Raw genomic sequence first — 122,002 nt, forward strand, 5'->3', positions numbered from 1 at the left:
CCCAGCCGTGCACGCCCTGCACCCCCCGCCGGTGGAGCTACTGGAGCATCAGCACTGGGAGAGGCAGCTGGGGTGCAGGGGCTGTGGGAGCAGGAGCTGGACCCTAAGGCCAGCCCGGTTCTGGGTCAAGTGGCCATGTGATTTCTACCTCTGGCTTCCAGCCGTCTGTGCAGGTGCCAGGCCAGGCTGGGGAGCGGGGCCCCACACTCGCCCGGTGCCCTCTCCTGGTCTCACAGGCCGTGGGCTTCACCCGGCTTTCGAGGGTGACACAGGGAAGCCACGCTGCTGCGCTGTCCTCAAAGCCGGGGGAGGGCAAGGTCTGGAGGAGAGGTACACGCGTCCCACCCACGGGGCCTCGCCATGACCTCCAGACACGGTCCCCTCCCTGCCCCCTCAGGGCCATCAGGCACCTCCTGTGAACGCCATGACAGTCCTGCCCTCCCCAAGGACCACTGTGGCTCCAGGCCTGTCATCCCCACAGACATCTTGCTACCCTTGCATGTGACAATGTCTCTTCCCGCCATCCTCAGGGCTCCCTGACTCCTGAGACCGCTCTGGGGAGGCCAGAACCATGTCTGCCTGACCCCGCTGCGGGGCCCTGTGTGGGTGATAGTGACAGTCACAGGTCCTCCCCACGCTGTGGGCCACAGTTGTCATGGAGGTCATGCCACATTTCAGCTGGATGTTAATAGCAGTTAGGAGGCTGAGGCAGGACGACCTCGGTGCGTTTGAGTCCAGCCTGGGCTACTTAGTGAGACCCTGTTTCAAAAAATCAAAAAAGAAGAAAACACCCCAAATTTCCCTAATTCCATCAGGCACTTCTTTCTAAATCCCTGAATTCTTTCTTCTTGCCAAGGTGTCAGCATCTAATAATAATTCGAAGGCTGTCTCCCGGGTCGTGTTAGCAGGGATCTAACAGTCCTGGCAACAGCTGAGGAGGAGGAGCTGTTTTTCAGATTTGTGTCTTTTGGGGGTGGTGGTGAAGAAGAGACTGAGGGAAGGGGGGCAGCTGAACCTGAAAAGCTCCCCAGCTTTGGAGCAGGGGAGGAAAGCCCCACGCAAAAGGCTGGCCCCGGGGCAGGGCGGTGTGACCCTTCCAGGTGAGGGTGTGGGAACAGGGATCCCAGCACTGGAGGAGGCGGCTCACAGGGGGCAGCAGCTGACCCCACCCAGTGACAGCCCTGCTGCCCCCTCCACTCAGGGCCCAGGGTGGTGTCAGTGCTGACTCCTCTGGGAATCAAAGGCCAGGACACCGGTGACTGCAGCCAATCACAGATATGTGGAGCGGTAGGGCCAGGGGCGACCTCCGAGCTCACCCGGCCCTGCACCCCGTAATACAGGCAGGAAGCGGAGGCTCGGAGGGGACAGGCCCAGGGTGGGTGCCGTGGTGTAGACCCATCGCCATCGGCGGTCACTGTCTCTAGGCTGAACTCAGGATCCTCCTGCCTCGGCCTCCCCGATTCTCGGGTCACAGGTGTGTGCCACACACAGTGGGTCGTTCCTTCTCAACGCTGATTTGCAGTTTGAGTAGAATTAGAGCCAAACATTGAGAGGTGAGAAGCTGAACCATCAACCCCACACCCATAGTAGCAGGGGACACGGACACCCGAGGGTGAAGCAGCTGAGCCACTAAAGCATCCTCACGGCAGCTGACCCTTCCTTCCACTAAACGCTGCCTTTTCTAGTGCTGTGGGCAAGCAGGGGCGGCGTGGGTGGGAGTGGACGGCTGGCCAGGCCCCCTGCCCTGGGCTCCGTACTCTTGGCATTGTGTCTGCAGCCAGGGAACACAGGGTGGGACCTCGGAAGGCTTCGGTGGTCTCCTGGCGCCATGGGCCGAGCTGCAAGCAGGCCGACTTCCCGGCCCCACCTGCTCTCTGCGGAGCTCAGCTCGGCCTGAGGCTGCTAGCGGTCACCACAGGAGATGAGACGGGAAAGTGTGCACGGCTGGGACATCTGGGGACACCCTAAGTTCACAACGGACACCGCAAGGACTCTGCCCCTGACACCACGCAGGGCTGCCAGAAATCTTTAACCACAGACGATCACTGGGACCTTCCCGCCACCTGTCCCTGCCTTCTCTCCACCCCTATACGAGACTGAGAATTAAACCCAAGGGCTTCACACTGAGTTACATCCCTGCACTGTTTATCTATGTATTTCACACAGGATCGGATCACATAGTGCAGGATGACCTCAGACTCACCAAGATCCTCCTGCCTCAGCTTCCCGAGGGCTGTGATTATAACTTTGCGCCGCCATGCCTGGCTATTTTAAAATTTTGAGTAAAGGTCTTGCTAGATTTTCTGGGGTGGGCTCTGACTGTGATCTTCCTGCCTCGTGCTCTCAAGCAGCTGGGATCATAGGTGTGTGCCCCTGAGCCGTGCACAACTGTTAGTTTATAACTTTAGGTAAGACGATATAATGAATTTGTATTTTACTGAAGAGTTATTTAAAAATCACTACATTGCAAGGAATGTCGCTCATTCATGGTGTAGCACTTGCCTGGCAAGTGCCAGGCCCAGGGTTTAATTCCCAGTATAAAAAAACCCCCAAAACCAAAAAACAACAAACAGAGCCAGTAGTCCTGGTGCACGCCTGAAGCCCCAGCGCCCAGGAGGCCGAGACAGGAGTGTCTCCGAGTCTGAGGCCCGCCAGGGCTACCCGGTGAATTCAGGGCCAGCCTGACCTGCAGAGCGAGACGCTGTCTCAAAAGACAAACCAGACAGACAGACAGACTGACTGACTGACTGACTCCCAGCCCTGTAATGCTTGTTACTTAGATTCACCTGTTGATTAGGGGCCCAGGACTGGATCCAGGGCCTTGTGTACCCACTGCGCCCTGCTTCACCCCAACCCCTCTAACGCTTCTTTAGCACCCTAAAAATGGTGCGTTTCACACCTCTTTCCGAGGAGAACATGTTCACCGTGTAGGAAGCACGACGATACCAGGACTTTCTCAGGGATGTCAGATATTTATTTTAACACTGAGGGTGGAAGCCAGGGCCGTCTCACTGATCTTCGCCCCCAGCACTTTCCTGTAATCCTGGTACTCAGGAGGCCGAGGCAGGGGGCTGCCCTAAGTGTGAGGCCACCCTGGCCACACAGAGGCCTGAGTAAAGCGCTGTCTCAAATAATTCTTTTTTCAATTTTGAGACAGGGTCTCACTAAATCGTTAAATTGCCCAAGGTGAGCTCACACTTTCCATCCCCTGCCTTAGCCTCCTAGAGCGAGTGCTGGGTTGCAGGTGTGTGCTCCACACCCGGCTCACAGATCCTGAATATTTGTATGCAGAAAAGGGCACACATCTCAGAGTTTCAGTGTGATGAACCTTCATGGATTATTCACAACCAGACCCAGGACCAGTGCCCTGGAGCCCAGAAGTCTCATTCCCCCCCCCACAGTCCAAATCATAACTTCATGTTTGTTGATGTTAGAAAATCCCCTGCATGAACCATACCCCGAGTATTAGGGGTGTAGATGACACAAAAAAAGGAGAGACCGAGTGATGTTCATTTATTCATTCAACAAACATCCTTGGTCCCTGTCCTTGGCAGAGTGCCAGGGAAAGTGGGCCACGTTGATTTGATGCCAGAAGCCATGGCATGTGGGACAAGTCTGGCTTGTGCAGCAGCTCAGTGCACAGAGTTGGTTGAGTCTAGCGGTGGCAGCATCCTGGGCCTCAGTGGTGGCCTGAGCGGAAAACTTGCTCTGGGATTTCTTCCTCTTTTTTTTTTCAGACAGGGTCTTGCTGTGTAGTTGAGGCTGGGCTTGAATTTATGGCCATCCTCCTGCCTCAGCCTCCCAAGTGCTGGGATTAGGCATGCACCACTCGCCTGGCTCCTACCTGTTCTGCATCACTGCCTGCGTGTGCTAGTTGAATCCTTTGATCAACGTGCAAAGCTGAGGCCCAAGGTCTGAGAGGCCCGCTCCTCCTCGCTGGATCAGCCTCACTGGATTAGGACCCGGCTTCCAAGTGACACTATGCATGACGTGGGGGGCCGGGGGAGACTTGGGGAGCCCCTGGTTACCCTCTACACATGCGGGGGTTCCCTCAGGACTCTGGCCTTCACCTGCTCACCGCCAGCTGAGCTCATACCCCCTCCTTTCAGGAAGGGTCCCCCACAGTGCAAGGGGAGGAAACCGAGGCTCTACACCCTCCGGTGCGGGTGGGAGAGGAGGTGAGGTCGACCTGCAAGTCCCGCAAGACATTCTGGGGGACGGTGACCTGGACCTGGCTGGGCTCTGCGCAGGCAGATCCCAGCAGCAGCGTGCAGGCGAGGTTCCCGGAAGGAAGACAGTGGCCGAGGTGGCCGTGGAGAAGGGCTGGCCACTGTGGTGAGCCTGGCGTGACAGTGCCGGCTCCGCAGGGGAGGGCCGGGAGGAGCCGGCCGCTGGCGCCTGCCCAGCCGGGAGATGATGGGAGCCAGGGGAGGGGACCTGGAGGGCGGAGCCGGGGTGGGGCTGGGGCGCGCGGAGGTGGGCGGGGCCTTCGTGGGTGGGCTGGTGGGGAGGGGCGGGGCTTGGAGGCCGGGAACGAATCGAGAGAGCCAGGCTTTGAACCCTACTCCCTGGGCGGGGCAGTAGGAGTGGCCAGGGGCGTGGTCAGGGGCGGGGCCTGGGCGTAGGCGGCGTTGGCGCCGGCGGCGTCTCCGCGGAGCTTCGCTCGCTTCAGGTCTCGGCCGGCGGCGGTGACGGTGACGGTGACGGCGGCGGCGGCGCGCACAAAGGCGGATTGTGGCTTCCCTGGTGCTCGCGGCGGGCGGCGTCCGGGCGGAGGCGGCGGGGCGCGCCGGGAGCCCCCGCGGGCGCGGCGCGGGCGATGAGCCGGGGCCCGGCATGGCCTCCGCGCGGCCGCCGGGCCGGGCTTGTGCGTCGGCGCCCGCGCCCACGGGGCTCCGGGCCGGGCCGTCCGCCCTCCCCGCCAGTGCCAGTGCCAATGCCGCGCTCCCGAAGAACGCGGAGGCCGAGGAGCGTTCGCTGCAGCACATGCTGCGCGCCATCGCGGAGGAGCGCGGCCGCCTGAGCCTGCGGCGCGAGGTCTGCGGCCTCGGTGAGTGGGGCGGGCGGGTCCCAGCCCCCGATGCCCGGCCCCTGCGTGACCACCTCCCTGCGCGGCCCGGTCCCGCTGTCTCCCCCGTGGCCCTGCCTCTGGGTCTCTCTCTCACTTCCCCGCGTCTGAAGCGGGCTTCCTTGCACCCCGCATCTCCGCCTGCTTCCCGGGCGCGCGCTGTCTCCCCCTGCACGTCCGGAGGTCTGCCCGTCCCTCTGTCCCATCGTCTCCCTCCTTCCGCTCTGGTTCCTCTCCAGGAAGCTCTGCGGTCTCCGTGCCGCTGCAGGGCGTGTGAGAGTGCGATCTGGGCACGGGCAGCCCCGGAACCTCCCCGCTGGTGCCCCGGCCACGTCCCCAGCTGACACGGAGGCAGGGCCGCGTCTCCGGGGCGCTGCAGCCTTTGTCTTTCTGCACCTGCCAGGCGCGCTCATTCATCAGCTCTGCCAGGGACCTGTTGGGCCTGGGTGCCCTGAACCCACCTGCCTGTCACAGGGCTCCCAGCTGGCCGCCTCCCCGGGGTGATGTGGTCTAAAGAGGCTCCCGTCTCCCTCTGCTGCGTGCACAGTGCTGGGGGTGCCCCATTGTTTGAAAGGGCCTGGGACTGCAGGTGTGGGTGGGGTCTTCCTGCCCGGCTGCTTATGAGGTAATTCATTACCGAAGGATCTGCCCAGACCCGAGCCCGCGGAGCCCGTCCCCCTGGAGCCTGGAGCTTGCCATTTTCTCCGTGAAAAGAGCCCTCCCTTCTCTATGCAGGGAATGACTTCATTCCACGCGGGCCCTCTGCTGTCCCCCAGCCCTGCCCCCAGTCTGGGCTGGGGACATCTGAGGGGGGCGACAGATTGCCTTCCGGCTTCTGCCATTGCCCTCTTCATACTGCGGACACTGAGTCCCAAAGAGGAACTGGCACCCCTCCCCACCCCCAGCCAAGGTCACAGAGCAGCAGGGATACGGTAGTCCCTACACTCAGGCCCCTCACCAGCCACGCCCTGGGAGCTGAGTGAGGGGAAGGAGGCAAATCCTCCTTTTTGTGGGAAGCAGGCTGAGAGCAAGTGCTTTTTGGGGAGCTGAGCGCTCCTCCAGGCTGGGGTAGGAGTGGCTCAGGTGGCTTCTTATGCAGGGAGGTACAGAAGCCAAAGTTTCATGTCGGGAAAGGTGTCTGGAGTTTTGATCAGAAATTGGAGGATACTTGTTAATTTTTGCTCAGCAAACATTTATTGAACGCCTACTGTGTGCCAGCCTGGCAGGTCCACCTGTTACCTGGCACAGAGTGTCTGAACTGAGAGGGGTTTCAGGGACCATCTGCTCCCAGCCTTTTGCCCCAGTGCTTAGCTGCACTGAACAGCCCCTCCCTCAGGCTGATGGCCTTGACCAGTGAGTATTTTCTGACCCTGGTAGACAGTCCTCGATCCTGGGGACCCTGCAAGGCCATCCTCCAGGAGCAGGAGGAAGGCACCCAGGATTTATGGGCACCTATACTATGTGCCAGATGCCTTGTGCTTGTGGGTAGGGGGGCATCCAGTGGGCAAGTGGTCTGGCTGATGGACCCCAGCTAGTCTCACCCCACAGCCTCTAGCACGCAAGCTGGTTTCTCTGCAGGAGAGCCGCCCCTCTCCTGTTCCTAGAGAGCTGCATGGAGCTGCCCTTTCAGTCTCAGCCCAGGTGCTGCCTGGGACCCTGTCTGTCCTTCCTCTGCGCTGGTTGAGAGACGGCTGTCCCATGTAGCTGCCCCCCAGTGAGTACATGGGCCCCAGCAGCGGGTGTGGCCAGGCCTGAGTCTCCTCAGTGTTTCCATGGGGCACATGCAGGGTGGGTGCCTGAGAGACACTGGGGAAAAGTGACAGAAATTCCTGAACTGGCAAACTAAGGGTGGGGTGGCCCAGAGGTGGACTCTTGCCTGCCTCGAGGGGCCCCCACTTCCATTTTACCTGTGAAGAACGGGATGTTCAGGGAGCTCTGTGCCCGCAGTAGAGTCGGGGCCCCGTGGCTGGCTCAAGCACTCAAATGCAGGAGCCTGGAATACCTGCCAGGGCACTGTACCCCCGCGCTGGAGCCCCTGTCCCCTCTCAGTGTTCCGGGGAAGGTTTTGTTTTTTATGGTTTTTAATTCTGTTTTCTGCGCACACGCGCGCGTGCCCACACACACACACACACACACACATACACACACACACACATTGGGTTACATTTTATCCCCACCTCACAGCTGGGACAGTCTGTTAGATTGAGGAGTGAACTTTTGGGGTGCCTGGGATTACCCAGGACCTGTGCATGCCAGCTACGGATGTGCCTGCTGCTGCGTGCTGCCACTCGCCATCGTGAATGGGTGCAGTGCTTCCAGAGTGGCAGTGGTGTTTAATTAAAGCTTAGGTTACTCACAACTGTGCTGTGCCCCCTGAGCTTGTTTCGGAGGTGTCAGGGGAGCCTTGGACAAGCTGTTGTCTCTGAGTCAGTGTCTGTCTACGAGCTGAAGCCTGTGTCTTTGCTAAGCTCTCATGGTAAAAGGCACTTTGTGGGCACAAACCTGACTTTTGAGGTGGCCCAAGCAGAGGATGGCAGGTTCAAGGCCCCCCTTGGCAACTTAGCAAGACTGTCTCAAAAAAAAAAAAAAAGAAATGAGAAAGGCAGGGAATGTAGCTCAGTGGGAAGGCCCCAGTTCAATTCCCAGAACTACAAAAACACAGACAAAACAGAAAACCTAAAAACTGACTTGAATTACATCTGCAGATGTGACTGTATGAATCACATCTGTACAATGCAAACATACTTCAAGCACTGTCTCTGTGCCTGTCAGGGTTGCCCCCGGTCCCTGCGTGGGGGACACACAGCATCTGGGGAGAGAAGCCAGGGGCACAGCAAACTTGGGCTGGAGCAGAGTCCCTGCTGGAAGCAGTCAGGCTCCCTGTGTCATGAGCTCAGCCCTAGGACCCCTGCGTCTCGAGCCCTGGGAACCCTCACTGGCCCTCTGCCCCTCCCCAGGCGTCACGTAACCCACCGTCATGGGGCTGGAAGAGTCTCCATGGGAGATGTGGGGCCGCAGCTTGCTGAGTCCTGTCCATTGAGTAGACAGACCCCGGGGACATACGTGGAAGTGGCAGGCAGGAAACACGCCGTGGCAGCCCTGGCAGAGCTGACGCAGGTGCAGCGGCTGCCCCTGTCACTGTCCTGGTGATGGAATGTCTGGCCTGGCATCTGCACACAGAACTGTGTTTGTCCTGGTTCAGACTGCTTTGCAGTCCTTGAGATGCCGCACCTGGACTCCTTGGGCCGCTAACGGCCCCAGCCTGAAGGTGGTCAGAGCTGTTACCAGCCAGTGGTAGGGAGGAAGTGGGGTGTTTGCGGGGTACCAGAGCTGCCTTGGGTTTCTGGACCTATTTTAAGGCCTGTGAGTCCTGGCCTGTATGGTTTGGCCTGGAGGCTCTGCCAGGGGTGACGGGGGTGCAACCCTGCGTCCTTTAGGCACCCTGAGGGCTCTGAGGCTTGCACCCTAAAGTGCAGCTCCTTGGTGCTGTTCTGTCCCCTCCGGGCAGGCTCGTGAGGGTCAGCCAAGCCTTGAGGCTGCCAGAAAGAAGCCTGAGCTGTGCACTCGCTAAGAAACATCCTCAGAGTCCCTGGGCAAAACTGTTTTCCACTGAGAAAGGTGATACACACATTGCGGAACCCGGGAAACAGAAGACAGAGGGGAAGTTACACGTTTCCAGTTTCCAGGCGCCCTGGTTAACTGTGGAAGTCTCACCCTCCAGGCTTTCCAAAGACTTAACAATGCCTGACGTGAGCCAGGTGTGGTGGTGCACACCTGTAATCCTAGCACTCAGGAGTCTGAGGCAAGAGGATCTCCTGGAATTTGAGGCCAGCCTGGGTTCCACAGGAGTTCAAGACCAGTCTGGACTACATAGTGATACCCTGTCTTGGGAAAAAAAAAGAAAAATCTATATCTATCTATATCTATATCTATATATATATATATATATATATATATCTATATATATCTATATATATATATATAATGTTCTGTATCTGTAAGATGTTTTAATCTTGCATTTTCACTTAGAATTCCTAAGCAGTCTCCACGTTGTTCAGAAGCCAAACATATTTAAGTGCCTACTCGATAGCTGAGTGGTGGTGCCATAATTTACTTAATTAGCTCCATCTTGTTGGAAACTTAGCTTGGGTCCAACTTTTTACCATTATAAATAACTCGTATCGTGCCACTTCCTGAGTTGGCTCTTTGGTTGGCAGCCCAGGAAGCTGCTGTGGGCTCCTGGGGTAGGGCTAGGACCCTGGTGGTGGGCATGTGCAGACCAGGTTGGGGGGCAATGGCAGATGTCAGGGATGGAGGAGAAGGGGAGATGAATTGGGGAAGGGAGGGTGAACTTCCCAGCACAGGGTCCCAGCACGATGTCCATTGAGACCTCAGGCCAGGCACCCGCCGGGCTGTGGTTCCCCAGGTGGTCTTCTCACCACGGAGCTCTGTGCCTGTGCTTAAAGCTCACCCCTTTTCCAGAGGCAGAGGCCCCTCAATTTCCCAACTGAGGACATGGAGCCTAGGAGCTGCCCCTCTGAGCACAGGCCAGGCTGGTTACCCACCTGCTTCTCCACCTGCACCTGCTCCTCCACCTGCACCTGCACCTGCACCTGCTCCTCCCCCTGCACCTGTTCCTCCACCTGCACCTGCTCCTCCACCTGCACCTGCTTCTCCACCTGCACCTGCTTCTCCATCTGCACCTGCTCCTCCACCTGCACCTGTTCCTCCACCTGCACCTGCTCCTCCACCTGCATCTGTTCCTCCACCTGCACCTGCTCCTCCACCTGCACCTGCTCCTCCACCTGCACCTGCTTCTCCATCTGCACCTGCTCCTCCACCTGCACCTGTTCCTCCACCTGCACCTGCTCCTCCACCTGCACCTGCTCCTCCACCTGCACCTGCTCCTCCACCTGCACCTGCTCCCTACCTGCACCTGCTCCCTACCTGTAGCTGCTCCTCCACATGTACCCACTTCTCACTTGCACCTCCACTTTCACGCTCACCCCACTTGTACCCCCCACCTGCACCTGCATCCACAGTGCAGATCAGCAGAGAGTGGCAGTGCCACCTGTGACCTTCATTCCTGCCCCTGAACACTGTGCACACTGTCACCACTCCCTCCGGACCTCCAGGCCCTTTTGCCAGTGTAGGAGACGAACAGGACCTTTTCCTCCCATTTTAGGTCATGGTCCCTAAAGGACGGATTAGAGAAAGGCATGCCACCTTCTGTAGTGTCACTTTCCTGTGAAGGGGCAGGGTGACCCTGGCCTTTGCACGGTGGTTTGGTGATGAAGCGGAGAGAGGGCGATGTGGGCTCCTCACTGATGCCCGGGGGAAGCTAGCAGGCCCGTTTAGGTGCCTCTGTGTCTCTGAGTCCTTTCCTCTGGGTTTCCGGTCACCTCTGGAGTGACCAGTGGCTGTCTTGCCCCTGCGCAGGGAGGGTCGGACTCTGGGGCGTGTGGCCTGTTTTAGGGCTAAGCGGAGGACAGAAGGAGGGTGCGAGTGACCTTCCTGCCTCTGCTGTTTTCCCGAATGTCGAGGTGCCATATTTTGGGGCGGCCTGTCCTGAGCCCCATCTGTCCCCATCTGAACATGTCACTGTTTCCCCAGCCCAGCCTGCTCGAGGTGACTCACTGCTGGGCATTCCCTGCCCTGTACACCCTAGGGGACCCCTCACCCCACGCCCAGATGATGCCGGGTCTGGCCGTGTCTGTGAGCCCCCACCCACCTCACAGGGGCCACCTCGACTCCTTGTCTCTGCTGTTCCCCCCAGTAACCTCCTGATGCCCCGGAGCCCACAGCCCAAGGCCCCTCGGGACCTGCTCCCCATCCTGTGACTCTTGGGGGTGCCCCAGGTCCCTCCACCCTGGGCTCCGTCTGCCTGCAGTTGCTGCCTGCACCCCGTCTGAGGAACCTCAGCTGTCAGCCCAAGGGCCCCTGTCCAGCCTCTCCCACCACTGTCCTGTGCCTGCGGGGCCTCTCCTCAGCTTGGCTCTCCTCCAGCCGCTCGGCACTGGCTCTGCATTCTCTGTGGCAGCTCAGCGTGGGTGTTGCTGGGGTACATAGAGCGGCATGGAGAGAACCGGGGCCGGTCCAGTAGGGGTGCGCAGGTCTGTGTGTGGGTTCTTCCTCATGGAGCAGAGCTAAAGCAGAGACAGGGCAGAAAGGGCTGGACATTAATTTGCTGAGCTGCTCCTGGGAGCTTGCTGCAGCTGTCCACGCAGAGACTGGTTACTGCTGTCTTGCTGGAGGAGGCGGGGAGGGGCAGACCCAGAACCCGGCGGGTGGCACAGTCTGCCTGTGACGGTGACAGCTGTGGGCGGCTGTGGGAAGCCCGTTTCCTCTGTTTCTGTTTCCTCTTATGCAAACCAGAGGGAAAGTCCTGGGCCACTGCACACAGCTGAGGCTCTGGACACCTGCTTGTGGGCCACGCCCTTGAGGTCTCAGCTGGGACACCTGCAAGGGCACCTGAGAAGCAGGACCCAGTGCGTGGGGTTTGGGGACAGCAGAAATGAGAGAAAAAGGCAGACCCGGAGAGGCACACATCGCCTGGCCCTGGAACAGGGAACCTACAGCCCTACCACCCAGTGAGGTCTGTGGCCTCATGTTCTGGGGTGGGGTTCCTCCCTGGTCCCCCACTCTGCAGGGCCTCAGGCATCCTCAGCCATCTTCCTGCTCCTGGGAGGAGGCAGTAGCACCCCTGGGGGTCTCCCTGCTGGAACCCCGGGCCTCAGCTCCATATTTCTGATGTTTCTGCCGCTGGGAGGCGGGTGTCGCCCTGAGGCACAGGCTACCTTGGGCCCTGGTTCCCGAGCACCCAGGCTGCAGCATCCATTCCCCTGTACGTCTGTTTGTCCCTGGAAACTCTGTGACACCCTCTGTTTCTGGTGGCCCCATCCTGGTCCAGTGCTGGGAAGAACTGGCCCCTGATTTGGGGGTGAAGGAGGTCTTGGAAGTGAGCAGGAAAGGGGATGGGTGGGGAGGACCGGTGCATGGTGAGGGTTCAAGGGGGCCCGCTTTCCCAGGGGGAGGTGCGAGAGAAGGGGCCACCGGGCAGGGGAGCCTGCAGATTTGTCCGTCCCAGGCCTGTCCCAGAGGTACTTACTGGCCCATCCCCCTGAACAGCCTTGCGGGGAGGTGGGGTTCTGATTCAGCGAGGAACCGGACCCTCATTTTCTGGGTCACTGGCTCTTCCTGTGGATGAAACACTTCAGTCAAGACAGATAGGCCAGGCCTGGGGAATTTAGCTCTGCAGCACAAGCGCAGGGTTTTGAGTTCGATTCCCAGTAAAAAAAAAAAAAGACAGGCCGTGCAGAAGGACTCGGAGGGGAGTCTGCTATGAAGTAGGTGCAGAGAGCGCCTGGCCCTCCAGTGAGGGGGCAGGCGGCGGTGAGAAGGGTCTGCCTCTGCCGCAGGAACTTGGCTGCCTCTGGGCACCCAGGAGTGCTCTTGGGGCCTGCAGAACTGGCCATTGATCGTGAGGCCAGTAGCATATTACTAAGAAGTTACTTAGACGTGCAAAATGTCTTACTGTCCTTCTTAGGTGGTCAGTGATTTCCTGAGGCTTCTGTCTGGAAAGCAGCTCACAGAAGCTAAGTTTGTAACTTGCTCGGGCCCATCCCGCCGGGGCTCTGCAGCCAGGAGCACTGCGGGCCTTGTTCTGGAGTTGACCACCGGGTGAGCAGGTATCAGGAAGAATGTGTGCCCTGCATCACCTGAGATGTCACTGTGCTTTGAAGGCAGGCTCTGGGTCTGAGACCTCACAGGCCGTTGTAAGTGTGGTACACGGTGAAGCCTCTTTGCTTTTTTTCTTTCTTTTTTTTTTTTTTTGTTTTTGTTTTTGAGACGGGGCCTCGCTGTGCAGTTCAAGCTGACCTTGAGCTCACTTTGTACCCCAGGCTGGTCTTGAACTTGCAAAGATCCTCCTGCCGCAGCTCCTGAGTGCTGAGATTGCAGGCGTGAGCCACCACACTCGGTGCCTTTCTTTAACTAGCGGTCAGCGCATGCTACTTTGGAGCTCCTCACTGCCCTTCAGGCCCACCCATGACCCTGCTGGGCCAGGTGGGCAGACCTGGGCTGAAGGTTGTGTGGTGTGCCCCGGCTCCAGGCCCGGGGCCTGGGACACTGAGCAGGGAGAAGGAAGGGTTTGCTTCCTTCCCAGCCCTGAACCAGGGCCTGGGTCCCAGCTTCCCGTGGCTCCAGGGAGCGAGGCCGAGAAGGTGGGTGGGATTCTCTGGTTCGGTTCCTCACCATGAGGCCCACAGCACATGGGTGGAGGCCAGAGGAGGGCGGCAGTGACTGATCCTGAGGCGAGGGGCCCAGACACTGGCGTTGCAGACTCACGGCCCCTGGCCAGGTGTGGGCAGAAGCCTCAGGACTGACTCAGGACAGATGGCAGGGCATCTGAGAAAAGCAGAAGCTGGGCGTGGTGGCACAGACCTCTAATCCCAGCACTCCTAGCACTGGGGAGGCTGAGGCAGGAGAATCACACATTCCGGGCCCGCCTGGGTTACACATAGAGACCTTGTCTCAAAAACAAAACCAAACCACCAAAGCGGTGGCTAGGAACTGAGGCCTCAGAGAGCTGGGGCTTTGGCGCTGGTGCTGCTGTCCTGGCTTGGAAGTGGTGCTCAGGAGCACTGAGGCCTGAGTCAGTGTGGGCGCTGGGGCGCAGGTGCCGTGGGGTGCTGTTCACAGGGTTGTGTGAGGGGTTTTGCAAGAGCTGCTGTGGAGGAGGAGGAGGAAGAGCATACAGGACTGCTTTGTGGGCGGCCCTGCACCCTGGAGCCGGACCTTAAGGTCACTGTGTCCAGGGCCTCAGGCTGAGCCTGCGCAGCTCAGGTCCCAGCCCCCGCTGGCACTCAGGGCTCGGTTTCCCCACTGCGAAGCAGGTAGTGGAGCTTGGTGAGCGCTCAGCATCTCACGGCATCCTTGGAGTCAGAGCTCCAGCTGACATGTGAGGGGAAGCTGCTGGCTGTCCTTGCTGTATGGTCACAGCCACTGGCTGCTCGCTCTGGGCACAAGGACCATGCAGACAGGTGCTCAGCAGCCAGCGTGACCCGGCCACGGCACAGCGCTGAGATCGTGGCCCTGAGACAGACGTGGCTGTGGCCCGGCCCTCCCCCAGAGCAGCAGTGTGACTGCAGCCTTTGTGACTCAGGCCTGGAGGGTCGGTTTCCTCATCAGGTAGTGAGATCAGAGGAGCCAGAGCAGCGTGGCGTGGGCGGACCAGCACACGGCTGCAGGTAGCACAGGGCAGACCTGGCAGGCAGACCTGGCAGGGCCGGCTGGGCAGGAAGGCCCAGCGTGGGGGCGGGGTGGGAAGACCCAGGACCACAGTTGACTCTGGTGGCCGGCATCAGAAGAGATCTCCTGGCAGGAGTGTGGCCAGGTGGATGGTCAGGGAGGGGCTGAAGCCGCAGCCACAGTGCATTTGGGGACCACACTGCAGACTGGGGTGGGGGGGCTTTCTCCTGGAGAGAGCACAGAAGGAGGTGGGGCCTGAGCTGGAGGCTCACATGGGGACCCACCAACCAGTTCTCCTGCATCCTGGGTCCCCTCAGGGCAGCCTGGCCCTGGCTGGGCAGCTTCTTTGTCTTTTGTGTCCCGGGGAGGGAAGCACGAGGCCCTTTGAGTGACCACAGAAGCCCATTCATCCTCAGCTGGCCTGGCCTGGAGCTCTGAGGGCCGAGGGCCGAGGACCGATTGGACTATCTCCAGAGAGGCTGGTGACCCTACCACCCGCTGCTGCTGTGCCCTGGTGGGAAGTGCCCTCCCCTGGATCCAGGTGCGCCCTCCCCCAGCTGCTGCTGCTGCACCTGCCTCCCGGGACCTCCTGTCACTCACCAGCAGCGCTGCTCCCGGGCGGGGGCTGCGGGACTGCACCAGCCCGCCCACTTTCAGCTGGGCCCAGGGTTCGCATTGCCTGGACTCGTCCCTGCTCACTGTATCACGGAACCCCCTGACCGGAGCTCGGAGCACCGGAGCGCAGCGCTCAGAAGCACCCCCCCGCCCCCAGCGATTCTGGTTACTCTTGGTGTAGGCCATGCGCTGGGGCGCATCGGGTACAGGAAGGTTCCCAGGGAGCCTCCATTCGTGTCCGGCTTCTCCCTCCAGAGGCTGGGTTGAGGGTGACAGGTGCAGGTTTTGGGGCTGGACTTATCTGCTCACTTAAACTCAGCAGCCCCAGAGGTAGCTGCTTCCGGGATCACTGGTTTTCAAGCCAAGAACCGAGCACCGAGGTGCAGGGTCTGCCCAGCTGCACAGCCAGAACTGGGGGAGCCGCGGGCCTGCACAGCCCGGCCCCGCCTTCCAGGCCCGCTGTGTGCACCGAGCATCTCTATCCCCTCCGCTCTTTCTTTCATATCACAAACCTCTGACGGTTGTCCGCCCCCGGTTTTGTTCTTGGCGCCGCTGAGGATGGAATCCGAGGCTGGCTGCATCCCCCGCCCATTTGTTCATTTTTTGATATGGGACAGGGAAAGTTGCTCAGGCTGGACCAAAACTTGAGATTGTCCTGCCTCAGCCTCTGAGTACCATGATGCTTTTTAAAAATAGCTCCCTGGGGTCCTTTCAGGGAGGATTTTCTAACTCAATCTCCTCCCTAGTGACACGAAGATGCCAGAGTTTTGCATACCGTGCTAGAACAATCGCATCACTTTACATGTGTGAGGCTAAAATGGCTGCACCACGGGGCCATATTATTAAGTAAAATAAATCAGACATGAGACATGGTGTCATGTGATACAAATAGTGGAATAAAAGGTGGGTCCTAGGAAGTAGGGGGAGCGACCTTCCTCCAGTGAGGGGGGATCCAGGGATTCGGGGAGGGTGGGGAGCCAGCCCCGCTCCAGGGGTGTGGACACCAACACCACATGTGTGCTGAAAGGTCAGAGTGTGTCAGCTGTGTGGCCTGCTCTCCGGCCTGCCCCAGGGGACTTGAGGTCCGGCTCTCCACATCCTCTGCCCAAGACCTGCAGGGTTTGGATCTTTGCAGACCTGGTCGGCAGAAAATGGAATTTTGTGATTTTGGGGGTCTTTGGTGGTGCTCCAGGTCCAGCCCCAAGAGTGCTAGGCAAGGGCTGTACCCCCGAGCTACACCCCAGCCCCAGAAGGTTGGGATTGCAATCTAAAGCGCACAGTGGGCGTCTTAAAAAGCCGCCTGTCTCCCCCAGCCCCTGCGCTGATTCATTTACTTTCCAGGGTAGCACTGGTGTGTGTAAGGGAAGCGGCCCTCGCAGCAGCCCCGATTCCAGCCCTTGCTTTTTGCTTCCTTTTGTATTAGCTTTCTGTAGCACTGTAAGGGGAAGTGAACAGGCTGTTCTGTTTTTTGTTTTCTTTTTGGTGTGTGTGCACACAAGATTATGCAGGCTTTTCCCAGTAGAAATGTTAGGTTTTTGTGCAGTTCATCTTTGATAGCTTTTGTGCTCTACTCTGAGAAGCTTTTACCTTTCTTGCATGCTTTATTCTGGTTGTCTTCATGATTTTCCTTCACCGCTGCGTTGGAAGGGTTCAATCTGGGGTGGGGGTGTCACTCGGTGGTAGAGCGCTTGCCGGGCAGCTGAGTAAAGTTGGGCTGCTGCTCAAGCCACATACAGGGGTGCTTCAGTTCACCAACTTAATTTGTTTTACGATTTTGGGGAAGATGGCTATAGTCATGTTTGTGAACCACTGCAGGTTTTGTTGAAGCAGAATTTTGCCGAACACATTTCTTTTGAACCGAGTTGTTTGCAAACTGCTTTGTTTTCAAACAGAAGTATTCATGAACCGATGCAAATTCCAAGAAGATACAATGTATGCTGGGCATAATGGTGTGTGTGTGTGTGTGTGTGTGTGTGTGTGTGTGTGTGTGTGTGACCTAGTACTCGGGAGGCTGAGGCAGGAGAATCCCCTTGAATTTGAGGATAGCCTGGACAATATAGTGAATTCAACATCAGTCTCGACTACACAGTGAGATCCAGCCCAAGAAAAGAAGTCAGGGAGATGTTCAGTGTTTTTGAATGCTGTCTGTGGAGATGATCATGAGCTGTTTCTCCTAGGAGCTATAAATAGACACGACTATATTAACATCCTTCTTATGTGAGATCTTTATCGTATTTTTTGTTAAATCTGTGTGGCCGATCACGTGTTTTAGTAGACTGCTGGATTTTGCCTAAAGCTTCCTGTAGTTAACACTGTCACTGTCAGTGAGCAGAAAACTTGCCGTGCTCCTGCGGAGCGCTGGGATTGTGACGTCAGCCACCATGCCTGTCCTCCAGTGTCCCCTCAAGAGTGGCTCTTGAGTAGTTTTTGCTCCTGTGATACCCAGTCCGCACCTTGAAGGGCTCCTCATGCAGTATGAGGTTGGTGGACTGGAGGAGGGGGGTGTACTCCAGGAAGGGGGACGTCCAGCCCGGGCACTGGGAGGCCGGGCCTCAGAGCAGTGAGCTCAGGCCGTTAACTAAGGGGCGGCAGCCTTGTCCCTCAGAGGGTGCTTCCTCAGTGCCCAGCGAGCGCCTTGTAGTGCCTCCTCGTCACCATAGCAGCCACAGAGCTGCTGCTCTCCTGATTTGGCTGGTGGGGATACAAATTTTGAGAGGTGAAGGAGCTAAGGGGAGCGGGGCAGGCCGAGGCCGTGTACCGAGTCTCCTTTTGTTCTTTTTCTTTTTCTTTTTTTTTTTGAGACAGGGTCTTGCTGTGCAGCTCAGGCTGGCCTTGAGCTCATTGTGTAGCCCAGGCTGGTCTCGAACTTGCAGTGGTCCTCCTGCCTCAGCCTCCTGAGTGCTGGGATTATAGGCGTGCCCATCCACTGGAAGAGCCCTGACCCTGTTTGAGCCATGTGAGGTCTCAGGCTGAGCTGGGGGCCACACTGGGTGCACTCCAGGCCCCCGGGCTTGGTTGTATGGCTTGACAGTGGACACTGAGGTTATCCCCACCCCGCAGCTCCAGAGGGATCCGAGAGGGCTCCATGGATTGTCACAGGGCCGTGACAGCATTGGCGGCTCCCTGGTGTCTGTCAAGCTTCAGGAGCTGTCCCCAGTGGGTCCTTCATGGGCATGCCGTGTCCCCGCCCCCACCCCCGGCCATACAGTGGGAAGACAGAGCCTCACACAGGGGTGAGGGCCAGCCTCAGTGCTCCTCCAGAGTATGTCCTCACTGGTCCCTGAGCACCAGGCTGTTGGAGTCCTGAGTCCCAGGTGCCCAGTACTCGCTTGGTCCCACCCTGGAACTGGCCAGGGCCACTGCCCCTGATGCCCACTCCGTCCTTGTCACCCACAGATTCTGCATCTGAATTCATTCGCTCACTAAAGTTTGTTTCGCCCTAAATCAGCATGCAGGGCGCTGAGGGGCTGTGGGGGACTTTGCCAGAGGGGTGACCAGTGGGTCACCTGACACCCAGGTTTCCAGCTGAGCGTGAGCAGAGCCATGTCGGTGTCCTCTCTGCATTCTGACTGGTGGGCCGTTTGCGCTTTTGTGCTCTTGTGAGTGATCTGCAATGGTCGTGCCAGAGTGGGAGGTGGTGACACCCATGAGCCCCACCCAGCCTGACCGCCAGGCCTGCTCGGGGTGTGGAGTGAATCCTTGGTGCGTCAGACACCTTTCAACAGAAACTGCAGAGACAGAAGGGAGCAAGGGTCCAGAAGTGTAGGGAGGCCTCAGAGCCCTGCTGGGCACTTCCCCCGGAGCAGTGGGCCTGCGTGCCAGCTCAGAGTGCCTGGATTCTTTACAGAACTTGGTACCAGGGAAGGGGACCAGGGTGACCCCTGCCCTCCAGGCCCCCAGCCAGCCAGGATCCCTGTGCCTGCCGGATGTGGTGCTGTCCGTGGGGTCCCTCTGTTCCCGAGCTGTCTGAACCTGGGTCCCCGGGGCTGGGGACCTGCAGCCCAGGCCAGCCTGGGGGCAGCGAGATGGAAGTGGAAGTGGGGCGTGGTCCAGAGACCGGGCGCTGTGCCACTGTGGCCTCCTCTTGGTGGCAGGCCTGGGAAAGGATGAGGGGCCTCAGCTACAGGAGGAGGAGCCAGGGGGACCCCAGGCCTTGCCAAGGGCCCCTCGTGCTCATTCGCATGGACACTGCAGCACTGGGCCAAGGTCACCTTCAGGTGGGGTCTGTGATTGCGTCCGAGCTGGCCGAGGTGACTCACAGGCCGCCTGCAGGTCCCGCCCAGCCTGGGTGCTGGGACTTTGCCCCTGCCTTGCAGCTTGCCCCTCTCCGGTCCTCGCCACTGACCCTCGGTGGGCGGACTGAGATCCCAGCGTGGGCCTCACTAGTCTGGGAGAGGTGGGCACATCAGCTGCCTGGTGGGAAGCGGGCAGCACCGGGCCCGCGTGGTCCCTGTGCCTGCCCGACTCAGGGATCCCACTCTCATCCCGCCCGGCTCCGCTCGCTCGGGGACTGGGCTTCCCCGCCTTCCTCCACGCTGCAGCCCCCACTTCTTGTCTGTGACAGAGGCCATGCCGTCACTGAAAAGACTGTTCAGTCTCACTGAAAATACAGGTGACGGAAAAGGAAGGCGTCCTAGTGTGTGGACACTTGCTGCCCTGCCCTGTGTCCCAGGGAGCGGCCCAAGTGTTTGGAAGTCTTGTTTACCTTGATAAGAATCTGGTGGTTAAAGAACAAATCTACCTCCTAAAAATGCTGATGCGGTCTTGTGACCTGCGCCTGTGGTTTCCGGAGAACCGGCTGTCACCCCGCTCTCCTGCAGGTCCTCCCCGCGGTGTCCCGCTGTGCCTGTGCCCGACTGCCTCCTGGCAGGTTGTGCCCGACTGCCCCTAAGCCTTGGGGTGTGTGGCCCCCTCCTCCCGTTCCCTGATATTTTGGTTCCGCTTTCCTTGGCCTGGAGGGTGGCCGCAGGGTCCCCCGCAGGCAGCTCTCTCCGCCTTCTCCCTTTTTGGTGGGGGAGGTGAGCTGCACCCCACCCGCCATTTCCTCTGTGATTCTTCTTGTCCAGCTCTTGGAGTGCAGACACCGTGTGTCGCTCGTGCCCTCGCTCGCTCAGGGATGCGCCAGCAGCCTGCTGCTCCATGGCCTATCCCCCCTTGTGTAGGGTCCCCTGTTAGAGTGGAAGGTGCCTGTGTTTGTGGGTGCGTGCAGGTGTTCGTGGGTGCGTTTCCCCGGGAGGCTGGGGGTCTGCCCTGGGGGTACTGTTGAAGCCCTGGTGGTATCTGCACCACACTCTGCTGTGTGCCCCCGCCAGCTCTGCCAACCTGCACGCTCGTGTTGGTGTGTGGTAGCAGCAGCAGTGTGTGTGTGTGTGTGTGTGTGTGTGTGTGTGTGTGTGTGTGTGTATGTTTGTGTGTGTGACAGCGGGGTGGTCTGTCCTTCCCACGACAGTTTTCTGCTTTGAGTCTTGGAGGGCAGACAAGCTGGGCTGGAGGGTCAGGGCACAGAAGCCCTGAGGCTGGAGTGGACCACAGCATCAGGCCAGCCCGAGGGGTCAGCCCAGGCCTAGTGGTGGCCCTGGCAGTCCTGGCTGGCCCTGCCACACAGCCTGTTTTGGTCAGCACCATGTGCCTGGCACTGATTTGGGCATTGGGATCTGATGGTAACCAGGACCAGGGCACTCCCCGGGACACCTCTGTGCAGCGGGGGGACAGCCAGGACAGCTGTGATGGCAGCCCAGCCAGCAAGGTGATAGGACACTTCCACCCCGGGCCAGGGAGCTGGGCTCCCAGGGTGCTAGGTAAGGACCTTGGGGCCTTCCAGAATTCCATGGAAGGCCCTAGTGGGCAGGAGGGCCAGGAAAGCAGCTGTGAAAGCACCGATTCGGGCTGCAGGGTGTGGCCTGGGTGAGGGGTAGAGGTGGACCCGAACTTCTGGAGATGCTGCCGGCTTGGAGGGTGGTAGCAGGAGCAGCACCTGCTGGGCTTCCTGAGGGTCACCGGGCTACTGTGACGTGTGCTGCAGGAGCGCACGAGCCTGGGGGCACAGTGCACCTGCCAACCTTCAGGGCCCCCGTGCGTGCCCTGCTGCCCACTGAGGAGTCCTCCCTGGTGGGGTCACCCACTCTTGAGCCCAGCAGTGGACAAGGTGTGATGTGATGAGTGATTCCGAGCCTGTGAGTGGGAGGGGGCCTGAGGAGCCCACACAGAGGCTGTGGGAGAGTCCCTGGCCGTCCCCAGGGCCCCTCTGGTCATCCAGGACTAGGGTCACAAAGAGTGTGGTCACCGTGTGCACCTCCCGATGCCAGCTGAACAGAGATTTTCCCAGGCCTGGGTGTGGCACCACAGATCTCAAGTGCTTCTGTCTCCAGCGCTGGGGACGCTGTGGACCTGGGCCTGTCCTGCTTCCTGTCCTCGAGCCTGGTTTCCTGTGACAGGGCGCTGTCAATGGAACAGTGTTGGGAATCCACTGAGCAGTCTGCACGGGGCTCTTCCTGTCCTGTTGTCTTCCTTGCCATTCTTGCTAATACTGCTGTCACCAGCAGGTGACTCTTTGGGGCGGGGATGCTGGTGAGTGAACCCAGGGCCTTGGGCACGCTAAGCATAGGCCTTGCCACTAAGCCCCTGCCCGCCGTGACTTACTGAAGAGGAGGCCACGTGAGGAGGGGGCAGTGCTTAGCTTGGAGCAACTCCCACATGGCCTTTCCGTCGGTGGGCAGGAGCAGGATTTGAATCAGGACCCCCACTTTTCAGGGTCAGCAGGAACCCGGAGGCGGTCAGCATGCCCCCCTTTGTGGGTCTTAGCCTGAAAGCTTTTGGCTGGGTCTACGATGGGGGCGGGCGATGTGTTGTTAAAAGAGTTGGTGTCTCACCCAGGGTAAGTGAGGCACCTCCACCTGGTTTTTGGGGTGTCTGCATGTCAATCAGGGCTGTCTCGCGAGGCCATGGTGCCCATGGTGCCCGGGAGCTGGGGAGGCTGTCAGTGTGTGGCTCCCCACTGAGGGAGACAGAGCTGCTGCCCTGCTGAGCACGCCCAGGCTCTTCCTGCTGCTCACTGTCTGGAGTCTGGGGCCAGGCGAGGGAGTGGCTGGGTGGCTGCTGGACAGAGGCAGAGCAGAGCCTGGCCAACTTGGAAGAGGTGATGGGCAGGTCCTGGTTGAGTCACTGAGCGCCTGTGAGAACAAGGGGTGGCGCTGCAGCCTGCTGCCCCCCCCCCCAATCTAGGCAAAGGGTTCAGTGCCCCCAGCAGCAGAGATCTGGCGCTGGACCCGAGGTGGGTGGTGCCCAGGGAGAGGAGGCCAGCAAAGCTTTAATGCATTGAGTTGATGCAGTCGTGTTGGCTGTGTCCTCCCTGTGACCTGGGCTCTTCCCATAAGAGCGCAGTTAACCTGTCCTGACCCAAGAAAAACCTGCAGCTCGGGAGGCCAAGCTGCCCTTTGCTGGTCACATAAAAAAGCGGCAGAGGAGAAATGGTGCCCCACATTTCCCTGCCAAAGCCTGTGGGCTTCTGTTGTGCAGGAGGAGGTCATAGGTGTTTGTCATAAATACCGCGTCTAGCTTGATGTCTGCGTCCTCCGGGGGCTCCTGTCTTCCGCCCAGCCCGCCGACAAGCAGCGCTGTCCCTTTAAGTGGGATCCTCCTCGGGCGCTTCCGGGCGGCAGGGGCGGGGTGTCTGCTGTGGGGCGGGGCCTGCCCAGCTCCCCTTCCCTTTCCCCTCCCCTCTCCCCCTCTCTCAGCCCCAGTGGTGCTGACACACAGCTCAGGTTTTCCTTTTCTCCGAGCTGCTGATTCATCCCCAGGCTGGAGCTGGCGCGCGGGCCGCGGCTGGGCGGAGGACTGGGCTCCTGGGAGGCATCCCGGCCTGCAGAGATGCCCAGGGGGCCCATAGGAATCTGGCCCAGCGTGCAGCCGAGCGCAGGGCTTGGCCGAGGGGCCACCGCGAGCCCAGGTGCCGTCCCCGCTCACCGCTCTGGTCCCTCCCGCAGGCTGCCTGAAGGATGACCGCATCGTCTTCTGGACCTGGATGTTCTCCACCTACTTCATGGAGAAGTGGGCGCCCCGGCAGGACGACATGCTGTTCTACGTGCGCCGGAAGCTGGCCTACACAGGCAGCGAGGGCAGCGCGGACGCGAGGAAGGTGGGTGACCTGTGCCCGGCACCCAGAACCGCCCGCCCTTCCCCGCAGCCCTGAGTCCTGAGGGCACGCGGCCTGCACCAGCCCTGCCCTGAGACAGCGCAGCCCAGTCTCTCCTTCGCCCAAGCGCGTTACTCAGCCCCGGGACCCCGGAGCGCAGTGATTGTGGGGACAGATGTAGTGCGGGCGCAGGATGGTGTCCCTTCCACTGACTGGGCCCTCTTCACGGCTTGGCCAGCGCTCGCCTCTGTGACCTCCTCCCTGTGGACTCCAGAATTCAGCTGGGCAGCTAGACAGGAACCCGGGGCTCGGAGATGCAGCTCCTCAGCCCGGCTGCTGGGGCAGTGAAGGGGACAGGCCGTCCACGCTCCCTTGCACCTTCAGAAGTGTAGGACTTTGCACAGGGTTCAAGCATCTCGTGGACCAGACTCGGAACTACTTTGTTCCTTTTCTACCAGAAAGCAGAGGGCTGTAGACCTCGCTGCCTGCCTGGCTCCAAGCCCAGAGACCCGGCCCTGGCCCTGGGTTTGCTGCTCAGGCCCATGCACTGTGCCAGGAGCAGCATCCTAGCCTCCTCCTGCGCTCAGATCTTGAATGCATGCAGAATAAGCCTGCTGCAAGTGGACAGGCCTGGTGCCTCTGGGGGGGTGGATGCTGGTGGCCTCTTGCTGGCTTGGGAGGGTCCAACCAGAGACATAGCCGATGGCTGATGGTCACGGTGAAGGAGCTGAGAGCTGCGGCCTGCAGGAGTGGATCTGGCCAGTGCTGCCTTGGCCCAGAAGGTGTGGAGGCCTGGCAGGGCAGTTTGTGGTGGTGGCGGGGTAAGGTGCCCTGTGGGGTGATGAGGCAGCCTTGCGGGTGGAAATGGGACTTGGGAGCTCAGGCCTTGGCTCCTCAGGTCAGCCCTCCTCACCCGCTCTGCCCCACCTGCAGTCGCCGGGCAGCCACTGTTAGACCAGCTCTGCAAGTCACCATGTGCCTGTCCAGTCGCCACTCTGGGGCTGGGGCTGATACTCCCTGAACAGGTGGGGCCTCCCCTTCATGGGCACCGGGGAGTAGAGGTTGATGTGACCCCAGAGATGCCCTCAGGATGAAGGGCGGGCATCAGGGAGCTTCCTCGTGCTGTGGACCTCGCCCTGGTCCCCAGTCACCCCAGCTGGCAGAGAATCCTTTGTGTGCAAAGTTGTTCTTTGCCCTGGGCCTTCTTGCAGAGGCTCTGGAGAGGCCAGTGCACTATGGAGTCCTCTCGAGGTCACAGCAGTGGTCGGGCGGGCAGGGGCATGGAGGGCAGATCTGTGTCCTGTGGAGGTGGCAGGGTGCAGAGATGGGCAGGGTGCCCCTCCTGGAATGGAAGGGAAGGCAATGCGAGAGCCCGCCTGGGGGCGGCAAGGTCAGGGGAGCAGAACCGATGGGGTGGGGGGCTGGGGGGCGTGGGCACCCACAGTGAGCCACTCCTCCACCCCACCTGCCTTGTCCTCACTGAGCCGTCTGTTGGGGCAGACAGCCCGATAGATGGCGTCCAGGGCCACCAGGGCTCTGATAGGAAAGAACAGGGCTGTAGAGAGAGGCGCCCTCTGCCTGAGGGCTTGTGGGCCAGGGAGGGCTGCGTGCAGGAAGGAGAGAGGGAGGACGCTCCCAAGCAGGGACCAGCCTCTGCATCGTGGGACGCGTGGGAGGCACACGTGATGCAAGGTGTGACACAGCCAGGCAGGTCGCACAGGGTGACATCTGGCGCATTGTTTAGGACAGACGCACTCAGCTGGGTGTTTTCCTGCTCAGCAGGCCGCAGTGCTGGGGCTTGCCTGCAGGGGGCGAGCTTGAGACGCGATCTGGGACCCCACCCCCTCGTAACCCTGGCGGAAAGGGAAGTGCTGCGCCTGCGCACTGCGAGGCCTCTGCGGCAAGCCCCAGCTGCCACCCACTCTCCCCGCCCGCTGCCGGTTGTCACGGCAACCAGCTGGTCTCCCTGCATCTAGCAGGAAAGGATGGATGGGCAGAGCCAGCTTGCAGTGTGGGCGGTGCAGGACGCTGGGATCCCGACACCCCGGGGATCCTTGGGAGGGATTCCCTGGGTTCCCTGCGTGCTCCGCTCACCCTTCCGTGTCCCCAGCAGCCTGCGTAGTCTTGGGCCGAGCGGGTACAGCACCTGGCCGAGGCCGCTCTGTGCTGTGGCCCATGCCGTGAGCCACTGTCGCTCCTGACAGTGCCTTTGGCAGTTCGGGGTGGCATAGACGTCTTCGGTGAGAAGTCAAGGCTCAGAAGGAGGAGGAGCAGCCTGGTGCACAGCTTCCTGGGGGCTGCGTGCCTTTTAGCCGCGGGTGGATTTCTCCAGCATAACAGACAGGCAGCAGGAACATGCCCAGATGAGGCCCTGGGTCCAGACACCTGGGCCGCACTGCCTGTCCATGCCGTCATCCATGGCGTTGCCTGATGTGCCCGCCATTTCCTGTGCGGCTGCCCGTGGACACAAGTGGTGGACAGTGTCCTTCATGCAGTCACTCACTGCTGCTGTGAGTGTTCTGTGTGTCTGTCTCCCCTGGCGGTGGGTGTCCTTGAGGCTCCCGGCCCGGTGTGGACCTGTCCCCCAATGCACACGGGCATCGTCCCGGTGCACAGCTGCCACTTCCACTGTCCACCATCTGCCGAGACCTTCCCTTTCCACTCACTGAGCCGCAGAGGTCGGCTGAGCACTGGCCGCACACACCCTGCTTCCTGTCAGGGGCTGGGCTCTCTGGCAGGGGACAAAGCAAGTGCTGGGGGGAGAGCAGTACACCCAGCAGGGCGATGAGGAGGCCCTTGATCAGAGCTCCGGGGACCACAGCTGCCGGCAGGGACCGAGCCCCTCCCTTTCGGACTTCCCTGGCTTACTCTGAGGCTTGGGGTGGCCTCCAGCCTCGGGGTGCATGGACACTACCCAGCAGGGGTCCCCCATGGTCCTCAGATCGGAGTGCGGGAGCCTCAGGGCGCCTCCAGGTGGGACGCTGCCTGGGAGTCTGTGCTCCCCGCCCCCCGCTTTCTGTAGAGGCCCAGACACTGGCCCCCTGTGATACGTCCTCGTGTGAGACTTTGGTACATTTGCTCCTCACCTGTTACATGGGCCGTGACACCTGCCTTCTGGACTTCTAGAGGCCAAAGGATTAATAATTTATAAAATACTTGGCCCCACCCCGGGCCCACTGCAGCTCAGTAGAAGTCACTGTAGTGTTGTCATTGGTGAGCGGAGGAGGGGAACCCAGGCTCCTGGGGAGGGCGGCCATCATAGCCAGCAACGGCAGAAGAAGGGGGGTCCCTTGCATCCTAGCAGCTGCCCAGCTCAGTGCTGGGGGGCAGAGACCTGACCCCTGCCCCTGCCCCTGCCCCTGTCACAGCTGCCCGATGCTGAGCCTGAGGTGGACGTGGAGGTGTACCGGCGTGACTCCAAGAAGCTGCCGGGCCTGGGGGACCCCGACATCGACTGGGAGGAGAGTGTGTGCCTGAACCTCATCCTGCAGAAGGTAGGATGGGCGGGGCGGGCGGGTGCAGCCGGGGACGGGACCCCTCACACACACTGCCCACGGTGTCTCGCAGCTGGACTACATGGTGACCTGCGCCGTGTGCACACGGGCTGATGGGGGCGACATCCACATCCACAAGAAGAAGTCACAGGTGAGCCCGGGGGTGGGGAGCCAGCGTGGCCAGGCTTCCCTGCTGCCGGGGTTCATGCCGGAGGACGCCCCGCTCCTGCCACTGCCCCGCCCCCCACAGGTCTGCAGGGGTCCCGCTCTCCGCTCCCAGGTCCTGTGTCCCAAGCAGCACCCGCCTCTGGCCTCGGCTCTGGGCAGTGTGGCTGAGTGGCCTGTCCCTGGGGTGGCTCTGGGCCTGCCGCAGGCTGGGGCCTCTCAGCCCTTAAAACCCCTTCCTGGGCTGGGCAGGTGCAGCCTGGCAGGGCCCGACAGGCACGTGGCCTGGCTCCCACTGCCGCCCAGCACTACAAAAACTGTGTTTTGCTCTCTTTTAGCAAGTGTTCGCCTCTCCCAGCAAGCACCCCATGGACAGCAAAGGGGAGGAGTCCAAGATGAGTTACCCCAACATCTTCTTCATGATTGACAGCTTCGAGGAGGTGAGCCGCCGGGCCTGGCTGCTGTGCCCGTGGTTTCCTTTTGGGTGTTTGAGGACAGGGACCTCCTTCCGGAGGACGCTGGGGAGGGGCCTGGACGCCTGTCAGTGCAGCGCCCGCTTCCCAGCCTTTGACTCAGCACGTGAGCTCCCCCATCTCTCCCTTAGTGTCCCCATTTGTATCGTGTGTCACGACTGCTAAGCAGGGGAAGCGGGGTCTGGGAGAGGTGCAGCTGGAGGACGGCCCTGGGTGCCAGGGAGGAGGACACGGCTGACCCCGCTCCTCCAGCCAGGCCCCAGGTCGGTGGCCTCCATGCTGGCCCAGGGGAGTGGGGCTGGGGGGACCCCGAAGACAGCGGCAGCTTCAGGCTCTCTGTGGGGCGTGCAGCCTTTGCGGTACCCGAGGCTGGGAGTGACCTTGCAGCAGTGCAGCCCCTGGGAGCAGCAACTCGGAACGGGGCAGGGTGTGGCGGATCCTGCCCGGGACTCCTGGGTCCAGCGCTTGTCCTGCAGGGAGGGAGTCCCTGTCAGCACTCCTGGGCTTTTGACCAAGGCCTGGGGGCCGGGGCCGGGGGGTCTGGGCACCGACTGCTGAGGAGCAGCCTCCTGGGCCCTGGGCCGGCCGGCTCGATAGCAGAGGGCGTGTGGTGGCTCCACTAGTGCGTCCCCAGCTGAGGCTGCGCCAGCCCCTTCGAGGCATGGCTGCTTCCTCCTGGAGCACTGGGCGCCTGGGGACAGTCAGGTGGCCTTGCACAAGTGGCCTGGCCGCACCTGTCCACAGCTCCGACGCCCACTCGCTGCCCTTGATGTCCCCTCTGTGCCCTCCAGGTGTTCAGCGACATGACTGTGGGGGAGGGCGAGATGGTCTGCGTGGAGCTGGTGGCCAGCGATAAAACCAACACCTTCCAGGGCGTCATCTTCCAGGGCTCCATCCGCTACGAGGCGCTCAAGAAGGTGTACGACAACCGCGTGAGTACAGGCCGGGGCTCCTGCCTGCGTGGCCCGCAAGCCGCACTGGCCCTGCCTCATCACGGGGGCCTCTGGCCGTGTGGTTGCCCCTGGCCGCGGGGTCGGCCTGTGTTCTGGCTTCATGGTGCCGCGGCCTCCTGCTTCCACTGGAAGTGAGGGCGGGCAGTCTGTCCCGGCTCTGCAGTCCCTGGGGTGGCGGCAGGTGGCGCAGGAACCCAGCCCTGCCTCGAGCCCCTCCTTGGCCTCCTGGTGCTGAAGGGGCACAGCTGGATGGACAGGTCACTCCTGCAGTGGGGCACCAACCCAGGAGGGCCGGGTGGCAGCGCTGCAGCTGGGCCTGGCTGTGGCCTGGGTCCTCAGGGTGGTGAGGGTGGCATCAGACCTACCGTCTCGGGGCCTGCAGGACTGTCCCCACTGCGCCCGCTCAGGCCGCATCCTGTCCACTGCAGGTGAGCGTGGCCGCGCGCATGGCCCAGAAGATGTCATTCGGCTTTTATAAGTACAACAACATGGAGTTCGTGCGCATGAAGGGGCCCCAGGGCAAGGGCCACGCCGAGATGGCCGTCAGCCGCGTGTCCACCGGTGACACGTCCCCCTGCGGCACGGAGGAGGACTCCAGCCCGGCCTCACCCATGCATGAGCGGGTAAGGGTAGCACGCCCAGAGTGGGGCTCTGCCCACCCGTCTCAGCAGGAGGCTGAGAGCAGAGGGTGTGGCCTTGAGGCACAACACATAGTGGCTGGTGTTCCCTGTGCTTCCCTGAGGCTGCATGGCTGCCTGGGGGACCCCGGAGCCCTCCAGGGAGCCCGAAGGGGCAGGGATGACCTGGCCTCCTCTCCCACCAGGTCGGGCACTGGCTCCCATCTGCCCGGCAGTGTGTCTGCAGAGTCCTGGGCCTGTGGGGGGGCCCCTCTGGGGGCTCTGCCTGGCTGTGCACCCCATCCAGGGTGTGGAGTGTGGGCAGCAGCCGTGCCCATCGGCCACTGTGGGGCCAGTGATGCAGACCTGAGGGCCCGGGCTGGAGAGCTCAGTGCCCCAGTCCTGGTGTGAGCAGGTCGGCCCTGGGTGCGGCCTGCCTGGCCCTCCTCCGGGAGACACTGCGGGCCTGGGTTGGGCTGGGGTCCGGGCTCGGCCGCCCTTACTCTCTGAGCCCAGCCTGCTCATTCAGAAACGGGTGCAAAGGCCTGCTTCCCGGTGGGGGCCCCTGGCGTAGATGCTCAGGTCTCCACTTCCATTACTGGCTCGGAACCGGCTGCCTGGCTGTGCCCGGCGCTGGCCAGGAGGGGCAGTCACTGTACCGGCCTTAACCCCGCCTCTCCCTGGGTGCCACCCGTCTTCTGTCTTTTGTGCTTCTGTTCTTTTTGGTAGATTCTGCAGTCTGTTTTCTAAGCCAAACAAAACCAGAAAGTGCTGTTTTTCTGAAGACCCGTGGGAACCCCGGGCGGGACTCTGCTCTGTGGGTTGGAGACCGAGGCCTCCTCTTCTCCCTGAACCCAGATCGCCCCCCTCGGTGTCCTGGCCAACACGCAGCTGAGCCCTGTGCTGGGTAGCAGCAGGGCTGAGGCCTTCAGGTCTGCTGAGTGACCGCACCTGCCCTTCCTGCCCAGTGAGAGTGCCCAGGACGGGCAGTGGGCCCATGGGCAGCAGGCTGGAGCCCTGGGCACTGCCTCCTGTGTGTGCCCTGCTGCTGCCCTGTCCCCTGGGGTCACTTGTAAGCCCTGCACGGCTGATGCAGACTGAGTGTCTTGTGGTTTCTGGGGTTTGTTTTTCTCGTCTTCTGAAACGTTCCCTGGCTCTTGGGAGCGCCGTCCAGAGCCCAGCAGCCGCCAGGGACTCTGATGGATGTCAGAGCTGTGATGAGGAGGCTGGTGGGGCTCCGAAGTCGCAGGCCCAGCTCATCTTGCAGTTCCGATTCTTGTTTGCATGGGGAGGAGGGAGGAGATGGGCCAAGTTCCCTCTGCCTGGAACGCCCTCCCCCCCTTCTTCACCTGGCGAACTCCTACTCATCCTTCAAGACCCGGTTTGAGCAGCACCTCCTCCTGGAAGCTTACCCTGCTTTCCCAGTCGGTCCATCCCTTCTGCCTCTGTGCTCCCACGTCCCATGCTTCCCTTTCTGTCTCAGAGCCAGCATGTTGTCCACGGTTGTAACTTTGAGTCTGACACCCCCAGGAGACTGTGACTCCTTGAGGGCAGGATCGGTGTCCTGTGCCCATCTGCGCCTGTCCTGAGTGGGTGTGGAGGGTGTTGGTGAAGGGAGGAGACAGACAGGCACAGAGCTCTGCAGCCACAGTGTCCGCTGGAGGGTGCAGGAAGCGAGAGGCAGGCATGCAGCAGTCAGGAGAGTGTTGGGGTGCTGGGGGAGCAGGCCAGAGCTGACCCGTGTGTGCCCACCTCACTGTCTGGGGCCCAAGGCAGGCATGGCCACTGCCACCTTCGCTTCCTCAGCTCGGGTGTGGCCGAGGCCGGGGCTCGCTGTCCCTCCCCCGGGGTGCCTGGAGGAGCCCCTGTGTGTGGGGTGGTGGCCGGGCCCCTGGCCCTCACCCGAGCGGGGCCAGCAGAAGGCGGCCCAGGCGGCTCTGTGACTGAGCCCCTCGTCCCCAGGTGACCTCCTTCAGCACGCCCCCCACGCCCGAGCGGAACAACCGGCCCGCCTTCTTCTCCCCGTCCCTCAAGAGGAAGGTGCCCCGCAACCACATCGTGGAGATGAAGAAGTCGCACTCGGCCAACGACAGCGACGAGTTCTTCCGGGAGGACGCGGGGGCAGGTGCCGTCCCTTTGTTCACTGGTGTCCGGAGCGCATTGCCATGTCGCAGGCCCCTCTCCCTTCTGCACTTCTCCCTGGCCTGTGTGCCCCGCTCCAGAACCTGCGTCCCGGAGTCCTCAGGGCTGCCCGGCCAGTCCCTGGTCCCTGGGGACACACTTGTCCTCCTGTTGGCCCCACTGTGTCCTTGAGATCAGTCCTGTTGCAGGGGGTCCTGCAGCCAGACATCAAGTGTCCTCTCAGTCCCTCGGGCAGGAGGGACTGGCCACTTGGCAGCCCTTGGGGAGCGTGTCAGTGTCACGGGGTTTGGGAGCTGGTGGGGGAGCAGCATCCACCCCCCAGCCCCCCGTCCTTGGGCTGAGGCCCTGTGGGCTCCATAGAGCCCATCACGGTGCAGATCCTGGCCTGGTCCCAAGCCAGGTGGGGGGGGGGGGACCCTGTCCTGACCCGGCCCCGCCCCGGGCTCACTAGGGCACGCTGGCACTGAGGGCCGGCAGAGCTGGGTTCCAGGGAGGCGTGGGAGGAGGGCAGGCGCTGCCCGAGCCGGTGCTGCCGGCTGGGGGTACATGCCCGGCCGGTGCCCGGGCCCTGACTGCCCTCTGCCCTCCAGCCGAGCTGCACAACGCCACCAACCTGCGCTCCCGGTCCCTGTCTGGCACGGGGAGGTCCCTGGTCGGGTCCTGGCTGAAGCTGAGCAGAGCGGACGGGAATTTCCTTCTCTATGCACACCTGACCTACGTCACTTTGCCGCTGCATCGGATCTTAACAGGTGACACGCAGAGTCCTCAGGCAGGCGGCTCCTGGGCCGGGGTGTTGGCAGGCGCTGCCCCCGGGTTTCCACGCGGGGTCCTGGGCTCCTGCCTGAGCGGGTGCCTGCCCGAGTGTTGCCACCTGGCTGACCTGGACCTGCAGCCCTGCTGGGCGGGCGCTCCTGGTGCCCTGGCAGCTCCAGCTTGGCCCCTGTGGTCCTGAGCCAATGCGAGGCGTGGCACCGGTGTCCCCCTCCCTGTCAGGGGAGCTTGGGTGGCCGCGAGTGCCTGGTGCTGAGCCTCGGTGTCGCCCGATTCCCCCCGCCCAGACATCCTGGAGGTACGGCAGAAGCCCATCCTGATGACCTAGCGTGGCAGAGCCACACGGAGCCCTGGCCCTGCGGCCCGGGGACTGCTGCCAAGTGCCTACCTGTCACCGCCACCGGGGTCTTCTGTGACAACCAGCGCCGGGGCTGCAGCCAGGCAGGGCCGCTGGACTCCGGGGCCAGGGCCGATCCACAAACACCAGCCCAAACTGAAGTGCCTCGTCCTCCTCCTGCTGGCTCTGCTCCTGCCTGGCGCCCGCCCTCACCCCTGCCCGGCTCCAGAACACCCTCCGCACCCAGACAGGGCCAGGGGCGCCAGGAGGCCATGGACAGCAAAGGACAGCCGGGCCCAGAGCGGGCCTGGCTACGGACCGCGTCCCGGTCAGACAGCAGGCGACACCACCCTGCCGGGCACTCCGGGCACTCCGTGAGTCAGACTGGCCCTGAACGTCAGTGCCACGCTCCCCTCCAGCCCTTCCTCACGGTGGGTTCCCTGGGGAGATGGGGACAGTGACCTATTCATCGGCTTTGCCCTGGGCTGGGAATACCTCGAGCCACGCCCAGTCCCAGAACCTTCTCCAGCTGAGCAGACAGCCCCCACCCTCCCAGATTGGCCTTTGCTTCCAGCCAAAGAACACCGCCAACACACGCCTCCGCCCTGGCTGCAGGCTCCGGGCCGGCCAGCGGGAGGGACCTGCAGAACCTGGTCCTGAGGCCAGCTGGGAGGGCTCGGTAGCCAGCGTGTTGGAGGGGCCGGGCTTGGCATCCTCCCTGGGGGCTCCGAGCAGGTGGCGTCCTGTAGGGCAGGGGGCGGGGGGCTGTGCAGTCTCCTGGCCCAGTTCCCTGTGGCCAGTGCGCCAGGCCTATCGCAGGCCACCCTGCTGCGACCAGAGCTGCTTACGCACGTGCGGCTGCGGCCTGGTGTCTCCCCAGACCGGAGCCTTCCCTGCCTGCCTGGGAGCTGGCTGCAAGCTGTGTCTCTGTCACTGTTCTGATTGGAGGTCTATGACCCTCTGATGGGCTCTGGGCCCTTGTGGAGACCTCAAGTCGGAGGAGAGGGCAGCTGTTTCCACTCTGGGCTCCGGGGACAGGACTTCTTTGGGGCTTTCTCCAGATTTTGTATATTGTTATTAAAAGCAAGCTATTGCATTTCATTCTGCCTCAGTTTGCCCACCTGTAAAATGGGGCTAATACCACCTACCTCACCGCAGTCTCCAGGGTTCAGATTGTGGCTGGGTCACAGTGCAATTGTGGGTCATTCCTGTCGCTCAGGAGGAGGCCCTGCCTCTGGTGCCACCCTGGCTGGGCAGGGGATGGACGGGGTCGCCAAGAACAGTTGCAGGCACATGAGAAGGGGCTCTGCAGGTCACAGAGATGTGGGGTCCTACTGACTGACTGACGTTTGCTGCGCTGGCGGTGGAGTCCCAGGCTTCGCCCAGCCAGTGCGGAACCCGAGAAGTCGCCCTCTGTGGGGCCACGGACACCCACTGTCTGGTACTGAGCTCACAGCACGCTCAGAAGCGCTTGCCGCCCGAGCGCCAGCCGTGAGGTGAGGTCTGCTGTGTCAGAGTAATAAACGACCCAGTAAAGGTCCCGAGGGACAAATGACAGTGAGGGCCGGCGCCCAGCAGCCTCGAAGGCCCAGCTTCATTTTGCTGGCGACAGGCCTGCCCGCACAGCGTGTGCTCCCATCCTGGGTGGGAATCTGAATTATTAGTTTTCCTTTGAGGAAACCTAGGCGGCCCTGCTGCAGCACACCAGGAGGAAAGGGTTTTGTTGTGTTTTTTCCTTACAAACATGTCAGGATCCAGAGCTCCAAGGGGGTCTGGGGACAGCTGGGGACAGGCTGCCTCCAGCTGCACCTCTGGCGGCCTTGGCTGCCTGCTGAGGCGGGCAGAGGTGGAGTGGGCGGTGGGCAGCCCTGGGGATGAGGAGACCCTGTGAGCACTCAGGCCGGGGCAGGGAGAACCCCTCCTGGGTGTTTTTACCCTCAAAGAAGCCCCTTAGAATCAAACTCCGATCCATCTGCCCTGCCGTAATCACTACTCCAGTTAGGAGAAGAGTTTTTGTTGTTGCTGTTGTCTTTCTGAGACAGGGTCTCTATGCAGTTCAGGCTGGTCTTGAACTCACTTTGTAGCCCAGGTTGGCCTCAAACTCAGTGATCCTCCTGCCTCAGCCTCCCGAGTGCTGGGATTACAGGTGGACGCCATCATGTCCCGTAGAAGACTAAAATGGAAGTAGAAACTGTTGTTCTGTTAAAAGGCATTGGGTCCCTGTGCAGTCGGTGTATTCTAATGACTGAAACCCTCAACCAAAACTCCTTGAAGCCTTTTATAGGGCAAACCTGCCAACTTGTGTCATGGTGCACGCCCTCCCAGCACCTGGGAGGCTGAGGGAGGTGGTTACAGGCTAGAGTCCTGCTTGGGCGGCTCAGTGGGCCCTTTGTTTTAAAAAGATTAAAAAGAAGGGCTGGGCATGAAGCCCAGCGTGAAGGCCCTGGGTTCAACCACCAGTGCCACCAGGAAGAGCAGAGCCCCAGCTGACCGAGGTTGGTCGTTCCACTGCCACGAGTCCGTGTCCCAGGGCACTGAAGTCGAGGGTCTTGATGTGACATCGGTTGTCCCCGTCCAGGTTGCTCTTGGCTTTGTCAGAAAGCAGAATTGTTTGTGGACGGGACAGGGGCAGGCCCTTGTGTGCCGGTGCAGCCTGTGGGGGCAGCTGCTTAGGCCTGGTGGCCACCCTGCCCCTGGGGCTGCAGGAGTGACCGGAGGTGCCCGTCGCCTCTTCTCTTCTCTTGCGCTGATTGGTCCTGTGTGCAGCAGGGCCCTGGGCGCCCACAGACACGGCACCCGCAGAGACGGGCTGGCTCAGGGCTGCGCAGGAGGCTCCTGGACCACAGCCCCTGTCTAGTGTTCCATCACCCTTAAGGCGGCTCGGCATTCTCACTGTTAAGGATTTCCAGAGCTTGAGCTCAGAGCATTGAGCTAACAGCTTCTGACCTCCACCCCACTCTGTGCAGGTCCCTGTGCAGGAAGCTGAGCTGTAAATAATCATCCTTCGGGGCTTCCAAGTGTGTGGCAGGAATTAAAGCTGCAGAGAAAGCACGGGGATTTTTTCTCTTCTTTGTTTGCTACTTTAGGTTTAACTTGCCATTCCTACAAAATGTAGCCAAGCAAAAGCACTCCGCCAGCCGCCGTGCCGCGACCGGCCGCACCTTCCCGCCCCGCTGGAATCTGCAGGCGGACTCCTGCCGGCTGTTAGCTTCGCTGTATCGTCCCATGTTTCTTTGCAAAGTCCCTTTGCATGTTACCTACTAGACTTTATTTTCCTGCTGGTCCCCTTCAACCTGTACCTAGTTGTTTTCTGTAACCCACGTTTCAGGTTCTCCAAGGACACGGCCTGCAGGGAAGGGACGGTTAATGACTGAACCTTCATTCGTCCCACAGCCCTTAAATCTCCCCACAGCTTTCACACAAGGTCCTGGCAATCAGCCGTACTCTGGAGCAGTCTGGAGGGGACAGCGTCACATTCCGGGGGTGCTGTCGGCCCCCAGATCCCCGTGCGCCCTGGCTGTTGTGCTGTAGAACACCCCAGGCTTTCTCTAGCGAACTCTGGAAACCCACGGTGGGAGCAGAAGTGGAGCAGGTGGGGACCTTGCGCTGGGGACTGGCGGCTCGGGATGGCTCCCAGGTCCTCCGCAAGGTGCCGTTTTGAGTGCTGCCGGGGACCTCAGCACCTGTGCCCAGCGTCCACTACTGTGAGTTTATCCTGGGTGGGCGCCTGGGTGGTTTTTGTCACCGATGGCACTGTGGTTATGGAGGGACAGGAAGGGAAGGTGTTTTCAGGGGACAGTGAGTAGCCCCGGCAGGCGAGTGCGTCTCCCCTGCACCCAGATAAACTCTGCTCCCCTTAGTAATCAGGGAGGCATTGCAGAAGAACCCCCCCACCAAATCCTCCGCACCCACCCACCCCCGGCCCTCGGGGTCTGGATGGAGGCCTCAGTGTCCGATCCCTGGAAGGAAGGCTCAGCGCCTGGGTGTCCGGGGGCCGGAGCTGGCCATGGGCGCTGGGATGGAAGGGAAAGCTGTTTGGGGGGCTCTTCCTGTGCTGCCCTTTCTCCCTCTGGGTCTGAGACACAGATAAAACCAGGAGTTGCTCGGTTTGAAATAACCATGGCTTTCAGTGAATTCGGTTATATTTTCAATAAACAAGTTTTGCTCAAGACTGGCCAACCCCGGAAGCTCATTCTGTACTGAACGGTCACATCCGTATTTTCAAGGGCTCCCCAAGAAGAGCCCCAGGGACAGGTACCTCTGCAAGCCCCGTCACTTGGGAAGCAGGGTGTGGTTTTATTGAGGGTATGTAGAGACACCAGTCACCTCCCTGGGGGCAGTGATGCTGAGGTGACACATCACCCCCCATGGTAGAGTCCCATGGCAGAGTGGAGGGACCCCCAAGGCGGGGCGGAGAGGCCTTCCTGCCAGGGTCACTTGTTCCAAGCCAGGGGCGGCTGATGAAGTTGCTCTGCAGCTCTGGGTACCCCCGGAACCCGTGCTGCTGGGCTGGTGTGGCCGCACTCCCCAGTGCACCAGAACAAGCCAGGCGTGCACCACACCTGACCTCAAGGTCATTTTTGATTCTCTTCATTTGACCGTGTCCTCAGGAGAGCTCACTCCTTGCCTGAGACCTGAGCACACATCCAGGTTCACGTCTGTTTTCAGTGGGACCGGCCCCCCCCGGAAGTGGCTCATCCCGCAGGGGAGGGGACAGCTGCGGGGCTGCAGCCTGCCCCCCTGTGCTCCCACCCAGCGCGTCACCAGGAGCAGGAAAGCACACATCACACTGCTTCCGTTTACTCCCGTTTATTCACATTTCATGGGCTGTTACACTTCCTCCAAGGGATCGTTCAGAAACTGGTACAAACCGACATGATACTGTCTGACAATTCAAGTATCTGAGCTATAGAAAAGTTTCCTATTTAAAGTCCAAAGCAAACAGTTTCTCCACGTGACGCTCCCCTGTGTGACAGCTCCCCTGCAGTGCTGTCTGCGTCCCGAGTGGCCGGCCAAGCGCCCGTGTGGCTGTGCGTGCTGGGAGGGAGGCGGGACGGGCAGCGCTGCTGACCCAGGCGCCACGCAAGCCGCCGGCGGCAGGAGAGCCCAGGGCTGCGTGTGCGTGCGTGTGCTGAGCACCGAGCACACGGGGCGAAGCCTGCAGTGGGGCGGGGGAGACTTGGTGGGAAGGGCTGGCCTGGCGCACCCGGCCCTGGGTTCCGCCACTGCGGGTACCACCAAAAAAAAAAAAAAAAAGAAAAAAGAAAAAAGCGGCCTTGAGATGCCTTGCGCTTGGGCTGAGACTGGAAATACTGGAGCTGCTGGCAACTGCTCCGGGACAGATGTGTCCCCGGAACCCACAGTGAACAGGCCCGCGGTGTAAACCTGTGCGGAGCTGCGAAGAGTAGGGTGAAAGAGTTCTTCACCCCAGAACAGGTAGATTTTTTTTTTTTTTTGGCATGCAGCATAAAAAGACACAACTGAACAGTAAAATTACAGAATAAAATAATCCTCCTGAAGAAAATCGGCCCATGAATGGCCAGACTTTTCCCTTCATGTAAAACACAATTTAAAATTCTTTAAAAACTGGACCTGCTGGCCAGGCGGGGTGGTGCACGCCTGTAACCCCAGCTGCCCGGGAAGCGCAGGCAGGACCGCCAGTTCGAGGCCAGCCTGGGAAACGCGGCCAAAGTTTGAAAGGGCCGGGAATGTGGCGCAGGGGGAGAGTGCTGCCTGTGTGCACGAGGCCCGAGGCTCATCCCCAGGACCGAAAAAGCAAACCCTACAGGACCAAGCCACGCCAAGCACCATGGACAGCCCCGTGCGCAGTCCCGGGAGGGAAGGCAGGGAACACTGTCCTCTGCGTCACAGGAGGTGCAGAAAACCCAAAGGCTGAGATGCACATGTCAGTGTGAAAAACTACAAAGCCACGGGGGACTCAGCGCTTGTCAAGATGCAACTGGAGTTACAATGCAAAAAAACCCACGCACCTCCCCTTAGGCCAAGTGTGTGATACTACTTACAGATTTTCAAACTAAAGGTGAAAACCTCAGTCCACATTAAACATTCTAAAGCCTGATTCCTAACATTTTGTTAAAAATAAATTGAACTAAAACCACCCATGGATTAGAATTAGCTCCCAACACCACAGGGAACAGGTGAGCCCTCCAGGGGCCCTGCCTTCCCGCAAACGCACACAAGGAGTCTGCGTTCACAGTAAAAGCCACGCAGGTTCCTTTACACAAACACAGACCAACAAGTTCCTAAAGCATGAAAGAGTTATGAAAATACAACGTTTTTCCCTGTAATTTTCACTTTAACAGTGATAGTCTTAGCAGCAAAAACTTGCTGGGAATGTTAGGAAAAAAGCTCCCCTCACCCACTGATTTAAACCCAAACTACGGGGCGGTGCTAACGAGCGTCGCCTGGCACAGAGCTCCTAGCAGGTCGCTGCCTCGGGAACCTGGGGCAAACTCAGCCTTCTGAAACCGGTTCCCCTTCGTCCTGCTTTCTGTTTAAAAAGCTGGATGACCCTGTATGGGGACAGGGCAAGGCCAGTGTTAGTTTACCACCAACCACTTGCATAAAGCGTCTGTAACAAAAACTTGCCAACACCCTCGGATCTAAAACAGAAATGCAAAACCAACAGCGGCTTCCTCCCGAGGCTGTGGGACCCCGGCCAGGAGAGCGCCAGCCTCTCCCCCGGGGCCAGAAGCTGCAGAGCTCCGCGGACTCCCAGGACCTCAGCGCTCCAGCCTCAGAGCTCGGTGCTTCACCCCTAGAACCTGCACCTGCACTGAGGCGTCACCAGGCCACACTGTGAAGGAGCAGACAAATGATGGCCACCAGGCATAGCCAGGAGCATGTCACCAGCACGACAGGACTCATGGGGACAAAGCGGGACTTCGCCCATGAATTCCCGCACGGTGGTCATGTGCCTGTCTCCCCAGGTGCCACAGCCATCACCGGACAGCTGCGCGGAGGACACCAGGACACTCTCCTGCCTAGCCACAGCTCCCTTCCAAGTGGACACCTTTGTCTTTACAAAAGGGTATTTCAGATGGCACGGTGTAATACCCTGTGGTCTAACCCTAGAGGCGAACCCCGAAGAATTCTCTTCCACCACTCTGCAGGCGAGCGCCCGTGCAGCTGTCACATCTACAGGGCTCGTGTGTACTACGTGGCCCCAGCCAAGCGTCCTCAGAAGCTCGGCCACGCTTGCCCTGTTCTTCCTCCGCAGACGGTCACTGCCACAGTCTAGAAGTGATCAACATTTGTGCTTTTTGGCCCACTCCCCTTCTCTGGGACAGAGAGAAGTAACAGCACCTCATGAACAGAAAGCTGCGACACCCAACCTGCGACGCCCGGGACCTCCTTGGCGGGTGAGCGCTGCCTCCTGAAACGAAAAGGCAGCTGCTGGGCAGCCACCGCAGGCAGTGCCCAGGGTTGGAGGCCACGGTGCACAGAGCGGGGGCGCACGCCCGAGGCCCACCTTCCAGCTCAGCAGCCAAACGGAACAAGGGACGTAGAGAGAGACGTCTCGGTCACAGTGTGGCAGCTCGGTGCCTTTGGTAAGAGTGCTGGTGGCGGGCGGCGGGAGGCCACATGGCGCTGTCTTCTGGTCTCTGCGACACTGTGGCGGGCAGCGTGGCCTCCGGGAGAGCACACGGATACCCTGACTGCAGTCCATTAAGACATCACTCAGGGCGAGGTTAACAAACAAATTAACGGTACAAAATCTTCCAAAAACTCTCATTCAAATATATTGTGCGCCTTAGTCCTGCGGAGGGAGCAGACAGTCTGTTGACACTGAACACAGAAAGGGTTTTATTGGCCTAAGCTTCCTCCCAGAAGTTTTAGGTTCCCGAGAAGTCCTTGGGAGGCTGAAGCAGAGCAAAGCTTCGGGCGGCGGGGCAGCGGCGTGGCGACCCGCGCTGCCGGCTCAGGCTTCCTTCTTCTCCAGCAAGACCCTGTGCAGCTCGTCCGCGTCCTCGCTGGTCTTCACCCGGATCAGCATGGTGGCGGGGGCCCCGGCGCTCTTCTCGTCCAGCGGGGGGTTCGGGACGCACACAATCAGGACGTTGTTCTTGCCCGTGCGCGAGCACGGCATGTTGGGCGGGACGAGCACGTTGAGCAGGATGTTCCCTGCGGGCGGGCAAAGGGAGACACGGCGGTACCGTTACGCAGGCAGAGCCCGCCGGAGTACCCGGTGACACGGGAGCCACTTACGCTTCAGGGACGGCTCTGCACTGGGCATCACCGAGAGCCTCACGAGTGGGCAGAGCGGCCTGACGGAGGGAGGGCTCCCTGGGCCGCCCCCTTCACGTGTCCCATGAACAGGATGCGTGGTCAGCGATGAGACACCGCCGCCATCACTGAGGCAACCACAGTGGCAGGAGTGGCAGAGTGGTGACATTTCCAGTTAGCCACAGGGAGGAAATGCTTCTAGAAGTTTCCCTCTGCGCCACAGCCTGGTGGGGCCTGGAGGGCTGACCACAGCTTAGAACTGGGACCCTGGCGGGGCACGGCTCTGGGCTTGGAGCGCGCATCAGGGGTGAAAGTTCTCCCACAGTACAGGGTTCAGCGCGGCTCTGGCTTCGCAGTCCTGCTCCTAACAGCAAGGACAATGGAAAGCACCCGAGCCGAGGGGTACAGCAGCACCTGTCTGCTGAGTCACCTCCTGCACTGTGCACACGGACAACGTGACATCCCAAGCACGGACCCCGAGCCGCCTGGGCCACCCGGAGAGGGCACTCACCTAGGTTGGTGTCGGCCCGCACCAAGAGCTGCGTCTTCTGACTCGCCGTGGGCTTTAAGTGCAGGGTGCCCACACCCTTCTCCTTAAACTCATTGTCTTTCTTGTAAAACAGCTTACACCTGCGAGGCAAAGCGACAGCAGTCAGTGTGAGAGTGAGTCTGCAGGGCAGGGCGGGGCAGGGCAGAGGGGACCAGGGTCCAGCCGGGCACAGGTCCGGGAGCCTCAGCGTGAGCACAGCGCTGGGCGTCGCAGAGTCCCCGCTTCACACTGACGGGAGCCCCGTAACGCCTGCTCTCCCCACATCTGCTGCTCCAGGGCTGGGGTGCTGATGACGGGCCGGACAGGGACGGACCCTGGCCCGCGTCCCCACCACACCACTGCTCCCTGTCACACGGCTTCTCCCTGCTCAGGGCTTCCTTCAGGGGCGGGGACCCGCCGTGTGTGACGGGCCTGGGAGGCACCTGGGGTCTCACTGAGGGGTTTTTTTTTTGGTCTGTTTGAGACAGGTCTGGCCATGCAGCTCAGGCTGGCCTTGAGCTCATTTTGTAGCCCAGGCTGGTCTCAAACTCACAGGATCCTCCTGCTTCAGCCTCCAGAGTGTTGGGATTACAGGGGTGCACCAGCACACCCGGCTTGAAGGATTATTAGAGGAAATAGCCTCGAGTCTGGGTCATCCTTTTGTCGTCCACGTAATCAGAAATAAAAGTAAGCAAAAGTAAGTGTTTGCCTCTTACGAGGTCTCAAAAATTAATAAGGAAACCACAGGCTGCGGTGACGCAGTGTCTGTGTTAGGGGGACCCCTGCCCCCACAAAGCTCCCGAACAGCACACGCATCTCGTCAATAGCGCCCTCCTTCAGCTGGGGAACACAACCCCAGCCCCCCTTGCAGCTTCTTAGAGACAAACGACGCCCCCACCAAACCACAGGGCACCAAGCCACCAGACCTGCGGGCTGCTCCTGCAGTGGAGGGGACCCAGGCGCACACCCCGCGCAGCCCTGGGTATCACCGGCTGGGACCCGTGTGCAGGGCGGGCAGAGGCAACCACCCCGCACCGTGGCCTGGGAGGTCGTGAGGGAGGAGGACGGGGAGGCCGGGACCGCTGCCAGGCAGCCCCCCAGAGCAGCTCTGCCAGGCAGGAAGCCCCCAGCATGGCTGGGCTCACACACACAGGCCGAGACCCCAGCCCCCTCGCACCCCACCCCACACGGAGGCCAGCCCGCCCCTGCCTACTTTTTGGAGTAGAAGGCGTCCTCTTCCTTCACCTCGGTGACCACGACCTTGGGTGGCTCCTCGCTCTCTTCTTCATCTCCACCTTTTACAGAAGCGCCACAGTAAGGGTCGGAGGGAGAGCCGGGACGCAGGGCAGGGCAGGGGCCGCCCGCCCGCCCTAGCTGGGGCAGCCGACGCACTGCCGCAGGCGGGAACCCTTCCCTGGTGTCAGCTCTTTGGGGAAAAGTGGCCGTTCCTGTCCCTGGGGACTGAGCCCAGGGTCTGACCGAGCGACGCTTGTTATTTTCTCAGACAGGGTCTCACTAAATCGCTGATTTCCCAAGTTAGGCCTGAACTCGCAGCCCTCCTGTCTCAGCCTGCTGGGGTGCTGGGGCTACAGCCACGCATCTCCACGCCACCTAAGTATGCTTCTCAGTGGGAACACAGTGTCCTATTTTCATACAATCTCCAATTTGTACAATGCCCTAAAAATATCACCATCAACAAAAAAACCCATGTTATGACACTGAGAGAAAAATCACCTGCCCGCACTCAACGGCTTGTATTCCAGCGACCCACTGGAAAATCAAACCCTTGGGAGCTGGCGACACCTTCAGCCCACGTGCTCCTTGACTGTACTTGTGTCATGCTTGGGAGCAATCAGGGCAGCAGCGGCGGAGGACAGGGCAATGGAGTCTTTCCACAGGGCAAGTGCGCCGGAAAAGGCGACCAAAGCCGGATGTCAGGGACAGTCACCACTGGAACGCCACCAGCTCCTCTCTGGTACCGAGGCGCCGGTCACTCCCTGCTGCAGGTCTGAGCATGTGCAGCAAGCACGGGCTCCACTAACAGTCTCCAGGTCCTGATGCACAGGGCGTGCCATCAAGGCTGGCTTGGCGGCCACATCTGGAATCCGATCTCTAGGAGGCTGAGGCACGATAACAAGTTCGGATCCCGTCTGGGCAACCCAAAGACTCTTTTGGAGACAGGGTCTCGTGTACTTCAGGTTGGCCCTCACTAGCCCAGGCAGGCCCCAAACTGGCAGTGATTCTCCTGCCTCAGCCTCCCAAGTGCTGGGATTCTTAATGACTTACTGAGAGCCTGTCTCAAGATAAAAAAATTTAAAAAGAATTGAGGCTACAGCTCAGTAAGAAGGCCCCGGGTTCAATCCTCAATTCCTCAAAAAAGAAAAAAGTAAAGATGACCGTAAGCTAAGTGACAGACAGGTACTTCCAAGGGACAGCCTGCAGACCAAGGGCCCGTGTCACCGCACCGCTCCGTTTTCCCTCCCTGCAGCGGCAGAGAAGAGCGTGCAGGGGGGCCCTGCCGACCCCGCGGAACAGCGAGGGAGCCCAGTGCCAGGCGGAAGCTGCACTGTGCACCGGAGCCGCAGCTTGCAGGGCTCGGTGGTGGCACCTGGAGAAGTGTTCAACCTCGGAGTGTCCTCGAGGACCCCGGGCTCCGCTCAGGGCCAGCAGCACCCTCGGGACAGGGCGAGCCGGGTCAGTTTCCTGCGGCTGTGACCAGTCTGCCTCTCTAATGCGTGGCCCAGCTCCACTGTGTGGCTTCTCTGAGCCAGACCTACACACAGATCCGTTCAGGGAGGCCCCAAGTGGGCTCAGGCCATCGGCTTGCAAACGGCGTTTGGGTCCTCTCCCCAACACCTCCGCAGCACACGCGTGCCCGGCCTCCAACGGCACTGCGCCCCACACAGAGCACACCCCACCACGGAGCACACCCCGGAGTCAAGGCTCGGTGTCAGTGTGACCACAGCCTTCCCCAGGGCCAGCGTCGTGCCTGCCCGCGCGGGGAGCCCCTCACCTTTGCTCTCGCTGCCCCCACCTGCGGCTGGGCTCTCCAGCGTCTTAGTGGGAAACGGCGGGGTGGCCGCTTTGCCTGGGGTGACATCTTTGCCGAATAAACCAGTGGTCCCCGAGGTAAATGAAAAGCCGGCGGGGGGAGCAGGGCTCAGGGAGCCTAGAACCGAGCTGTCCAGCTTCTTGCCGAAGTGAAATGCGGCGCTGGCCGCCTGCACAGGGTCCGCCCTCCTTTCGGAGGCCACCTCCGCCTTCTTCTCGGGGGCGTCCTGGCCGCGGCCGCTGAACAGAAAGGCCGGCTCCTGCGGCAGTGGCGCCGAATCCGCCAGGGCGGCAGGCTGCAGCTCCACGCTCATCCCGCTGCCCCGGCTCTCGGAGCCGCCACCGGCCCGACCTGGGCTCTGCTGCCCGATGCCCGCCAGGTATCGCTCGTAGTCCTTAAAGACTGGCGTGAGGTCGCAGACGGGGTTGGCGTCCACGTGCTGCACAATCCAGTCCCGCACCGAGCAATTCAGGGCGGCCAGCTGCTTGTGACAGGCGTTCCCAGGGCAGGCCTGGCCAGGGGCGAGGCTGCAGGAGGGCTGCTGGCTGTCGCTGTCAGCTTTGGGGCTGGCAACAGTTTTGTCCACCACGGCAATGGGGCCATTTGCAGCAAAAGTACCTACAGGAAATTAAAGTTTGAACAATTCATTCAGAAGCTGATTTGATGACGCCATCCAACTCCTTTCTCCGCTCAGATTTTACTGGTACACTTCAGGTACACACAAGGATCACGCTCAGGGAGAATTTGTACCCGAACACGGAGGAACTTCCCCCCTTGCCCACCTCCCGCCGCCCCTCTCCCCCTGCCCACTTTTCCTCTCTCTCTTCTCCCTTCTTTCCTTTCCCCCTTCCCCTCCCTAATTCCCTCTCCCACATGAACAGTTTTTTCCCATTTCATAATACCAGAATGTACATTTTGGACCTTTTTTACACTTTTCAGTTTCTCACAGAAGAGAAACAATGCAGCATTTACACGAGACTGATTTATTCACTTCTGAGCATGGTCTCAGGTGCATCCACTGACTAGGAATGTCTCCAGCTCAGCCTTCTTTGGTGGAGTAGGACTCCACTGTACATATATATTTTTTTAAATACCCGTATTTTTATCATTCTTTGTTGATTGACATTTGGGCTGTTTCCAACATTTGGCTGTAACAAACTGTGCTGCTACAAACATGGGTGCGCAGAGGTTGCTGTGGAGGGTGCTTTTGAATCTTTCCAGAAGACATTAAGAAGGGCAACTGCTGGGTCAAATGGACCCTCAGTCCTAGTTTGTGAGGAACGTCCACAGTGGCTGCACCAGTCTGCCTCCCACCAGCAGTGGAGGAGGGTGTTTGTCTGACTTCTTGATCCTGGCCGTTCTTTCCGGGGTGAGGTGGAAGCTCAGCGCTGATTTAATCTGTATCTCTCGCGTGCCCGGTGACGGCGAGCACTTTCCTTCACACGTGTTTGCCGTTTGTGCTCCTCCCTCTGAGAACTGTGTGTTCATCTCCGATGCCCATTTTAGGGCACGCTCTTTACATCTGGGAGGACTCATTTTTTGAGTTCTGTACATGTTGTCGATAGTAATCTTTTGTCTCAGGAATAGCTGGCAAACGTTTTGCCACGTTGTGGGTTATCTCTTCACTCTGCTGGTGGTTACTCTTGCTGTACAAAAGCTGTTCGATAGGATGAGATCCCAGCTGTGGATTCCTGTGCAGTTGGGGTTTTGTTCATAAAGTGCCTAAAATGTCTTCAAGAGTTCTACCTATTTTATCTTCAAGCCATTCAAATCTTCATACCATTGTAACTCTATATTTTTAAAAAATCCTATCCTACTTTTATCATAGTTCAATAAGTACGTGGCAGAAGTTACACTGATATTAGGAACTGATTATCAATTAACTGAGGAACAATACGCACCGTACGTTCATATTAAATGGTTACACTTACTTATTTAGGCTTTTTTTTGGAAACAGGGTCTCACCAAGCAGTGAGACCTGGCCTTGAGCTCACTCTGTCGTGCAGGCTGGGCTCAAACTCACAGCCATCCTCCTGCCTCACCTCCAAGGGCTGGGGCTACAGGCCTGCACCACCACGCCCAGCACCGACACTGAACTGTTAAAAAAACTGAATCTTTTCCTTCAAAAGGATGTTGGTTTCAAACAGAACTGTCAGCTCAGCGGGTCAGCACACAACTTAAATCCTCCTGGTCTTGGGGATGAACGTGTATTAAAGGAGTTCCAACCTTAGAGTGCTCTGTACTCCCTGCTCAATGCAGACCGAACAGGCGCTCTCAGCGTACTCAGCTAACCCAGGCTGTGGTCCAGGGCCCTTTCTAGCATTTCAGCCCAGGCCCCGGGTTTCCACGGGAATCCCAAGGGTTCTCACCCAACTTCCTCCCAACAGGATCAGGCCGTCAGCGCGTCCTGTTCCAGTCCAGCCAGGAGGGCGCTGGGTGGGGGACAAGTCACGGGGCTCCTGGTGGCCATCCTGGCGCAGGGCACACAGAAGGCCTGGGCACACCAGCAAGGAGAGGGTGGCAGGAAGGGGGTCTGCTCTGTCTCTTCGCTGTTCACCTGCATGTCATTCCCAGCCTTCGGGTAACCCAGGCCCCCGCGCTCGCCCGGCCAGCACTCCGCCTGGGCTCAGAGGTGCACCCCCTCCCATAGCCGGAGATGCGGCCCGGGTCAGGAGCCTCACCAGGGCCAGAGCTGGACCCGACGTGCCGCCCTCCCCATGTGTCCTAGGCCAGGGCTGGCGCCGTCACCGTCATGGGCGGCAGGGAGGACACCTACTCACCGAAGGTGGCCCTGGGCTCCGTCGCCCCCGCGGTGCTGGTGCCTACGCTGGTGCCGTTGGCCAGGCCCTCCAGGGGCTTCCCGCCGAATGCAGAAAAGCCTGCTCCTCCGGAAGGCACGACCAGACCTTTAAAGCCCTTAAAGGCGCCTCCGCCGTCGGACTGCAACGGGAGCAAGGGCACAGGTCAGGCAGGGCCGCGCCTGTCCCCAGGTAAGCACCGAAGCGACCAAGCAGCATCCGGGCTCCAGAGGCCCTCGGGAAACTGCTGGCAGCGGTGCCAACTGGAAATGAGATGGGAGACTAAGCGATGAGGCCGCTCTGTCACCCAGGGCTGCCTGCCGAGGGCAGCGCGGAAGGGCAGGAAGGACCCTACTTTAACTGTGCTGTGCCCACGGAGACACGGCGCAGGGAGGCCAGGGCAGCAAGCCCGCAGGCCACCGCCCGCCTCCGGCCAGCTCAACCCCGCCCCCCAGCGAGCAGCCATCACTTTCCCAGCCAGCACCCGCCGGGTGACCGACAGTGTGTCAGCCCTGGGTCCAGCTGCCTAAGGACTCCGGGCGTTTCGAGCTGCTCTCAGCAAAGCAGCGTCTCACCCTCAGACCCGGGGCGGGCGCTGGGCGATGCAGGGGGGGCCCTGCGCGCTCCTCCTCCTGCCCGCCGCAGAGCCGCTTCCCGAGCAGCGGGGCCGCGGGCCGCCCCATCTGCAGCCTGGAGCCCACTCGGGCAGGGCTGGGCGGGCGCTGCCCGCTAGCTGCAGCTGACTAAGCCTCTCCTTCAGATACAGCAGCGTGCACACCGCAGGGCGACCCGCTTCCACCCACACTGGGGCAGGTGGAGCCCAGGGCAGCAGGCCTGCCGTGACCCACCACCAGGAGCCTCGTTTCCAGAGGGGCCCGCCTGCCGGCCTCCACGCTGCACAGTCACAGTCATGTGGCTGCACTTTCTGATGTCACTGATGCTGATGTTAACAGTCATACACTCAGGCAAAGTAAGGGATGAGCAGCCTCAGGCGTCCGCAGCTGGCTCCCAACCCCTGCCCCCACACCCACAGGCTCTGCTCCAGTGAGTGGCCTCCGGCAGTGTCCCCAGCCGCCCCGGGCATCCTGAGCACAGGGAGCACCAGCACCATCCCCAAGCGCGGGCATGAAGAAGCAAGGGTGGCAGGGCTGAGAGCAAAGGCCCGGCCCGCCTGCCCCTGCCTGTCCCCGTGTGGCCAGCACCGAGCCGGCCTGCTAAATGAAGACAGGAGCCCGGCCTCTGGGACAAGCCTGCCCCTGAGCGCCGACAGGGGACACCTATCTACCCAGGCCGGGACTCACAGCGGTCTCCTGCGCCCCGGCCCTGCCCTGCCCTGCCCTGCCCTGCCCGGCGGCTCGGCGATGGCTCCGTCCCGAGCCCGGCACACAGCACTGCGCTCCCGCCTGGCACACACAGCCTCCCCGCCCTCGGCTCCTTGGCCCCCAGAGCTCCAGAGTCCACTCTGGCCCGGTGCCTTCTGGAGGACCCATGGGAGCGTCCGCAGGGCCTGCCACCTCCTCCCCGGTGAGGCTGCCCACAGCGCCCTTCCTTCTCCGGTCCTCGCCGCTTTGCTGGGTGTGGCGGCGCCGGTCTGTATCCCAGGCCTGGAGGCTGAGGCAGGAGGACTGCTGCAAGCTCTGGGACCCTCAGTGGGAGCTATGTGAAGACAGTCGTGCCAAGTCACTCGGTATCCTCCTGCCTCAGCCGCCCAGACTGCCACCTTTCGGGCTCCTCCTCCCGTGTCTCGGCTCCACACTCACAGCAAGCGACCTTGGCTTAGCAAGGGTGGAATCAGACCAGGAAAACTGGACTAAAGAAAAAGAGGCTGATGTTTCAGTTACACCATGGCGACCACAGTGAATTGGCACAGCGTCCAATGTCGCATACTTGAAAACCACCCGGAGGGATCTGAAAGCACTGGCACCACAGCAAACGGCACCCATCGCTGTCCCGAACACACTGTGCTGCGCGCCACACACACCACTTCACTGCCGCTGAGGCAAAACCCGATTTTAAAATCGGGTGTCCCGGGGCTCCGAGGCCCTTGGGGCCCTCCCTCTCCCTTTCCCCCTGAGACCGCTCACTGCTCCCGGCAGGCCTGGCCCCCAGCCATGGCAGGCAGGCGCTGGCACGGGCTCCGCAGGGTGACCGCAGGCAGTCCAGTCTCCCCGAAGGCCCTCACTGTTCCTTCCTCGATGACGTAAGGGGTCCTTTGTATTTTTTCTTGAAACGTGGGAGCTGATACACACTTTTCCGTTTAAAGAAGGGAAATACAAGAATACAATTCATTCCTAGCTTAAAAACACCTTGAAAATTGCAGAATATAATTGAGGTTTATTCCAAAACCAGGCCCAGGATGTGCAAAGCAGCTTCTCCTGCCCGACCGCAGGCGTGCACGCCACCTACACCACAGTCCAAAGTCGGGGTGTGTCTGGGGGCCAGGTCTTTCTTACTTACTGGTGCGGGCAGCACTGGGGACTGAACCCACAGACGTCACACTAGCTGGACCCTCTGCCTTCCTGGCACACATGGTCTCACAAGGTTTCCAGGGGAAACCTGAACTTCGATCCTCCTGCCTCAGCCTCCCAATGCGCTGGGTTTACAGGCAGGCCACTGCACCGGCTGGAAACAGTGACTGCCGAATGCTTCCCGTGTGATTTCAGTTCAAGAGTTACAACTCGTGTGTCACCCTAAACTGTCACACTAGAAAGACAAGGGATACACGCACTGCTCCTAGTACAGTGGAAGGACTCCTCCTGGCCACCTGTCAGTCCCACATGTGAGGGTCACTGAGTTCAAGGCCAGCCTGAGCAAGAGCCTTCTTAGTAAAACCAAACAAAACCAAACACCCCCAACCTCTTCTTTATTGTTTTCTCTATCTCCCATGACCCACCCAAGGAGAAACTGTTTAAAGAGCCATTTGTGGAGCGGTGACCGAGCTCAGTAACTCAGAGGGGCGAATTAGCACTCAATACTAAACGCTGTAAGAAGCACTCACTTCGAATCCCACGTTTCTTCGCTTGGCCTTCTTTATGGCTCTGGTCTTCAGCACTTCCTCGCTGGCCACGGAGAAGGTCCCCAGCTGCAGGACACAAGTTCCACAGGAGAAAGGTTAGGCCAGACGCAGAAGACAGGCAAACAGGAGAGAGAGACTTGGCAGTGTGAGGGCTCCAGGGCAGGCTGGAGGGGCCAGCTCGGCAGCCGCCACAGGGAGCACCTGCTGAGGGACGGCTCCCTGCTGCCGTGTCCTTCTCACCAGAAGCAACAATGGTCAGGTTGATCGCGCACCTTCCAGAGTCTACATGTCCAGGCATTGGACCGCCTTCAGAGAAGGGTGTCCGGAGCTCTGGACAGACTCAGACCTCGACAATGGTGAAAACACTGGCAGGGAGTGCTTCAGATAGGATGCATCTACAGTCTAAGATTTTATTAATGAACAAATTTCAGTTTTAAGAAACACAAGCCATCACCTACAAGCTGGAGGCACGGCCGACAATGCAGCCCTCCTGAATCCAGATGACGCTTACTACCGTTTCCAGTAATAAAATTTCTGCAAATCATGCTCATTTTCTTTAAAAGTACTGGGGATCAAAATCACCCCTGAATGATGCCCTACCGCCATACATGTTATTTTAAAGAACAGTCCTGCCCAACCTGCCCACTGTCCAAGAGGCCCCCATGCAGCCAGGACCCTAAGGGACTCTACTGGAAGCGACACTCCAAGCACCAAGTCTCGAACGACAGATTCACCCAAGGTTTAGTCTTTCCTTCAATCCTTACCTTACCCTGCAGGGCTGGAACAAAATGTTTCCTGTACAAAAATTCTCACTGTAACTACTCAGATCACACGACCTTAAAGGTCCATCCAAGCAAGGGGCCAGCGCCCACCCTTGCCCCAGTACCTGTGACTGACTGAAGGGGCTCTGTGACAGCTACTCCCCGAGTGGAGTTTACGCCCGTGTGTTTCAGTGTCACAGAACTGTGCATGGTGGCCTGAGTCTCACTAGAGTCAAAGAAGACTGGAGAGTCGTTAGAGACCCTGAGAAAGCACGGACACACCCGTGACTTTGGATGCTCTGGACATGAGGGTACACACACTCACAAGAGGAGCAAGCATTACGGTAAGACAGCTGTGTAAGCACAGGCGTGAAAACACGCCTGCAGATGCTTCACATTCTCTTTAACCCGAGCACGGCCCTCTGACCTTCAAAAGCTCAGAGTCCTTACTGACCTGGCCTAGGAATATCCACATATCCACTGGCTGGGGTGGCACTAGGAATGTGACTGTGATCTGTTCTTCTAAGGGGAAAATGGGTGCGATCTCTTCAAGTAAGATGATTTCCATTTTTCCAGAAAAGAAACCACAGAATAAAAATCCTGCAACTATTCACGTAATTGCTGTGGTCTCAGTCTCTGAGCACAGCAAGGGAAGGGAGGCGACAGTAATCTTCCGAAGCCTCACACTGTGAGTGTGGCGGGCTGGGGTTCCGACTGGACTTGGCACTGGCCCAGGCTCCTGGCCGTCACTCGGCCCCCTCCCTGTGTGACTGAGGCGCCCCAGGGGGAATTAAACGCCGGGAAACCGCGCTTTACCTCTTCAGCTTCATCTTCTTGATCCCAGTTCCTATCTGTCAGCTCCTTCTCGGCAATTCTTTTGGCCATTTTTTCGAACCTAAATTACAGAAAACAGGAGTAAGACCTCTACTTTTCTAGACTGAGCTATCACTCTTACAAAGAATTTTTAAAATTCATTCAAAACAGGAAATGAAACCACAAGTCTTCCTGAAGTCAATGGAACTGCTTCAGAGAGAATTTTACAACTTTAAGATCCGGCATCTTTAAAATACTGTACTAAATATACAATCAACCTTAACTTCTTACATGCAAATTATGCCTGTCATTCTGCCATTTTTATTATTTAGAATTTTCTTAAAGATGAACCATAAAATTATCCTTAGCTAGGAATTTTTAAAAAGGCATTGGAAATAATTTCATAACATGAGCCACAACTTTAGGCTCCACTGGATAGAAACAGATGTTTCCTAAGATTGAACATTTAACTGCCCCAAACTGTATCTGTAATAAGCGAAGGCATTTCTCACAAGGACAAAGTAGTACAGTGGCGGTGTGAGCACCCTGACGACAGGGAACACTCGGGAGAGAACCCTAACTCCCCAGCCCCAGGTCCTCGGGGAAGGGCAGCAGTGCCTCTGGAAGCCTCATCACCTGGCAAAGAGGGTGCGTGCGTGCACCCTCAGAACCTGCATTTAATTTTCTGATCCTAACTTGACACACTTTGCTGTTAAAAAACAGCAACAACAGACACAAGAAAAGACGCCAGAGCTGGCAGCAACGGAGGTTTGTTCTGAGTGTGGTTTCTTCACCAAATCACCAGATAACTGACCAAAAAACCAAAAACTTTTCCATTTCCTCTGCTCTGCCCTTCACACAGGAATCTACCCTTAGACCCTAGGTCAGCCCGACTCCTTCCAAATGATCTCCCAACTGACAGGCCCTTGTACCACGACCAAGAAGGTTTCTAGATCATCAGGACCATGGCAAGGGACTCTACCCATCACCTGGTGCTCTAAGGATGAAACTATTATCCACAGAATAAATTCATTCCAACATGCTCCAAAGTCTGATGCCTAAGGGTGCCCAGCTTTTAAAATTCATATGATCCTTGCAACTTCTCTTATAGATAAGCACCTTTTTCTCTGATTGCAGAATGAATGATTTTAAAGTCCAAGATTCTAAGACACAAAATATGACACTTCAAGAAGTGTGATTTGCAGCTACTACGCAGCAGTTCTCTGCTTAGTGTTTCCCCCACACCCCTGCTTCGGTGCTGCCAATATTCTCTCTCACAGGAGCATCAACAAACACGAGAGGAGATGCCACCCCTTGCTGAATTCATTGATCAGCAACCATATCTCCGGGGAATGGTCTGGTCCCCACACGACCGCCAGAGGGCGGAAGAGAGGCTGCAATGGTCAAATCTAGGGCGGGCAACAAGTCAAGAGCAACAAGAGGACAAAAAGGGGCGAACTGGAAAATCCAAAAACCTGGTAGTAAAACTTTAACTTCTAACTCATCCTTCCACCTGGAAAGGTAAGTGGTGCGTACCAAACGGGGAGTCAATTTCGCTGCTTCTTGTATTTATCAAATCAGTACAGCTCTAGGAGGCAGCAATCCTGGTTAGTTCACTGATGGACTGCAAATGCCCCAGACTGGCCAGCTCACCGATGTGAGAGCTGCTGGGAATCGCTGATCTGGGATGCCTCGTGTTTGAGAAAATACAAGACACCAGCTTCCAGTTTTGCCATTTTCTAGCTATCAGTTCCCGGATAAGAAGTTGAACTTTTGTGCCTCAGTGTCTTTCCCTATCGGACAGGAAGGAGGATTTAATGAGGGTAAACAAAAACTCAGTTCACAAGGTATCATTTTTTTCCCCTCCAACACTTAGAAAGTTGTACGGAAAACGAGAACAGCTTGAACTATGTGCTAGACCTTAAAAAATGCTTTACTAAATGTGTATTTCATTGCAAACCGTGACATTTCAGGCAATAAAATTTTCCCGTTGGGAAAGGAGGCAGGCACAGCATAAAAGCACTTATAGCTTGACATGTACGTTCCCCCCCCCCCGTTGGAACTGGGAGTTGAACCTAGGTTCTTCATACTGAGCTCGAATCCCAGGCTTTTAAACAAATTTTGGCAAAGAATCTTGCTTAATTGTCCTGGAACTTGGGGTCCTCCCGCCTCAGCCTCTCGAGTGTTACGATTTTAGGCCTGAGTCACCACCCCAGGCTACACCTCAAGCCTTTTCTGCTACTCATTCTATTATGCAGTTTACAAAATGCGTAAGAAGGTTAAAAGTCACCCCGTAGGACCGGGCTGCTCGACATGCAGCAATACAACAGGAAACTGAAAGCAGAAAACTTTGCGGCAGATAGTTAGGTAGTGTCTGCCACCTGGCGCAGCCCGCCCCGCGAGCGGGCCTCCCCTCGGATGGGAACAGATCCGACGACCCCCGCTACCGAGGCGCCTGCTAGCGGAGGGGACAGGGGCCAGCCCGGGGAACCCAAAGCCCAGCCCCAGCGCTTCTCCAAGAACCGGCCATCAAAAGACCGGGAACGCAGCGAGAGCACGCGGCCCGGCGAAGAGGTCGTGGGCGGGGAGACGGGGAGGAGGAGGAGTGGACAGTCGGGGGGACGCGGACGGGGACGGCCTCGCCGCCTGCCCGCGCTCCTACCTCCGCCGCCCGCGGCCCCCACTCCGGCCGGCTGGCCAGGTCTCCGCCGCGGCCCCCGGAGTCCGCCCGGCCCGGCCCGGCCCGGCCCGCCTCGCCCGCAGCCGCCCGCGGGGTCGCCGCTGTCAGCGCCCCGCCCTCCGCGCCTCACCTCTCCGGCGGCCGCCGCGGCTCTCGCTGGGTCGTGGGCGCGGCGGCGATCTCGTCTGAAGCGGCAACGGGTCGCTTCCGGTGCGCTGGGAGCCTCGAAGGATCTGGTGGTCCGCAAGCCCGGAGTCTCAAACACCATGTCCCCGGGGGGCCGCTTCTCTTGTGTGGTCACCACGGAGCGGAAGACACGTCCACTCAGGCAGAGACCGCCAGACACTCAGCGGCAAACACGCTCCGGGCCGCCATTTTGTAACTCGAATCAACCCCTCAAATCAGATTCGAAAAAAAGGGAGGAAATAAACGCCCGCCTCCACCTATTGCGCAAGCGCCCTGGAGCCTCTGGTGGCAGCCCCTGCTTCCTCGGGCCTCCGGGGCGCAGCGTGGCGCATGCGCAGATCCCGTTGGAAACGGTCGTCAGGTGGGGCGCGCCTTCTCACGCATGCGTAGTCGCAGGCGTCGGCTGTGGCCGCGGGGTGGACACGCAGGACCGCAGTTTACGTGCGTTGGTCACGTGTCGGCCACCGTCCTCTGAGGGCGGTTCGTCATTAGTGAGTGCCTGGGCGCGGGCGGCCTGGAGCCTCGCGAAGGGCTGGGGAGGGAGTGGGCGGCCTCGGAACCACGGGACAGCCTCGTCCCCGTCGCACTCGCGCTCCGTGAGCTTTCTCGACTGCTGCACCTTCCAGCGACCTGACCGCCGGTTAACGGCGGGGAGCAGGAGGATTACAGCATCGACGAGAAGCCCCGGCAGGTCACTCTTCGCTTGTGATTGGGGAATTCGTTCAGAAAAGGAAGATTTTTTACAGCAGTGATTGTTCACTGTTTCTGGGAGCAGGTACGGATCTACTTAGAAAGACCAGGAAAGTTTGAATACGTTTATTCATCGCAAAGTGAGTCTGTGTAATGCAGGATGTTTGAAGCCACCCTGGAAGCGCATCTTCCATGCCCTTGTCAAGACCTGGCTCATCAGAGAATGGGGTGCACAGCTGTCCCCCTTCCCCAAGCGTGGGTGCCGCCCCTGTGGATTCAGCTCACTGCAGGTCAAAAATAGCCAGAACAAAATATTGTCTGAGCTGTATGGAGTTTTTTTTTTCCTTGTCATTATTTCCTGAACAGTACAACTATTTACATAGCATTAACACTATTAACATAAGTTAATCAAGAAGGCATTGAAGGAAGCAGCTGCAGTGGGCACCTCTAGGCTACTTGGAAGGCTGAACCAGGATGGTCACTTGAGCCGAGGATATGGAGGCCAGCCTGGACAGCATAACAAGTTCCGTTTGCCGTCTCAAAAATAAAATATATAGGCCCACATATGTAAATGGGCATCTGAGGATTTTGATATCTGCAGGGGTCCTGGGGCTAAACCCCACCACCACATGTTGACAGTAAAATAAAGGAAAAAGTGGCTCCTACATTGAACATTTAAGAAAATCACTTAGGGCTGGGGGTTTAGCTCTGCCTTGCAAGCAGGCGGTCATGAGTTCAATACCCGGTACCGATAAAAAAAAAAACAAAACTTAACTTTTTTTAGTTTTTATTATGAGACCAGCTCTCCAAGTCGTTGAGTTGCCTAGACTGGAACTTTCCTTCCTTCTGTCTTAGCTTCTCACAGTGCTGGGATTCCAGGTGTGGCCCCCACACCCAGCTTGTACATTTCTACTTTGACAAGACTTTCATGCTTTCCAGGTGACTTGCATAGCATGCTTTGAGCTGCACATTCAAATACTAACCCGAGAATGCTGACTCTGGATTTTCCATCACTGTAACAAAATACCTGAGGTTGGGAAATTATCCAGAGAGAGATACTTTGCTCCCCGTACTGGAGGTTCAAGAGTCTGGCTTCAATGTCTGCTTAGTGCTCACAAGGGCATCCTGGTTGTTGGTGTCATAAAGGCAGGGAGCAATCACATGGCCAGAGCAGGGCTAGACCTTTTTCCTAGCAGTCAACTCTTGAGAGCTAACTTGGGGTCCCACTTAATCTCTTCCAAGGGTGGCTTTCAGAGACCTGATAGTTTCCCATCAGGTCACACCTCTTAAAAGAGCCCACAACAGCACTACCATGTGAGGACCAAGGCAGAACACATCCAAAGTGTATTAACAGCCTGTTTCAAGGAGATGTCTGGGTGGTGTGCTGTCCAGTGTTTCTGCTTTGCTGAACAAACCCTTCAGGATGCTACGTAGCTTGTAGAGCCAGTCACTTATTTCATGGCAGAGGTAGGACTGGAGTCCAGGTGCCACTTCTGTCCACCATGGCCTTCCATGTAGTCTTGCAATAAATACTGAGTATACTGAGTATTATCACTGTTGACTCCATAGGTTCATAGGTTCCCTCTACTCTGACGAAGATGCTCCACTGTCTCTGGAATATTCCTTTATTATCTGTTCTTTTTCTTCCCCTATTTTCCATCACTAAGCTCCCCAAACTCTACCACTATCCTTAATATACAATAGGCATTCAACTATTCACCAAATGAGTAAACTGTTTCCTGCATTAAAGAAACATCGTCCCAAACGGTTTCCACGTTCCTTTCTGACTCATAGCTTGTAGATCAGATTTTTGTCCTGTCTGTGTGAAATTCATTTTTCTCCAAGCTACTTTGCTGCTGCCTTTTGTATTGGTGACTTTTTTTTTAACTTTGAAGTACAATCACTGGTCAACTTGCTGTATGATCTCTAGGTTATTACTGTGTAAGGAGCGTAGCTTGGACTGCCATAGATTCTCTAGTATTCAACATTGAGATGTTAAAATTGCAGTTTTTATACTTGAGGTAATACAATGTTTATCACGTAAGATATAAGCAAAATCACACACTTCTTAATTATACGTTGTAGCACGAGGTGATTGATGCCTTTCTAATGCAAATTTTAGAAGATTTATGAGTGTAAGAGCACTGTGGCTGCCTTGCATGTTACAGGGTGGATTTCAGTTCTTGGGGAGAATGACAGCTTTAAGCCAGCTGTACTCAGAAGAGGAGTTGTACACGATGTCTACTCCACCAACTTTGGCTACTTTCATGTAGTGAGACTCTTGTCCCTCATTTTATGAGACTGTCACCATAATCTGCCACTATAGTTAGCCAGTTTTTCTTAAATTTGCCTTTTAAAAATCTCTTTCATGGGCTGGGGATTTAGCTCAGTGGCACAGCGCCTGCCGGGAAAGCACAAGATCTTGAGTTCAATTCCTGAAACAAAAAAAAAAAAGAAAAGAAAAGAAAAAAATCCACTGTAAAAATTCCTCTCAACTTGCTTAGTCCCTAAGAGACAAAGGATATTTATAGTTACCTAGCTGGGTTATTTTCAAATTCCTGTTCAGTAAATAAATATCCAGCCAGGTGTGCTGGTGAACACTTGCAATCTCAGCATTTGGGAGGCTGAGGCTGGAGGATGGTTGCAAGTTCAAGGCCAGCCTGAGTGACATAGTGAGTTCAAGGCCAGCCTCAATTGTACAGTGAGGCCCTGTCTCAAAAACACCTGCAAGTAAGAGGGTCAATATCCAGATATGCTGGTTTACTAGCTCAGGGCTCAGCGATGGAATACCTTCCTGGCATTTGTCAGGTCCTGAGTTCTATGCCTGGCATCAGAGGCACACCAGAAATGTAATGAGGTAGTGGAGGTGTGGAGATGGAATTGTGTGTTCCTTTCTGCTACCAAAATTCTGTAACAGTGGCTGCATTCATATTTTTGTCTTATTCCAATTGGGATATGTAACATTCAGAGCTATTGTATTTTGAAAGCTGAAAGGGCCCAGACTTTGAAATAGTGTCTTGGGTGGTTTTTTTTTTTTTTTTTTTTTTTTTTTTTTTTTTGTATTCTACTTATTATAAAATTTTCAAAACATGCAGAAAAATCAACTATATTATAATTATATGTGAGTAAAGCTATGCCCTCCCGTAAACTGGGCTCCGCCATGGGTATTGGAGGAAACCACTCAGCAAGAGGACAAAGTTTGCTCTCTTGCAAACTAGGATCCACCATGGGGACAGGGAGGCGACTGCTCAGCAAGTGGACTGCATGCCATCCCGTGAGCCAGCCCGTACACGGGCAGGGAATCCAAAAGAGCACACCTGCCCCTCCCCCTCTAAAGAAACTGGCTGACTCGGAGGAAGCAGGGTAAGATAGCAACTAAGGTGAAAGGAATTGCTTGATCTTTAAGTTGACTTTGTAGGCCTGGAGCTGGTGGTCTGGGCATCTGTTTGGAGGACAGCAATGTCCTTTGTGGCAACTGTGGGGGATTTCCTTCTGCCTTTTTTTTCATTTTAAAGGGAGTAAAATTAAACACAACAAAACAGAACAAAATAGGACAGAGGAAAGCAATGTAAGAGAGATAAATTTCAAAGCTAGACGACCTGAGATCTTCACTATCTATCCTACTGTCTCGTTTTCTTCCAAATAGTTGTCCATGTCTTCCAACACAGAGAATTTATACAAAACAACATAGTATAAAGCTGATCTGAACAGAATGAGGAAGACGATTTAGGTCTTCAAAACCAGACAATAGGGAAGTCACTAAGGCTGTCATAGAGTCTCTCATTCTCTTCAAAATAGCTGTCCACACTTCCATGTATATTGAAGTTCAACAAAACAAAACAGGCAGGGGGGAGGGGCTGCTTGGTTTCCCAGTGCTCCAGGTCCCAGCTTGGTTCGGGTCCCAGTAAACGCTGGAGGCTCCCATCCTGGGCCGCCATAGCCTGTCACACAGCCACTCACCAGGGTGGGGAAGCGTTGCTTCCAGCTGTTTCTTTCTAATGAATTAACGGTTTCACTGCCCAAGTTCTGAAATGGCCAAAAGATCATTGAAAGACGTCTCTTTAGGCTCCTGCTTGAAACCAACAGCATCAGGAAGATGCTGGCCTTGATTCAGGGCCAGTGTGTCTTGCTTTTTTTTGTTTGCTTGCTTGCTTGTTTTAAAGTGAAAGCTAAATGAATCTTGTGGATTAAACAATAAACTTCTAACTTTAAAACATTAACCACCATTGTGACACTATTGTGGCTGTGATCAAAGTCAGGTCCTATGTGACTCAGAAGGCTCAACTCCAGTTGACTCTTATAAAGATATTACAAGATGATAATGGTGAATTCCAGCTGTCTTTGGGCCTCTGTTGTTGGAGGCTGGAACCTCGAGACTGAGTCGTCCTCGCCTCGGACTGACTCGAAGACGCTGGGCAGGAGGAAGCCCAAGGAACCACACTGTGTGCCTGACACTCTGCCTTCAGCGGAGCAGCAGGGCTTCCCAGTTCCTGTCTCTGGGTTTGGCTTCTCAAAAGGGCGCCCTGGGAGGAGCCACGACATTCCCTGCACTCCTCCAGCATCTGCAGGGGCACCTTTGAGCTGCCCGTGGGCTTTACACCATGTAAAGCGCACAGGAAGGGCCTAGTGAGTGGCCCTGGCGTTAACACTGCAGCCTCTGTTTTTAAATTCTTGCAGCCTTTTCTCACCTGAACATTTCAAAAGCGTTTGATCATTCTTTCCAGTGCTAATATTTCTGATGCCTTTTAAAAACATTTTGTTGACTGGTAATGAAATGGTAATGAAATGCTAATTCACTTTGCCTTTCTTCCCAACCTGGTGTATCAGGAGCATTCATTCAGAAGTTTTGGTTTTCATACTGCCAGGACACCAAAGCACTGAGTTCCTGTGATTCTGACTGAAAGCAAAGCCCTGTGATGTTTCCAGCAGGACCGTTTTGCGGTGCGTTTGACTCATGGTTGCGGATTTGGAGACGTTGCCCGGGTCAGCAGCTCCCCTTCCTCACGGATTCTGGACAGGCTCTCTTCCAATCCAGACACACGGCTTAATGACAAGGAACCGTCAAATGTGGAGTCGTTCAGTTTCCTGTCTTAGCTCTTTCCTCCTCGCCGGGACACAATACTCGGCACAGATTATAAAGCAGGGGAGTTTTATTTTGGCTCCTGGTGATAGCCCATGCTCCCCTGGCTCTTTTCAGAACCCGGACGGATAATCGTGCAGCAGCCAGGAGAAGACCCTGGCTCAGTCTCTTCAGATCTCCGCTGCTGTTTGAAATGTGTCGAAATCCCAGCCCGCTCTCCTGGCACTTGCAGTCTGGGTTGAGTACAGACAGTCCCTGCTGACTTGAACACAGTTGCTATGGTCTGGATCTAAAACGGCCCACAAAGCCTCCTGTGCTTGGAAGTGATTGGCTTTTGGGGGACACTACAGTACAGCTGACCCGCTGCTCGGAGGTGCTCTTCATCCTGCTCCCCAAAACATTTGACGTAATATCAGTTACCTTAGTCACAGTAGCTTTGTAGTACTCTGTTTGTTCTTTCGTGCACATGTTACAGCTTGGTGCTCTCCTGGAAGCTCAATGGAGGTTTTGTGTGAAATTGTAGTTGATATTGATATGTGATACTAGTTTGCGGGACAATTTGCACTTTTAAAATGTCAGGTTTTTCTCATCCATTTGTATTACTATAACAGTTTTCTAATTTTTAGTCTCCGGTGCATTAATTGCTGCTCTGGTCTTTATCATTTCCTCTCTCATACAAACTTTGGACTCAGCCTGGTATTGTTTTTCCAGAAGTTTGAAGTTCAACATGAAGTTGTTTTGTTTTGTACCAGGGGTCAAACTCACAGCCTTGCGTTTGCCAGGCAGGTGCTTGTGGTGCTGAGCTAAATTCCCGGCCCCTGGAGCTGTTTATTTGAACTTGGAGTTTTCCCAACATGGATATTCACTGACTGCTACGCGTCTCCCTTGTACGACTGCGTTCATTGTGTCCTGTGGGCTCCAGTGTGTTGAACCATCATTATCATGTACTTACAGAAACTGATTTTTCTTTAATTTCATTTGTGACCCATTGATTGTTCAGGAGGGTGCTATTTAATTTCCATGTGTTTATGAACTTCCTGTGGTCTCTTGCCATTGATTTCCAATTTCATTGCACTATGATCTGATAATCTGTGTGGATAATTTCAATTCCTCTGTATTAAGCACATTCTAGGAGCTGGCATATGGTCTATCAAGTAGTTTTATAATTTTTAACATAAATATTTTACACATCTTTACTTTGGTACATTCCTAGGTGCCTTAAATACTTCTGCGGGGTTGTTTTGTTTGTTTGTTTTGGTAGCGGGGATTGAACCGGGCCTCACGGGTACTGGGAAGGTGCTGAGCACCTGAGCGGCGTCCCCCCCTTTGCCGTTGTCCTCACTATTTCAGACAGGGTCTCAGTGAGTGTCTCGGGCTGGCCTTGAACTTGCTATCCTCCTGCCTTAGCCTCTTCCGTAGATGGGATTACAGGTGCGGGCCAGGTCCCCAGCTACCTTTTAGGTGTCTAGAAGTTAGTTTTCTACCACTTACTGTGGGTACATAGGTGCATGATGACTTTGGATACTGATCTTATATCTTGCAGCCATCTGTCTTTGAATTCCTTGATTTTTCATGTTAGAGTCTTCTGTAAATAATGACAGTTATGTGTGTGTGCATGCGTGTGTGTGTGTGTGTGTGTGTGTGTGTGTGCGCACAGGTGTGGTCCCACAGTGCACTGAGAGTGCATGGGGTGGCTTACCAGATGCGATGGTAACAAGATGTGTGTGTGTATTTATGTATTTGTGGCGGGGAGGCCTGAGCTAAAGGCCTTCACACTGGGCTGCACCCCAGCCTGTTTCTCCTTGTGTATTTTGAGGCCGGGTCTCACTAAGTGGCCCAGAGGAAGGCTGACCGTGCCAGGGGTGCAGCTCAGGCAAAGTGCTTGGCTGGTGCACGTGAGGCCCTGGTCTAGCATAACAACAAAAAGGCTACTTTACTTAGGAAGCTACAACCAAAACGTGGGTTCTGGGAAGAACAGGCTTAGCCCATTCGGGCTTCAGTGCGTTGGTAGTGATCTTGGCTTTCTCAGTGTCATAGGCAGTGACACCCGTGCCCCACACTGCATTCAGGCCACAGCATTCTGCATGTCTTGGAAGATGGTTTCAAACAGGTGTTCTGGGGCTATTGTGGGACCCTCCTCAAGGGTCACATGCTTGCTCCTGCTTATAAACTGTGTCTCAGAAAGGCATCGGTCCAGCGCCCCAAACCCTGGTGTCCTGTGCTCTTAACAGCCCGGGGTCAGCACCCTTTACATCTTTTCTGCAAAAGGCATGTCGTTAACTTGCATGAGAGCCCCCTCTTCTGTTGACAGGCTCCTGCACAGCCTTCACGACCCAGCCTGTGCCAGCTGCTGCCACTGCTGCAGAGCTGGGCTCCTATGTGTTCATCCCCCCCCCCCCCCCGCCGAGTTCCCACAAACCAAAGTGGGCCGCAGGGGATTTATTCTAATTTAGGACTTGTGTGGGAATCTTACAAAATCCACAAAGACCAGAGATCCCCCCGCTGAACCGCACATTCGCATACCTGGCTTCTTGTATGGTCTCCAATTAGAGGTCGAACGGGTCCTCTTAATTCCAAGTCTGCTCTGCAATATCTCCTGTGACTCTGCCTGCTGTCTGCCTCTCCCAAACTCTCCCCATCTGGGTGATCTGCACACATCTACTCTTAGGGTAGAACCGATCCCCAAGACGTCAATTGGCTCTCTGTCCAAGACACACGTCCCCAGGCTAGCCATGTGGTGGTTAACTTTCTGTGTCAGCTTGGCTACTGGTATCTGGATACTTGAATAAACACCAGCCCAGATGACTCTGTGAAGGCATTCTTTTAAGGGAGAGGTTAATGTTGAAATGTACAGACTATAAGCAAAACTAATAATACACGTGGGCCTCATGCAATGAGTTGAAGACCTAAAGATCGAAAACAGTCTTCTCTGAGAAAAGGAATTTTTCTAACAGCTCACCCCTGAACACCAACTTCAACCCTTCCTGGGCCTTCGGCCTGTAGCTTACACTGCAGATTTTGGGACTTGTCAGCTTCCACAGTTGTGTGAGCCAGTTTCTTAAAATAAACTTCTCTTTAGAGAAAAGAAGGGATACTCACAGCAAGTGTAGTGTTTGTTTCTCTAACTGGCCATGTGGTCATAACCAGCCCTCAAACTGCCTCCTTCCTCTGTCCTTCCTTAATCTTTGTCTTCCACAAGCATCTCAGCGGGCAGTGGTTCTCCACCTGGTGGGATGACCCAAACCTTCACTTAGACAGGGCCCTGGCTGCTCACTGTCCTGCCTGGGCTGGACGGTCCTCGCTCTCCATTGACTGTCACCCGGGCATGGTACTAAGGAACTCCTCGAGCTTCTAAATGTGTCTCTACACACAAGATGGACAGGCGAAGAAATTGAGACTCTGTCCTTGTCACTTTGAGCATTAGTGACTGCAACTCTCTTCACAGCTTCATCTGTGGTGTCTTTCTCTTTTATTGTGGTAACACAGACATAACATAAAATTTGCTAGTTTAACCTAAGTGCATAATGATGTAATGTATTCACTCTGCACTGTCACCAACACCACCCATCTCTAGAACTTTTCCATTTACCCAAAGTGAAGCTTCCTACTCGTGGAGCAGCTCCCTCTTCCTGTCCCTTCCAGCCCCTGGCAACTGCCCTGCTATGTTCTGACTCCATGAATGTCTGCTTCCCTATCATGCAGTCCTCGGATACTGGAATCACGTACTGTTTGTCCTCTGGAGTCTGGCTGATTTCATGTAGCAGAATGTCTGGAGTTATCCCAGTTCTGGCATGTGTCAACATTTTCTTCCTGTTTACGGCCATTGTATGCTTAGATTCCTTTTGTTTATCCATTCATCTGCCCATGGGAAGTTGAGTGGCTTCTGCCTTTGGGCTGTTATGGATAATTCTGCTATGAATATGGACATACAAATATGTTTGAGACCCTGCTTTCAGTGATTTCTGCATATTCACAGAAGCGGAATTGCTGGATCATGTGATAATTTTAATTTTATATTTAAGTTTTTGAGGGACTGTCATACTCTTCCCATAACAGTTTCTCCATATCCTTGCCAAACACTTATTTCTCTTTTTGTTGTTTTTTTAATAGTAGCCATTCTAATGGTAAAAGGGAAAAACTGTAAAAAAGAAATCATTTTTTAAAAATTTGCTCTCTATAGCTGCTTCCTGACATTGTAATTACTTTTTTGTTGCCTGTAACCACAAGAGTGTAACCCACCATGCAGGATGCCTGATGCACCACTCTACCAAGCTTCGTGAACTGATGACCATTAACCTACCCTTGTAACTGATGAACTCACCCTGCCAGCTGGTCAGAAGGACTGCCAAGCTGTCCTGTCTCACCTTTGTACCTTCTTTGTACTTCCTGCCTGTGCATCATTACAAGCCGTGGAACACCAGAGATCAGGGCCTGATAATGTGGGAATGATCCTGATCAGTGCCCATTGATGTAAATAAATCTGCCTCCAAATTCTGGAGTCTTTTCAGTGTTTCTGCTGCCATTACACCTGGTGCATTGGCCAGGAAGATGGGCCACGCTGACCTCCTTGGCCTCCAGTGGTAGCCCCTGCAGACGGGGCAAGGACCTCTTCAGTTCCTGATGGGAAGGTGCACCCTCAGGATTTCTCAAGTCCCCTTGGAAGTCTGGAGGAAGAGTCCTGGCTTCTGACTCGAGTGGTTCACATTGGATCCCAAAAGGAGAAGGATGCAGTCTCTCTGCCTGCCTGCCTGCTTGCCTGCCTGATTCTGATAATTGCCCTGGTGGCACCCAAGTCAGTCAGTGGGTCAGTCCTACTTACTTTGAGCAGAAGGAGAGCGTGATCAACTCTTGTTAGTTGAGGCCACCCTCGAGGGAAGGGGTTGGAGTGTTTATCATCTGGGTGTCTGCTGAGTGATTGTGTGAGTCAGGGCATGGATAGTGTAAGCTGCAGGCTGCTCCGTCTGTGCACCAGTACTGGGCACACTGGTCAGGGTGGCTGAGTGGACCCGCAGTTCCATGACGATTGACAAGTGACGTAATGGAGGCCTCGCACCCTCCTTAGCTCAGTTACAACTCAGTCCCCAAGAGGGACACAGCCAGTGGGGCACCTGAACTGCCACTCTCTAGTGGGTACTCAGCCTTTGTTGCTCCCAGGGAAACGGTTTAGACTGTTAAACCGCTAAAATACACCTCTTCTTCTGTGAAGCCGCTTCAAGGTCCCTGAGCTGCCAGTGCCACTGCAGCTGCCCCCTGTGTACACAGCCTCAGTCTTCTGCCATGCACGCCTGCCGGGGCACTCCCTGGACCTACCAGTGCCCTCTTCTGCCTTCAGTTGGCTCCTCTCAGCCAGCTCTTCTTTGCAAGTAACCTAGAATCAACCTACCAGAGGTTCAAACAGTGGTTTGTCCTCTTTGGAGAAGCCCTCGCAGCTGATCTCACTAATTCCCCAGAATGACACCCAAGATGCCTGCTGGAAAGACACAATATCTGGCAGAAGCTGGTTACCAAAACAAAACAACAACAACAACTGCACAGATTTCTGAGAGCTGCTGGCTTCTATAAAATCTGGATCCTCGAGTTCACAAAAAGAATGATGCGTAATCAGAGTGTCAGCCCCTGGAGTTCCAGGTGGCCTAGCTGTGCAAATACTCGGCCACTGTCCTTCTGATCAAAGAAGCTGACAAACTGACTTTACACCAAGACCTAATTGTCCAGGTGCCACATGCTGTGCTGGACCTCACCCAGTACCAAGGGCTCTTAGCCAAAAATACCCACCTGTCTCTTTCATGTATCTGCCCATAGAGCTGAGCCCAACAGACCACGACCACCCGACACTCTCTAATAAACTGCTCTTGAATAGTCAAACTTTAAAAAGTAACCCTGTGGACAGATGCTGGGTACACCTTGTTTACAGATGGAAGCAGATGTGCTAGGAATGGAGTCCAACCGGCTGGAGATGCTGTGCTCACCTTGAACAAAGCTCTTTTGGCCAAAGCTCTCCTGTACTGCTTCCTGCTCTGTTTGGAAACCTGCCACCAAAGCAAAATCATTCATTCTGAGGCCTACGCCCACTCTGGGGATCCAATTGACTGAACCATCATCCCCAGCCAGAAACTTTACCCAGAATTCCTGGAAGATCAGAGCCAGACCCGCCCCACCATTGTTGTGTTGTTCTGTAAGTTCAAGCTGCAGTGCTGTCACCTGTACCCCTGAAACCAGCTCAGATGTCAGCGTCTGTGTGACCAGTGCTGACCTCACACATTATAGTGGACTCTCCCCATTTAAAGATATAGAGACAGATCACACAGAAATAAGACATAAAATTACATACAACTGGTAAGCACTTAAAAGACCAGCTATATCTAGAGATACTCCTGCACACACAGTTAACCCAAGTACATATTAACTACCTCTGCAAGTTTCAGAAATCCAGCCTTAGCTCCATTAAAAAACTTACCTGAACAGCTCCTTCAGGGCTAACTTTAAAGGCACAGTGTACCCCAACCCCTGCTCCTGTCACCCTGGATACCCACAAGTCAATGCACGACTGAAGCCTGAGGACAGCATTCATGGGATTCCAAGTGTCATTGCTTGTCCCAGTTCTCTCTCATATGTACTAGCTCTACACTTTTTTTCTTTTTCTTTTGGTACCAGCAGTCAAACTCACAACTGCATATTTGGCAGGCAGGCACGCTGCTGGGCTAAACCCCCAATCCTTCCCATATGTGCTTGATACTGTGTTACTCAGCTTGGTTCTCGCTCCCTAGCCTCCTCCTGACTGTAATCTTTGCCTTGGCTCTGTGGACAGTTGCCCCAGAGAAGCAAAGGGCAACCAGTAAGGTTCTTTCCTTACTCCGTATGGTTTTGAGTCAGACTTTTTATTTTATTTTATTTAGGTACCAGGGATCGAACTCATGACCCTGTGCTTTCCAGGCAGGCACTTACACTGCTGAGCTAAATCCTTGGCCCCAGGTTTGTTATTTTAACTAGTCTTCCTCATCTAAAACACCTAGGGCTATCAGTTATAATTAGAAAATGTTTGTTGTTACTAATGTGCTGACACTTACTGTTGGGGTCCAGGTTCTGGCTGTTTAATTCAGCCATGGGAAATCAGACCGCCACCACCTGAGCCCTGTTGAGTTTCACCTGGTAAAAATGGACTCCTGGGAGGTAACTCAGTCCAAAGTCTCAGTGGACAAGGCCCAGTTATTCTCAGACGTGGTCTTTGCCAAATTATTACCATTGCAGACACATGGACGTCCACTGTCCTGAGGACCCAGGAGGAATCCGCTGTGTCAGCCTTTGGTTTCTGTCTGTGCCCTGGAGACAAACTGGACACGCGGGCTGCAGAGCCAGAGTGGAATCTGGCTGCCCCTCCTGGGAGTGTGTCCACAGCCGCCTATCGAGGGGGCCCAAGGGTGATAGAAACAGGGCAGCGTAAGGTCACCCCTCAGGGAGCTGGACAAGAACAACCAAGAGGAGCTCGTGGTGCCCGCGAGAAAACTGCTGTTTCTGCGCTAAAGTCTGGAACAGTCCAGCAAGGCTGCAACAGTTACAGGAGAGCTAAATACCCGGCTCGAGGACGAGAGCAGAAGCGGATGATTGCAGGCCTAGTGACCGGGACCTTTGGGGACTCCTGCAGCCCTGGCTAACCCTCCTGGTAGGGCCCTGCCTGACTAATCGGATTATCTAAGAGCCCCCCTCCTCATGCAGCTCCAGATAAGGAGAACAGCCCAGCACTGCAGAAGGTTTTCGGAGTCACGACAAGAAGGGGACTGAGAGAGAAAAACTGTAAAGAGAAATCGTTCTTTAAAAACTTTGTTCTTTGAGACCGCCTAGCTCTGAAGCTGCTTCGGGGCTTGTAATTACCGTCGTGGCCCCTGTAACCACGAGGGTGTAACCGGACATGCAGGAAGCCCGCCTGCACCACTGTGCCGCGCTGCGTGCACTGATGACCGTTAACCTACCCTTGTACCCATGAGCCCACCCTGCCGGCGGTCAGAAGGACTGCCCCGCTGTCCTGTCCCCCTTCGTACCTCCTGCTGTGTGTCATGTAAAAGCTCCGGACCACCAGAGATCGGGGTCTGATATTCTGGGAATGATCCCCATCAATACCTGTTGATGTAAATAAATCCACCTCCAAATCTGGGCGTCATTTCAGTGTTTCTGCTCGCCATTACAGTGGGTGGAAAGTGGCTCTTTCTTGTGCTTCTTCAAACAAAATGTCTATTTGTCTGACATTACCTTACCAGCTCTCTCTCAGTGAATTTCCTTGGTATATATTTTCCCATCTTTTTACCTTTTCTATCACCTAATATTTTAGAGAAGCTGTTCAGAAACAGTAAATTACAAATTCTTTTCCTTTTTTATACTAACTCTAAAGTTCTTGAGTTTTTCTAAGCTGGGAATTTCAGTTTGCACATATTTATTATCGTAATAGATATATTTAAGTTAATTTTGGCATGCTATTTTTATTTTCTACCTCTCCTGCTTTTAAAAAGTTAAAAAAATTCTTATCCTCGTCAGGAGGTTATCTTCCACCCACTTACTAGCCTTCTGCGGTTGTAAAGTCATAATCTCTAGTTTCACTCTTTGTAATTTATCTTGAAACTTTAACAAGTACACTTTATGAACTCTACCTTTCGCTTTCTGTATAGGGCCCCACGTTTTAGCCCCAGTTCCTTTTCTCCTGCTTGTGGGCTTGCGATTGTTGAATATTCTCCCTTCCTCAGCCCCAGTTAGTCTTCATCACAAGGTGGTTTTATTTCTTCACTATGTCTTCGGATTCTTTTCTTGTGTGGGAAGCGTTCCTAGCATGGCGCTCTGGCCTGTCTCTCTCCCCTTTGGAAGGGGAAAGAAACCCTGGGTACTCCTGTCTCTTTTCCAGTAGCACGTTTCTCTCAGGAAGAAAATATTTGATTTTCCTCCTCTGAGGTTTAAATTTTTTTTTAAGTGCAAGTTCCCACATGCTTGGCCCTGGGAGGGCGGCTCCAGGGATGAGCTCCCCTGTGACGGGCTGGGTAAACTGGCCTAATTTTGGAGATCAGTATTGAGAAATGGAGTTGCCTGGAGATAGGTGACACTTTCCCGTGTTCGTTTTGTCAGTAATAGTTTGTCCTTTTCTGGGTCTTTTTTTTCTTTTTTCAATCGGTACCAGGAAACGAACTTACGACTGCCTGCTTGCAAGGCAGGCGCTTATGCCGCTGAGCTAAATCCCCAGCCCCCTTTTCTGGGTCTTCCTGCATTTGCGTGTTTCGTAATCCCTTTGTAGCTCACATGTGAAAACACTATTTTACCGCGTCTTCCTTGAGCTGTTTAAGGCTCTCCCTCCTTTTTCTCTGCTCACCTTATTTTTTGGCTTCCCAGACTCCTTTGGGGATAACGGTCCTTCCTGAAGTTATCTGTCGCTTGCTTCTTCGGAGAGGACTGGTGGCTGCTAGCATTTTCAGTCTCATTTGCCTTATTTTGTCTAGAAGTCAATTTTATGGGGTGAGCAGTCCGAGGCCACCGCTCCCCCTGGAAGACAGAGCCGCACACTCCAGGGCTCTTATTCCTGCTGCTCAGAAATCAGACCAGAACACACTCACCGTGTCTTCTAAAATACATTTTCTTCCCGGTTACTTTTAAAGTTTGTTGAATGTTAGGGGTTGTTAAAAATGCTTTTATATATCTTTTGTTTTAGATTCTGCAGTTTCACTGAGACATTTGAAGGTATCAGTTGTTTAAAAATACAAATTACAATTCACTGAGGACTCTGAGTGCTGTTTCTGTCATTAAATGTGGACAGTCCCCTCCTCTCCCTCTCCTGTCTCCTTCTGGAAACTCTTCCACTCCCCCCTCTGCATTTCTCCCCTTCTATACCGCCCCTTCTGCTTTCCTCCCCTGTCCTCTCCTCCCTCCGCTCCCCCTCCCCCTCCTCCCTTTCTTCTTCCCCCCACATCTTTCCCCTCCCCCTCCCCCTCCCCTCCCCTCCCCCCCCAGGTCCTCGACCCCTGAGCCACTCCTCCAGCTCCTTTCTCTGCTTCTTATATTTTCCATCTGTTTTTCAGTCTCTGTTGCTTTCTGAATAATTTCTTCAGTCCTGCTCTCCAGTTTAGTAATTCTTTCCTCAGCTATATCTAACTGGCTGTTTAGTCTACCAATAACAGTCAAGATTTTTTTGTTTGGTTTTGTTTGGTTTGGTACCAGGATTGAACTCACAACCTTGCACTTGCCAGGCATTGTGCTTATGCCGCTGAGCTAAATCCCCAACCCAGCAGTCAAGCTTTACGCTTTTGTTTCTAGAAGTTTTAATTGACTCAGACCTTTTTTAAAATAATTTATTGGGGTTTTTTTTTGTTCATGCAACAATATGATTTGATTTGATTTTTGGTCTTTTTGAGACAGGGTCTCACTATGCATTTCAGGCTGGCTTTGAGCTCACTCTGTAGCCCAGGCTGGTCTCAAACTTGCAGTGATCCTCCTGCCTCAGCCTCCCGAGTGCTGGAATTACAGGTGTGCACCTCCATACCCGGCTTGTTAATTTCTTGGGGTTTTTTTTACTCATATGTGTAATCCTCTCTTTAAAAATACGTCAGGTCACTTACTTACGTTCTGCCTTGGATGATTTTAAGAATGTGCTGCCTTTGCTCCAATCACTTATCCCTTCAACCTGCTTTTGTTGAAAGTTCAGGCTTCTTGAACCTCTGCACGTAGAAGTTCTCTAAGCACTGGCTAAGACTAGATATTTTGTATTAATTTTTATTTAGTTATCTACTTTTGCGTTTTTGAGACAAGGTCTTGCTACGCAGCCCAGGCTGGCCTTGAACTCCTGGTTATCCTCCTGCCTCAGTCTCCCCAGCTCTGGAATTACAGCCCAACTTCGGAGGGGGATGTTTAATTTGCTGTCAGACTCCCGGGGCTCCGTGCAGCTGGGACTAGGCTGGATCAAACACCAGTGTGCGGTTTTCTTGACAGTGCAGGTGGTGCTGACCAGAGCCACCAGCTCGTTGATCATTGACTCGATTCTGGTCCCCTAAGCTGGCTCTGCAAAGGTCCTCGTGGCTTGAGAGGACAGTCCAGTTCCTATGGGATAATTACTGCGTGCTGGGTGCGCCCCAGAGCTGGGCAGGGGTCTGACTCACAGTTTAAGTGATGACGGAGGGGGACATAACATGCAGGCAGTGATGTTGGGCTTTGTCCTGCTCTTTGTTACCCATTGGGCCTCTTTGGCACAAATGGGGGAGCGTGGCTTTCTTCCTCCTTAAAGCAAAAACAGCTTTTTTGAGATGCTGCCTGCCTCAGAAGAAGACGTAAACATGGCTTTAATGGGCGGTCCCTCTGGCCCCTGTGGCTGCCCAGTCTGGAGAGGCTGCATCCTGGGTCCCTGTCACACTGAGTTCTGAGGTTCTGGGATCCTTTGGGGGAGGGCAGGGAACGGGCACACTCTGCATAAGGAGTGGGCTGGGGGTAAGGCCCAGGAGCAATGTCCCTCATGCCCTCGTCCCCTTGGCATCTGTCTCAAGGCCAGGTGGCTCCTGGCCTAAGGACGTTCCTTCCTCCCAGGATTCCTGCTCCCTCCCTGTTCCTGGCGTTGTAGAATTCCTTGTTCTTTTTCACCAGGCTTGCTGAGCATTTGAGGAGACTTTATTTTAAAGTCTTTTTGGGAAGACTGTCAGGGCAAGTTGACCTCCTTTCTGCTGAACCGGAAGTGGCCTGCAGGGCTCTCGGTTCTGTGCGGCTGTGCAGAGACGCAGGCCCCTCTCTGTCCTGGTAATCGGACCTGCTTTTATGACTGTGGCCGGCTCCATGGAGCAGCTGTTTCTCTCCTTAGAATTCCCATATCAGGGAAGTAAACGAAACAAAAGGAGCCAGTGTTAGTCCTTTGGCACACACTGGTTGCAGCAGCCGGGACGCCCTTGTAAGTGCTTTGTAAATAATAAGCCTCAGCCCTGGCTTCTCATTTGTCCCACAGGTCTGGTGCTGCTCCTGGATGGTGCTTCAGTGGGCCGGGGAGCTGGACTTCAAGTCCTCTTTTATTGGTTCTCTTCGTATATTACATACGTGCTTCGGTGGGATGAGATTGCTATGAATGGAACATTGGTGTCCTCGACCCATCAACTCAAACGACAGCATCCCCGGGGTGATGGCAGTAGGGCCTTTCAGGGGGTGATTATGTCAGGAGACAGAGCCATCGGCTGGGGTGAATGTCCTTGCGAGAGCTTGCGCCTTCTTTCTGTCTCTACGCACACACGGCAAGGGCTGGGCGGTCTACAAGCCTGGCTGTGGTCAGGCACCAACCCACTGGCCTTGTGAGCTAGGATCTCTGAGGCTCCGGAACGGTGAGAAATAAATGCTTGTTGTTTCAGTCCTCCGTCCTTGGTGTCCAGTTACAGCAGCCCAAACTAGCACCAGATGTCGTGCGTCCTAAGAAATTTTGCTTCAAGTGGGACGCTCTTGAGTTACCCCACTGTGTGTGGAATTAACAGCTGATGATATTTTGGGGCAGCTCCTATCATTAATGTCTTGGTCAAAACAGTGCTAGGCTCAGTCAGATGTGATAGTACACGCCTGTAGTCCCAGCACTTGGGAGGCCGAAGCAGGAGGATCACTGCACTGAGTTGGAGGCCAGAACTGCACAGCGAGACTCAGTGCCCATCTCATAACTTCTGTGTTTGACTTGCCAGGATGGAGGGCAAGATGGACTTGTGTCTGGTGGCCGCTCTGAGCTGCCTTGCGTGCTGCACCCTGAGGACAGCGGGGAACCCAGGGCCCCACGCAGCAGGCCACGGGGTCCTCTGGGCAGCCGGGGCTTGGAGATGCCACGCCGGCTCCAAGGCTTTGCAAATCATCCTAACAAACCTACTAGAGGCAAAACCATGAAGTATAAAATAATCAAGTACGAAGTCAGAATGGGGGGCGAGATCCCTGAGGCTTCATGTTTTCAGCATCCTTTAAAGGTGCTGCTGATTGCCTTGCTCAGAATTCAGGACTTTGAGAAAAAAGTGTCCCTTTGCCAGAAAATGTTAAATAAAAAAATGTGTGTGTGGAGGTATACGTGTGTGTGTGTTTGTGTAGTTTTCCTTTTTTTTTTTTTTTCCTTAAAACCCAGCAGAACCATGATGTCTTCTGTTTCTATTTCAGGCAATCTGAGATCATTCAGATCTCCTTGTTACAGCATGGTGATTTCAGAAAACACCCATCAATGGGCCAGCATCAAGAGCAGTGACATTTATTTATTTACTGATTGATTGATCGATTGTCTTTTTGAGACAGGGTCTCGCCATGCAGTCCAGGCTGGCCTTGAGCACACTTTGTAGCCCAGGCTGGCCTTGAACTCACAACGATCCTCCTGCCTCAGCCTCCCGAGTGCTGGGATTACAGCCGTGAGCCACCACGCCTGCCTAGAGTGTAGCCTTTAATAAAGCCGCTCCTGTCTGTGCTTCTGTCCCTGGCTGTGCGTTCTTCTGTTCCCTGGGGCATCCACATGTTGAAAGCAGCTCGGGGCCACCTTTTCAATGCCTGGCACTTTTTGTGCTAATTAATGTGGCCCGTGTCGGGGAAACAGCACCCTTCGGCAGGTGGCAGCCCTGACGGGCCCTAGGCTGACGCACACAGCTCAGTGTGAGGAGGACAGGGGCCACTCCGGCGCAGTTGGACCCTGCCTCTGAAGGCGGGTACTGCTTTTCCGTTCCCTGTTCTCTGTGAGTCTCACAGAATGTGGCCCAGGGCTGGAAATTTTAGCATGCTGTGGTGGTTCTCTCGGGTAATGGAAGACAGTAGGCAGGAAGGCTGGCCTGGGAACGCAGTTCTTCCTGTGTCGAGAGGCTGAGAGGCGATGCCCTCTGACCTTGAGGGCCGGGGACATAGCTCAGTGGCACAAGCGCCTGTCTGGCAAACGCCAGGTTATGAGTTCAATTCCTGGTACCAAAAAGAGCTAGACCTTGGGACAGGAGTGACTATCAGACACTGTCAGGAAATTCCCGTAAAACAGACCTCACTACGACAGCAGGGTCCTGAAGGGTGCACCAGAAACACCTCTTTGGATGCAGTGGGACCAAAGGAGAGCTACCAGGATGTCACTAATGTTCTTACTTCAGGATTTCTGCTGATCCGGCCCGGGCAGTGAGGCCCAGAGGGGTTGGCAGGCTCAGCCTGCTACGGGAGCGCTGGAGCTCGCTGCCAGCAGAGCAGCAGGATGCAGCTGAGCATGGAGGCACGTGCTGGAATGTCAGCACTTGGAGGCCGAGGCAGGAGGATTGCGGTGAGTTCAAGGCCAGCCTGGGCTACATAGTGAGAGCCTGTCTCAGTACAAAACAACAAAACAAAACAAAAATCAATACACGATAAAAGAGTGAATGACATGTTTTAGAATTCCACTTAAGGGGCCACAGATACAGCTCAGTGTCTACCTGGTAAGTGCAAGGTACTGAGTTTGATTTCTGGTACAAAATATTCAATTTAGCAACAACAAATGAAAAAAACAGAAAGTCCAGTAGTGTAAAATACCTAGCCAGCAGGCCCTGCCCACTCCTTTCTGAACAGACAAGCCCACTCTTCAAGGGAAATCAGTTCCTGATCATCAGAAGGTTGCCTGATGAGTAGGGAATCCAGTTCTCGGGGTAGATGTGCAGGTTTCCAGTCCAGTGTAGCCAGGTGACACAGGTGCGCCCTCTGACAGTGGCCGCTTCGCTCCCTTCCCCAGCAGCACCCGCACGGCTCTGACCTCTCCCCACGCCCCTGTCCTCTGAGTCACTGTTCTTTACTTGCACAGGGTCCCTTCAAGTGGAGTAAGAGGTGCCCGGCGGGGCCCTCACATTCCTGCTCTGCTCCCGACGCTGGGTGTGGTGGAGCGGGTCCTGCTCCCTTCTCCACACCCTCAAAGCCTCGTGCGATTGGTACCTTGACCCGACCACAAGAGGAACATGTGCACCATGTAAACTGGCAAATTAACGCTACCGTGCAGGACTTCCTCTGCAGAGAATGGGGTTAAATACCCCCAGCACTGCGCTGTCTGGAATTCTTGGTTGGATTTTGAGGTGATTCCAAACTCTTGCATCTCACATGTATGGAAATTTCCCCCACCCAGGACCCCAGCGAGCTGTTAATGTGTCGAGGTCTGAGGCCTCCAGTCCCTCTCACAGAGCAGCCTGATTTCCCTTCACATCTGGGTTCCTCCGAGAGCATCTTACTTTGCCTCCCGTATCAGCTAACAGCCAGGCTTCTACCCTCCTTGAACAGCCGTCTAAGCAATCAGAAGAGTGACCAGGGACACTCAGTCAGGAGGCCACTGGACCAGTAAGTGACAGTTCTCGGGGCCTGAATTCAGCGCACTCACCTGCTAACCCAGGGTTTCCAGGGCCCGGGATTACAAACTGTGCCGCTGTATCCCGTAATAGGACGACTTTACCACTTTGGGGAAGATACCCACCGGGGAAATAGCTGGGTCAAATGGAATTTCCATTTTCAGGTTTTATGAGACGTCTCCACACTGATTTCCATAATGGTTTACAAACGGATGCAACAGGAGCACAGGATGTTGAGGGAGGTAAGTCAGACGCAGAAGCTCAAATCCTGCCTGGTTTCTCTCCTAGGACAAACTCAGTGTGTGTACACATATAGATACAGAGCAAAGTAGAGGATAAATGGGCAGTGGGGAGACGTCAAATAAGCCCCCAAATTCCCTATTCTGTTGTTTCATGAGTATTTCAATATATATGCTGATTTGTTTCATTTCTACTACTAGATTTCCTTAGTTCGCTGAAAAGAAAATTTTGTGCCATTATCTGTTTCTTTTTTATGAGTCTTTTTTGTCTGTAACTTGCATACTCTGAGAAACATTTTGGTCTTTTCAAAAATTTTTATTTTATTTTTTGAGGCAGGGAATCATGATGTCGCCCAGGCTGGCCTCGAACCTGCGGCCGTCCTCCTGCCCCAGCCTGGGATTGCGGGTGTGCCGTTCTCTTCAGGTTATGCTGCATACCATGTTAACTACTGCTACTCTCTAATTTTTCTTAATGAAATTTCATTTCACTTTTTCTGAAAAGAGAAAAATAAACAGAGCCCATGTCATGTCCCCGATTATACACAGGCTCTGTGCTTCCTGGCCGTGCCCAGGTGTCCTCAGCCAGCCCTGAGAGGTCGGGCTGCTGGGCCTTTGTAGGTTCTGTAGCCCGGGGTACAGTTCTGTCAGAACGTGGAACCAGGATGTCCCTCAGCGGTGACCGCAGTAACCGCCAGTGGAGTGCGGCTCACCGAAGCGGCTCCCCTTGGAGGTGGTCTGTGCGTACTTCCCACGGAGTCATGAGCTCCGATCCAAGAAACAAGGTTATTTACTCACTCTTCAGGGGAATTGCATGGCAGAATGAACCTCAGCAGGTCAGCAGACCCTTGAGAGCTGGCTTTGTGTACCTACAATGACAGTGTACTAAATCAGCCTTCTGGAAGGCCGGCTTCCAGGAGATGGGCTTTGGAAAGGAAGGGGGGTACTAAGATGCCCGCTTTGCTCTTAGGAAGCCGCCAGCTGCGTAATGCCGCCCGCTTTCCCAAAGGCCCTTCCGAGGTGCTGCTTTATCAAAATTTTATGACAACGTTAAGAAGTGGGGAAGTGGTAAAGAGTCAGCTCTTCACACCTAGAACTCATTTCTGCATCCAGAGATTTGACCAGCTGTCAGGGCGAGTTAAATTAGGGGGGCATCGTGGATTCTGGGGTTGGCAGGCTTCTCAGAACCAGGTCCCTGCAGACACCAAGGCCAAATTGTGCAGCTACCTTCTCCTCCCTTCAGGGCCAAACCGAGGCCCAAAGAATGGCGTGGCCATAGAGACCCAGCAGCATATCTGGGACAGGTGCCCAGGTTAAAGGTTCCTGGGCGGGCACTTACTGCAGTACCACATAAAAAAATTTAAAAACATCTTTTAGGTGGTACCGTGCGTGGAACCCAGGGCTTCACCAAGCTGGGCAAGGGCTCTGCACCCAGCGACATCCCCAGCCTTTATTCCATTTCAAGGCAGGGGCTCGCTGAGCTTCCCAGGCTGACAGAATTTGCCGTCTTTCTGCCTCAAGTTCCTGAGAAGCTGGAATTATGGGTATGTGCCAACGTGTCTGTGATTCCTTTTGTGAGTGAGTAGACCTGGGTTGGGGTGCACGCTTTGCTTAAGAGAAGAGGAGACCAGTTGGGCTGGGATGCAAGGCGGTAAGGCCAAGGCTCGGGCCTCCGAGATCTGCCTGCTGTGCAGGACCCTCCTGTCTCAGCGATGGCTCTGGGGACTCATATCCCGGTATCTACCCACGGCCACACACAGCCCTGTGCCTCACTTTAACTGAAATGATGTGGCCCAAGGGATACTGAGTCACTTTTGAGTCTGACAGTTAACTACTGATGCCTCTGAGATCACTGAAGAGAAAGCTTTGTACTGGTGTTGTTCCGACCATTGAATGCAGGTGTCCTGTGCTCCGGGTGACTGATCTGGGGGTGGCACCGTGCAATGTATGCACCCTTGCTGCCCCCTGATTGGCGTGCTTTCAAATTTTGTTTTAGTTTTTTTCTTCTTTTTCTCCTTGAAATAAAATGAATTTGGAAAAAAATGTTTTTGAGTTTGAGCCATGAAGGTATTTGCTGCATTTTTGAGAGCCCTGAGCCATAGAAGTGATCCAGCTCTCCTGCTGCCAGGACTCCCCGAAGAGGTTAGATGGAGCCCTGGGGCTGCATGAGTGGGGTGAGGGGTGACAGAGAGAGGGGAGAGACAGAGACAGAGACAGAGACAGAGACAGAGACAGCAAGAGCGGCCTCCAATTGGAACAGCCAGCAGTGAAATCACCGCACTCCCCAGTCGCTCCTGGCCCCAGCCTCAGACCTGGCTGAATGCAGAGATCCCTTTCCCGTCCTAATCATGATCCAGGAGGGTCACGATTGTAATCCCATGGAAACATTATTAGAATTCTAGAACATTCATTCCAATCTACCACCCCCAGTGCAACCTGTGGGGAGGCTAAAGACAATGAGACACATTAGGGCCCTAAGTCCAGCCAGGACAGAGGTTCATAGGAGTAAAGGCCTCAGTCCAGGACTTTGTTAATTTGGACTTCATAAATTAGTGAAGAAAGGGGTGACTTGAGGATCCGTGACTGAGAATGGCAAGGATTGCCAGAAAGGGCAACAATGGCTTGAAGGCCCCTCTGCAGCATGCAGAGAGAAGGGTGTGCAGGAAGCCCGATCTGCGTAACACCACAGAGTCAGCATCCGACGTTCAGGAGGCCGGTGAGACAGGGTCTCACTACGTAGCTCAGGCTGGCCTTGAGCTCACTATGCAGCCCAGGCTGGTCTCAAACTTGCAGTGATCCTCCTGCCTCTGCCTCCTGCATGCTGGGACTACAGGCGTGAGCCACCATGCCAGGCTCAGCAATGCTTTGCAGCTTTTTTTTTGCGGTTGTTGTTAAATGTCTGCCTAAGCATTTATTCTTATTGATACCATCATAAATGAACTCATCTTTCTCATTTTATTTTTCATTGCTAACATAGGGCTATACCTTTTTTTTTTTTTTTTTTGGATTGCTGGGAGTCAACAAACCCCACACCGCACACATGCTAGGTGAACATTCTACCCCTGTGCTACACGCTACGCCTTAGTCGGTGTTTGGTACTGATCTTGTCTCCTGCACCTTGCTGAACTTGTTTCCTTAGTCCTATTCATTTCTGTGACTTTCTTAAGACTTTCTGTACACAAGGTTACATCATCTCTGAATGGAGATGGTTCACCTTCTAGTTTGGACGTCTTCTATTTCTTTCTTAGTCCTTAATTCCACTGCCCAGATCCTCCAACAAAATGCTGGTCAGAACTGGCAAGAACAGACATCCTTGTCTTTTTTGTGGTCTCAGAAGGAAAGCGTTCAGCCCGTGTCACCCGGAATGCTGTCACTCTGGGCTTCTTGCAGATGATCTTGAGGGTCAGGAGAGGACTGTGAATTTGTCGAATGCGTCTCTGTGTGTATTGAGATGATTATGTGGCTTTTGTCCTGTATCCTGGTGATTCATTAATTGATTTTTGGATGAGACACAAACTTACTTTCCTGGGACAAAGAATCCCATTTGGTTCCCAGGATGCATCCTGTTTGATCAAAGTCTCTTCATATGTTTCTGGATTCAGTTTGCTGGTATTGTGTTAAGGATTTTTTAATATTATATTCAAAAGAGCTACAGGTCTATAGTTTTGCTTCCTCGTGATGTCTTTGTCTGGTTTTGGGGCCAGGGTGACGTGGGTCTCAGAGTGAGCGGGCAGCCTTGTCCGCACTCGTGTTAAGCATGTTGAGTGTAAGTGTGCAGCGCAGAGGCGTTCGGTGCATCGCTGATGTCCCAGCATCATCGCCGATATCCATCTCCAGAGCTTTTTCATGGTTCCTGTCTCGGTTACTTTCTCTCGACGCTGGGACAAAATACCCAACACCCAGAATGAAGGAAGGAAAGGTTGATTTAGCTTACAGTGTGTGGAGGTTTCAGTCATGATCAGCTGGCTCCAAGGCAGGGTGGCAGGGCCCAGGGGCAGCACTTCAAGGAGCAGCCAGAGCAAAAGGGTGCAGAGCAACCCCGTTCTCCCTAATACTGTACTCAGGCCACCCCTGCCCCCACAGGACGAGGATGTCTGCAAAGTAAGAACTCCGACTCTGCAGAGTCTCTCAGTTAAACTTCTAAACTTCTCAGGTTGACACAGTGTACCAGCCGTAACAGCTCCAAACAGAAATCACTGCCCCTTGAATGACAGCCCCACTCCTCCTCCGTCAGCCCTGGTGACCCCACCGTGCTTTCCACATCTACAGGTATGAATGCGCCTACCGTGTGATTCTTCAGAGCAGAATCCTACAATATTGGCTCATCTGTGCCTGGCGTATTTCAAGACACAGGATCTCACCGTGTTGCTCAAGATGAGTTCAAATTCTTGGGCCCGTGTGATCCTCCTGCCTCTGCTTCTTGAGCAGTTTGGCCTACCGCTATGTCATCTTATCTGGCTATTGTTTTTCTATTCTTGAAAAGTTTCATCAAAAAGTTAAAATTTCAGAAATTATTTAACTAGTACATAGTCTAAGATTATATCTTTGAGCAAATTTAGTTGACAGTATTTCTGAAGCTAGTATATCTTATCTTTCCATTTTGTGGGATATTTAATTATAAAATATATTTTGTCTTGTAAGAGTTCTTTTTGGGGGGAGCACCAGGAATTGAACTCATGATCTTGCACTTGCCAGGCAGGTGCTGTGCCACTGAGCTAAATCCCCAGCCCAATATTTCTTTTATTTTTGGTACTGGGGATCAAACTCATGACTGCCTGCTTGCAAGGCAGGTGCTTATGCGGCTGAGCTAAATCCCCAGCCCCCAAGATTTCTTAATAATTACATTTTTTTGAGACAGGATCTTGCTATGCATCAAGCTGGGATTGAACTCACTAGGTACCCAGGCTGGCAGCCAAATCTCCAGTGCTGTGTAGGAAGTGGGGCTTGAAGAGAGGCGATTGGGACCACAGAGCAGCGCCCTCCGGAAGGCGCCGATGCATCCTGGCGGGAGTGAGTGTGTGAGGAGGCGTAATTCAAGCCCACGGTGAGTGTTTTTACAGCGCGCAGCACAATGCCTCTGATCCCCGCAAATCCTCCCCTCACTTGGAACCCAGGGCCCAGCAGTTCTTGCCACTTTTGGAAGCAGCTCTGGAGTCCTCTTTCCTGAGGGTCTTTACAAGACGTGATGAAAACTCATGGTGAAGCCAGGCGTGGTGGCTCAGGCCTGTCATCCCAGCACTCGGGAGGCTGAGGCAGGAGGATCGCTGTGAGTTCGAGACCAGCCTGGGCTACAAAGTGAGCTCTGAATTGCATAGAGAGACCCTGTCTCAAAGAAACCAAAACCAAAACCCTTGGGGCAGCTGGAAACCAAGGACGAGGGATGCGGGCAGTGAGCACCCGCTGTGCAGAGTGTGAGGGTACACACGGAGGCCGTGGGCCTTCCCCGGGGCACCTGTGTCCTCAGGGAAGGCTTCCTGGGCAGGGACAGCCACAGGCAGCTGAGGAACAGATGGAGGGTGCGTCCCCTCGTCCTGGCTCCCCCTACCCCCTGCACACAGCGCTCTGTGGCCTCCCAAGCCCTCCCTCCCACCTCGTCCCCTCATCCTTTTGGGACCTGGCTCCGCAGCAGTCCTGCCTCCCCCCCCACCGGCCACTCCCTGCCACTGCCTGCAAGGTGAAGTGTGCAGAAAAGACACACTCGCGTCTGCTCCCTCCGCGCAAGCCGTGGGTGGTGCAGGATGATTGTTCTGCTGGTTTATTTTTCTTTCAGTCCCCATCGGGTCCATTTTTAAATCCACTGCTAACTTACTATTGTAAGAGCCTCACTGATGGCTAAGTCCCGTTCCATAAAGACACGCACTCCGTGGATTCCGTGTACCCAGAGCCATGGGATCGCCGCTCACTCACCCTGAGGCCCTTGTAGGTCTTCATTCCTTTCTGTTGCCCAGCAGCATTCCAGGGCGAGGGCAGCGCACCACGGCTGCTCCACTCCCCGATGCTATCTCTGCTTTTTGTCCAGTGAGTAATGCTCCCAGGTCACCTGCAGGTCGCTGTTTGTGTGGATGCATGTCCAGTCCCCTGGGGAAGGGGAGGGGGACCCTGTGAACTACCAAGTCCTTGTCCTGTCCTCCCCCTTCACCTCTGCTGGTCCTTCCTGGGGGCCAGACCGCTGGACAGCGTCAGCAGAGCTGTCACAAAGCAGCCCTCTGCCTTCTCCCGGCTTCCCGGGCGTGGGCACTTGGTTTGGGTTTGTGGTGCTGACGACAGTGTTCACCTTGATTGCTTGACGAGCGTGGTGCCTGCCAGGCTTCCCTCCTTACCCCTGGCATCTGCCGCTGCATGGAGAGGCTTTGTGAAGCTCTGCAAACCTCTCTACTTCGTGGCCAAGCCCTCTCTCTCTCCCTGCTTCCTTTGGGCCCGTACAGATCCTTCTTAGAGCCAATGGATCTTAGCTTTTCTAAATACAATCGTTAACTCTCCCTTTGTCCTGGATTTGACCAGTGACAGCTCTTTCTCAGGGCTGGCAGGGCTTTCTCCTGTGTCCCCACCTTTCTTCGAGCACATCCTTGTTTGCCCCTCACCCCTTTCTCCGTGTGATCTGTCCTCCCAGCTCTAGTTCTGGGCTCAGAAAGAGCAAAGTGCTTGTCAAGGCTGTGGGTTTGATTTGGTTTTGTTTATACAGGGTTCAAGCTGGCCTTGAACTTCTCCCTTCCACCTCAGCCTCCTGAGAGCTAGGATTACAGGTATGTGCCACCATACCGGCTAAACCCATGCGGGTTTTGCTTGTTTATGGTTAAATTAGTGTGCTCCTGCCTCATTGGCTAAAGTAAGTCACATGACTCAGCCCAGGGGCAACATGGCCCGTCACAATGGTCACACCGGTCACACGGGTCACACTGGACAGTGGAGCCCCCTGGGCCTCTTCCCTGGGGCCATGATACCACTGTTAATAGGGGCATGTTTTTCTCCCCTGAAGGAAACAAAATGAAGCAAACAAATGCAGGCTCAACTGCAAATGCAGGGTGACACCGAGCCGTGGTGGAAGAGAAAACGGCAAGTCGCAGAGGCGTGCCAATGTGTGTGCCAAGGCGGTGCCAAGGTGTGTGCCAGCCTGGGCAGCCTCTTTGTGGCTCCTGGTACCTGCTGCTGTGCAGGGCACAGGCCCATCGTTGCCAGGTCTGAGGGTTTTTTTTTCTCTTTAGAGAAACTGAAAGTTTGGAATTTTAGATGAAATGCAGATTTTAAAGTGTTGGCTCAAAATTTTAAACCCCTGTGGACCAACAAAACCCATCTGTAGCTGGCACTCTGCGGGCCACAGTATCATCACAGCACAGTCCGTCAAGGTCCCGTTGAGGGGGCGAAGTCGCTGCTGAGCGCACTCTGGAGGAAGAGATCGGGAAGCCAGGCTCAGCGACCGACGCCCGGAGCCGGCTCCCCTTTCCTGTTCGCAGTCGCTGGCTTCATCCTCAGCAGCGGCTGCTCCAGGCTCCCAATACGTCAGCGTCCCAAAGGAGGACAGTCCCTTTCCACAATTACCTGACCTGCAGACCCTGGCTGACCTGGCCTCCCCCTGCCCCTGCCCCTCAGCTGTAGATCCTCATGCTGGCCGGACTGCTCAGAGCTCAAGCAGCTTCGGGTTCTTTTCTTTCTTTCTTTCTTTCTTTTTTTCTTTCTTTCTTTCTTTCTTTCTTTCTCTTTCGTTTGTTCGTTCGTTCTTCCTTCCTTCCTCCTCCTCCTACTTCTTTTTCTTCTTGTTTTTCCTTTTTGAGGCTGCGTCTCACTATGCAGTTCAGGCTGGCCTTGAACTCACCTTGCTGTAGCTCAGGCTGGTCTCCAACTGGCAAGGATCCTCCCGCCTCAGCCTCCCGAGTGCCGGAGTGAGAGGCATGTGCCACCATGCCTGGCATTAGCTTTGGACTCTTGACTCTGTGCTTTTCCCTGACTTCTCTCTAAACGTCCCACATCCTGCAGGCTGGGGATTTAGCTCAGTGGCATAAGCGCCTGCCTTGCAAGCACAAGGTTGTGAGTTTGATCCCCGGTACTGATTTAAAAAATAAATTTAAAAAAAAGAAAGAAAGAAAGATGTGAGTCCCACATCCCATGAGGTCCACATCCTGTGAGGTCCACATCCTGTGAGGTCCACGCCCTGAGGTGACGTGGCCGGGCATTCCCTGGACATGAGTCTGGTTACTAGAACCTGGACATGAGGTCAAAGTAGAGACTTGATTCTTGCTTTTTATGCTCTCATATTCTTATTATTTCTTGCACGTGCACTGTAGAAAAGCATAGAAATTCAGACAGTTAGGAAAGGACCCCCTAATCCCTCCCTGAAAGGCTGCCACGGCCAGCAGGCTGGCACACTTCTCACTCTACGTCTGGGCACGCTGGTGCCATCTGTACTGCTCTGAAGCTGCCCCTGTTCACTATGAATCAGCAGCGCCTCAAGTCAGCAACACGGTGACCCCAGTGGACTCCCCCAGCCCAGGGGGTCTTCGGAGTGAAGTGTCCGCCTCAGGGCAGGACGGCCCATCCCCAGAGCTGGGTGGACCTCCTGGCTCAGGATCCAACTTTTAAACAAGCCAGTCTTTGCAGCTTTAAACTACAATGCAGCCACCCTGGCGACGGGCGGGGGCATACAGGCGACTGCTCTGCTGCCTGACTCTGGCTCCTGCCCCTGGGCACTGCTCCTCCGTGTGGTGGGGGAGGAAGGGGCAGCACGTGGACACCAGCTCCCCGGGACCTCTGTCTTCCTTCGTGAGGACAAGGCCCGAGCTTCCACCGTCCCTAGACGGAAGGCAGAGGTTCCTGTGCCGCGGTCCTGGCCACTGACGACAGGGGCACCACTTACCCCACGCAGCCGTGGGAGTCCCGGGGGCTGCTTCTCCCGTCGTGCAAATCCCTCCTCGTGGCATGATCGCTCACGTGGATTTCACAGCCAGTCAGCTGAGATGATTCTCTGCTGCAGTTAGAGTCAACGGCAGATAGCACACACACACACACACACACACACACACACGCACACACACGGCTTTAATAAATTATTTTTTCACCTGATGGAGCATAATAGGTCTCCAGAGTTGTCAGAGCCTCGACAGGCCAGCGGCACAGGAGGAGGGAGGATGGGCGGGAGGAGGGCGCCAGGGGACCAGGACTGGGCGGCATCAGTCCAGGAAGCCGGCCTGGTACAGTGGGCCCGGGCTTCACGGCAGCCCCGGGCCTAACTGTTTCTGCACCGGACGGACCCGTAAATGTCACCGGGTCCTTTTCTGCGTATCTACCTGCGACCTTCGTGTGGCTGACATCTGGCTCCCTCTCTTTCTTGGCAGAGCTCTGTACACAGGTGAGGAGCTGAGGGGTCCAGTGTCCACCCACCATGCTATCCCGAGCACACTGCCAGCCCCACTCTGATTTGAGGTTTAACGCGAGACCCGCCTCTTGGAGGCCCTTCCCCTGCTCCCCTCTCCTCCGAGTCCTGATGACAGTGACAATGTCAGTGATAAAGATGATGATGATGACAGTGACAGCCAGCAGCTGCTGGGCACGGTCTGTGGCCGACACCCAGGCCGAAACCCTTCCGAAGCCCTTCTTCACGTTCACCAGTGAGTCACCCCATTGCATGAATCGGGAAGCTGAGGCGGGAGAGGCCGAGCGATCCACCTCAGCCATGAGGCTGGTCAGGCAGGGCAGGGCTCGTGGGCCTCAGGGGTCCGGTCCTGGACTCTCGTGACTAAGGTACTTCTCTGGAGAGCCCAGGGGATGATTTAGCACTGTATCCCTGCTAGGTTTGCTAGCCCCCTGCCCCACTGGGAGGCCGTCTTCAAGGCCTGAGCTTGCTTCATGTCCCAAGTGTACAAAGGAAGTGTCAGAGGGCAAAGGTCAGTGGGCAGGGGCCTGTGGAGGGACGGAAGGTGACAGGTAAGGCTGCATTTCACAGGAGCTAAGTCCCCGGCCCAGGAGCTGGCCATGCCGGAGGAGGCTGGATGGGCGGGTATGCAAGGGTCAGGCTGGGCTAGGGGAGGGGAAAGGGTGATCCCTGAGCCCAGGGTGGGAGCTGAGAGGATGCCGAGATCAGCTCAGCCAACTGGGGCTACTGGTCTGATCTGTGGCATGCTGGTGGCCTGGCGGCCATCAGAAACATTGGTCAGGCAGACTGGCCTGGAAAGGAGCAAAGTCACTGATAAAAATTTTAGAAGGAAAATGCACCCTGTCACAGAGCACAGAGGTGCTTTTTCCTGGGGCAGGACCCAGACAGCTCATTCTGAATCTCCCTGGCTTTAAGAAGGGAGAGGTAAGGCTGGGTGTGGTGGTACACGCCTGTAATTCCACCACTCAGGAGGCTGAGGCAGGAGGACTTCCATGAATCTGAGGCCAGCCTGGGTTACTGAGTTCAAATCCAGCCTAGACTACTGCATAGTGAAACCTTGTCTCAAAAAGACAGAAAGAGAGAGAGAGAGATGTGGAGCCCTGATCTCTTCTCATTGATTGGCTGAAGGAGACAGCTCATGCATAGAGCCCTCAAACCTTGTTGACTGAATGCATGACTGAACGAATGGGCCCTCAGAGTGGCTCTGGTGGCCCCACACTGATGGACTAATCAACTCCATCTGAACCTGCAGACAGCTAGGGGTTTCCTGGGCAGGACCACAAGGGTTCTCTTGGCCTCAGTGAACCCATCAATTGCCTGTTGAAGTGGAATCTAGAAGGCTTTCTCCAAGACGGGCCACGCACATCTGGACATTGGGGTGCCCTTTACTAAACTGCAGGTGATGCTTAGGCAGAAAAAAAATGGAGTCTGTTTCTGTGAAGAAGAGGAAAAATGAAATTTGATTTCTTGAGCATTTTATCACTCAAGCTCAATGAAAACTGTAATCTACAAGTTTCCCTTCCAATCATTAAAAAGAAAGACCACAGCAACAACAAAGAAAAAGACCCTTTCTTACCCTTTCCAATTACCTGCCAAGGGTCAGGGCTGTTCGCCCGAGCCTCCCGCCGTCTGAGTTTGTGGCTGCATCCTCGTGGTGTCTGTCAGCCTGTTCCTCTGTCCACGCTTCCCACCTGTGAGCACCACGGCCCCGAGTGCTCTGTGCCGTGGTCGGCCTTTGGTGAGACTGTGGCTGCTGCTGCTTTTCTGTCTGTCTGTCTGTCTGTCTGTCTGTCTCTTTCTCTCTCTCTCCTAGAAGGACTCACAACCTCTAATTGTCTCTTTTTGGTGACATTAGCAGTATTGATTCACACTGTCCACTAATTTACTGGGCGTTGTGAAACAGTGCTGTCCGGTTGCTCTTCCTCTGTCAACCTGCGTATGTTACTCCCAGAGGCCTCCCGTCCTCCTGGCCATCTGGTGGTGTAGCTCCCATAGGAAATGCTTGCTTTTCTCCTTCAATTTACCTCTTTTAAAGGCGACCAAGCAGTTTCCTCTGACGATTATTATGAGATCCCAGGTTTAAGCATGTTTGGTAGTTTTCAATCTGTTGTAGTTATCACCCTTTTTTGAAGCTCAAATTTCTTGTCTCTGGCCAGTGGGAAACGCAGCTGGCTCTGGATCTGTTTGAGAGGACCCCAGCGGTTATTCGATAGTTTCTTGTTATCTCATATGACGAGACGGTTCAGGATTATGTCATACAATTTTGTTTCCTCACACCTGGAATCAGTCATTCCTGTAAAAAAGTTTTTGTCTAAGATGGGAAACGAATTGCAAGACAGCAGCCTGGGTTGCAGAGATGTTCAGTGCTCGGACTCAATTTGTTAACGTCCGTGAACCTTTCAACAGACAGGCAGGGCCAGGTGCGTCTCCACCCTCGGGAGGTCACTGGGGCCTGCACGTGTCCTGGACTGTTCTGGATTGCACACGTGTATTTGTCGGCTTTCGTTACCATGACAGAACCCCCGAGCCTGGCCAGGGTATGAAGAAAGCAGTTTATGTGTCTCAGAGCGGTGGAGACCGAATGGGGTGCCCGGGCTCTGATGAGGAACCCTCGGCTCTGGCACCTTACAACAGATGCCCGTGGCAAGACTGTGCACAGAGTAACTGATTGATTGATTGATTGATTGATTGATTCTGTGTGTGTGTGTGTGTGTGTGTGTGTGTGTGTGTGTGTGTGTGTTGATTCCGGGGCTTTCTCTCTGAGTTTCAGCCCCGCAGCTTCCCTGACTCTCCAGGCTGGACACGAACCTGCTATCAGCCCGCCTCTGTCTCCCACAGTGCTGGTTCCAGCTGTCACCACCTCACTGGCACGGTTCCATCCTGGACAGGAAGCCCTGGCTTTCATAATGATCCTCTCACAAGGCCTGACCAAGTCCCAGGAGAAGCACCTTCACCCTTCAGAGGGCCTGTCCTGGACTGACACAGCACCACCCACCAGGCCCCACCTCCTGGAAGTCCACATCGCCTCTCCCGGGACCCCACCCGGAACCAAGCCTGGCTCCTGACCCAGTCCACTCGCCCTGTGTGGCCCCGCTGCCACCACCAGCTCCAGAACTGCTGCGTCTTCCCCATCGGAGACGCTGCGCCCCTTAATACGGTTAGGATGGGGTGTAGTTCGTGCGTCTGGCCGCCTAGCGCTCTGATCTGAAGGCCCTCCCGTGCTGCCAGCTCGAATGACCAGTGCCACATGTGTGACCGTCCCTTGGGGCGGCTGGTAGCCGGCGGTGCAGGTGGCGCTGGTCACTCTTGCCAGTTTTTACCAATAAAATTTAAAAGTCTGTAAGTGGACTGAATGTAGTTGGTTGAATTTGAATAATCGCTGCCCCAAGGATTAATACTATTTATGCAGATTTTAAAAATCTTACAATAATCAAAACATTTCATTAAATTAAGTCATTTATGTTTGTAAATTTAAAACATTTTATGCGTAAAGTCAGCTGATTTGTGCAGAGTGCACATATGTTGGAATGTCTTTAGGTCTTTCTGGCAGCCACACAGCCCCGTTTGTTCAGATGGACGTCACTGCGTCCATCGCTTGCCAGTCCTAAATAAGCTTCTACAGAGTGGATTTTTACTAAAGAAATTCATGAATATACATAAATATATTTTCATTTAAATTAAAAAACTAATTGTAATACTTTTTAATTGGTATGAATAATATTAATATTTATGTTTGGGCAGTAATTATTCAAATTCAAACAACTAACTAGATCTGGTCCACTGATAGGCTTTTATTAATTTTATTAGTAAACAGACTGACAAGTGGTGAGACCCATTTATACCACCAGTGCTGACAGCCATGATGAGACAATCATTCACGAAACCAGGGTTCAAGCATGTGGGGGATGTGTTAACAATTAGTAGTAACTGGTTGCTAGTTAGCAATTACTAGATATCTACAACTAGTTCACAATTGCCAGCTATCTACAACTAGTTACTAATTACTAGTCACCCCAACTAGCTACCCATGACTTAACATTTACTATTTACCAATTACTAGTTACAACTAGTAGCCCTAGCTATGGAATACTAGTTAACTGTTACTAGTTACAACCAGTTACCTTTACTGATTAACCATCATTACTTACCAACTAGTTAACCATTAGTACTTACCCTTAAGCAGCCACTGCTAGTTACCTGTTACTAGCTCTCACAACCAGTTATTTCGCACTGCTTAACCACCACTAGTTATCAACAACTAGTTACCCATCGCTAGTACCCATGGCTATCACCCATCACTAGTTACCAAATACTAGTTGACCATTACTAGTCACAACTAGTTACTTTTACTAACTAACCATCACCACTTACCCACAACCAGCTAGCTGCTGCTAGTTACCTGTTACTAGTACTTACAACTAGATAGCCCTTAAACATCACGTTACCAACAACCGGTTAACCACCACTGGTTACCTGTCAGCTGTACCCACAGCTAGTTACCCACAGCTAGCTACCAATTACCAGTTTCCTGTCACTACTCACAACTTGCTCCCCCAGTTCCCACGAGGTCTTAGGGAGCTGAGAACCGCTGGACGCCTCCTGTCGCCCCATTTTTGAATCTGGTGGAGAAACTGCGCTCCTACAGCACCCTCTAGTGGATCAGCGCTTTCCGGTGATGTGGCGCAGGCTCGGGTTGCTTTGGTACCTATACACATCTTCAGCGTAACCCAGGCCCCCGCTCCGTGACCCAAGGGTAAACCAGCATCTAAAGAGCCCACCGTGTGTCAAACACTGACTCCCCATAACCCGGCCCCCCTCGGCCCCTGCTACTCATCAGCGCTGCTTCTATCTCTAGGAATCTGACTCTTCCAGGTTCTTTACACGAATGGAATATTTGTCCTTTTGCACCTGGCTTCAAGATCCACCCACCCTGTGGCACGTGTCAGAATTCCCTTCCTTTTTAGGGCTGAGCAATATTCCATTGCGTGGAGACACTGCATGTTGTATATCTACCTGCGCTGGGCGTGGAGTTGCTTCCACCTTTGGATACGCGAACAATGCTGCTAGCACGGGCGTCAGGAAATCTGTTCCATCCCTGCTGTACTCCGGTGTGTGCTGAGAGGAGGACCTGCTGGGTCACGGTCACTCTCCAGGGCACTGGCTGGGGCCTGGTCCAGCCCGCAGAGCTCTGAACCAGGTGCCTCTTTGTCACCAGGGGGCGCTGGCCAGCGGCTCGGGGTGTCCCCGAGGAAGCCCTGAAGCCCTGCGGCCTTGCGGGTGGGCAGAGTCCTCAGGTGCCATAACCATTCAGGGAGGACAAGGGTGGGTGCCGCCGAGAAGCCCCGGGAGGGAGCGCGGAGTGAGCGGCTACGCGGCCCTGAGGTCCCTTCCAGCGCCGGAGGCCCTGGCCCTCACCGCTGCAGGACACCAGCGAGTGACCCTTAAAAGCAGCCTGTCCATCGGTTGACATGGGAACGGCTCCTTCTCTCTTTAGCAGGCCTAGGGATGACCCGGGCCTTTGCACTGAGCCCCATCCCCGCCCCTGTTGCTAAGTTGCCAAAGATGCGGGAGGAAGAGGAAAAGGAGGGGAGAGAAGGGGAGGGGAGGGCAGGGGACCAAAGAAGCTGGGGAACCTGGTCCAGCGGGATCAGGTTGTGGGGCCGAACCACTTGGAGCGCTGACGCTGACCGCCGGGTGCTGTGATCCAGAGTGTTGGGGGTCAGAGGGGTGAGCGCGGTGACGGTGGAGGAGGGGAGTGCGGTCAGAGAGGCCTTGTCCCCCGGCAGGGCAGAGCTCCGGGGACTGTGGTGGCAGAGGGAGGACAGGGGATTGCAAGCTGAGCCACCTGGAGGGGCAGGGCGGGTGGGGGTGGGGATGGAACTGCAGGGGGAGGAGAGGAGGGGCTGAGAGCTGCGGGCTGCTCTCTGGGTGTGCGGTGACTTGGCCCGTGGAGTGGCCAGGTGGGGATGGAGCGGCCTAGGAAGAGGAGAGGAGAGAGGAGGAAGGGAGGCGACAGAGGGGCCCGGTGAGCAGCTGTCTGCATCTGTGGGCAGGGGAGGGGCGGGGAGGGGCAAAACCCCAGACCCAGGCTGAGACCCAGGCCAGCTGTCACCAGGTGAGGGCCCCCTGAGAACACACAGCTAAGCTCCCTGGGCCTCTTCTTCTAAGGCCACCAACCCCACTGCACGGGCCCCACCTTCACGACCCCGTTTAACCTCCGCTGCTTCCTGGGAGACCCCAGCTCCAGACAGTCACCCTGGAGGACCTGCAGGAGGACACAAGCTTTCCGCCCTACTCCACCTCCCGGGGTAGCAAGGCTCTCTGTCTCCCCAGCGTTGGGCTCCATGCACCCCCTTCCCAGCACCCCTCATGGCACAGCACAGGGCACCGTGCAAACTCTCCTGGCTCCTCTGCCCCTCGCCACCTGCCAGTCACCAGGCCAGCCCCACACCCAGCCCTGAGAACTTCTCTCTCTCTCTCTGTCTTTCTCTCTCCTTCCTTCCTTTGTAGAAATTATAGCAACACCAAACTCACCGAACCATTTCCATCAGCGCCGTCGGTGTTTGCACACTGCTGGTGTCGAAGCCTCCACCCGGGTAGTCCAGCTCCAGTGCTGCACCTGGGTCCTCCCCTCCCACCCTGAGGACTTGGGGTTCCCTCCTGCGCTGGCACATCTGCCCCCAGGTCCCTCTGGGCTCCCAGCACTGCCGCAGCACGTGACGTGCCACCTTCCCTCTGATGAGCCTTGGGAGTCTGCAGCTCGCTCGGGCACCGCTGTGAGCATTTGCACGCCACCTCTGGCGCTGGGTGCTGGCCCGTCCGCAGCGCGGGTTCCCCCTGTGAAACTCCAGGCTGTGGATGTGAACTAGCTTTCCCTGGTGTGCTCAGTCCTGTCTCAGTCTCAGCAGCCACAAAGGACCAAGAGTTCTGCCACACCCTCTTCCATCCCAGGCGTGCTAGCGTGTGCGGAGGGGCAGCTTGATATGCTTCAATGTGCACGGCCTTGGGTGTCTTTCCACGCACTCGCTATGTGTGTGTTCCATCTAGAGGTCGTGCTGGCCTGGCTCTGCTGGCTGGTGACGCTGTCCCTGCCTTCCATCCCCAAGACAGGAGTGCAAGCAGGATCTTCTGCCTGCTTCGCTGGCATTTCGATGTGAGCTTCTCTGGCTGCAGACAGGACGGCTGGCAGAGCGGACTCAGGCTTGTCTCAGCCCCACAGCTGCCTGCACCTCAAGCCTGGCAGGAAGTTGGTGGCATTGTGGAACTACAGGGGACTCCTTCCAATCCTGGAGCTGGGACTTCGCCCCGAGAGAACAGTGCGGCCAGCACCCAGCTGTGTCTGGAGGACGTGCTCTCCACTCTCCTCTGTGAGTAGAATTATAAAGATGTCTTTCCTTCCACTGAGGTGTGAGAGCAAACGAGCAGGGGTCCCCTGAATGCCCCACTTTTCAGCAAAGATTGGGGGAACTAGGACTGAGGTATGTGGAAGACAGACCATGTCAGAGATTGAGGAGAAGCCTGGGCTGTCTGTGCCTCCTCGTGGGCCAGAACCCAGTAAGCACTGACGATGCTAACGTTCAAGAGTCCTGTGCCAGCTGGGCGTAGAGGCGCACGCCTGTAATCCCAGCATTCAGGAGACTGAGGCAGGACGATCAATGTGGGTTGGAGGCCAGCCTGGGCTAAATAGTGAGTTCAGGGAACCCAAACTACACAGCAAAACCAACACCAAAACCAAACCAAAGAGTCCTGTGCTAAGGCGGCTCAGGGCCCTGTCTACAGCCAGATTTTCATGAGTAACTTCTGAAAGCTCTTTTTTGGGCCTGGGGATTGTTGAGACGAGATCTTACTATGTATGTGGTCCAGGCTGGCCTTGCACCCGTGGAGATCCTCTTGCCTCAGCCTCAGAAGTGCTGGGATTACAGGCGTGTGCCACCACACCTGGCTCAAAGCACTTTTAAGGGTGCAAATCCAGTGGTAGTGTGCATGTTGGCTGTCACCCAGTGTCCTCAGAGAGAGCTGCTTTCACCCCAGCGTGTGACCCAGGTAAGCAAAGAGGTCTCCTTTGAGGGCCGAATCCCTTCCTTCATTTTAACCGTCTCCAAGGAAACTTTGATAAAGCAGGTGACACTTTCGTTCTTTAAGAATATGTTTTACATAGATGTGGGACACTGCAGCCGTGTTAGGGGTCATAGATGGAATCACATTTCTCCAAAGTGCACAAGGTGACCATATCCGGAATGGAGGCTTTAAGGAGGAAATCAAGGTTCGGCGAGGTCATGGTGGGCCTTGACCCCACGCACGTGGCATCTTTGTAAGAAGAGACACCAAGAGTCCCCATGCACAGGGGAAAGGTCATCCGAGGACCCAGCAAGGAGGAAGAGGAGGAAAAGGAGGAGGAGGAAGAGGAGGAGGTCCTCACACTCTGGTGTTAAATCTTTAGCTCCTAGACCATAAGAAAACATCACTATTGGCTGAGGTCATCCCGAGGTGGCGTCTTGCTGTGGCAGCCTGAGCAGACTAAAGCTCTGGGTTGTAGGTTCATTCCCGTGGCTGGCATCCGTCACCACCACCCACGCCCGGGACCCTCCACCTCAAAGTCGCCTCTCCCACCCCGTCAGCCCTGACGACCTCTGCGTCCCTCTAAAGACTTCGTTTCACTGGAATCACACAGCATCTGTCATTTTGTGACCGGCTTCCGTCACTTGGCACGAGGTCCTCTAAGTCCATCTGTGCCCTAACAAGGGTGAATTTCCTTGCTCTTTGAGGGACTGAAGTGTTTCTCAGGGGACCCCACTCAGCGCTTGCGTGAGGGTTGCTATGAAGCTGAGCCCAGCACCGGCCGCCCTCTTTCTGGCTTCCTGTCATGAGAATTGAGAGCCTGAGGGTGCTGGGCTGTGACAACATCGTCACAAGTTTCCGTCCTAAGCTTGTGCCACGCTGTTGTGGAATTTCAGCTTCCAAAACCGTGAGCCAAATAGGATTCCTAAGAAATCTTATTTTTAAAAAATTATTTGTTTGTTTTTATTGTAAAGAGAAAAAAACAGAAAAATCAAGAAGCAAACAATTAACAAACAACAACAAGAGCAAAATGACAACAACAAAACACCGGCAACAGGGGATTTCAAAACAAGATGACAGAAATTTAACAATGCTTGTTATAAGGAATTCTATTTTCAAAAACTAGAGCCAGGTGTGGTGACACAGGCCTATAATCTCAGTACTCCAGGAGGCAGAAGGGTTACACATTTGAGCCCAGCCTGGTCGACTTGGTATCTTAGTGAGGTCCTATCTCAAAAAAAAATGTAAAATAAAAGAAGAATATATAAGCTGAGGATGTAGTTCAGGTACTCACATAGTCAGAGAAACTCATCTGGATATGATCCCTGAGAATATAGTCTTTGAAATGCAGCTCAGTGCAAAGGTCCTGGGTTCACCTGGGCTCAATCCTTGGTGCCACCAGAAAGGCAAAGAAAATAAGCAAACCACCTGTTTGACTTCTTGTGTTTAAAAAAACAAAGGAAATTAAAATCAGGAGGAATTTTGGAAATAAATCTTGTCTAAAGCCCTGTTCCCTTCTGCTGATTAGTGCACAGGAGCTGGGGTGCTAAGGAGAGGGCCAGGACACACAGGGGCTGCCCGTAGCAAACCCTCACAGCCCTCTCCTTAGAGTACTGGGCTGCATACTCCTAGCTCCCGCCCAGCCCAGCTGCCCCTCTCTTGCCCGCCGTCAAGCCGGCTCCGTGGACTGTGGCTCCCTCTTCCCTTTGGGCCAACCCAAATGGCACCCTGGGAGGAGAACCGGGGAGGGAGGCCAGGTAATCGTTCCCTATTCCTTCCCCGCTCAAGTTGCCAGATAAAATGCTGGCTACCATTTAACCCTGAATTTTAGATAAACAATGAATTGTTTTGTAGGATATGTATATCTTACAGTGCAAGGGATAAACCTATGTATATTAACACTTGTTATTTATCTGATATGAAAATGTGTCTAGGAATTTTTTTTCCCATTAAGTTTGAAAACACTGTGAGGACTTTCTGGGGGACTTTATGAGTCCCCGAGTGACCAGCGGCTTTCTTCTGCTGGGCCCACAGCACCCATGGGGCCACCCTCTCCTTCTGTCGCAGTTCAGGGCGTGGGGAGTTCTCAGGTATTTCCCTGTCCATCCTATTAGGTGGCCCTGGCTTCCTTGGTGCCTCACCAGCCCCTGCCCATACCTTCCCCTCGAGCCTTCATTGAATTCTCCTCTGGGCCTTCTGGGTCAGCCTGACTGCAGTGAGAAGTGCCCGCAGCCATGTCACCGTTCTGGGTGTTTCCAGGGATGATTGGCATGTGGCCCAGCAAACCTTTTGGATGGTTATTAAGGCCGAAGAGAATAAAGTTCATGCGTGAGGTTCCCCAGGGAAGCAAGCAGACATCAGCAACACAGCAGGAGCAGGCAGCCAGGCAGAGCAACAGCCACTCGCATCTCTTTGGCTGAGTCTTATACAAGTTGTTATCACGTATTTACATTCTTGTGTGGTGCTGTAACCAGCACATGAGTGTTCACCTGTGCTAGGTTATCATTAAATGACTGTATCCTAGCTAGTACCTGTGCTAGGTTATCATTAAATAACTATATCCTAGCTTGTGCCTATGCTAGACAGCAGGGTCATGTCCTCAAAGCCATCCCAAGTGATCTTCATGCCCCAAGCTTTAGGCACTTTGGAGCAGTATCGTATAGTGGTACCAATCCAAAGGCTTGTAGCCTGGGTGGGATAAATAAGGGAAAAAAGGAGGCATGGCCATCTTTATGCTGGACCTTTTGCTGATGTCGCTTTTGAGCATCGGTCTCTAGTTTCTTCATCCAAATGGACTCACACCAGTGACTGTCCAGGGAGAGACCTCCGGCCACCGCAGCACCCTTGATCTCTCCTGTCCTGTGGCTCCCGTCTTCTTGGGCTGAGCAGCTCCTGGCTCTTACTCTCCAGGACGTAGATGGCCCCTGGGAACTCTCCCATCTCTGCTGTTGTAATCCAACTGAATACATTCCCTGGCCTACTTCTCTATATATTTTCTGTTGACTCTGTTCCCGTAAGGAACTCTAACAATACATGCCTTGGCCAGCATGTGGACAGTGAGGGCCATATCCGGCCTGCCGTGGGGAGTGTTTCATGCTAATGTTAGAGCAGAGGGCTCTTGGCTTCCATGCAGCCATGCTGGGGAACAGGAAACTGCTCTCCATCAGCCATGGCCCTCTTTGCAGGTGAGCTTTCAGGGCTCTCTGTGACTCCCACGGTTAGTTCTCAGCTTTCCTGTGGCTCTGTGAGGCTCCATGTTCCTCTTGGTGCTACTGGCTGATGGGATCTTGAGGAGGTGAGGCCTCATGGGAGGTTTAAGTCATTAGGGTCGTGCCCTTGAAAGGGATATTGGGGCCCTGGCCTCTTTTTTCTTTTATTCCTGGCTTTGCTCTGCTCCCCACCATGATGTGTTGCCTCGTCCCAGGCCCAAAACAAGTGCTCAGTGGATCATGGATGGAAACCCCCACAAAGGGAGACTGAACTAAACCTCTCCTCTTCATAAGGTGATTTATCTTGGCTTTTTGTTACAGTAACAAACACAAGAAGTAAACAAGTAGGGAAATGCTGCCTTGTTTAGCCAATTTGCTGGTTAATTGACACTGCAGCTCCTTAAGGATGTGTTCATTCATTCATTCATTCATTCATTCCTCCCTCAGACATCCCGGCAGTGTGGTGGTGGAGGTCTTGGGGTGCAGGCACTGCACATGTGGCTTTAGCAGGGCTGCACATGTATGGGGGACGTTTGCCAGATTTGGTTAATAAAAATAGAGGTCTTCAGATCAACTCCCAAGTTGTTCAATTAAATCTGAATTCTGGGTAAATACCAAATCTTGGTGTTTTTCCCCATAAATATACCATATGACATTAAAAATTTAATTCTGTTCCCTTGTAATTAAACTCTGGATAATCTGCATTCACCTGGAAATCCAGGGCAGGCCCTGTGGCTTTAAACAGCGTCCGACAGCCCTCAGTGCCTGGCACTGCAGGAGGAGGCAGAAAGGGAGGCAGACCAGGAGACAGCACGCAGCCTCCGCACTAAAAGCGACACAGTGCGGTGTGGAGACCCATCCTTGGACCTCCTGGGAGCGGAAGGCAGTTCCAGCTGCCCAGGGGACTGGCCCAGGGCCATTGTTTAGTCACTGTTTCCACTGCTGGACATAGTAGCCGACAGCACAGCCTACAGGAGAAGTTCCATTTGGCTCACGGTTCCGGGGAGTTCAGTCCGTGGTTGGCTGGCTCTGAGGTAGAGACATCATGGCGGAAAGGATAAGACTGCTTACTTAGCTCGTGGTGGCTGGAAAGCAGAGCAGGGAGGGGAGAAAGGTCAGACATAGACCTTGGGAGGTCACGCCTCTGTGACCCAGACAGACACACCCAGAAATGTGTGCCTCCAGTCCGCGGGGAGGCTCCCAGGCCAGTGGAACTACCCAACTGAAACTAAACATCCCATTCAAGGCGGTACGTTAGAGGCCGGGATGGGCTGAGCTGGGCCCTGCACTGCGCCGGTTGACCCGCATGTCAGGCAGTTCTTCACGCCTTGAGCTCACTCTTTCCTGGCTCCACCTTAGTGACTGCCCTGAGTCTTCAGCTCCTGACCCCAAATGCCATGAATATGCCCCCTGGGGAGGGTTGGTGAGCCCACAGCTGTGCCCCTCCTGCACTGAGCCCGCCTCTGTGTGCACACATGCTTGTGTGTAGACACAGGTGTGCATCTGAGGACCCATAGGGCACAGGAACCCACAAAGCCACCGGCAGCCAATAGGGTAAAATTTTAAAATAAATGAAAAGAAAAGAAAGTAAGGGACTTGAGCACCCTTAGGTTCCCTGGGGTCCTGGGCTTCATCCCCGCCGATACTGAGCAGGCGACTCGCCTGGATCGGTACACAGAAGCAACGGGGAAGCCGCTTGCTGGCTTGCTTCCACTCCATTTTTCTCTTATTTCCTCTTTTCCTGGGAGTAAAATCTTTTTGTAACTATCAGTCAGGTTTACTAGAGAAACAGATGCAACACAAGATACACACACGTATCAGAAATTACACGATGGGCTTACGATGGTCAGCCACAGAGGCCATGAGGGAGCTGCAGAGGGGGTCTGACGCTGGAGGCTGAGGGTGCAGCCCAAGGCTGGAGCTCACTGCAGTGTCCGTGTGAGTCCCTATCAGGAGGCCCATGTATCAACCGTTAGAGTAACTTAGTGGCCAAGTGCTTTGTTTGCAAAGGAAAGCCTTGAAACCACCCAGGCAGGGTCCCCAAGGGAAGAGCAGGCAGAGCTTCCTGGTTTGGGAAAGGCAAATGAAGCTCGGCCCTCTGGGGGACTCGGGAGGAGAGCTCAACAAACCATGCAGCTGGCGGAAGAAATCCAGAGAAACCCCCACTGTCACACTGCTCTCTGTCTGCCTGGTTCCGCCTTTAGGCTTAATTGTGGGGAAATGTGTTTGTCTGTTGTAAACAAGTTTCAGGCAGAGGCAGGTAAGGAAGATTGTGCTTTGTGATCAACTCTACATCAGCCGTATCCAGAGAAGGGTAAAAATGCAAGCCACATGGATGGTTAATATTGTCTGGTAGCCACTTTAAAAAAGGAAAAAGTTCAAGCAAAATTGATTTTAATGTTTTGTTTATTTAGCAGAATACCTCTAGAATCAACACGCAATTCACACAGAAATTAGTAATGAGATTTTTTTTTTTTTTTTTTGTGGCACTGGGGATTGAACCCAGAACTTTCTTTCCTGTTGTCTTTATTTCTTTCCTTTCGTTTGTTTTTCTCTTTCCTTCCCTTCTTTCTTTCTCTTTCCTTCGTTCTCCTTCTTTTTCGTGACTGCTGAGTGTCCTGCAGCATCGCAGTGATCGCAGGATGCCAGGACATCAAGAAACCGCCTGTCACTGGGTGTAGAGGAAAGGCTGAAGCGAGCGGCCTTCTGAAGAGGAGCCTCCTCCCTTGCCACTGGGCCACCCCCAGACCGCGACCTTGACCCTCAGAGCAGACTCCACTCCGGGATGCCTGTCTCTGTCCCCGGGAAGGGAGCAGAGGAGCCAGCTGTGCCTACGGTCACTCTCAGGTCTCGGTGAACTGAGCCCGACCCTTGGTCACTCGGTTGACGGAGAGCTACTCCACAAGCTGCGTGGTGCTCTGGCTGGTGAGCACAGGGCGCCCGTGTGACAGTGATCCCGTGGACTCCATCACCTGGGGATACAGCTCCTTCGTTTGTGTGAACACACCATGAGGTGTGTACGATGACACGTTCCCTAAAGGGTCCGGTACGGGGCACCGCGGGGGCGAAGCATTTCCCTCTCATTCCCTCACCATCAACCCTGTCTTATTGCATGTTGATGCCCTAGCCTTTACTCTTTCCCGCTGAGCACTGAGACCCTAGTACTGGCCACCCAATGTCCCTCAGTGCCAGGACAGCCCAACTCAGAAAGCACATGCCATAGTCCCCGTGTCCACAGTGCCAAGGCTGTGGGTCCTGCTATGGGGCAACTGTCAGGATTGGGTCTTAGCTTCTTACCAGATGGGGACCACGGGACAGTTTACCTTCCTCTCTGAGCCTCAGCTTCTGCATCTGTAAAATGGGGCTAACGCAGTACCAGCCTCAGGGAGCTCTTGGAGGGGTATATACACACGCCTGCTGCATCCTAAGCGCTTTCCTGTACCAGTACATCTCTCCCAATGGGACAGTGCTGTCTGGGAGACAGATTCTTTATCAGGGTGGGGAGCGTGTGGACATCCATAGGTCAAAGGCACAAGGACTGTTGTGGGGTCCCACTTGGTACAGCTTGTACTGGACTTGTGTCTCAGTCACTTTGCTGTCCCTGGGACAAAATACCTGACAACTAGAACTTTAGGAAGTTCCATTCCCAGTGCTGGAAAGGAGAGGAGAGGAGAGGAGAGGGGAGGGGAGGGGAGGGGAGAGGAAAGGAGAGGAGAAAAGAGGAGCGGGAGGAGGAAGAGGAGCAGGAGGAGGAGCAGAAGGAGGAGTTTTCTTCTGGCTTGTGGTGTCCATGGTTAAGTCCCTGGCCAGCTGGCTCCAAGGCAGGAGCATCCCACAGTGCCAGGGTGTGGAGAGGAGACCTGCTCACCCCATGACGCAGGAAGCAGAGGTACCCCGGTGACCACCTCCACACAAGCCCCCTTCTCGCCGTGGTCAGCGGTGAACTCCTCAGTGCATGAATCCACTGCCACAACCCCGTCTCCTGCCAGGGTCCCACCTCTGGACACATGAGACTTTGGGGTGCATTTTAGATCTAAACCGTCACACTTATCACCCTGCCCTGAAAGTGGCCGCGTCAGTTTCTGGCCCACCACGCCCCTCTCTTAGCTGAAGCCCAGCGCTGGGCCACGGTGGAGCCCTGCGTTTGGTCCTGGTGCCTGCCTTCCTGCAGGGCTGGTCACCCCGCCCCTGGCCCCCCAGCAGCTCCCCTCACCACTTTTTCTCTCTGTCACCTTCCAGAAGGAGCTTTCTTCTTTCTTAAAATTTGTTTTCTTCACTCAGATTTTATTGGTACATTTTAGATATACATAATGATCACATTCCTCATGAGAATTTGTCCCTGGGGGTGACACAACTCCTTTTTTTCCCACTGTGCTATGTCGGTGTCACTCCCGGCCGGCAGGAAGGACACACAACAAAGTCTGGCAGTGGACAACCTTTTCTTTTATTTTCCTTCTCCGTACAGCCTGCCCCGGGAATCCTCCCGGCCGAAGCCTCTGTTGGTCCGCTCCCCGCGGCTCCTTGCGTGCTTCTCCCTACAGTCTGTCCCGAAGCCTCTACCGGTCCGCTCTCCGCGGCTCCTTCTGTGCTTCTTCTGCTTCTTCTGCTTCTTCTTTCGTGGCGGGAGAGGCACTCACTTTTATAGGGTTACAGTGGCCAATCAGTTCAAAGCGCGCGATGCGGGCTGATTGGCTAACATCAGTTGTTGCTAGGCAGACTATCTTACAGGGCGGGTTGTGAAGCAGGAGATCTTACAGGGCGGGTTGTTTACCAAGCAGGAAGCAGGAGATCTTACAGGGCGGGTTGTTTACCAAGCAGGAAGCAGGAGATCTTACAGGGCGGGTTGTTTACCAAGCAGGAGATAAGCGCCATCTTAGCACACTCGATGGGAGGGGTAATCTAGCTCAGGCTTTGCTCTTTCCTACAGGCCTCACGTCCGCCAAGTAAGGCGACCGGGCTCGGCCGCGGCTCCCAACATCTCCCCCTTTTTTATTTTTTATGAATGTGCGCATCATAGCCCTTCCTGGACTGGGTGCAGAGGCTTATGCCCTATGCGTAGGCCCACCGTAGGTCCTTGGCTTAGACCCTGGTCGGCCGTCCCATGGTCTGCCAAGGCCCTGAGGCCCTCGTCCTTTTTCTAGGGCCAGGCACAAACTGGACGGAACCTGGATGCACACAAGCTTGCACTCATTTCCTCTCCGTAAAGAAATCCCCTCGGAGAGAAATTTAGACCTGGGCAGCATCTAACAGTCCAGCGGCTTACGTGCAGGATGGGGTAGGGCCTGGCTTAGGTTGAGTCGCACCGGGGGAGTACGCTCTTACCCGTCATTGACTCTCCTACCCAGCTATGTCATAATTTTTTAGAGGAGGAGTGTGGGAAGCTCACCGCCCCTAGACTCGGTCGTAGGCTAGGCGAGCGAGCCATGCATATGCCTGAGGATCTTTTTGTCCATTTTGGGCTACCGCTATTTCTATTCATCTTGTTGGTTGGTCTGTGATGGATCTCCGGTAGGGCAGGTCTGATCTTCAGTCGAGGGCTTTGTTGCCCGTGTCAGTCTCTCCGGTACCCACAGTGGTTCTCGTCCCGGTTCCTGTGGGAAAACACAAACCGCGCCTCGGTTCCAGCTAACCACCGGATCCGGGCCCATCCATTGTCCTGTTAGGACATCTTTCCATTTAACCCACCCTTTATGGTTGGGGGAAGGGTTGCAGTGCTCCATAGCTGGGGAGCAATTATCATTATTTAAATTTAAAAAATTGTGTGTGAATAGTGCCATGGATAATCGTGCCTTTGGGGCCAGGCCTTGGCCTACTCCCCCTTTTTGTTTTTGTAAAATTTCTTTGAGGCTTCTATGAGCCCTCTCAATGATTCCTTGACCTTGGGGATTGTATGGGATACCATGTTTTAATTGAACCTCCATCATTTTGCAGAACTCATTGAAGGCTTTGCCTATATAGGCTGGTCCATTATCAGTTTTTAATATTTTTGGTTTGCCCCATGCGGCCCAAGCCGCCAGGCAATGATTGATCACATTAGACACTTTTTCACCTGTTTCTGCTGTTGCAAATATGACGTGAGAACAGGTGTCTGTGGAAACATCCTGTATATGTGTGATGTCCATCTGCCAAACATCACCAGGGATCAAACCTCGAGGGTTTACTCCCATCGGTATGGCAGGTTTGTATGTGGCACAGGAGTCACATAGTCGCACGATATCGCGTGCATCTGCTCTGGGAACATGGAAATGGTTTGCTAGTGTCCTGGCATTGACATGAAACTTATCATGGAAGGCACGGGCTCGCTCGATTGGTGTTAGTAAGGTAAAAATCCATAACGGGCGAGTGGCAGTGTCAGCAGCCGCATTCCCCTGTGCCATAGGGAATGGCTCTGTTGTGCCCTGGACTATTTTAGAAAGGCACAAGGATGCCGTTCCGGCACCACTCACCTGCTTCCAGGCGCGAAGCCCAATGGTATTGATCTGCTCATAAACTGCACCAGGGAACTGAGTCTGATCATCAGCGTGTTGGCCTTCCCCCATAAGCATGTCTCTATTCCATCCCCTGTTCCCTCGGTTAGCGTTTCTTTCCGCCTGTTCGGCAGCGAACTCGGCGTACCAGGCTCGCCAATCCAGGTAACTACCCGAGGGCAGACACGCCTTTGCCAGCTGAGTCCAGTCCGCGGGGGTGAGGGGCCCAGAAGACAGGTTCTCCAGCATGGCAATGGTGTAAGGCGCAGTCGGCCCAAAGGTTGTAACTGCATTTTTAAGTTCTCTAATCTGCTTTATTTCAAAGGGTTCCCACACATTACGTCCCTGACCCATGGCCATCTGTACAGGATATATCCCATAGGGGCCGCTATCTATCCCTGGGAACGGGTGGTCTTCATTAGACACACGACCCCCATGCCACAGCTGTCTGTGGAAATAACGTCCCGCCGGTGGCGGAGCATCGTAAGATGGCGGCCGTGGCTGAACAGAAAATGGCGGCCTGTGCGTTATTTCCTGTACTGACGGAAGAGGGGGGAGTTCCCATGCGGCGGCCTCGCGGCGAGGGACCGCTTCCGGGAACGAGTTCCAGGGCAGAGCAGAAGGTTCTGTCTCCCTCCCCTGCCAGGGGGCGCTCAGAAGCTCTCTGCTTTTTCGTAAGCCTAGCTGAGCGGAGCGCAATTCGCGGCGCAACGCAGCGAAAGAGCCTTGCGTCTCCCCATCAAGCGACTTAGGCCCCTGACAGCTGGTCTCTTTGGCCTCCTCACCATTCAACCTTCCCTCGTCCTCGGAGTCAGACGACTCCGAGGCTTGAGCCCCGTCCTCCTCCTTAGCATCTTTGTTCCCCTTGACGGACCCCTCTCGGGAGCTCCCTGACTGGGCCTGCTCAAATACCCTGCGTACTTTTGTAAGCTCTTGAGAGCTTTCCCCGCAACCACCCTCACTCTTAGTGCCGCTACCTAGCATGTTTCCCATTTTTTAATATGTTACTCACCGCGTGAGGCCCAAGGAATCCACCACTTACGCGTGAGCCTGAGAGGAGTCTACAAACCCTGTAGGTGCGCGCCACCCAGGGCCCAGGTTTATCCTCTACTCACCTGTCTTGCAGCTCTGCGTTGGAGCATTGTCCACTGCCACGTCTCGGGGGTGATCAGTCCCCATACGGGCCACCAGATGTCGGTGTCACTCCCGGCCGGCAAGAAGGACACACAACAAAGTCTGGCAGTGGACAACCTTTTCTTTTATTTTCCTTCTCCGTACAGCCTGCCCCGGGAATCCTCCCGGCCGAAGCCTCTGTTGGTCCGCTCCCCGCGGCTCCTTGCGTGCTTCTCCCTACAGTCTGTCCCGAAGCCTCTACCGGTCCGCTCTCCGCGGCTCCTTGCGTGCTTCTTCCTACAGTCTGTCCCGAAGCCTCTACCGGTCCGCTCTCCGCGGCTCCTTCTGTGCTTCTTCTGCTTCTTCTGCTTCTTCTTTCGTGGCGGGAGAGGCACTCACTTTTATAGGGATACAGTGGCCAATCAGTTCAAAGCGCGCGATGCGGGCTGATTGGCTAACATCAGTTGTTGCTAGGCAGACTATCTTACAGGGCGGGTTGTGAAGCAGGAGATCTTACAGGGCGGGTTGTTTACCAAGCAGGAAGCAGGAGATCTTACAGGGCGGGTTGTTTACCAAGCAGGAGATAAGCGCCATCTTAGCACACTCGATGGGAGGGGTAATCTAGCTCAGGCTTTGCTCTTTCCTACAGGCCTCACGTCCGCCAAGTAAGGCGACCGGGCTCGGCCGCGGCTCCCAACAGTGCTACCCCTCCCTTCACCCCCTTTCTCCCTCCTTTTTACGAAGGCTTTGCTTCTGCTCGGAAGGAACTTTCTTTACTGCAGGTTTGTGTCATAGGCAGGAAGACCACAGCAGGGCTCGCTTTTCTGTGAGATTCCAACACGTGAACTCTTGGGGCCACACTCAAGCCACAGCAGGAGGCAGATTTTCTCCTGCTGTGACGGGAGCTGCTGAGCACCTGCCATTGTGGACGCACCCACTGGTCTGTCCCGTGTCCCGTGTAACGCCCGAGCGAGGACTCACCAGGTCCCCAGGGGTGGAATTTCCTCGGCGCTTTCCCAAGCACGTGGACTAGCGCTCACACCAGCAGCAGCAGATTCCCGGGGCGCCTGTTTGAGTCGGGGTCCCCACTGGCCCTGGGAGTGGCTCTGGGGACACAGATGCTTCAGTTATCTAAGTGGAGCCTGTGGGGGAGATGGACCTGGAGAGGCTGGAGGGTGGCCATGGCTCCCCGAGGACCACACAAGCGCAGATCTGGAGCTGTGGCTGTCCCCCCTCAACCGCCTAGCCCCATTGGCCTGACTTGTGACAGATGCTGGGTCTCGCCTCTGGCAGGGGCTGCATCCAGGGGTCATCGAGGGACCCCAGGGCGGGCTTCGGCTGTCATGTGATTATGACGATCAGCTGGCCAGCCCCGCTTCCCACACCTCTGTGCCGGCACAGGGCTGGTACCCATACGGCCTCGTGGTCCCTGATTCTGGCGGGCAGTAGGTGGTGTGGGCTGCAGTGACCCTTGGCCATCCTCACTCAGTCTCCCCAGCCGCACTCCCGTGATGCGCTCTGTGCTGCCTCCCCCTCCCTCCTGATCAGCGTGTGGGTCATTTACAGGAGGACGTGGAGGCCTGGAGGCATTGCACATCTGACCAGACTGGACCGCAGGCTTCAGGCCAGAGGCCTCTGCCACTTGGGCTTGAGCCCTGCTCTGCCGTTCTGTCACGGCAGCCAGCAGTGCTGGGCACACGCCGAGTGCCACCTTGAGCTCTCTCCTCTTTTTCGCTCCCGTGAAGCAGGTTCCCTTGAGGCCCTGGGTGGGGTGTAGTGGGGGAGGGGTAGTCCCCTCCCTCGGCCTGACCACAGTCCGCATCTGTAGCCAGGGTTGACTTGAGCCAGGAGGAAAGCCTGGGCGCCATCAGAGGGAGGCTGCTGACTCAGGAGACAGAAGGGGGACCCCTCCCTGCCCCATCCTGGGGAGCAGGTATCAGGGCCTCACCGCCTCCATCCCCATCAGGCGGTCACCTACAGCGGTCCCACTCAGGGGCGGGGACACAGCGGGCCCCCTGGGCTGGGCCTGCAGCAGGAGCCCAGAAGATGCAGAGCTGGGTGCAGCATGACAAGAGACACCCTGGGCCTTTCCGCCTGGTGGCCAGTGCCAAGGCCGGGTGATTTCCCGTTGCACCCCAGCATTGAAAAGTGAGGGACGACGCCCCAGTTTACCTGCTGGCCTCCCTCCCTCCAGCTGTGAGCCGATGTCAGCATCGCGGTCCCGAGAGCCTCCTCATCGCATGGTGGTGGCCCTCCTCCTGTCCCCAGTGTCCCTGTGGCCTGGCCTCTTCCCCATGGTCCATCCTCCTGTCTGTCTGCGTCCCGCCTTGCTTTCCCCGTGTCCCACCCGGCCTGGCTTCTGTCACCCACACCCCATCTGAGATCCCCGGCAGAGCTGCTACCCGCAGTGGGGCTCTGCCCCCACATCTCAGAACCCGACACAGCAAGCTGGACCAGGCCCTGGCCCTGGGCCTCGCCTCCTCCCCGGGGACTGGAATGGCTCCCTGCACTTACTCAGAAAACGGTGGTGAATGGAGGAGCTTGTGTCACAGGAGACAAACCCACGGCAGCCAAGGGACACCCTCCAGGGAAACAAAGAAGGAAAAAGAGCAGGAAAAAATAATAGGGGGGCGGGCTGTGAGCCCCTGAAAAGAAAACAAGGCGGGGGGGGGGGGCGTGTTGTGTGGTCGGCCCAGCGCTGGGAGATGAAGAAGCCGCGTCATCACGGTGGAAATTCCCTGGCTGCGCCTGTGCTGGGATTATGGAAATCTGGGGTCCGGGCGGGTCCCTCCAGGTTCCCTGCACTAATTACAATCCCTTCCCCACCAGGTGCACAGGGCCAAACTTCATGGGTGAGTTGCTTTTAATCTGCCGAATGGGAGAAGAGCCACACTGCTAAATTAGAGCCCAAACCAAAGCGAACCCCGGAGCGGCTCACACAAGAGTGGGACTCCGGGTTTGGGTCTGGGCATCTTTGTGGGTGTTCAAGACCGATCTTTGCTATGTCCTGTCCCGAAAGGTTCTGGAAGGCGTGGGGAGCTGAGTGGTGGGTGTTTGGAAAGGTCAGGTGTCACGTGGGGTGCGCACTATTGTGGAGCCCACACCTTTGATTTGGAGGCGTTGCTATGGCCCCCGGCTTTCTGGGCCCCCGGAAGAGGGATGTGCCTGCCACTTCGTTCCGCAGGCAGGGGAGTTGGGAATAACCAGCCCGAGGCAGTGGGAGGGCTTTTTCCTGGCTTCCAAGCTGCCCACAGTGACTAAGAATGATACATGAAAATAGCAGCCGAAAATGTCACCACCCACCTCCCAAACTTTCCAAGAAAACAACAGGAGAGAGAGAAAAGGAGAATTGGCCCAGGATAACGCTGCCTGTGAGCAAAGTGAGCATGTGACAGTTTATTTGTGTAGAGATGAAGCTTCCCGTGAATTCGGAGCCTCTCAGGGCTCTCCTTGTTCCTGGGTCCCCAGATGTGGCTTCATGGCTAAAGCCCAGGAGATTCCACCTGGCCGGGCTTCTGTCCACCCCTGGCCTGCAGGTGAGCTGCACCATGCACTGCTGGAACCTGATGGCTCTGGGTCCCCAACTCGGAGGAACCGAGCTGCTAACTGTGCTTCAGTCTCAATCCCCACCGAAAACCCCATGCTGAGCTCAGCCTCCATCCTTATGGAAAAATCACAGGAGCTCTGGACACAAGTTAGGGTGCCCAGATGTCAGGCATGCACAGCTCTGGGACAGCACCCCAGCCAGCGTGGCCATGAGCCACAAGGGGCCAGCAACCATCAAAAAGGGTCAAAGAACGGCTCACAGAGCTCCATAACCCCAGGACTGGAAGAAGAGTCTCAGCCTGTCTGAGCTACACTTGTGCCCTGGGTAAAACAGGCAGAGACTCTGCCCCTTCCAGAGATGAGCCAACTGGGAGTCACCTTCTGGAAGGTGCTGGATCCTGGCTTATCAGTGGCTCAATCCACCCAGGTGTTCACAGCTGACTGTGTGGCTGGAGCCTAGGCCTGTTTGGAGGAGGAGGTCACGAGCCATGTGACCTGGGAGGATGTGACAGTCTCCCCGACTCCTCCCTTCTCACTCTGCTTCCTGGTCACCATGATGTGAGCAGCTCTCCTCCGCCAGACCCTTCCCCATTCCTCCCTGCTTGGCTGCCAGCTGACCACGGACTGCATTCTCCAAACCCATGCGCCAAACGAGACTCTTCTGTAAGCTGTGTACGTCCGCTTTCATATCCCAGGGGTGAGAAAGTGACAAACACACACCGGGGTCACCCAGCAGTTCTGCCTTCCTCCTGGAGAGAAACTGGGAGGTTTGGGCGGAGGCCCTACATTGTACTGTAAGACCTAGTGTGGGACTTTTTTCTTTTTTGAGAAAACGTCTCACCGTGTAGCCCATGCTGGCCTTAAACTCTGTAGTCCAGGCTGCTCTCAAGCTCACTGTGATCCTCCTGCCTCTGCTTCCTGCATACTGATCATAGCTGTGCTACCCCACACATGGCTATTTTTTAATTTCTGGTTATCAGGACCATTTGAAGGGACTGATAACTGGTAGTAGAGAGCCTGCAAAGCCGTCCTACTGTGAACTAATGCGCTCCACTAGAGGCTGATCACATGAGGAGAAACAGAGAGTTTGAGACAGAGCGGTGTGGGTGGGGAAGGAGCCGAGAGGTGGCGGGAGCAAAGGTGCGGGTGAGTGACAGCTCTAAAGCGGGCATAGTGCGGCCTCGAGGACGGACAAGAGCTGACGTCTCTTCCACTGCTGCCAACTGCAAGCCAGGTTCGAGTCTCTCCTGGTCCCCTGAGCGGTGAACAGCAGCCCTGAGATCCTCGTCCTGCCCAGGAGGAACTGGAACTCAGAGGCATTAGATAAATGGCCCAGATTCCTCTGTGGCAGGTGACTGCACCGTGTTAGCAGGTGTTGTGTGTGTGTGTGTGTGTGTGTGTGTGTGTGTGTGTGCATGAGAGAGAGACAGCCTGGGGGACGGGAAGCCTGTGTGTGGGGTCTGCTCCCTGACATCTCCTGGCTCCGAGCAGAGCAGTGGGTGGGCTGTGCCAACAGAGATTTGGGGCAGGATGGGTTCACACTCAGGTTCCAGGGTCCAAGAGCCCCTCAGTCAGGGATTCCCTGTGACTGGAACAGTGCTGGGTGCTCCCGAATCTGCATTCACAGGGTCTGTGAGTATCAGACTCACAGCCATCAGGTGGGAAAACATGAACACGATTATGAAGCATCTGACTGTGCTCACACTCTGGGTGACTCTCCCAGAAGTCAGGTGGGGCAGGAGAAGCTGGACAGGAGAGAGCAGGTGTGCCATCCCCTGAGCTGGAGACCAGGAACACAGGCAGAGCAGATCCATGAGGATGCCAACCAGGACTGAGGCAGCATGGAATCACTTCTCCAATTACAGTAGCCACAGCTGGGCCTTTGAGAGTAAAAAAGTAAAAGAAAAAGAATCAGAGCGGTGATTGTCCTGTGTGTGGAGGAGCTCAGGGAACTCTTGGGGGTGATGGAAGTTTCTAGATCTCGGTGGGTGTGTGCGTCACACAGCTGTGTGCACCCGTCAAAGCTCTTTCACTGTGCTTGTCAGTGGGTCCCCATCACTGCATGCTTGTACCTGTATTAAAACATACAGGGGCTTAGCTTTTGGGGTCCCTGTTCCCACTTGGGCAAACAGTCTCATCATGGGAACCTGAGGCCAGTTTCAGAAAAAACACCACGGAGAAACTAGGGGTCACTGCTGCCCATCCCAGTCCTCAGGGGCAGGAGTCCCAGGGACTGGCCTCGTGGATGCAGTGACGGGGCCAGGCTGAAGGTGCAGGACTCACACTTCAACAACCCCGTGTTATTTATACAGCCTGATGCTTCTCTGTTGTGATTCATCCTTCTCCTTACACGGGTCGGTATCTTTAGAACATGAAACACTGTATCTGGTGTTTACACTCTTTCTTTTCTGAAAATTGAGAAAAAAGAAGCTCTGAGAACCTGGTGTTTATACCCCATACCAGCAGCTTTGTTGGATTCTCTGTACTCGCATGCTGGGGACCACTGAGCTTCCCCCCATCACACACACACACACACACACACACACACACACACACACACGTCACACAAATACACATGTGCCATACGTACCATTTAAACAAACACTGCATACACATGGCATACTAACTGCACACAAACCATGCACACACCACACATACAACATATAAACACTCTGCACAGACACACACCAATAGCTCGTGCTATGGTTTAGACCTAAAATGTCCCCCAAATGCCTCATTTCTCTAAAGGTGGGATGTTATGCTGCTCATCAATGAATTCACGGCTAAAAATGCTGTTAGGAGGGGGAATTTCACTGGGTGTGATGGGGGTACACAACCAGGAAGGATGCATTCTTGTCCCTGGCTCCTCTCTTTTCTGTCTGCTTTCTGGCTGCTTGGAGGGGAACAGCTTTTCTTTGACCAGCTACCTCAGAGGTGATCCGCAGCCTGAACTCCTGAAAACATTGAGCCAAAATAAACCTCTCCTCTTCTAAGTTGCAAGTGTTGGGTGTTTCATCCCAGTGATGAAAAAGCTCACTAATATAGAAAATCAGTACTAGGAGTGGGGTTTTACTGTGAGTATACCTGACTGTGTGGCTCAGGAGGCTTTGGCACTGGTTTGCACGAGGAGTTTGGAAAGGTTTGGAGATGTAGGCTAGGGAAACCACATAAGCAGAAGTAGATGAGAGCTTCTGGTCAGAGCTCAGAAGATCAGAACGCTGATAGGAATGCAGACAGTAAAGGCCAGGCTGGGAAGGTTTCAGGCGGGCATGAGAACTCTATTGGAAACTGGAGCAGAGGCCATGTGAGTTTCATTTTAGCAAAGAATCTGTCTAGGTTTTGTCAGTGTCCTAAGACTTTATATGAGGCTGAATTTAAAGGCAAAGAAGCTGGTGGAGGAAATTTCAAGGAAGCCCGATGTTCAGGCTGTGATGTGAGTGCTGCTGGCTGTTTTTAGGCAGATTCATAGTGACGATCAGGAGCAAAAGTAGGGCTGAAAGACGTGAACAGTTTGTCGTGTCACCAGAATGAAAGCATCTGTAAAGTTTGGGTCAAGGACAGCTTGGCTGCCGAAAAGACTAGCATTAAAAAGAAGCCAAGTACTTTGCATGAGGACAACAGGACAGATGACTTGAAGGCACCTCAGGAATTGACCAGATCCCACCCTTCACCGCTCAAGAGTGTGAAAGGCTAAATTGCTCTGAAAGAGTTTATTTTGAGAAGAGGGCACGAGGGCACCCAGCTCATTCAGGACATCCCGAGTCCAGCCAACCGGGCACTCAGAGGCTTCAGCAGTCATGGCTCAAGGGGGCAAACTACTGCCCGTCCCTATGGCAGACCTTGGCGTGAGCCCACATCTCCTTCTTGCCTTTTATCCCACCCACGTTACAAGCCTATTCGTTGGTGCCACCCACAGCTGGGAAGGGTTGTCCCCGTTTGCAAGGCTGCCATTTCCATCACCCAGACAGACCCACAGCCGTGCTTTGCCGATCTCCTAGGAGTTTCTTCCTCCAGTCTAGCAGACACATCATGATTAAGGATCTCACTACTTACAGTGGACAAACGGATGACGAGAGCCAGCTGAGCTCTTGATAATAAGCTCTGGCCCAGGCAGGGTATAAGAAGTAACTTGTGGCCCCTCACTGCCACCTGAGTGGTGGGTGCCTGCTGCCTGCAGTCTGTGTGCAGGAGAACTGAGGCCTGCACAGTCATGAAACGAGCTCAGGCTCCGAGAAAGCCTTAGAGCGGGGGTGCGGGCCTGGGCTTAGGCTGCAGCCTCTGACCTGCTCTCAGGGGTCTCCATGGGAGGCCGAGCGCATGGCAGGACTCTGAGCCAGCCACCATGGGTGGAGGGGGGACGGCTGTCACCCGAGGGCCCCCGGAGCCAGGAGTGAGGGGCAGCTGCTCAGACCTGGAGAGGAGGCTGCTCTCGGGTCCCATGTGCATTCCTTCCTCATTTACATGGGAAATGTAAATTTTCCTTTCCTGTCCCTCACCCCCGAGCCTCCTTTACAGAAAGTCCCAATGAACACCTGCCATCTCAGCTCTTGGCAGGCTGAGACAGGAGGATCGCAAACTCACTGGGGCAATGTAGCAACTTAGGGAGTCCCTGTCTCAGACTTTTAATAAACTTCAAAAGGGCTGAGGTGCAGCTTCATGTGGAGCCCTGGGTTCAATCCCTAGTACTTAAAAATTCCGACCAAGAATAAAGTCTTCGATTTTAAAAACATGTTTCATAAAGGGAAGTTTCCACTCACATAAGGAGGAGAAAGGCCTCACCTGTCACCTGACGCCCAGGGCTGGTTCTGTGGGCCCATGCTGAGTGCCTCTCCCCTTGGAGGCATTATTATTATTTTTTTGTCTTTTTCTCTTTTTATCGGTACCGGGGATCGAACCCACTACTGCCTGCTTGCAAGGCAGGCACTTAAGCGGCATTATTTTTGAGGCCCCGTAAGCAACGACTGTTTCCCAGGCACCATTCCTGATCCTGTTTTTCTCTGCTCCCTAAAAGCCAGTGTCTACCTCCTCGATGTAAATACCACCTTCCCTTCTGATTCCAGGGTGACGCGATGGGAAATCCAGCAAAGCGAGGGCTGACGGGGTTTGTTTCTTTGATTGCTTTGCGTTGCAGCCTGGCAGGATGTCTTCAGGACGTAAAGAGACTCAGGTTTTGCCAGTTTTATTCTTAGGCCTGTGAGCTCTTGCAGGGCGTCTCTCCTGGCTCCCAGGGCGTCCGAATCACTCAAGGCCCTGCCCTGCTAGCAAGTGGCTTTAATTGTGTCTCCTCACCCTCCCTGCTCCTCCCTGTCCCCTCCCCAGGACAGCAGAGTGGAAGGTGCTGCTGCTTCCTCCCTGCTCCCTGGTCCTTGTGTCCCAGGGTGGCTGCTTGGGCTCCGCAGTGGTCTCAATCACTGTCCGGTGGCTGAGACACAATACTTAAACCCCCACGCTGACAGGGGTGGGGTTTATTGTGACTCAGTCTCAGCCCGTGGCTGCCTGGCTTTGAAGCCACGAGGACCACAGGGCAGCCAGGAAGCAGAGGGAGCCGGAGGAGCCGGGAGGGAGATCCAGGCTTTCCGGTCACACCTCCAGGGACAGCAGCTGGCCAGGCCCCGGCTCCCTCGGCTGTGAGCTCACACAGATGAATCCACGGCTGAGGTCGGGTCCCATGGTCCAAGCCCCTTCATCCACCCACAAGTCAGCTCTGAGCCACAGTGAGGTCCTACTGTGGGATCGTAATCTTCGTGGCACCCCCGGGACACAGGAAGTCTGCTGGTCTCCAGCATGATGGGTGTGAATGATCCTTAACTGGCCCCCTGCAGGCCAGGAGAGGCTGCCCCATGTTGGGTGGCCTCCATTCTTCCCCTAAGGCTGTGGTCTTCGCACCTGCCCTAGGCCTCAGGGGTGCAGAAGAAGCCCCCCAAGGGTCTCGCTGTGTCCGGGTCCGGACAGCTCGCTGCAAGAGCATGGCCACAGGACCACCTCGAAGACACTGCTCCCCCCCCCCAGCATCATGGCTGTGTGTTTAAGGCAAGGGGACATTTCAGGAACAGGCGGAACTGGCCCAGGAAGTGTCCACACGTCCCTCCCTGTGGTCCTCGTGCAGGTCTCCTTCGGGTCCTCGGAAATGACTGCAGGACTCGTTAGTGGGCTTTGTGTACGGAGGGATCAAAGCACAGAGCAGCTGGAATTCACTGCGGTGCTTCCTGTTAACGCTCCCCTTTGCTTCAAACCTACCCGTCCTGTCGTTCTGGCCGCTTCCTGCAGCAGTCCTGGAGTCCTCCCGGTGTGTCTCCCGGTGGTGTGGCCGACAGACAGGCAGGCTCGAAAAATACGGTGCAGGGCTGCGGATGTAGCTCAGTACCCTAAAAAACCAAAAACAAACAAACCCAGTAAAATCCTGTGTCCTCGGCCGCCGTGTTCACCGGAGGATCTGACGTTGTGTAATTTCTGGCTCCTCCCCAAAGTCAAAATGACGTGAAAAGTGAACGTTTTGAATGGATTCAGGACATCGAGGCCGCAGCACCAGCAAAACCAGAGACTCAGCGAAGTAGGTGAGAGAGCAGCAGATCCTGAGCTGGGACTCCGCCCCTTGGGGGCCCCTCTCCCCGCTCCCCTCTCTTCTACGCTGCAGAGGACCTCAGCCTGCAGAGCAGGGGCTGGCTCTATGTAGGTGGGCAGGGAGACCGCGTGTGTGCAGGGGAGACCGCTGCAGGGCGAGCGGCTCTGAATTACCTAACGAGGCCTTGCACTTTGAAAAGGTCCCTTCCACCTCGGGGTTGAAATAATGCCAGCTCGCCTAGCAGTGGCAATTACTGTGGCAGTTTAATTACTGCTGTGGCCCGTCCAGGGTCAGCTTCGAAAACATCGAGAAGCCCCAAGCCCAAAGTTACTATCTGAGCAGAAGGAGATGGAGAGAGAGAGAGAGAGAGAGAGAGAGACAGAGAGAGAGAGAGAGAGAGAGAGAGAGAGAGACAAGAGAGGTGTGCACCCCAGAGAAGTCAGTCGGCTTCTGGAAGGTCATAGAAGTATTCAGACTGTGCGTGAGATCAGCAGCAGGCCCGCCTGCCCACGATGCACGGATCCACAGGCCCAGGATGACCTTATTCACGTTGCCCTCCCGCCGGCTCTGCTGCTGATGACGCCCACCCTCAGGTGACAGGGGAGATGGGGACAGCTGTGGCTTGTCCCCCTCCTGTCTGAGTGGGGAGTGGTGGCCAGGTGCAGACAGCCCCTGCCCACCTCCCTGGCTCATACGGCTCAAGTCCTGCACCTCACTGGCTGGGGTGGGGGATGGCGGCTGCCCACAAGCCACGCCCGCTGCCTGCCCCCTGGAGAGTGTGGCTGTGCCCCTATTTGGGATAAGGGTGCTTGCACATGTGATGTAGCTAAGGGTCTCCTGAGATGAGGTCACCCTCGATACACCCTAAGTGTCCTTGTGAGAGTACACGTCTGTAATCCCAGCGCTCTGAGAGGCTGAGGCAGGAGGATTCCTAGTTCAAACTCAGCCTGGGAAACTTAGCAACTTAGTGAGACTGTCTCAAAATAAAAAACACTTTAAGGGTTGTAGTTCAGTGTGAAGGCCCAAGATTCACCCTCCAGGATGTTGAGAAGGAGAGAGAGAAAAGGAGGAGGCAGACAGAGAGAGAGAGAGAGAGAGAGAGAGAGAGAGAGAGAGAGAGAGAGATTCTTACTTATTAATAGAAGTGCCTTTGTGGAAGGTGGCGAGGTGTGGCCCTGACGGTCTGTGTAAGGATCGCTGTGTGGCAGTGAGGCCTGCGTGGCTCAGGGCCTCCGGCTCTGCCTGTTTTTATCTTTTGGGTTGGGGCTTGACGAAAGCAACTCTGTTTACACTCTGACCACCAGCATCCCTTAGACCCAGACGGGAGCAGAAACGCGTCCTCACCCTCATCCGAACGGAGTAGACTGTGCTGGGATTAAATGGCTTTTCAGTGAGCAGAAAAGAACCCAGATGCAGACTCCGTCCTTCAAAATCTACAGATAAGTTGGTTTTGTGGGGAAGGGAAAAAAAGGCCTTTGTTTTAAGTAAGACGCTGTGAGGTCAGGGAAACACGGGGGCGGATAATCACACAGTCCTCAGATTGGGAAGTGCAGCCGAGGGCTTCTCACGTACTAACATTTTGATAAATCGCCAGGAAAGGGAGCTCCCCTGAGAAGGGGCTGCTGACTCTGTCTCCCCGTAATGACTGTGAGCAAGAAGAGGGGGTCCCCTGGGCCGGGTGGAGCAGCTAGCACCCCAGGGGGAGACAGAAGATGCCTCCATCTGGGCGACAAAGCAGCAGCTCCAAGATGTGAGTTACAGTTCAGTGGAAGAGCTCCAAAGGGGATTCTGGAGCTGGAGAAACCACGCTGGCTGTTGGATTTGACCCCTGCGTAATGCCAGGGGAAACTGAGTCCTGGTGTCACAGAGGACATTGCCTAAGAAGACATGTGACACCAGTGCTCTGATGTACAGGGTGGATCCCTCTGATGATACCCGCTGGCCACGCTAATAGGGCAACTCACCTGGGCCCCCGGGACCTCAGCCCGTCCCGTCCAGGACTGGGGTGCTCCTCCCCCTTAGAAGGTGAGGGGGGAGACGTCAGGAGGGGCAGCCCCCTTTGCTGGGGGAGGAGGGTAGTCCAAACTCTGGGCCTCGGTTTCCTTCCCGGTGGACGTGACACCCTTCCCGGTGTGTGCTCAGGAGGCCATGAGGTCCGTGACAGCCACCAGCACCGTGACGTACGGGCTGTACCTGAGCACACACGGCCTCCCGGAGACACAGAAAGAAGTCATGGGAAACAAAGGGACACAGAAAGGCTCTCCAGGGCCCTAAAGTCGGTCTCTCTGGTCTTATTTTAGCCGAGCCAGAGCTTCTCCAAGCCGCTCCCTGGGGCTTGGTGGTGGTGAGGGCAGAGCACGGTGACGCGGGACAGGAACTCGGAGGAAGAGCACAGGAGAAGGAGGAGGAGGACCTGCGCTGAGCTGTCCCCAGCTGGGGGCCACATCCTCGTCCTTGCCTGGCTGCACGCTCTAGTCTTAAGGGTCACAGGAGCGTGTGCCGAAGGCCGCAGAGGCAGCTCCCAGTGCCCCGGGACGCCTCCTCTCCTGGGCTCTGGGAAACAGGCGCTGCTGCAAGACAGGATGTGCGACCTGTACGGTTGCCCAGCGCCGGCACTGACAAAGGCCCCACCCTGCTTTATCACTGTCATTACCTTAAACTTTCGAATCGCTATAAGGCCCGTTTTCATTTTGCACACAGTCCTGCAACTCGGGCACCAATCTTGGTCCTGCCTCCACCACCCCTTACCTCCAGCAAAGGCATCTAGAAACTTCCTCCTGGTCGCTGGGCCGCCTGACGTCATTTTAGTTACTACCGCATTGCATTTCCGGGCCTCACTGTCCCTCGCCATGAGGCCTGCCCTGGGAACGGAGCTTCCGCAGGGTAGAATGTCCTGTGAGAGGTTCTCCTTAGCCGGGGGGCGCTGTGCACCCTGTGATCTGGGACTGGCGATTCCCATTGAGAAGTTTGTTAGAGGGTGATTTCCCGTGGGATTCCATTTAAATAGCCTGCTTTCCTAATGCATTTTAAATGTGCTTCAGCATATTAAAAATTTTTCACATGCAGCCTTCTAGGGTCTGCTCCTTGAGCCCCGGGGACTGGACTCCACTCTAGGCCGTCATGGATGGCTGGCAGGTGCCAGGTCCGGCTTGCAAGGTGCCCCTGCCTAAGAGAGGGTGCCTTGATGGAGGCCGGGATGGGTCATAGCTGCCCAGGGAGTCGGATGGACGAAGAGCGTCTGCAGGGGCCTGGCACTGCCCAGGTCGGGGCCAGGGATGGGAGCTCCAGGACAGCGATGCTGGGCCAGGGTGCTGAGGCACAGGGGTGTTAGAAAGACATGCTGAAGCCAGCTGTGGGGTGCACACCTGGAATCCCAGCACTCAGGGAAGCCGAGCCCGGAGGACTGCAAGTTTGAGTCCTGCCTGGGTATGAGGCTGTGTCTGAAGAAGAAGAAAAAGATGGGCGATGTGGGCGGGCCAAATCCCCAGGGGCGGGGACAGAATGGGCGGGAGGAAGTGGCTGGGGGAGGGCTCGAATTGGGAGAGGAGGAAAAGGAGGAGGAGGAAGAGGAGGAGGAGGAAGAGGAGGAGGGGAGGAGAAGGTTGATTTCTGTGCCATCCTAGGAGCGAGGCTGACTTGGGCACTGGGGAGCAGGGTCAGATGCCCTCAGCGCCATGCTGGGTGAGGTGACCTCAGCCACTGTGAAAGGCTGGGCAGGCCCAGCCAGTGGCCCAAAGAGCTGTGCCAGGCCTGGGCAGGGCAGGGCAGCGAAGCAGGCAGGGGACAGGCTCAGGCATCATCTCTGCGGTGGCCCCAGAGGACTGAAGGTGAGCCAGGCCCCTCCTGCCGGCCTGTCCCCAGCGCTGGCTGCCGGGAGAAAGGAGACTGCTGTGGCCTGCGCATCAGTGTCCCCTGTACCGCCCATGTTTCCCTCACCGTGGTGAACCCCCGAGTGACCAGCGCGGCAGCCTGAGAGGTTTATTTTGGCTCACGGCCTCCGAGGTTTCGGTCTGTGGTCTCTTGGAGTCCTTGCTTCGGCCTGCAGACCGCAGCTGACCGCTTCTGTGGCAGGACATCCAGCTGTCATGGCCTGAGGCCTGGAGGGGGGGGTGTGGCCTGACCCATAGCCCCGTGGGGCCCTGTCACTCACGTGGTCTCCTGTGACCACACTGGGCCCATGTCCCTCCCAGCCCATCGCCCAGGTGACCCGGTGTCCCTGCCATCCTGTCCCCGGTCATCATGGAAGACAGGATTGGACTCCATTCCTTCTAGAGTCCCCAGGACCCTCCTCAGCACTCTGCGCTCCCAGCTGCACCCCCAAACCGTCACCTGCTGCTGGGCTGTGGTCACCCACCGTGAACACCACCTCCTGCCCATCAGAAGCTGTCATCCGGCCACAGAGCACTGTCACTTGCCAGGAGAACATCCACAGTGCTCTGCCGTCTCAGTGGGCCCTCCGGTACCATCCTTTGTGAGGGTTCCGGGCCACAGACAGCCTCGCTCTAGGCCCTCCAGGCTGTGCCGTCACAGGTGGGGGCAGCCTAGGCTTGGGTCCTGGCAGGTGCTGCTGTCCCCCTAGGCAGAGTCCTGGGCAGCCAGGGCCTGGACGGATGAGGAGTGCCGGGACTCCGTGTCCTCGTCCATCTGAGACCATGTGGTCCTGCTCAGGGTGGGAGACAGCACAGGGCTGCGGGTGGCATCACTGTCCTCTTTCTCATTCATGTCCACTGTGTGTTATCAGCCGGCTGGACCAGGTGTCTCTCTCGTTTGCCCCCAAGCTGCCTTCTCCACCCTCAGCCAGACAGGGAGGGGATGAGGGGGCAGCTAGGGTTGGGGAGGTTCGGGAGCCTGGCTGGGGAGATGAGGCAGGGGTGGCTGTGGACCTGGCAGGGGTCAACGGGGCCACCTGGGGAGGCCCAGGCTCACTCACTTGACAGCCAGGCAGAGAAGCGCTCTGGAGCCCCAGCTGGCCTCCAGGTAGGGACAGTCCTCCCTGCCCAGGCTGAGGGTGCTAATGGTGGGCAGCAGCCGGGCACACTCTAAGCAGCCCCTCCTACCTGCAGGATTGGGGCAAAGCCTCCTCCAAGGCCCTCACAATCTCACCCAGGCGGGTGGCACAGGTCCCGGGCCGGCTCTGTCTTCAGGGCTGGTGCTCACAGGGACAAAGCCATGTGGTTTCTGGCCATTCTTTGATGCATTCCAGGCTGAAGGCCAGTCCCCGGGGACAGACTCCGGGACCTGGCTGTGCTGTGCCTAGGAGGAGAGGATGGCACCGTCCCCAAGGCAACAGGCCTCCCTCCAGGGTGCAGTGTCCTGCCTGCTTCTGAGAGCACCGGGTCAGGGAGACCCGGGAGGAGCCTCGGGCTGCCGGCCGTGTGACAGCTCTCTCAGCCCGCCCAGCACTGAGCCTGGAACTGGCAGGGCCCAGCCGGTGAGGTCCAGCCTGCGCTCATGCCAGGCTGGACTCCATCCAGGACTCCATCCGGGAGGTCTGCAGGCTGAGACAGCAGAGCTGACTTTCCGGAACATTCTTTCTTCCATGCGCAGAGCAGGAAGAGCAAATGCTAGGCACAGCTGGCGAGGGGTTGAGTGCCTGGCACTGCCGGTCCCGGGCAGGTGACAGAGAGGTGACAGGAGAGGCAGAGGAGAGCAACCGTGTGGGCCGGTGGGCCCTGCGGGCCGGTCAGGAGCCAGTCCTTACCAATGCTCCGGGCCTGAGCGCCACTGGCCAGACTCTAGCTCACGACAGACTCTAGCTGGGCGACAGGAAGGAGCGAGGGGACACTGTCAGCCATGCCGTCGTGGGCTCTTTGGTCTCTGCAGCCCTCACGGCCACCGATAGATTCACCACTTTGACCAGAGGCGGCGTGGTCAGGGACAGATGGCCAGTCCTGGTGTCCACAGGGCCCTGGTTCTGGTTCTCTGGGGCAGGGGTTTTCTCCACAGCCCCGTATGGCCTTTATAACCCAGGTTCTGATGCCGCTGTGGTCACTGTGTCCTGATCAAGGACCCGGCCGAGCCTGGGTTTGTCGGCTGTCAAGTGCGGGTAAGAATTCCAGGCCACGGGAACGCGGTCAGAGTGGCAGCTTCAGCCTGGCACAGGGCTCAGTTTAGAGTCCTTTTGGCCGCTGCTTGCACAGCGATTTTCTTTCTTCCCTTAGTGCTGAGAATTGAGCTGAGGGCCTCGGTACTGACTGAGCTACATCCCTACCCTTATTTTATTTTATTTTAGCGGGGTCTTGCTAAGTGGCCCAGGCTAGACTCTAACTCATGAGCCTCCTGTCTCAGCCTCCCGGAGTGCTGGGATTACAGTGCCACCCCACACCTGGTTTGTAAGGGCAGTAATGTCACTCATGCTCCCTGACAGCCCCTTGGGCACTCAAAGGAAGCCCCTGCTGTGGGCTCGGTATTTGGAGTTGCTCCTTGCAATTTGTAAACTGAGAAGCCAAGGTGACCTTTAACACCACACAGATAACACAGCACCAAAACAGAGGACAGGGAAGAGTCAGCTGTCTGGGGAGGGCCATCCCAGGAGTGGCCATGACAGCGAGCCCTGCAGGGGGACGGTGTGAGCACCCAAGGTCGCCCTTTCTCGAGGTCCCTGTAGGCCCCACGGTCCCAGGACAGACCCACTGGTGAGGCCCAAGTGTGACTCTGGAGCTGGAAGACGGGGGCAGTCCAGGGGCTTCCAGATCATCCGGTCCACCTTCCACTTCCAGATGGGGAAATTGAGTCCCACAGTCAGGGCCCGTAGGACCGCCAGAGGTCCCAGTCCTGCCTGCCTCGGTGAGGCTTACAGAGCCACTGTCACCCATGAACAACACATTCTTCCCTGGGTGCTGTCTTGTGCTGTAGTGAACTCTGGTGAGAATTAAAATCCAAGCCCCAGTCCGGGCCTTGGTAGAGCAGACACATTGTCCCAGCATTCAAGAGCCAGAGGAAGGAGGAGGCACGTGAACTGGAGGCCAGTCTGGGCTGCACGGCGAGTTCAAGGCCAGTCTGAAGGATATACACAGAGGCAAAACAAATCAACAACACAACAAACAAATCAAAGCCAGGTGTGGTGGTGCAGCCCTGTAATTCCAGCACTCAGGAGGCTGAGGCAGGAGGATCCCTGTGAGTTTAAGGCCAGCCTGGGCTACCTAGTGAGATCCTGACTCCAAAAAATCAACAGAGCAAAATGAAAATTTTAATGTCAGTGTCTGGAGACACGAACTGCACTGCCTCTGCTGGGGTCACTGTGCTGGTCTGGCTGCTCTCTGCACTGGAACTGACCTCTAGGGCACAGTCCCCTCCTCACTGTCCCTGTGCCCAGGAGGACTCAGGGTAGGTCACTTTTAACTTGAATTTCAGCATGTTTTTTGCTTGTCAAATACAAATAGTGACACTTCACAGGACACATTCTTTTAGTAAACTAGACAAGGAAGAAGTGAAATTATTTATTAATGCATAAAAGAGTGTCCACCCGCTTGAGCAAAATAAAATTTTGCTTCCTTAATTTTGGGTGTTGTGGCCCCTGGAGCTTCCTCAGGAGACAGACAGACAGACGGACACCCAGGCGGTGCTCGGTGGCACAGGCAAGGGCAGCAAACCACCTGCTTTGGGACTCAGCGGGGACGGAGCCGGGTGCTGCGGGAAACCGTCAGTCTGCAGCACCAGGATGGCTACAGAGGGGCCAGCGGGCAGCCTGGGCAGCAGAGGACAGAGCAGGGCCCAGCAGTGAGGCCCAGCAGGTGTGTGGAGCCAGGAACAGAGGGAGTCGGGGAGCGCAGGCAGGGCCAGAGCTTGGGACGACTTCTCCCCACCACCTGTCACCCAGTGCTGACAGCCACAGTCCACACAAGGCTGTGTGTCCACAGACAAGTCAGTCAGCCTCCCTGGGCTGTGGTTCCTCATTTCAAAATGGTGTGCATTAATGCACGTGGGTTGCTGTATCTCCTTCCCGTTGGTGGGACAAAATGCCCACTACCTGCAATTGAAGGAGAGACGTGTGTGGCTCTCAGTTTCGGTGGGTTGAGTCCATGGCCGGCTGATGCCAAGGTGGGAATGGCACAGTGGAAGGGCCTGCTAGAGGAAGCTGCTCGTTCCACAGCGGCCAGGAAGCAGAGCAGAGAGGAGCCAGGGACAAGGACACCCTCCCACTCCCAGCCCCAGTGGTCCGTTCTATGCAGGCCACACCTCCCAACAGCACATCAGCCCTGCACCCATCCATGGATGAGTCCACAGGTGAGCACGGCACCCCACGATCCAGCCACCTGCCCTGCACACGGGATTCTGGGAAGTTCTCACCTCAGCC

The 122,002-nt window shown here is 55.7% G+C and overlaps 2 protein-coding genes, 4 long non-coding RNA genes and 1 other non-coding gene across 8 annotated transcripts; 3 read left to right on the forward strand and 4 right to left on the reverse strand.

Moving 5' to 3' along the window:
• The first annotated feature begins 4,626 nt into the window (after positions 1-4,626).
• Kiaa0930 (KIAA0930 ortholog) lies at positions 4,627-33,116 on the forward strand. 2 transcript variants are annotated; one of them, XM_003461319.5, is made up of 10 exons: positions 4,627-5,050; positions 22,915-23,066; positions 26,432-26,557; positions 26,631-26,708; positions 27,061-27,162; positions 27,987-28,127; positions 28,577-28,771; positions 30,728-30,890; positions 31,498-31,656; positions 31,966-33,116. In XM_003461319.5, the coding sequence occupies exons 1-10, from the start codon at positions 4,837-4,839 to the stop codon at positions 32,004-32,006; spliced, it is 1,371 nt and encodes a 456-aa protein (XP_003461367.3). In that variant the 5' UTR covers positions 4,627-4,836; the 3' UTR covers positions 32,007-33,116. The 2 variants fall into 2 exon arrangements, with proteins under 2 accessions (XP_003461367.3, XP_063099803.1); XM_063243733.1 differs by lacking the exon at positions 4,627-5,050 and adding an exon at positions 22,476-22,692.
• A 3,692-nt stretch (positions 33,117-36,808) lies between these two features.
• On the reverse strand, positions 36,809-54,225 carry Nup50 (nucleoporin 50). The gene is made up of 8 exons (XM_003461320.5): positions 54,042-54,225; positions 51,235-51,313; positions 49,640-49,723; positions 46,624-46,783; positions 43,805-44,461; positions 42,005-42,086; positions 40,774-40,892; positions 36,809-40,160 (listed from the first exon to the last, which is right to left on the reverse strand). The coding sequence occupies exons 2-8, from the start codon at positions 51,301-51,303 to the stop codon at positions 39,958-39,960; spliced, it is 1,374 nt and encodes a 457-aa protein (XP_003461368.1). The 5' UTR covers positions 51,304-51,313; positions 54,042-54,225; the 3' UTR covers positions 36,809-39,957.
• Positions 54,226-54,378: 153 nt separating this feature from the next.
• Positions 54,379-61,063, forward strand: LOC111756297 (uncharacterized). The gene is made up of 2 exons (XR_002790789.2): positions 54,379-54,872; positions 59,615-61,063. It is a non-coding gene; the product is annotated as an uncharacterized LOC111756297 (long non-coding RNA).
• On the reverse strand, positions 58,771-58,907 carry LOC111756299 (small nucleolar RNA SNORA2/SNORA34 family). Its single transcript, XR_002790791.1, has one exon. It is a non-coding gene; the product is annotated as a small nucleolar RNA SNORA2/SNORA34 family (small nucleolar RNA).
• A 42,659-nt stretch (positions 61,064-103,722) lies between the features above and the next one.
• On the reverse strand, positions 103,723-106,089 carry LOC134474828 (uncharacterized). Its single transcript, XR_010045705.1, has 2 exons — positions 104,580-106,089; positions 103,723-103,996 (listed from the first exon to the last, which is right to left on the reverse strand). It is a non-coding gene; the product is annotated as an uncharacterized LOC134474828 (long non-coding RNA).
• Positions 106,090-106,964: 875 nt separating this feature from the next.
• LOC134474840 (uncharacterized) lies at positions 106,965-113,503 on the reverse strand. The gene is made up of 3 exons (XR_010045715.1): positions 113,382-113,503; positions 109,428-109,552; positions 106,965-109,024 (listed from the first exon to the last, which is right to left on the reverse strand). It is a non-coding gene; the product is annotated as an uncharacterized LOC134474840 (long non-coding RNA).
• A 63-nt stretch (positions 113,504-113,566) lies between these two features.
• LOC134474839 (uncharacterized) lies at positions 113,567-116,771 on the forward strand. Its single transcript, XR_010045714.1, has 3 exons — positions 113,567-113,698; positions 115,011-115,731; positions 116,007-116,771. It is a non-coding gene; the product is annotated as an uncharacterized LOC134474839 (long non-coding RNA).
• The last annotated feature ends 5,231 nt before the right edge of the window (positions 116,772-122,002 follow it).

Source organism: Cavia porcellus, unplaced genomic scaffold (genome assembly GCF_034190915.1).
Source record: "Cavia porcellus strain 051 isolate PalLab524CR breed Dunkin Hartley unplaced genomic scaffold, mCavPor4.1 scaffold_40, whole genome shotgun sequence".
Classification (NCBI taxonomy): Eukaryota; Metazoa; Chordata; class Mammalia; order Rodentia; family Caviidae; genus Cavia; species Cavia porcellus.

Bases quoted from the DNA above. Each gene is read 5' to 3' on its own strand.
- Nup50 (XM_003461320.5), bottom strand. From the start codon at position 51,303: ATGGCCAAAAGAATTGCCGAGAAGGAGCTGACAGATAGGAACTGGGAT. The intron at 42,087-43,804 runs GTGAGGGGCTCC...CTTCTGTAAAAG, and splicing joins TGGGGGCAGCGAGAGCAAAG to GTGGAGATGAAGAAGAGAGC. The intron at 40,893-42,004 runs GTAGGCAGGGGC...TTTGCCTCGCAG, and splicing joins GACGCCTTCTACTCCAAAAA to GTGTAAGCTGTTTTACAAGA.
- Kiaa0930 (XM_003461319.5), top strand. From the start codon at position 4,837: ATGGCCTCCGCGCGGCCGCCGGGCCGGGCTTGTGCGTCGGCGCCCGCG. The intron at 23,067-26,431 runs GTGGGTGACCTG...CCCCTGTCACAG, and splicing joins GCAGCGCGGACGCGAGGAAG to CTGCCCGATGCTGAGCCTGA. The intron at 28,128-28,576 runs GTGAGTACAGGC...TGTCCACTGCAG, and splicing joins AGAAGGTGTACGACAACCGC to GTGAGCGTGGCCGCGCGCAT.